A 127,461-nucleotide genomic window follows, 5' to 3' on the forward strand; every position below is an offset into this window, starting at 1 on the left:
AGCGAATTTCCGAAATACAAGAAACATTCAAATATCTTTAGGAATAATTTTTATAAAAGAAAAACAGCAAAAAGTTTATTTTTAAAAAGTCTTCTAAAAAAAGTTGGATAGAGGCTGTCCCATAGCCCCTCAAAGGAGTAAGATGGTTGTCCAAAATGCTTAAATACATACATAATGTCCGTATCATCATAATGCTTTACAGAAGTTTCTCAAAATTTCTAATGGTTGATTGCTATTTCCATGTAAACCGAGAATAATATTTTCAAAAATGCCGCTAACAATTTTAAAATTCCTAACAGGCAGAATATCCGATTAAATAATGTAAGATATTAAACCATAAATGCCGACAGATGGCGCTGATGTTAAGTAATTCCATAATAATGAAACACAACTTTTGACTTACTATAAGCGCCGTAAGAAATTCGTCAAAAGTAATAATTAATAAAAGGGACACTTATCTTTATGATTCCAGAAACAGTGCTAAATAGCATTATTTTTGGAAATACAATGCGATATTCACATTAAGAAAGCAAATAAAAATTTCTTTTTTGTATCTATTTTTTATTTATAAAAGAGAATCGGTTACCATTTCTTGCATAGAGAAATCCATTCGCCTTATAACATGAAGAGTACTAAATTAGAAGTGTTTCTGAGTTTTGTAAAACTAATTAATACATTTCTAATCAGCACGAAACTTAAGCTCCAACAGAACCAACATTACACAATCGCAAAATCTGCTCTATTATTTTTGATTTGTAAAATCAAATTTGATTTTTATTTCAAGGTAAACGAATTAAGAAGGAGGATATCCTTACCATTATTGGAAAATGCGATTGATGATCCTTTTATATGTAATTAAAGTAGCATAATTAATAGTTTTTGCTGAACTGTAAGTTTAACTTTCAATTGAATGCAACGCAAATTTAGAATTCTTACTCGCAAGACGTTTCTGAGAATACTTTAAAGGCACTCCGGTCGGTCTTCTACAGCCATAGCCCATTAAAACCAAAATTCATTACATTATCCTGACTCGTCTGTCATACGCAATTAAAGCATTTTAAAAATGACCGTAAAAAGAGAAAATCAATATTACCACTTTTAATATTCGCGCTATATTTATGTAAAATTTCCAATACCATGATATGTTGTTTAAAGTTAAAAAGATCTATAGTATCATGATATGAGAGGAAACTTTCGTGAACATTTGAAAGGAAAGAACATGTAGTTGTAGAATGTATATTTTAAACGCGGTGTCCTCAACGAAAGAAGATTTGATTGTTCTCCTATTTGGAGGATGATCAACGATCGCAGCGCTCTTTATACAACAGAAATCATCGCCGCCATGTTGTTCCTGTTAAGCTTACTTCTATGTGATTCAAGTGATACTGGTTAGCTCAATGTTTTTTTTATTTACTACTTTTCAATTTAATGTTATAACGCTCTATTTGCAGTAATATAATATAATCTAACTCTCTATTATATTTCTCTATTTGGATTTGTAATTTTTATTACTTTTCTTTTCTCTGTGTAGTGTACGGATAGATGGCGCTGTGGTTATTTAGCACTACGTCTGAAAATATAATGCGATATTCACTTTAAGAGAGCAAATATAGGTAATGAATTTCTATACTATATTTTTCTATTTATAAGAGAGAATTACCTGCTATCTCTTGCATAGATAAATCGAATTATAACATGAATAGTACTGAATTAGAAGCTCTATGAGTTTTGTATGACTAATTAATCCACATCTAAGTCGCGCGAAATTTCAGTTTTTCAGCAGTTTAACAATACACAGTCACAAATTATATTCTATTTTCGAGAATTTGAAAAATCAAATTTTTTTGCTTCTCATTAGTTTGGACATAATTTTTTTTTACCTTTGTTATTCGTCAATTTTATGGGAACAATGTATATATATGGAATATGTATTTCATGCTCTTTTTTATATATAATTAAAATTAGCTAGCAGGATTAATAGTTTTTCCTGAACTGTGAATTAAATTTAAATAGGATGCAACACAAATTTCAATTTCTTAATCGCAATAAGTTTCTAACGCAAAGCATTTTAAAATTTCTGTACATTCGAGAATCAACTTTATCACTTTAAATTTTTAAGGAATTATATTTTTAAAGTTTAAAAACAACTGACAATCAATGACGGAGTAATAACAAAATTAATCATTTTGTATGTTTTTATTTTCCATATATTAAATCTTGCATTTCAATATGCATTTCATTAAAATAGTGCATTTAGTTATTATTAAATTTTAAGTTCAGATTTTATTTTTTATAACTGCATATTTTTTTTAATGTGTAATTCTCTATTACATATATTATATTCTAAAATGAAATTGTTTAGAATATATCAACAGTTAGTTTGACATGTAAGATTCTAAGTTATTCAATTAATTTTACTTAAGCTCTGTTAATATCAAAATATTTAAAAAAGGGTATTATTTAAAAGCTCTTTAAGTAAAATTTATTTCAAATTTCAGTTTTTCAAGCATAAAACTAATTTAAGGTATCCGAACACGTTGAAAAGATCGATTTTCGCAAAAAATAACATTTAAAAAATTCTTTTATTGGATAGATCAATCTTTGAGCTATCCAAAACAGGTTTACTTTTATATCTACGTTAATTAGAAGCCAAGATATTAATATTTTCGTAATGATCGGTAAACCGGAAGTGGACTTTTAAATAACAGGAAGTGCTGATTTAAAGGGCCAAAATATGTTAAAAATTTGTATAAACACAAATTTAATTTTAAATACGGAAATTTTTTTGCAAGACAAAGTGCAAAAATAAGAGTTTCAACGGTGTTTTGTGGAAATTTGTACCTAAAGATGTCTTTGTTGAGCTTCGAACCGTTAGATAGGAGGATTTATGTTTATAATACATTTTAATGAAGGTTTTATAGGATTACTGAATATCCTTAATGTTACTGGAGTGTATTCTAGTCCAAATACAGTTAGAGCATTTGCTGAGCTGGACAGAGACAGAATAAATGAATCTAGACAGCACTCATTGCCAATTGCAAAAAATGCCAGAATTTTTTTTTTTTTTAATGATTAAAGAAGGAAAATTATTAAAAGATGAGGAGAAAGAAGTTGTATCTTATAAATATGGAGAATTTTAAGTTTGTACACACACAATTTATTATTAAAACATGTTACTGTATACTTTAAATGCATTTTTCTCAAAATTGATTTTTACTTATTTTTTGCTCACTTCAAATCAAATAACTCAAAATATAATTATCATATTACTATGAAATTTGGTAGACTTTCTCTCTATACTATTTTCTAGGGAATGAATGAAAGGAATTTAGATTGAGTGAATATTTTTTTTAATTTACAGCCTATTGTTTAATTAATAACGTCATAAATTTACTAAAAATTTCATGATAAATCTTCGACTGGTTCTAAAAATGTTATTTATTATTATAACCATACGATTGTAGTTTATTCCCTAGAGAAACTATTTAGTTTATTGTGGTATAAGTTTTGTTCGGATGAGAGTAATAGTTTTTGGTGTGACCAATTTGAAGTTTTTAAAGAATTTGCTTAAATTTATGTTATTAGATGCCAATTTTCAAAAATTTTTAATATTTATTTCAAATATTGACATCTTATTACTAATTTTGAATGGTCTTAAACCCAGAAACATGATTAAAGTATGTCTACATCATGTTTTTCTAAAAAAGTGCTCCGAACGTGTTCGGATACCTTAAATAAAATTGTTTAAAAATGAAAGAGGTCAATCATCATGCTTTTTAAAATTGTTTATTGTTTACAAACATTTTTACATATATTTGACTTCTATATTAATTGAAATTTTTTCTCTTTTTAAGAAATTGTTTGGGTGTGGAAAATTAACTAAAGGACACATTGATGTGACTGGAATAAAAACTTTAATGTGAAATTTTCAGTCTAGGTGAGGAAACAAAATATTTGTTTTAATTCTTTGGTTTTTTCCCTTTATTTATGTTTTTCTAAATTTATTTAAAATACTTTCACGTTTACTATTCAAGTATATATTGGTAACTAATTTTTTTAATTGATTTTTTTTGGATTTTTCACTTTTATAGATTTAAATAGAGCTATTTGAAATACATATAATATAAATTTTAATCACTTCATATTCAAATAATTCTTTTTAATAATATGCTGATTAATTTTCATAACAGAAAGCCCATTAAAAGAAATGAGATGGAATAATTTGAGTTACTTTTACTAACCCAAACTTGAAACCAATAAGATAAATTGCATATCATTTATAAATTTCTTGTAAAATATTAACTATGGAGTAACAATAATTTAAATGATTTATATATTCATAATAATTAAACATGGAAATTTTGAGTGGGGTTAGTATAAATAAGAAATTGACATTGCATAATTTTATCTTAATCATAATTCATTTATTTTTTAGGTACTAAATCGCTCATTTGCAGCTGCTTTCTATTTACATCCGCTACAAGAACACTGAACTCTTTATTACAATTTTTGTATGTAAAGTTTTTATCTATATTTTTAAAAAAATTCTTTAATTAAATGCATGAACTTCACATATGATTTTTCTGTACAGAATTTTCATTATGTGTTAGAATTTTTTTTTTGTGTGTGTTAAATTATTTGACAATATTTTGATTATTTCAATTGAATGATAGTACTATGTTTTGGTATAGCATACTGGATGATTAATTATAGGAATATAATTTGCTTTGAAGTTTGAAAAAATCTTTAGCTTCACAAAGGACTTTTAACGTCTTTTTTGCTTTTGTAAGAGTAAATATAAATTTATTAAAAATTAATTATTGTTTAAGGTTTAAAACGTTCTGTGAATTAACTTAATCAATACAAGTGATTATGTGGAGATAAGAAAATACAATTGGGTAGAATATTTTGAAAATGAGTAAATATAATTTAATTAAAAAAGACATTAAACTTGTTAAATGCTTTGCAAATTATTTAAATAAAATCTTTAAAATTATGGGTATATTACAAAAATGTGTTTACATTATTCTTTATGTTGTACTTTCGAAATTTACTATTAATTTTTGTATTAAAGAAAAATCTTTAGGGTAAGAATAAAACATAATTTGATAAAAAAAATATCATTCAAGAACTAAATAATTTGGAATTTAAGGAATCTAGGAAATTATGTTTTCTTCATTGTTATAATATTAATTCAAAAACACACAAAAAAGGAATAGATTATTGTTTACATGGTTGTTATGTCAATATAATGTCAGAACTATTTGTAGTACTTTAAAGTGACTAGGGTTTGACGGTTTTTCAAACCCAGTTTTAAAAACCCGGTTATTTTAAAGAATTTTCTAACATTTGAAAACCGGTTTAAAGAATTCATATTATGTAAAAATTAATTTTGAATTTATTTGATTTGCTGTTCATTTTATGCAATGGGCAGCAAACACATTTTTTTCAACGTTCATTTCGCCAACTTTTTATATGTGGAATGAAGCTTAACTAACTTTTTATTCTCCTAAACTTTTAGAACTTCATAAAGTCTTGGAACAGATTCGTCTAGGAGCTGAAGGCTTAGGGCGACGGGATGCCAATTTATTAATAAGTGAAAGTATATTTGAATTTCTGTTAATTGAACTAAAAAATAAACCCTAAAATAAGTTTGAAATTATTATATGCTTTAGAAGAGCGAATTCAAGAAAGAAGACAAGTAGAATTAGCAACTCTTTTTCTGTAATTGCAAAATCCACAAAACATTTCTAGTTCAGCGAAGAAATATAGTGTACTTTCTTTAGATTCAAAAACCAAAATTATTAAGTCATCTGGGAAGATATTGTCTAGAATATTTACAAATTCTTACGTGGAAACCGATTCTGATGAAAAGCAAATCGAAGAAACTACTCTTCAGAGTAATGCTTTTTTAAAAGAAGCCATGGAAAAATCAATTCATAAGTTTTTGGAAGACACTGAAGAAAAATTTACAAATCCAAAGACAATGGACGCTGAATTTTCATTATTTGAGGCAATGAATAAAAGAATAAAAAGATTTGTTTTTTGATGTCATGAAAACTATAAAACCAAACTCAGTAGCTAGTGAACGAGTATTTTCAATTTCAGGCAATATTGTCTCCAAAATAAAAACAAGACTTAACCACCGTTCAGTGGATTCTTTATGTTTTTTTAAATCTCATTTTTTTAGGAGAAATTAAAACTAAGGGAAATAATATAAATATTATTTGAAATTTTTGTTTGAGTTTTCGTTGTTTTTTGTATAAATAATATGTATATGTAATCCTTAATTATTTTTATATATATTGATTTCGGCTTTTGTTATTTTATAAAAATTAAATAAAATATTTTTTCCTATTCTATTTTTTTTAATTCGAAAACCAGCTAAAACCGGTTTTTCAAAAAGTCGGGTTTTGTATGAACCTTAAAAGTGATGTATTTCCTGCCACTTCTAATCACTGCAAGCTGAAGTTAAGCGATTTTCATTAATGTATATGATAGTAAGACCTTTTTTTTTTTTTTCTTTCTTTCTTTTTCTTTCTCTGTAGGTGAATGCATCACAAAACATACATTTTGGAGATAAGAATGTTTGACAAAGAAGTGCTCGTTGAATCAGCATTGTCATTTATATGTTCAGTTATAGCTCAATCGTTTTCCGATTAGAGCAAAAAAGGACTTTGCCATTACTTTCGTATGCAAATCTTGTCATTTTTAGCAAGTACACTGCTTAAAAAAAGTAGAAGTACAGTGTCTTTTTGCCAATTAACATCTCTTATTTTCTCCTAACTACCAGATATTTATGCAGATTTAGTTTAATGACCCTTGTTTCCATTTTAGGCAAAAATTAAACATCTACCACTAATATTATTAAGAAAATTAGTATATATAATTTCCGATGCGTAAAAAAAGTAGAAGGACACTTGCTAATATATTTAATTTAGTGAGTTGTTCTTTATTTAAATAGTGATTTTGTACTTTGTTTATCCTTTTCTGTCAAAAAAATCTAATTTGTTTAAAAGTTACGTTGTTTCTCCGTTCTCAGAAATGCCTAAAGGAATACCTTTGAACAATTTGCAAAAAGGGCAAATTTCCGCATATCAAAATGATGGTAAAGGTGTCAGAGAGATTGCTCGATTGTTGCAGGTGAGCCCCAATACAGTTTCAAACTTTATCAGAAATCCTTATAAAAATGGAAATAAAAAGACTGGTAGACCGAAGAAGTCAACACCACGTGATGAAAGAAAACTTGCTCGTGTGCTGAAGAAGAACAAAGGAAGTGTTTCAAAGGCAAGAAATCAAGCAGGACTTAATCATGTGACGAAACAAACAGTTTACAACTCTATTAAAAGATCTAAAAAATTCATTTTCAAAAAACGGAAACATCATCCTAAGTGGAAACAAGCTCACATTGGTAACCGTTTAGCGTGGGCTAAGGAGCACATGTCCTGGACTACAGAATGGACTTCTGTGATATTTTCCGATGAAAAGAAATTTAACTTAGACGGTCGAGACGAATATCAGCACTATCGGCATTGTCTGGGGACTGAAGGCGAATACTATTCAACACGACAAATGGGAGGAGGGTGTTTAATGGTTTGGTTGGCTGTTGCATACGGAGGAAGGACAAGTCTGGTTTTCTTAAATGGTAGGCAAAAACATACAGACTACATTCAAGTGCTGAATTCCGAGCTTCTTCCTTATGCCTCTGACATGGGGGGTGAAGAGTGGAAGTTTCAGCAAGACGGAGCTTCCATTCACACTGCGACTGGAGTCAAAAATTGGTTCCTAACAAATAATGTGGATGTTTTACCATGGCCAGCCAAAAGTCCTGACCTTAATATAGTGGAAAACATCTGGGCAATGCTAGTTCGTCGAGTTTATGCTGATGGAAGGCAATTTGATTCGTAAACTCAGCTTCGAGAAGCATTGAATGACTCGTGGGACAATTTTTGTCAAACTGAAATTCAAACACTATACAATTCACTTCCAAACAGAATATTTGAAGTTATAAAGGCCATTCCTTATTAAAGTCACCATTCCTTATTAAAGTCACTATTTTTTCATTCATTATAATGCTGTCCTTCTACTTTTTTTACAAAGTTTCAAAAAAGAGAAACTATTTTTGTTGCCATTAATATTTTATGTTTGAACATCATAATTCTGATGTTAAAATTGTATTTTTGAAATATTTTGCCAAATATTTCTAATAAAAAATTTTAGTAAAAATAAAATATTTTTCGGTTATTGTTACAAAATCAAGTGTCCTTCTACTTTTTTTTACGCAGTGTAACAATGCTATCGTTCTAAGGAATGAGAAATACTATTAATTTTTTTTTATTATTAATGCCTTGTTTTTAATCGCTGCATCTTAACTTTGCAAGCATTATCTTATTATAGTTTAAAAGATTGTTATTGTAACACATATAAATAGTTTGTATAACAATGTTGGAATTTTTTAAGTTACAGAGCAATGTAAAGTCTTATTGCCATTTTTATTCTATAATTTGTTGTGTGAAAATAAAACATTACTTTTTCGATTTCAGTCATTTCATTATTCTTCTGCATTGCAGTTTTAAATAAATATATTTTCTAATATTCTTTAATAAGCAGACTTCTGATATTTAAATAATTTGAGGTGATAAGCTAAAACAATTTTATCTGTAATCTGCATAATTGAATAAGTTAAATTACAAATAAAATATTTCTTTTTAAGTGTAATCTGTAAAGAAATAACTTGATATGAAGATGGTTATTAACTGCTCAGAGAAAGTACTAAGTTTATTCTTTCTGTTAAGCTCCTAATTTTAACGAAACTGACTGATCTAAACACAGTCCGATCACGTGGCAAATCCAGTGTCTAACAGCACTGGATAACAACTAAACATTCAGAGAATCTGTTGTGCTGTATTATGATGTATTCATGAATAGTTAAAAAAAATATTAATATTAAATATGTGAAAACTTGAATATATTTATTAAGCAGTATTCAATTCTTTATGGATTTCTGAAGATACTGAAAAGTTTTTTTTATCTACAAGTTATTTATCTCATCTAGGTGAACATTGACTAATTAGCTGATGCTGTTTCATTACTTAACAAATAACACAAAGTAAATTATTTATAACTGTATAACGAAAATTTTTAATGCATGAAATAAAATCATATTGTAGCATTCAATGTTTATTGATAACTTTTTCAACAAATAAATCTTATATATATGGTTGTGATTAGGGATTGCAATACCGGGATACCGAATACCGGTATTTTGAGCCATTTGTGCAATTTTGTAATACCGGTATTCACAAGTTTAAATACCGGTTTTTCAGTATTTACTAGAAATTTTAAAAATTGTCTCCACAATATGTCCAGGGATCGCGAACGTAGCAAAATAGTATACGCTTTTGTTTTTATGTCACCATAACGGGTGAAATTAATTAACTAATTAATGGCTTAATTAATTGTTAAATCTAAATTAGCGAAACATGGATTATCCCTGAAAGAAAATATTGTATCCATAACGACTGATGGAGCAACAATTATGAAAAAAGTTGGAAAGTTGATTGGTGCAAATCAGCAGCTGTGCTTTGCACATGGAATTCAATTAGGAGTAATTGATATATTATATAAAAAAAACAGAACAGAAAAACAGAAGAATCCAAATACTGTGGATATAAAATTTTCGGATTCCAACGTAGAAGAGAGCAAGTGTGAGAGTGATATTGACAATGAAGATAATGACAATGTAATTGTTGAAGAAGATATTGCTCATGAGGATGAAATATTAACCTATCAAGAATTGCTTCCTATAATATATAAAGTTCGGAAAATTGTTAAGATATTTATACGTTCCCCTATAAAAAGGATATATTACTAAATTATATACTAACTGAAAGTAAAACAGAATATATGTTAATATTAGATTCTAAAACACGTTGGAACAGTTTACTCCTAATGTTGGAAAGATTTTTGAAATTGAGAAATCCAATCCAAAAAACAATAATCGACTTAAACCTGTAAATTAATTTTTCAGATAGTGAATTCGACTTAATATCCAGAACTATATCAGCTCTACTTCCAACAAAACTGAATATTGAGGCATTATGTTGGAGAGATTCTAATTTATTAACAGCTAATACCACAATAAATTTCATGTTGCAGTCACTGAAAGAATAGCACACATCACTATCTGAAGAATTATATATTACATTGAAAAATCGCATAGAAGAAAGGCATACCGAAATAGAAAATGTTCTTATGGTATTTACATAATTATAATGATTTTAAAAATGAAAATGAAAAAGAAATTTTTTACCCACAAACCTATCCATATTCAGAAGAATTCGGTTCAATTATTGAAGATTATTATGTCACTATTGTCGATAGTGAAAAGGAATTGTCTCTTGAACAAAAATTAGAATTAGCGATAAATAAGAAAATTTCAACGAACCAAAATACAATACAGAAATCAGCTATATCCAAAACCATCCGAAGAGAAATCAATTTATTTGAAGATGAGGGATTTAGAGGTAAATACTTGGAAAAAGTATATCACGTATTGCTAACAGTACCACCAACTAGCGTAGATGCCGAAAGCGCGTTTTCGACAGCTGGTCATTTTTGCACAAATTACTTTTCAGGCTTAATGACAGTAGAATTCATGCATTATGTTTTTCAAAATCAGATTTCAAAAATTTGTCATAGTACCACAGACTGAATAGTTATATTTACGCTTTTTTTTTGTAATTTAAATAAATAAGATGTTTCTTTACTTTTTTGTGATTATATACTGTTATAATTTATAAGTTACAAATTATTTTTGTGATATTTACACTCTCTAACAAAACTGGCAAATAAAACAAAGAAACGCCTGTGTTTTCTTTCTTTTTCTAAAATTTCCAATACCGGTATTAAAACCGGTATTAAGATTTAAAAAATACCGAATACCGGTATTGAAATTTTGGTCCGGTATTGCAATCCCTAGTTGTGATGCGTTTTAATAAATCAACGAGAATTCAATGATAAAAAAGAAATTTATATTACCTAAAGTTGATGTGTTTCAAAAGTTTCTTTCCCAAATACTCGTGGTGTATTGGACATTTGCAGAGGAATTCTTCTACACTAGAATTCAAGTTTCGGCCTTTTCAAAGGATCATCTTCTTTCAAAATCTAGTTCAACCCTTCTCGGCTGATGACTCTCTTTGAACTAACTCTGGCTGCTAGTTATCATCAGAAGAATGCAGAGCGCCCTCTCGTGGAATTAATTTACCACATTGCTCGGCCATCGACATGTGAGATCCTCCGAACACTAACACACAAAAATACAGGAAAGAATAATAAATTGAAGAGAAAGGACAGAAATATAAAAAAAGGGAGATGATGAAAAAAATTAAGAAAGTCATTGATGTCAAGTTACAACTGCATCATCCCAGGGCTTCATGTGATCAGCTGAAATGGAAGTTGCTTCTGGCCCTTCATGAGATCCTACTTTTTGCTATTTCGTAACGATCATGTGGTTTTATCTTGACCATTTTTGCAAGATCTTAGAAACTTGGGCCTCAACTTTAGATCTCTTCACGACTGTGTTCTCTTAATTGCTACAAGTCGTTTATTTTGAACCGTGAGCAATTCTATGATGTTTATTATACTGGCGTCAGTTCTCTCCTTGCACTTTAAAGATGTTTGCTTTGTCTTCCTCACGCATAGTTTCTTTCTCTTGAATCATGGCGTGCAGGAATTCTTCATCAAGGATTTCTTTGATTCTTAGGTCCGTTTTGTTTCGCATCTTCACACCATCAACTCAAAAGGAGTGAATTAGGTAGATCTACTGATAGTAATGTTAATGATTCAGTGAATAACTGATGCGAACGTGAATCATTTGACAGGATCTTCTAATAGTAATATTACGATCATTGGAATAAGGACTTCATGTTTTCTATCTGGCCATTGGTTCTTGGCACTCCCATTGTTATTTGTATGTGTTGAATTCCCTCGTCCTTGCAATAGTTTTCAAAGTCTTTGGAAGTAAAGGCAAGAATTTCCAACAAGGGCAACCTTTGTTGGAAATAATTATCGAAGGATTTCCGAAAACAGCTCGTTGCACTTTGAGTTTCTGAAGTCCTCTGCTGCTGATGTTGTTTTGACTGGACAGAACCAAATGAATTTGATGAAGGCGTCTACTACTGTAAATATGTGTTGATAAATGTTAATAAATCTTGCTTGTAGATGGTTAGGGACCAATGAAATCAATATGGAATACTGTTCTAAAGACCTCCTTTGCCCCGTTTTTTATTACAGAGGAGTACTCAACTCAATTCATTATGACTCTTTCTATTTTCTTTTTTGCTTTCGAGATATGAAAGTCTCTTTTCAGCAAATATTCAGTCTTTTGTACAGCAAGGTTTGTTGTGGATCCCGCGAATAATTTCTAGCTCCATCGCTTCCAGCACAACGATGAGTTCACGTCCTTCATTTTGTAAGTATAAGGCTTTTTCTTTTATTACTTTTATTATGTAGTCATCTCTAAGTCCTTTCTCGACCAGAGTTTCCAGCAGATGAAAAAGCTCGTCAGTTTTTTGTACAGTTGCAGTCTTAGCTTCAATTTCACTTTGGGAGCAGGTAACCATGCACGCTACATTCCTGCTCAATGCATGAATGTGCCTTATTTATTGACCTGCTCTCTGAGCTACTTTCACTCAAACTCCCAAAGCAATAATGCCCATCTGGCGATCTTAGGCGTCAGATCTTTTTTCAATGGTCTTTTGGAAGGATCATAGTCGATGGCTATTTTAAATTTGGTCCTCATTTGTTGTCATTCATTTATTTGTTTGTCGATAATTTCATGTTCTGCGAACAACAATCTTCGAGATCGTTGTCTTACTGGGATATCGTACTTTAGTACAAAATTTCAACGTAATTCAGTATCTCAAAGTAATTTAGCTGGTTTATAATTTTTTTATCAATTGCAGAACTTCATCTCCTACCTAATTATCAACTATATGGCTAATATCAAGTGATTCGTTCTCAATTATCGTCTCAAAAAATGGAAGTTTTCTCTCAATCCCTGTAGCACTAGAATCCATCTGTTTATTTTGGACATCTGCCAATTCATTTTGCTGCAAAATATTCATTTTGATGGAAATTTCCCCTCTATTACTAATTGATCAGTTATAACTGCCTTAATCTCTACAAATTCACATTCTTCGTTAAAAGAGAAAGAGAAAGTTAATTAATATTTAAAACTAGTAAAAACTTTTAAAAGTCAAAAATTACTTTTAACCTATTTTACAATATATTTAATTCTTGAAATGAAACGTAATTCCCTTTCATTGTTACTATTAATATTTCACTTTGGTTTTTTTTTCTTTTGTTGATGATGAACATATTAAGAAACGGTTTACTTTTGCTTAATTAGTAGTAGATTTCTATATAAAAATATGCTTTTAATACTGTTACAAAAGTGCAATTTTGCTTCCCAGCACAAATAGTGTCATCGCGCAAATAGTGCCCAGCACAAATAGTAGTAAATGCTATATGTCTATCGAATTTGAAGTTATAATATACCCTTGTGGGCAATCAATCACGATCAAACAAGATTTTAGTAACCCTAAATCCAGATTATAAAAATTAACTAAATTAGTCACTGCTTTCATAAAGTCCTTTTCTTATATGACAAATAATAATAATAATAATTGTAATGTATATTAGGTTTTGTATAACAGTATGTTTTGCAACTATTTTTCTTCCTATTCATTGTTATATAAGAGTAATTATAATCTTTATTTTGAAAGAAGCAACATTCCTACCAAGTTATTTAATTGAATCTCGATAAACGTGTTTTTTAAATTTAGTTACGTACAAATAAACAAAAATAGAATGTAAGCCGTCAGAAATACAGAGCTGTCCTGATTTATCCTGGGTGTCTGAGAAAGTTTGCGGTCAGTTTACTCTTTTCTTTATTAAATATAGATAACCATATTATATGTGGAAAAATATGCGGAAAAATTTTATAGAAATTAGATTTACTTAAAAAAAATAGCTCCTATTTATTTTCATATTTTTTATATATATAAGTAAAAATTATCTCTAATCTGACAAATTTGAGATGAGATTTTCAATCTGAAACATTCCAAAATTCCGATGCGAAATACCGATTCCTGTCTAATCAGATGAAAAGTGGTGCTGGCAAAATCCAAATAATAAATAAAGCAAAACGGAATTAAAAAATAATCATTCAATTAACGGTTAAAAAATTTCAAAAACCTGGAGATATTTAATCGAATATATGCATTTTACAATTTAATTCGTTATTTTTTTCTTTTGCCAAATTTATGCACATTATCATATTAAGTAGGCCTTATTCCATTTTAGAATAGCTGGGGAATAGAATCCGTCCAAACATCATTTTCAAAATAACTATATTTATCTTTTCTTTTTAATATGGTAAATGAGTCCTTTTATTAAAAGTTAGGATGTTCACTCCTTTCAAATCAGGCAGAAATTCGGAACAGCCCAGCTGCACTGAAACACCAAGTTATTTTACACATATATCAAATATGTAGCAAGAATTGAAAAATTCAACTTAATTTTTTTTTCGTTTTCTTTTTAAATAAAACCTATTTAGTGTTTTTAAAATAATTTACTTATACAAGACCAAAAAAAATCAGGGACATTTTCATGAAATTCGGTGTTAATACTTATACCATCTAGTGAAGGGATTGAGCCCATTTTTAGAAGACGAATCCGAGGTTTTACAATGTAGTTAATAAATGCAATGTTAATAAATGCAATATTATTAAAACTAAAGTTGTGTCAAATGAAATGCTATAAATACTGAATCATTCACTTACTCCTTCTAAATTACATGATCCTCTAATATTAATTAACAGAATTATAAAGAGCAATTAATGTCTAAAAATATAAGTACTTCAATTATTAATCAATGATAATTTCTATTTTCTAAGCGTCCTTCTAAAGTTTGGGTGGCGCTCAGTATCTTTTCTAAATAAGTTTGGCTTTACCCCTCCCCCCCCCCTCCTTTCTAGGTGTTTGAACTAAAATCAGTATCGGTTTTCGAAATACCTCTTCAGCCGATAGAATATTAGTTGGGAGGACCCGGGCGCGAAGCGCCTATAACCTCCATTCCTGAAAAAAGTGCTGGGCAGATGCATTACAAAATATTCTAACTTAATACTATTGTGCATTGTTAGTATAGAAGAAAAAAAAAGAAGTTAAATAATTATATGTATAAAAGCAATTTAATTAATTAATTCATAGGGGGGGGTATTTTAATTCCTTAATTAATTCATAGTTATTAATTTGGTATGTTAGTATACGAGGGAAGGCTATATTTGAGGGAAGTTCTAAAGTTAGGTTTCTGGGAATTCTCTATCTATTCGCTGATGACACAGCCATACTAAGCACCTCAAAAAATATCAATACAATAGCCAAAGACCTGGACTCCCACCTCAATAAATTGGAACCATGGCTAATAAAATGGAAAATAAAAGTGAACGCTGAAAAAAGCCAGGCAATTCTCTTTACTCATAAAAAGAACAAATCTCCAGCCCCTACCTTAAATAAAATTTCAATACCATGGAGATCTGATACAAAGTACCTTGGAGTTCAACTGGACCAAACATTAACCTATGCACAGCACATTAGCAATATCCTGAAACAGTACAAGCAAGCAAAAGCCCAACTCTACCCTCTTCTCTGCAATAACTCCAAACTATCAATAGAAAATAAATTACTACTCTATAAAGCAATCCTGAGACCGCAAATCACCTATGCAGCACCGATATGGGGAGCAGCAGCTAAAACGCATCTTAAAAACTTGAAATTGCACAAAATTCCACCCTCCGCCAAATCACAAAAATGCCATGGTTCATAAGAAACGCCAATATCAGAAAAGACCTCCGCATCCAAACAATAGAAGACTTCATTAAAAAACTATCAACCTCCTTCTTTCAGCGAATAGATAGCATGGATAATATAACAATAAAATATCTCCCTCGGTACGACCCTAAAAACCCACGCAATAGAAAACGACCTCGCCGCATCATCAACTAAGTGCCCACAACAGTAAAGAAGAAAGAAGCACTAACCCATTGATGCCAGGGCCTGAAGACAAAAAGGGTTAAGGAAGAAAGAGGCCTTTAAATTCCCGTTATACTCTGTTTCACCCTAACTTGGCAGTAGTGTATATTCTAGGGATGCCGAATCGCAGTCGTTATCAGGGGAACAGGGTTACTTTAAAGTACAAAGTTACTAGAAATGCAAATCACTGGCGAAACTTTATCTCACAAATTTTTCGCCAAATAGTAAATATTTATCTACTTTATTATATTATCACTTTATCGGAGAATTAATTGTTTCCTTATTTTCATTATTTTTTTAATATTATTGATACATTATTTTAATAAATCATTAATGTTATTTCATTTCGTTTCATCGTTTCTGAAAAGAAAACCCTAAATCTTTCAATATTCGGTAAAGCGTAGTTCGGCTAATGTTTTTCGAAAAGATATCTGTATAATCATTCACATCTTTTAAAACTTTATCTAATGTTGGGATTTCATTTCTACGAAAATATGCATGGATTTTTCGTCAAATACAGGATAATGTAAAATCATCATATTTTACAAGACCTGAATGTTTGGCGGAGATGTAAAAGAAAAGTGCGCCAAATATTTGACCTTGAAGACTGGTTCTAGCCAAAGTGGAATTCATTATGTCAATCTTTTAGTTTTATTCGTTCGCTTTATTTACAAAATACTTAACATATAAGCACTTCTAACTTGAGAATAATTTTAAATACATATTGATAAAAAAAGGATTTCTGTAATTTATGATATTATTTGATAAATTTCTGCGCATTTTAACTATTTTAAAGTCGGAATTGATGGGGAACTCTTTCCCAACGCGGAGCGTCACATTTTCTACCTTTTACAATACTGCCAAGTTAGGGTGAAACAGAGTATAGAAGCTATTTTCTTTTGGATGTTATTCGGTTTGTCAATCAAACCTTTTAAGGCACTTCCTTCAATGATTTGGTCAATGCCTTAGGGATGCTTTCTTCAACATCGGACTCAGAACTGTGTCCCATAAGGTAAAGAAACATCAAATATAAGAGATGGCGAATATAAAAAGATGCTCAGCAGCGCCATCTAGAAGAATAGAAATCTGTAACAAATACCATATTAGAAATTAGTTCTGAGTTTTGCACGATTATTGATTCCATATCAAATCAGCTCGAAAAACAATAGTAAATTCTAATCTATTTTTTTTTTGTTGTTGTTGTTGTTGTTGTTGTCGAATAAAATCTATTTTTCTTGTTGAAAGGTCAATTAACTGAAAAGAAACATACTCTTACTGACGTCATCAAGAGATTCCATTCTTATGCAGAAGAAAACGCGCTTAATGCGACTTTTACATACAGTTGAAACAATGAGAAGAAATTTGCTCTAAACCCGCCTGGCTTTAAAAAGTATTCGTTATAAATTTAAAATTTTTATTCGAGGTTTCTAAAGCAAAACATTTTAAAACTTTGTTTATATGAAGTTACTCTAAAATTAGTATGGAAGTAACATTTAACACTTTAAATTTTAAAAATATATATTTATTTAAAATTTGTAAAGTTTCATAATTACGAATAGTATACGATGGGATGGCAGATATATCAAGAATCCGAGTTCAGGAATTGTCCTGAAAGTTTGAAGTCAGTTTCGAACAAGGTACTATCTTCTTCGCTTCTCGCTTCTTCGTCTGCGGAAGAGGTCCCAAATGATTAGTTATTAGACCGATCGCAGCGTCATTTCTCTAGAAGCAGGAATTAATATCTTCAAATGACGCTCTTAAAAGAAAAAAAAAACTTAAATGACGTCATGTTAGATAAGTAGATAGTTAGATAAGTTAGTGGGTATGAATTAATTTTTACAACTTCATGTATTACATTTCAAAATTCTTTTATTACAATTAGAAGATAGTATTACTACATATTGCATACGTACATTCAAATTCATTTTATCTTGGTATAACTTTTTGTAAAAAAAAAAAAAAAAAAAAAAAACGGAAAAGACGAAATTTTTGACGTCTGTTAAACATCCTATTATTCCACATTCCCGAGATAAGAAGGGTAAGATGAGAAAAAAAAAAAAAAAAAAAAAAAAAAAAAAAAAAAAAAACTTTATCAAATTTTAACAGATAATTTACACGAATTGTTATTTTACACTTTAAAAACTTACTTTAGCATTAGCATTAAAAAAAAAATTCATTTTGTTAGTGTTCAATTTGAAAATATACATGGAATAATTTGATGCAATATTCATCGTTCCTTGAAAATTTGTATAGTTCCTTGTTTTCAGGGATTTATTGTTGCGAAATGTAATTTCGTAATTAAAATATATCAAATATATATTCGACTAATACTTAGCTATTAGCCTAATATGTATATATTGGTATTTTTCAATAATAATTCGTATTATCTTTGTTATTCTTACTATTTTAAAAGTAATAATTCTCTTATCAGTAAGATTATCATAACAAAAATATTGTCACGTAGAACTATAGTATAGAACTCAATAACACACAAGAGGTAGAGCTAAACCAATTTATTAACTGAACTCTGAACTGAGAATACAGTAACTGACAAATCTCCTGCTTTAATACTAGCAGAGAAAGTTCCAGAATACTCTTCTGGAGACAGTCCAGAACACTTGTCTAGTAAATTAAAGAAATGTCCAGTATCTTCTGGAACATGAAATAAAGGAAACCATAAAATCAAGGAATTAAATATTTACATATACTATTACTCGCATTGTCTCTAGCGGGATTCCAACCCAGGTCTCTTGATCATGAGACCAGTTCCATGACCATTCGGCCATGGATGGACTGTCTTTCTTCAATGCGACAATATTGCTACATAAAAGACAAATATTCATAAATGTAAATATGAGACTAGTTTAAAAACCTTTTTAGATTATTTTGATTTTTGGAGTTAGTTTGGATGGAATTTTAAAGCATGAAAATTGTTACTGCTATTCGTGCTCTAAGCTAACAGTATTTTCCCAATAGGTATTAAAATATCCCACATCGATAGAGGTGTATAGCAGTACATTGGCCCATTGGCTGAGGTCTTCTGCTACTTGTCTCGAGGAAAACTTAGATCTGTGTCAATTCACTGAATAGAAAAGCAAGTGCTATCTGGGGAATCTTAAAAACGTAGAAACTTGGGGGGAAAAAAAGCAATTGTAAGTGATAAATTACACTATGAAATATTTTTAATTAAAAAATATTTTTTAGTGCTATTAATATTATGATGGTTTTAGACAGTACGGTGAGCACTGAAATCACCACAAAAGATGGCGCTACGATTTATGTTAAGTATTTGATAAAAATCATTAAGAAAATTTTAACAGAGCGGCAGGGGGTGGATACAGAAGTGACAGTGATATAGAGGTGGGGAAGGTATTAATTAGGTTGATATTGAGTATATAGCAGCTGACCTTAAGCAGAGATTAGGGAGAGAGATTTCGTTATGACCGATTGTTTGCTTAATGAAAATGCAAATTTCTCTAGAAAAGCAGGGGTATATTTGGTGTACGTCGTCTCTATAAATAAAATAATTCGGGAAGTAAATATTTTTAGAATTTTGGAAAAGATGTTCAGGCCTTCTCCTCTTGAGATCTGGCTTATGTTAATTAACAAAGACTCGGTGATCGTTCATTTTCCCTGCTAATCCATTAGCTTTCGAATAATGACTGGCTCATGTATCAATATTAAGTACTTGTGTATTTTAAGCATATACCATTAGTAAACAATAGTTGCAAAAGAGCCTATTAACATCCAATCTTTGACGATTATTACAAAAAAGAAAGAAAGAAAAGAAAGAAAGAAAATTGAATACAGTAGACTCCCGATTATCCACGGGCGGGTTATCCGCGCCTGTCGCACAAAGTTTTTTTTTTTTTTTTTTTTTTTTGACTGATTTTTTCAAAAAGGTGCGGTTTTACAGTTATGCTTTTGTAATTACATAATACATTACAGTATTAAAACAGTACATATGTATTCATTTTTCTGTGTATCCTTGACGCCTCTCGTAAATGCAAAGCACTTTTCTGTTTTCATTAACAAAATGCATTCTAGGTTAGTTTTGAGTGATATACTAAAATATTAAGCGTTAGTTAAACATTTCCTGCTGTTTATTTTACGTTTTATTGTACATAAAACGATTTTTCAAAGTTGGAATGACTTTCTTTTTTGCTATACCCTTTTTTAGCTTTTTTCGGATTATCCGCGATTTTTGTTATCCGCGGCGGCCGCTCCACCCAATTCCGCGGATAATCGGGAGTGTACTGTACATATTTTATACGTCTCTTTTCCGATCGATTGAAATCAAAATTTGAAACAACACCACAATTGTGGTTACAGACACGATAACACACCAAATTTCATTGCACTTTTGAGTAATCGAATTAGCATGTGTGTGAAAATACAAATCAGCAGACAGTAAACTAGGCAGATATTCTAGGTTCTGAATTTGATACTGATCTATCTATCTACACTATAGACGATAAAATTTCGTACTAAATTTGATGTATCTAGCTTTCTTTGTTTTTTAGTTATCATGTTAATTTGTATTCAGACTTCCTCTAAATAGATTTAGTACAGAATTTGATTAAAATCTGCAAATTTGATCTAAAGATCAAATATCACATATTATCTAACCGGCTCAAAAAGTCTTATGTCCGTAGATATGAATAACTGCAAAAATATGTTTTCACTCCCGAAAGTTTGAAGCATGGGGATTAGTCAAAATCTAGAATTCCAATTCTTTGGCGATTGCAATACTTTTTATTCGTATGTTTCATACACCAGAAAGTGAAAAGTGTATATATATATATATATATATATATATATATATATATATATATATATATATATATATATATATATATATATATATATATATATATATATATATATATATATATATATATATATATATATAAATTAGAATATATCAAGGCAAATTATATAAAACAGACACTGTATCGCAAACATGATAATGGGGAGAATCTACATTAGGAAAGAGATAAATGAAATACAAATAATTGAAATAAATGAAATACAAATAATTAAAAAGACTAAGTACAAAATACAGAATTAAAAAATAAACACTCACACAAATAAAATGACAAAAACAGCAAAAATAAAGACAGTAATCTGAGTGAGAATAAGTTTATTATTATTATTATTATTATTATTTATTTGTATTATAACAAGAAATATAAAGTGCATCTATATATCAAGGCTATATTTTTCGATTAATAAAATTTAATTTTTCTGTATTATAGATAAAATATTATTTCCATGGATGTAGCTGAATATATATTAAAAGAAATGCGAAGATAATTTTTTCCGTGAGTAGTCTATTGATAATAAAATTAAATGCATCTCCTTTGATATAAATCTTTGTATTAATTTCATTATTCGATATTTTAATCTCAAGAAAATCTATATAACAATAACTTGTTCTAATATAATAATTAGGATAAAAATTAATTTAAGATTTGAAATCTAGTCCTTTATCAAAAAGTATTAACTCTTCAACGCATCCAGACGAAAAAAAATGAATTTAAATTAAAATATTCTTTACTATGATTTTGTAGGTAAATATTAGAAAGCTGTTACTCACATTTCCCTCTTGTGAAAATCCTTTAATCTTACTAAATATGTATGTATATATAAAATTTTGTTTTAAAATTTAATCAATAAGATTTATAATTTATTTTTTGAAATCTATAATTTTTTTAAAATCACAGTCAAGAGAAATTTCTTTTAAATACTAATCATGCCATCCGCATTAATATGATTTAAAAAATTTTGAAAGTCAAACGTATGCACTGAATTAATATCTAAATATTTAATGTAAAATTTTCAAACAAATGCTGAATTACGTGTTATTTAAAAAGTTCAATAGCTTTGTAATTTTTTTCAGTAGCATACTAGTTTTTTAATCTTTCATACTTGTCTGTTTTGCTGATTGTTTATAAACATTATGAATAAAATTAAATCCATTGAATGTTTTCTCATGGTGAGTTTGGAATCTTTCAATAGTGTCCTATGAAGGATTGTAGAATAACTTTTGCCATTTTTCTTCATTAACGTTTTAATTAGCATCAGACAATTTGTCTCTTATTATTTATTCAATTGAATAAATAGGAATTGAGAAGTAATGAGTAGAGTGGAAAAAGAATGAAAAAGAAAATTGATGTAAAACTGAAGCTTTGTATTGTATAAATGATAGTGCAAGGGCTGCTTTCTTTTCAAGTTCTGACAGGTCGTAAGAAAGACAAGTGCAAAGAAATAGTATGAATTTGTTACCAAAGCTATGTTCAACCATGATTGTTTGATATAATCATCATTAAGATTCAAACATTCATCATTTGGAGGATCTCGTTTCTATATCGCATCCTCCTTCTTCAAAAAAAAAAAAAAAATGTTATCAAAAATGTGAAAATGTGTTTTTAAACTTTTTTTAAAGCTCTCATTAGTCTGGAATTACTGTTTTGAATCCTAGCCAGTTCTTTAATTCAGGTAAGAGATGAAAATCATTTATCTGTACGCAACCTCCTCCATAAAGGGGGGGGGGAGGGGCAAGGATTAACACAATATAAGATCAGGATAAAGAAATCAATCAATTCATTTGGAAGAAATGTAAGACGCTGGATTTCCAGGCAATGAGTTAGCTAGTTAGCTAACCAGCATGATAAAATTATGACTTTGGAGGATAATTAGACTTCCATGCTCTAAATTCTTTCCTTAGCAGAGATTTCAGACAAATGAGGAGGAAGCTTCTACATTGCTGCTAGTAACTTTTTTTCAAAGAAGGAATAGGAAACCAGATCCCCAATATAACAAATGTCTGAACCTTTTATCTTTTACATACATTTTTTTATGTTCATATTTATTATTCATCAGAGCTTGGGGGGGGGGGTGAAAAATACTCCTCATATTTTGTCATTCTAGTGGTTATAAATGAATAGGGATTGTGATGAAATGGCATATAAATATAAATGATGTATAAACATTGTTTTACGGAATATAAACTATATGATATTGGGCATTCAAGATACTCTGAATTTCCTCATAAACTTTATTTATGGATAACAAATTATAATACATATATAAATGTTTTTTAAAGTTTATGATATTAATTTATTTATGGATAATTTCTTTTATCCATAGGTAAGATAATATATGATTTGTAAAATATCAATTACTTTATTTTTATAATCTCAACCAACTCTACATATAATAAGTTCTTGGTGCAGTAATAATCATATACAGATATTAGAATAAATCATCATTCATACAATTCCTTACAGCTATTGCAAGATGATATGGACTACAATAACTCAATCACTTTCACAAAAGAAATAATTGCAATATCACAGCCTAAAATTGAAAATAGTTTCTATGAATTATATAAAAACTTACTACAAATTGGGGGTATATAAATAAATATCAGCTCATTACAGATATATTGATCTCGGGAAATAATGTTACAAGTCTTAAAAAGAAGGGGAGGGAAAACCCCCATTATTTTCATAAATTTCAAATTAACCACAATAGCAATCTCATTCAAATTCCAGTAAATAGAGAAGTATGTTATAACTCACTGCACAAAAGCGAAAGATCAGGATAAACTAATGATCTTTCCAATCTAAAACAGAGACTGATTACTCATTCAAAAAGGTGCAGCCCTTGAAGATTAAATTCATAAAAATTTAAATAAATTTCTGTGACATACAATATTATCCAATATGACATCAAATAAAGGCATAATGGAAAACTACCCAAATAAAATATTTTTTACATATTTAATGGCATATATCTGAATAATTAAAATTTTATTATTTAAAATTTTACACAAATTTATTCCAAAATTTAAGGTAAATATAAGGTGTCTCATCCACGCAACATAGACTTTGCATATTGAAATGTTTTTTTATGAATAACATTCATATATCACTGAGGAAAACTTTTCAAATAGAATATATATATATATATATATATATATATATATATATATATATATATATATATATATATATATATATATATATATATATATATATATATATATATATATATATATATACGTAGAAAGATCATACTCAAGAATCTTTCATTTCAAAAATTCCTTAGCACACATATCTCAAAAAAAATGTCTCTTTCTTTACATCTGTAAGAAAACCTTTCAAGAAATTTCAGAGAAAATTCTTCCCCACATACATTACAAGAGAAATTATTTGTTTAAGAATGAAATGCTACATCATCTGCATTATTATCATCATCAAATACATTTTTTTAAAGACAGAAATAAGATTTTTATTTGCATTAGTAAAATCTTTTGCCTCCTGATATAGTAAATTTTTTTCCCCAATTTTGTGAAAATGAAATATTACTTTAAACACTATTCATTATAGCATATCCTTAGAAGTTTTTCACTTGTATGAATATGATAGTGTTTATTTAAATAGTATTTTTCAGTATATTCTTTACCACATAAATTACAAGAAAATGGTTTTTCATTAGAATGGATACAAAAATGTCTCTTCAAATCACCTTTCTGACGAAATCCTTTTTTACATAAATCACAAGAATACGGTTTTTCATTTGTTTGAATTTGATAATGCTCATTTAAATGGCATTTTTGGGAAAATTCTTTACTCAATATATCACAAGAAAATGGTTTCTCACTTATATGAGTAAGATAATGTTTATTTAAATAACCTTTCACAGAAAATTCTTTACCACACATGATACAAGAATAGGATCTTTCATTTGAGTGAATACGAATATGCCTTTTCAAATCATATTCTCTACAAAATTCTTTTTTGCATACATCGCAAGAAAACATTTTTTCAGTTGTGTGAATTCAATAACGCACATTTAAATGAATTTTCTGAGAAAACTCTTTATTGCATATGTCCCAAGAAAATGGTTTTTCACTTGCATGAGTACGGTAATGATTACTTAAATAACGCTTTTCTAAAAATTCTTTACCACACATATCGCAAGAATAGGATTTTTCATTTGTGTGGCTATGAAAATGCCTATTTAAATCACTTTTACGACAAAATTCTTTTTTGCATACATCACAGGAATAAGGTTTTATGTTGATTTAAATGGCATTTCTGAAAAAATTCCTTATTTAATATTACAAGAAATTGTTTTTTCATTAGTATGAGTTTGGAAATGAAGAATTAAATTACCTTTCAGAGAAAATTCTTTATTGCATGCATCACAAGAGTATGGTTTTTCTTTTGTATGAGTACGAAAATGGCTTTTTAAATATCAATTTACATGAAATTTTTTTCCCCATACATTACAAGAATAAGGATTTTCATTAGTATGAATATTAAATTGTCTCTGTAAATGACCCTTCTGAGAAAATTATTTTCCACATATATCACAAGAGTATGGTTTTTCATTTGTATGAGTTAGGTAACGGTTATTCAAAGTATCTTTCTTAGAAAATGTTTTACCACAGATTTCACACATGAAATTTTTTCTGGTCATGCATATTTAAAATTTCTATCTTTTTTATGTTCTTCAACAGGCAAGCTAATATTAATCTGTGTTTCATTTGCTTTAAAAGAAACCTCCATGTTCTATATTTCAAATTAGTTTTCCGTAAAAAAAAATGTACTTAAGTCGTATCAATGGTAAATTTTCTATAAGGAGCTGCATAAAAAGAGCATAAATTTCTGCTTGCTTTGTAAAAATATTTTCATTATAGCCAGACATCTGCAGAAGTTATCTGAAAAAAGAAGTATTTTCTGTGCAATCTCCATTAAGGATACAAGCAGAAAAGAAATTTTTGAATCTGATATATAAGTTTTTATGGGTATATCAATAAAAAGTACAAGTCTATAAAAAATAACGGCCTAGAATGACTTTTATAATTAAAATGATACTGCCTCATGTAATAAGATTAATATTTATTTTTCACACTTGCAATAAGAAATAAATTAGAGGAAAAACTTAGTTATTTTTCTCCTCAGCCATCATGGAGCATGCAGTGCTTAATGAAAATATAATATCTGGAAAAGAATTAGCTAAAAAAAGGTGGTGGCAACTTGAGTACTAAAATTGTTTAACGTCCCAAATTTTAATATTGTTCTACAAAATTATAAGTATTTCACTCTAATTACACTCAATTCTGTATATTTCAATATATAGCAAATAAAATAATTTTTTTGATTACACTATAGAATTAAAATAACGGAGAAATTATTTCAGCTATAAAAAGAGATGGAGGGAGACGTCGAAACAAGTCAGGTTTGGGTACTGGATAATATAAGTTAATTTTCACTGGCTTGTGCTGTTTTAAAAATAAAGACATTTCACAAAAAACAATTTTAAAAAATCCACCGCTATACGGTCAATTCATTTTCCATCGATAAATGACATTCGAGTGCTTGTTTACATTTTGTATTGCCAAACATTGAATAGCATTGCTAACTGTCGCACGGCTCTTCGTGATAAACCTTGAGCATATAAGGATAGCATAATCATCTTAGCGTATTAATTTGTGCTGGATTACCAAATCTTTGCGTTAGTATTGATTGCTAATTGGCGATGGATATTTTTGTATGAACTTCAATACTACTTAGAGATGCATAATCCACGATTTTTTGAATAACAACTAATATTGCTATTGTTATTTTTAAATATGCGTTCCAAATATCTGTTATTTCAATCATATTATTAATTAAAAATTATTACTTAATATTAAATATAAAATTTATTAATTGTAATTAATACTTAATTTACTAATTTCAGAAACGTGTGATTGAATTAATTTATCTGTTTCAGCTTACTTCTTAAATTTTATTTTTTTTCTCAAAATTATGTATTTAATTTATTTATTAGAGTGAACCATTTTCTGGAAAAGGTGAGTTAAAAATATATGTCATTTCTTTAAAATGTTTACTTTAGTCTTATATTCTACCAATAGATGGCGCCAGCAGTAAACAGAATACATGTAATCAAAGTCAATCATGTCACGAGCAATTAAAAATGATCTGTATCTAATAGTGCATCATCAAATACGAATATCGGTCACTCCCGTAAAGTGGAGCGGTGACTTCGCACTTTCCAGTGAAGCCTCGCACTTTCCGGTGAAATCCCCGATCCGATAAATTTCAGTGATTAGGGATGATGAATATTTTCAGAGCGGTTATTACGTAACCAATATCAAAAAGTCACAAATACGAGTGATCAATACTTTTCAAAGAGGGGTGTGATTCAAATCCTTCATACGATCTTACTGATGATATTTCGATTACAAGTTTTGGATCACGATAGAAACTAACAATCGATACGATATCACTGAAATTTGCCGGAGCGGTGACGATACGATCTGTCGAATGGAAGCTCTCGAAAGAAATCTGTGATTGGATTGAAAAGTGAACGGACCGGTTATTGGAATTATCGTATCGTATCATTGAATTGCATATCACTGAAATTTATCGCAGCGGTGATTTCACCGGAAAGTGCGAAGTCACCACTCCACTTTACGGGAGTGACCGATATTCGTATTTGATGATGCACTATTCCATACAGATCATTTTTTATTGCTCGTGACATGATTGAATTTGATTACATGTACTCTGTTTACTGCTGGCGCCATCTATTGGTAGAATATAGGACTAAAGTAAACATTTTAAAGAAATGACATATATTTTTAACTCATCTTTTCCAGAAAATGGTTCACTCTAATAAATAAATTAAATAAATAGTTTTGAGAAAAAAAATAAAATTTAAGAAGTAAGCTGAAACAGATAAATTAATTCAATCACACGTTAATTAAATTAGTAAATTAAGTATTAATTACAATTAATAAATTTTATGTTTAATATTAAGTAATAATTTTTAATTAATAATATGATTGAAATAACAGATATTTGGAACGCATATTTAAAAATAACAATAGCAATATTATTTGTTATTCAAAAAATCGTGGATTATGCATCTCTATCAGTGATATGAAATTCAATGATACGATACGATAATTCCAATAATCGGTCCGTTCACTTTTCAATCCAATCACAGATTTCTTTCGAGAGCTTCTATTGGACAGGTTGTATCGATTGTTACTTTCCAGTGAAGTCACCGCTCCGGCAAATTTCAGTGATATCGTATAGGGATGGCGAATATTTTCAGAGCGGTTATTACGTAACCAATATCAAAAAGTCACAAATACAAGTGATCAATACTTTTCAAAGAGGGGTGTGATTCAAATCCTTGATACGATCTTACAGGTGATATTTCAATTACAGGTTTTGGATCACGATAGAAAGTAACAATCGATACGATATCACTGAAATTTGCCGGAGCGGTGACTTTACTGGAAAGTATTAATCGGTACGATCTGTCAAATTTTTCAGAAAAAGGTTTATTCCAATAAAGAAATTAAATAAATAGTTTTAAAAAAAATAAAATTTAAGAAGTTAGCTGAAACATATAAATTAATTCAATCACACGTTAATTAAATTAGTAAATTTAGTATTAATTACAATTAATAAATTTTATATTTAATATTAAGTAATAATTTTCAATTAATAATATGATTGAAATAACAGATATTTGGAATGCATATTTAAAAATAACAATAGCAATATTATTTGTTATTCAAAAAATCGTGGATTATGCATCTCTAATATCGTATCGATTGTTACTTTCTATCGTGATCCAAAACCTGTAATCGAAATATCATCAGTAAGATTGTATCAAGGATTTGAATCACACCCATCTTTGAAAAGTATTGATCACTTGTATTTGTGACTTTTTGATATTGGTTACGTAATAACCGCTCTTAAAATATTCGTAACCCCTAAACTACTAAACGGAATTTCGCTAGATTCAATCCAACCTTGCAGTGATTGGCTAATAAGGAACCAATAATTGTGAGGAGAATAGGAGCTTGGCGATTTCTACGAAGTAATAGTCAATTATCTTTGTGACTGCCGTTCAACTTATTTTGTTAACATTCTAAAACCAATTTTGAAGGTAGTGATTTTTTTTATTTTAAATTTTGCGATTGATTTATGTAGCTTATAAAATACCTGTTAGTCTGCTATTTTATGATTAAGTAAATTTGAATTCTGCATTTATTTAAGAAATCTGTTGAACTCAGTTTTCAAGAATAAAGTACTCACATTTTGGATTTCTTGCCTTGAATTCATTATTAAGATGAAAATTGAGGCCCTTATCTTAAAAAAAATGTTTAGAAATCAGTGTTTGAAATAGATTGCCTTTCATAGCAGTGTCCCTGTTTATTCATTTTATGGATTGCTAGCGTCTTTAATGAAAAAGATATCGGTGTCACGATTCTTAGACAATAATCTTAGTTTTTTTTTACTTTGAATTTCATGACTATTTCATGCCCCTACAGTTATTGAAATGATGTTAAAGTTCTACTAATGATACTTGAGCCATTTTTGTGATTTTGCATTCGCATGATAATATAAATGTTATCTAAAGTGTAACTTTACATTGTATTGTATGAATTACCTTTCATTTAGCATCTTACCTCATGCTATCTGCTATATTTACATTTTACATAGCCTTTTTTCATGCATGGTTTAAAATGAGAAAAATGTACTATTAATTAGTCTTTGATCTGTTGTACTGTAATAGAGAAAAAACATTCTCCAAATATTTTTTAAGTTTCTTCTAGATGATGTCCATTTATTAAAAATATGGAAAATTCAAAAACTAAACTTTAAGTCAAGATCAGTCAGTATTTTGTGATCTTTTGTGCATATATTGTCAATCACTTTTATGAACTTGCATTTTAAAATGTAAAATTTAATTTCATTACAATTTAATTAAGAACAAATATAATAAATTCTGAAATATCCATAAATTTTTGATTAGATTTTATATTTTCTCCCACCCTTAATGACTATTATCTATTTATGATTGATCATTTTCATAATAATTAAAACATCTGTATATACAGTGGCTTCCAAAATTGAATATACACTATACTCTTTCTACTTTAATTTTATTCTTTTTGATCTTAACATTCCTATTTATGGTTAATATTTATAAGAACGACAAAATATACATTAACAAAAGAATTAGGCTAAGAAACAAAATGAAGGAATCAATAATATCCTTATTACACCTTATAAAATATGCGACTTGACTACCATTATTTATTTCCAAATGAATAAGTAAAATAATTATGTTACTCAAATATAGCAATCGTTGATTTCCAAGCGAAAACAAACGTTTTGGTTATCATAATGAGCTCCAGAAATGAAACAAATGTTGAAATTCGGAAAGTTGTTGTTCGATTGTCTGAAGATGGTAAATCTATACGAGAAATTGCAAGGGAAATTCAACCCACTCATGGATGCATTCACAAAATTATCCAGAAGTATAAAATGTATGGACAAATTGCTAATAAACCTGGAAGAGGCAAAAAAGAAATCCTCATTGCCACGATCAAGAGAAGAGTTATTCGAGAGGTAGCAAACAATCCTAAGGTGAGTGTTACAAAAATTGCTACATCTACTTCAAGAACAATTGGAAAGTGTGTTTCTGCTGGAACAATTCGAAGAGTAATTTGAAAAGCAAATTATAATGGTCGTGTAGCCAGAATAAAACCATTCATTTCCAAAGTAAATCGAGAGAAAAGAATTTCATTTGCTAAAAGTCATATTTCAAAGCCTCCTGACTTCTGGAATCAAGTAATTTTCAGGGACAAAAGTAAGTTCAATGTTTTTGGTAGTGATGGTCGATGTTACGTTTGGAGAAAGCCCAATTCGGAACTTCTTCCTAAAAACACCAATCCTTCTGTCAAGCATGGAGGTGGTTCACTTCTTGTATGGGGCTGTATGTCGGCAAAAGGAGTGGGAAATTAAGTTTTCATTGATGGAATCATGGACAAAATTAAATATTGTTGAATAGTGTTGAAGTATTGTTAAATAGTGTTGAAGAACAATTTAAAACAAAGTGCCCAGAATTTCGGTTTAGGGTCAAGTTTTCTGTTTTAACAAAATGACTCGAAACATACATCTAAAATAGTTAAGTTATGGTTGTTGTATAATTGTAAAATGCAATTACTCAATCTCCAGATCTCAATGTGATTGAAAATTTGTGGGCACAGTTAGGAAAATCAGTTCAAAAACACGATATTAGGGGCAAGGAACACTTAAAAAGAGTACTACAAGAAGAAAGGGCGAAAATATCCGGCAAAACAACTCAAACTCTTGTCAACTCAATGCCACACCGTTTACAAGCTGTTCTAAATGCAAAAGGATATGCAACAAAATATTAATTTATCTTTTTCTCTTTTTGTTGACAGATTTTGCTAGATGTATACTCAATTTTGTGACTGAAATTTGCAACTTTGACATAAAAATTACTGTAATAAAAATATTATTGATTCCTCCGTTTTGATTTTCAGCCTAATACTTTCGTTAATGTATATTTTATCGTTCTTATAAATATTAGCCATAAATAGGAATGTTAAGATCAAAAAGAATAAAATTAAAGAAGAAAGAGTATAGTGTATACTCAATTTTGGGAGCCACTGTATATTGATTGAATGAAAATTTGGTACTTGTGTATTAAACAAATGTCAGTGATTAATTGCCAATTGTTGTTTATTCCTAACAACAATCACCAAAGATAAGAGATGCACATAAGCCTAAAATTTGCCAATGCCATGTAGTTAAATCAAAAGTTCTTCAATACCATGTGGTTAATGCACAAGTATAAAAAAAAAAAAATTAATGAATGTTTCATTAACATGTACTATTATATAGTATTTTTGAATCATATTTAATATTTTTAAGTCAGAAAGAATATGATATTTGACATGATTCAGAGCTTGTTATGAAGCATGTGTAATATGATTAAGGTAAAATGTTTATTAGCAGTTTTTCCAGTATACCATATTTTTGCATTTGAATTAAAATGATTGCTACTTCTAAATTTTAAAGAAACAAGCTCATAAATTAAAACTATCAACATTTGGAAATCTTCTTTAATTGTATACAACTTCTGATCAAAGTTGAAGATAGGAAACATACATTACATTAATGAAATGCTGGAATTGGACAAATTATATTGAAAACACGTTAATGAAAATGTACAAAATCAGTTGACAAATTGTCTGTAAATCTGTGCTTGCTGAGGATTTATTATACGTGATTTCATACGAGGTATTTAAAGGAGATTCGAATTAACCGTTAGCTAAAGAGAGTTTTATTTAGAGCGTTATTTTCAAATAATGTTTTAAAATATTATTATAAGCAATGTTTTGAATTAAATTTTTTAGAAAAAAATCACTGGATATTTTTTAAGGTATAAAAAATTGTATTAAGAAAGTAAGATTAAAAATTCAAATTTTGAAATTTATTGGTCTAATTAAATATTTTTTTTCTGTTTTTCTTTTTTAAGAATACATTTTGTTTTGTTTTGTATTCTGCTTCTAAAATATAAAATTTATAAGAAAGATTTTTTTTAATGTTCTTAGGAATTTTTAAATTTAGGTATAGATTGGTTAGAAATTGGGACTGTTTACAATAGAGATCTACACCTCTAAAAATATTTCTGTTTTCAATAACAGGTTGAACTACTAAACAATTCATATGGTAATAAATAGATTATTATAACCATGAAAACAACTTCTTTTAGATGAAAATTCATTATATATATATTGCTCATTTTTATTTTTAATGAATAATTATGTATGTACTATTTAAATGATACATATGAAAGGCATCAATACTGTAGATGTAACTTATAGGATTTTAAAATTCACTAAGAAGTTAATTTTTTTAACAGTCTAACATGCTTATCTTATATTAATTTTAGGTTTGCACCATCTTCTACTGAGCATCCATGGATCACATTTCATTAAAATCAAATAACTTCAGCTCCAGTCTGATAAATTCATTAGATCACTTTAAGGATGTTGATAGTTTTGTTGACGTCACTCTTGTTTGTGAGGGACACAATGTAAAAGCTCACAAAATCATATTGTCAGCGGGGAGCAATTTACTACGTCGTTTATTGCTTGCAAATCCAGCAAAACATCCAATTATTATTTTGACTGAAACTAAGTATGACACTTTAAGAATAATTATTGACTTTTTGTACAAAGGAAGAATTGATGTTCCGAGAAATGATTTAAAAAAACTATTGCAGATTGCTATCACCTTTGAAATGAATGAATTAAAAAAATTGTGTGAAGAAAATCTGAACAGTAAAAAAGTTGACAATGAATTAAACTTGCATCCTTGCTTAAAATCTCCTGATTTAAGTGGATCTTCACCTAAGAAAAAACGTCAGCGAAGACTGTCGACTGACTCTGATATTTTAATTAATGAAATCGTTCCAAAGAAAGAAAACACTTATTCATCTTGCAGATTTGAACAATCTGAAATATCTGTATTGACTGAAACTTTATCTGAAGCTACACAAACAGAATTTGATCCTCAAATAACAGATGCACGAAGTGTGAGTAAATCTTCCATAGAATCATCAATTGAAAGCGACTTAAATGGTACATATGTTCAAACACCTCAGCAGAAAGATGCATCTACAGAATGTGGTATTCAACCTCTTAAGGAATTAAAGTGCAATTTTGTACCAATAAAGGTATTATTCCTTTTTTCTTTTTATTTCAAGTGATTAATTTTAATATATGCAAATATTTTGATTATATTTTATTATCCTAAGATTTAATTTTGTACTTTAGGTTCTCTATCATATATCATAAAGCTCCTTTTAAAATATAAAATATTCTTCCCTTGTTTGAAACTTGCAACAAATTTTATTCAGTTATATAAATTTTTAAGATTATACTACACTTGTTGTTAAGATTATGTTACACTATATACTCAATGTTGCTTAGGGTATAGATATTTTCTTTTTTCATTAATAAAAAGTATCATTTGTCATGAAAGCTTCATTATGTTTCATAATATCTGTGATGAAAATCTATTCTTTGTTTTGATTTCTATAGTACATAAATATTTAAGCTTCTTAGTTTTATTTATATAAATATATACTTGATTATGCTTAATTAAAATGCATTGTGACTTGGATCAATGACATTATTTTAATAAATCATTTTATAAAAATGTAAATTTCTAGAAATTGATGCTTATAACAATTCCTTTCCTTCTGGTTATAGAACATTTAATGCTTTTTCTAATTTAAACTACTTTATCACATTATCAAATAGACGTTTCTTTCATCTTTTCTGAAATGTCTATTCCTCACTATAAGATTTTTTTCTTTTTTTTTCATAAGAAATACATTATGATTCCAGAGGTGTACTTACATAAACTAGTACCCAAAGTAAATATCAAAACAGTGCCTACTCCCTTCCTTTTTTAAATTGCAATCCTCCTATCCCTGTGCCTTCCTTAAAATATTTGATGTCATAGTAGGGATAATTGAATTTAAATAATTATACTTTAAAAAATGTTCTGAACTCTTATGGCTTATTATCCAATCAATATATAATTCAAAAAGAAAATAATAATACAAAAGAATAATTAAACTTTTATAAAAATTAATTACTATAAAAATTTCTAAAACATATATTAACAAAAATGTGAGTAAAATGTATAAAGATTTCAAAATTATATTTTAAAGTGTAATGATTAACAAATTGAAATATACATTATGTATGATTATTTCAGACGATCTGTCATGAATATCCGTGTCAGAGCACCTTAGCAAATTTATTGTGCTTCTAATGAGATAATTGAATGTGTATTTGTCTGATATTTTTCTAATATCTCAAAATTTTCACACAGATAACTATTTGAATTTTCCATTTAAGCTTTTTTTTTTTTTTTCAGTGGTTTAAAGTACAAGTATCTTGCACATTTGCTTAAGCAAGTTTAGCAGAAATTCATTAAAAACTTTGATGATTTGAAAATTTTTAAAAAAATATATTATTATAATGTTATTTAGGAAAGGAAAGTCATTCATATTTGGTGTTTATTATGCAGTATTCTTTTTATTTTAACATTGAATTTAAGGGATTACTTTAATCTTTCATTGGAACTTTTGAGGTTATTGTTATTAAAAATATATTTCAAAAATTCAGAAACATTTCCACATTAGATTAAATTAAAGAAAATAATTACTCATTAGATATAATTATTAAAAAAATGATATTTTTATACTTCCAATGCCACAGTCATTGGAAGTATAAAAAAAAATGTGAGTATTGTTCTTATTGTAATATTTGCTTTTTATGCTAAATAATAAAAAAAATTTTTAAATTTTTTAAAAAATCCAAAAAATATTACTTTGAAATTAAATGAAGATTATGAGATTAAAATTCTGCATTTTTTAAGAAAGTAAAACAAAGAATTTGGTGTGAAACTTCTGTACTTGAAAAAAATGCAAAGTTTTTATGAAATTGATATCTGTTCTGGAGTTGAGTGAGATGATGTAACTGTTGAAAAGTTTTCGATCATTCAATGTGAATTACTCTATATTAATTAAATAATTATTCGCTTAAGATCTCAGAAATACTAATATAATACATAAAAAAAAGTTTAGGTTTCTTTCTTGATCGTTTTGGTTAGAGCTTAAAATGAAAAAAAATTAATTTCATCCGCAGAAAGTATTAAAAACATCTCTTTAAATTAGAAATGACGGTAATGCTATTTTGGCAATATCTGTTTTGGTATTTTTTTTTTTGTGTGTGTGTGTGTGTTTGTTCATGGACATTCATATAGTTATTTATTTTTTCTCTAATTTTTTTTTATTTGACAATGAATGTTACATGTAAGTAAATCATCAATTGGTTGGGCTTTAATTCCAGTTAAGTAATATGGGATTATAAACGTCATAATTTATTTGCATTTTTTTATGTTAGATTTTAGCAAAAAATAATTAACTGGAATCTGCTAAAATTTTCTTCCAGTATTATTGTTATTTTGTATTTTATTTTCACTGAAATGCAAATTTCACAATTGAATTCACCGTTTGAAATTCATTAATCTTCTTTTGTATAAATTCGTTCATATTATTATTCAATTTATCATACTTATTTTTACTTCTGGTTATTTTCTATTAGACAGAATAATTTATTATTTCTTTATTGTATGAGATTCAGGTTTTTATGCTCCAAGCCTTGTCATGTGTACTTTCTTTCTCTCAGTGGATCACTAACTAAATTTTCTTAAACTTTCATCGAAACTAATTTTTATAATTATTTTTTATTTGTTTCTTCATAAATATTATGAATGGAAAAAATTTCCCATTAAAGAAGCAATACTTTTAATATTAATATATATATTTTCTTCTAAAGTGTACTATATATAATAATTTTTTTATTACTAATGCACTCTACAAATGCACATGAGATTTTCTACAACTTTCTTTTTAATTTGTGACAAACCAATGTATATGAGATTTTCTACTATAACTTTCATTAATTAATTTGTGACAAGCTAGTTTTTATTAAATTTTCAACTACCCATTTTTTTTTCTTAATCTATAATTGTCCTATCTGAGTTATTGTTAACAATAACAGTCTGTCTAAAAGAGTACATCTTCTAGTCCATTTAATAGTTCTTTAGTTCTCTCGCACGATCTTTCATTTCACTAAAAGTCGCTTTTTCCACCCTTGCTTTTAATTTCTGTACTTAGCATTTTTATTATTAATGGAATTTATCTTGGTTCTCAATTTAGTACACAGTGATTTTAAACAATCTTTTAGCCATTTCAAAATACTAATAAGTTTTGTTTCTTGCTACCTGATAAAAATGTGTAGTGAATAGATATGACTATTAGTTTTTATACATATTAAATCTGCTTTTAAGTTGAATATATATGTATCAAATTATACTGGTATTTATATTATGATAATATCTATCTATCTTTGCTTTTTAGCAAAAAATATTTTAAAACATTCATGACTCGATTGTCAAGGTCAGATTCATAAAATACTAATGCTTGCATGTAGAATTTAAACACTTAATTAAATTTGGGAATTTTTTAGCTATTAAAATGGGAGAATTTTATTTTAGTTATAATTAATAAGAATTGAAAAAAAAGTAATTTTTTTTATTGCTTAATGCAATTAATTTATTCCACAATTTTATTACCCTTAGTTATGACGCCTGGGGAAATTTGCCCTCCTGCTCTACCCTAATTACACTGCTGTAGAATTTGCTCTTAAAATATTTGCTATCTTTTATGTCTAATAAAGTTATCTGTTTTGCTTACCTATATTTATGTTTCTATTCAATTTTTTTATGGAATATCAAAGAATACAATCTGCAATTTACTAAATTACTGCAATTCACTAAAATTTTCATAAAATGGGAATTTTATTTAATATGCTTGTCATTAATATGAATTAATTAAAAAAACTCTGATTGATAAGAAAAATAATCTTATAAAAGAATGAGGGAGGGGGGGGGATAGTTCATGTAGTTCATTTTTAATGAGATCAGAATTCTAAAATTTTGAAAAAACTTTTTCTGTTGTATTATGTATTGAATAAAAGTTTCTATTTGACTCGATCTCTGTTTGTATGAAAATAAAATTTTCTTTTACAGTCATCAAGAGTAACAGTAAAACCTGTATATAATGAAAAATCAGGTAAGGTCCTATTACAATTATTCCTAAAAATTTTTACCTTTAATTTTTTCTAATATTTGCAACAGATACAAAACATGAAAAATATGTTGTTATAACCAAAATAATATTGTTATGAATTCGGAATTGCTTCGATTTGTTAGTTCGATGAAGAAACACAATCAACAGGTCTCAGTAACAAAATGATGACTGTTATTAACACAAAGACAAGAATATGCAGACAACAAATGCACAGTCAAGTTATACACAAGCAACACACAGAGGCACACTACAACAAACAGTAGCCCACAAATAGTAGTCGGTAGTAATAACAACCACAGCACGCAAATAGGCTAGACAGAATTCAGTAGGAGGAGGGGATCTTCTTAGCTACTCTCTATGGTCTCTCCAAATATCTCTTAGCTACTCTCTATGGTCTTTCCAAATGCCTGCAATTCACCACTGTCTCCACACTTTAGCTGTATCTAACTGCCGACTGATTACTACTTGACTCAACGTTGCTTCTACAATAAATTCCAGGACTTGGCACACAGCTCAATTCAGCAATCGCTTGAGCTCCACTTAACGCCTGCGCTTTGCTGGACTGATACAACTATTCGACGTTAACTCGCTATGCAACTATAAACCTTTCGATGATTCTCTTCAGCTTAGACTGTTGACCTTTTATAGTTTCCGGAGCCAGGCAGAGAAGGTTCGGGAACAATCAAGCATATCTTAGTTCCTATTGGCTCTATCACCAAAATTCTAAAAGATTCCAGTATTATCTATTTTGTCGCCAAGCTCTGGGATCACAAATTTGTTATCCGATCAGCATCCAGCAGAGCTCACCGTAAAATGGTCTTTGTAGCGATATAGTTTGATGTTCATCCCAGATAGTCTAATGTTATTTTAAACATTACTTTCCAACTTTTCAACTTGATATGGTTTTAACTCCAATTTTTAATTTTTTAAAAATATGCTCAAATAAAGAAAAGACTGTAATGGCTCTTTCCCATGGAATATAACATCAAAAGATTTAAATTTTTGTCTTTGTGACGTATTAGTGAAATTGTCATTTAGAGTTGATTGTACATTGAACTGAGTGTATAGCACAAATTTATTATGTTTTTTAATGCAGCAATGATTTTTGTATTAAGGACTTAGTCTGGTTCTCTTTTTCATAGCATGGTATGTAATCATGAATATGCTCACATATTCATGATTAAAATAACTACATTATATGACAAACAGTCTTTGTTTATTTATATGTGGCAATTCTAGTAATAGCTTTTATTAATAAAAACTGGATAACAATACATTTTGCGTATTTAGAAAAGTAAATTTGTGACTTAATATTTTATGGTTTATCTGTTTTGTTCCCTCAGCAGCGAAATGCCACTTATACTTTATGTAAAAATTTCTCCCCACAAATCAGTGAAATCTCGAAAATTCAGCATAAATTTTAATTACCAGAATCACAATAACCTTTTCATTTGGGTATTCCTTAAATTTTGAATAAACTTAAATCTGATTGTTGTTGTTGTTGTTTGTTTATGTTTGCAGAATCAACCAAAGATGTAGTGCCCTCGAGTTTTTTTAAATTACATTTTGAGGTGTTATGTAATTTGTTTCCAGTTTTATGCATACCCTATTTAGTATTCTTGGCCATGGCATAGGAATTAAACTTACTGCCCATTTTACTATGCATTTCCCTTATTTCCTGTCAGCTCATTTAAAACAAATTTTTTAAAAAATAGATAAACTCTGCTATTTCTATTAGGTTGCAGTGTTTTCTGCTATTTAGTAACCTAATTTCTAATCTAAAAAAAACAGAGAACATTTGGCTTTTTTCTTCATATTATAAGTATATTTTAAATATAAATTTGTCTTTTACAGATTCACTCAGAATTAAATATTTTCCTAACTTTTCTGAAATCTCAGCAGTTTAATTTCTTTACTTTATAGGTTATATTATTTTTGTAATATTATTGATGATGATTTGGATTATTAAAAATAGTGAATAGTATTGATGATGATTTGGATTGTTGTACTTTAATAGTGATTTTTATTAATAATTTTCCAGAATTATGGTGTGTTTTTTTTTTATTATTGTTCATGATATATTTTATATTCAGTCAGAACTCTTTTGTACCTTGTATTCTTGTTGGAAAACATGCTTAAAATAGTTTTTAAAAATGAGTGAATTTAGAAAGGAATAATTTATATGGCAAAAAATTAATATAATTGAAAAAGTATTTTAATATTAAGATTATGTAAAAATCATTTTTGTATTACAATATTTTCAATCATAATCATTGAAAAATACCAAAATTCCCCTTTGTTTTTAATTAAAATTTTTAAAAATTTAAAAACCACTTTTTAAAGTATATATGTACCAAGTAACTTAAGGTCAAACAGTCTAGTCTGTAGAGTGCTAACACACACATTCATTAAAAGAAATTATGATTATGAATGATTCAATTCTGATGTTGAATAATTTCTCTTATTATCTTATATATTTTATGGACATGTTTCAATTTGGAAAAATGTTATATTATTAGAAATTTAGTCATTTCTCATTTCAAATTTTTGGTGAGATGATGGATTGAAAGAAATAGGCAATTACATGGCACAGTGAACAAGGATAGTGCAAGGCTTTTAAAATAATTCAAATTATCAATTTGAAATTTAAAAATACCTTGCTAGAGGGGAGGATACCATTAAAATCAATTATTACATAGATGATTTTATGGTAACTTTTTACTCATAATAATTTCAGACTGCTAGTTACCAAAGATGGTTAGATATTGAATAGTGTATAGTATAATTATTTTATTAAACCTAACATTACTTCTTAAGCATTTGATTATTTTCTATTCAATAGATTTTTGGAAAAATACAGCAATTTTTTATGTACATGTTTTGCACTTCCTCAGAAATATACAGCATGACATCATAATTTATTTAGATGAAATTTTGTATTAGTAAAGTAGTAGTTAGTTATATAATTATATTTATTTAATACAGCCTATTCATTATTTAAAATATTTTTAATTGGATAAGAAATGTCCTATTCCCTTTTTGTGATAATTCTATTTTAGTGATTGTTTTAGAACAATTCAGAGCCAAATATACAAAATAAATTTGAGATATCGTGAAGAGAAATGTATTCTGAAATCTGGAAGTACTGCATCCAATCTACATCCATCTACTTCCAATGCATCTTGTTCATGTAATTTATAGAATCTGTCAGAGAAAGTTTTCCCTGTAAAACAACTGTCATTAATTTAACAAAGCATTTACTTGAAAAAAATTCATAAAACTCTTAAAATTTAGATAAATCAGTTAAATAACATTTTAATACTACGAGTTATAGGTTGAAGAATATCTCATAAATAAATGCAAACAGAAGTGACATAGTTTGTAAAAATTTTTGCAGTAGAAAATGCTTTTACTAAATTTATGGATAGATTTGTTTTACTTAATCTACTTCATTGCTTGCAATATATTTTTAATTGCATAAAGAAATATTTTATGTTCATTTTGTAATTATTATTGTTTTTTTTTTTTTTTTTATTATTTTAGATGATTCTGAGTCAGATACCCAAAATAAATCGGTTCAAAAGAACAGGAAACGTTCACCGATTTGGCAACATTTTACTGCAATAACTTCCACTTATGCTGCCTGTAACATCTGTCAAGGAAAATTATCCTATAGAACAACTGTCACAAATTTAACAAAACACTTACTTAAAAAGCATAGACAATTTGATCCAAAAAATCCTCCAAAACTTCTAGAAGTACCGGTAATACTTTTTTATGAATATAATTGTCATTTTAAATCTTATAATTCAGTGGTTAAGATTGATAAAAAAAATTATTTGTTTAATGAATATATGTTTGGATTATTGAAATTCTCATAGAAGAAACACAAAATGCTGTGTTGTACAACATTTGGAGAATGGTATCTTATTTTTATATTTTGATAATTGACAAATTGACAAATATTGATATTGATAAATTGAAAAAAAAAAAAAAAAAGGAAAGTTTACTGTAATCATGAACTGCAGCGAAATTGCTAAGTAAGTAAATAAAAAACAAACAAAAAATACTTCTGTATTAACCGCATGTCAGTGTCAATTGAAATTCTAAAGTTTGCATGACATGCAGATTTTAGAATGTCAATAGATTAGCAAGATATCCTTGGTAATTAATTATTGGTTACAATAAACATGGTTTTTGACATAAAGTGTCAAACTTTGTTAGTAATAATCACTGGCAAATCGTTAATAATGTATAGAAAAATTATATCAAAAGTAAAAACTTTTATATATCTATTCTGAATTATTATTATTATTATTTTGGAAATAAAAAAAATGTATATATATTTAGACTTTTAGGGCAAATAATATCAATATAAGCAAATAATAATGTAAATTAAAAATCATATTGCAAATAGGTGGTGTCATAAGAAATATTTTTTAAAAATTATTTTCATTAACCAGTCATCCACTGTATTAGAATTCTTTTATTTTTTATTATTTAATGAAATAACTGAGTAATATATTCATAATATGTATAAATATATTGTTTAATTACTAGCTCTGTTATAATTATATTATTCATAATACAATATAATTGCCTTTAATTGTTAATATATATATATATATATATATATATATATATATATATATATATATATATATATATATATATATATATATATATATATATATATATATATATATATATATATACACATATATACATACATACATACAATGCACTCTCAAATATCTGGTCTGCGATTACTTTACAGTCTTTTGTATAAATTTATTCATTTTATTGTTCAATTAATGTTACTGGTTTGCTTCTTTTTGTTGATGTTTGGCACAAATCATTATTTTATGCAATTACTTTTTTCCATCGCTGTGTCATATCCAGTAATTTCTTTTTTCTTTCCCTTTGTTTAATTTATTTATATTAATGATTAATTTTGAAGGTATCTTGGAATTAAATTATTATTAAGATAGTATTTGAATAATAAAATTATACCTAAGTCACCACTCCCACCTCTAGACTTTCTATATCACATGGAGTGGGAGAAGGAGAAAGATATTTAACTTGTCCCAAACTTTCTTTCCTAATAAGAATTTCAGACAAATCAATTTTCAAAAGAATAAAAGTGATTTTATATTGATAAAAAGAAATTTGTGTCATGTACTGTCATCAAGCTCAAGTAAAAAATAGCAAGGAAACTTTCCTTGAATAACACCAATTATGCCATAATCCAATCAAATTCATAGATTTTTTTAAAATTTTATTTTACACCCTGTTGAAGAAAATTTTAATATCAATTTATATTTATCTCTGCACTAACATTTTTGCAAAACATTCATTAAATGTATTGCATATTTATTTAATTAAATTTGATAAAATTATAGATGTATTTTATTATACCTTTTGTATTCCTTTAGTTCTAATTCATTCCAATAATGTTTCATTATGTTTCTTTAGAGATATGGGTGGGTGTGCGTGTGCATGTGTGTATATACTTGGATTGTTTCTGGAATTAGTTTTTAATAGCTTAATTTGATTCGATTTGAACAACATTTTTTACTTTCAGCTGTAAATGTAAAATATTAATAGTTATTTTGTATTCTTATATGAATTTCATTTTGATAAGATTTTGTATTTGATTGTTTATTTTTTCTCACTTATTTAGTTGCTAAAAGCTCAACGTGAACAACTGGAGGTAAGAAAATCAATTTTTATACATCAAATATCGCATGCCTATTGTTATCAGAAATGATGAATTAACATTATTTTTATACTGAAAAGAATAAGGTGATCTTGTGATTTATTGCCTCATGATTCAGTTCTGCAAAAAATCTGTTGTACTTGCTAAATTTGTTAACAGTCATTTTGCTTTGAAAAAAAAATAATTAAATGTATAAATGACAAAAAAAATTGTTATAGAGAAAAATTAAATCCTTGGGTATTAAGATGTATTGAGAGTAAAGAATATTAATCACTTTTTACAAGCAACAGAAATAGTTACTTGTGATCAAGACAATATTTTTCTGTCTTGTTATGAGATAATTAATTACCCACATTAATTAACTAATTAATTATTTTTGACATTGGATTATCAATTTCTGATTTTAAGTAGGAATAAATAGTCTCATTAAACAGCCCATAGCCCTGTTCAAAAAAGTTAAATGACTAAGCATGGACTTAAGTTTTTTTCAGTCTGCATATGACTATATAATTGTATGAATGTTATAATTTATCCAGAAATATTTTGTTTTATCTGAGAAGATGAAAAATATTTAAATTCATACATAAAGTCATTTTCCAAATTTAAAAAAAGATAAAAAAGGAATTCTCATTATCAGTGCTTTTTGCGTATTTATTAGTTGTGAGATCGTTCTTTTGTCTTTATAGAAATTTTCCACTTCTTAAGGCATTTAGAAACCTTGACAAAAAATGCAAATCAGTTTTTCCTCTTTCTTTTTTTTTTTTTTTTTTTGTCATTTGAAAATATAATTTAATTTTTAGTGTTCATTTAAGTACAAAATATTAAATCAGTCATTTGATTTAAAATTTTAAAAATTAGCAATCTTATTTCTTAGTGAAAATATCTTTTGCAAGTTTGTGATCCATTTTCTTACTTTTTCTATTTGAACTTTTAATAGACTTATCTCTGTTAATAATAAAGATGAATGTGTGTGTGTGTTCGTTCTCTACAGACTAGACTGTTTACTCTATAGCTAATAAATTTAGTATTACCCTTAGCTAAACCCTATAGCTAGTAAATTTTCTTTGGAAGTATAAAGCAACTTAAAGTGATTTTTCTGAAATTTTAATAAATTAAAAATTACCCTTTATTAAAATTGATTTTTATTTGATAACTTCCAAAAAGATTATTGCACAAAAATAAATTTTACATCACTTAAAAATGCCAAAAATTATCTTTTTAATGATACCAATTTAATAGTTATGTAAATTTGTCATGAATTTTGGCAATTTTTAAATTTTTTCCCCCTTATTTCCAGCAGATTACATTGTTCTGAAGTTCAAACAGTTTTTGTTGTTTCATCAAATATCATTGTGTTTTATTTTCTATCATTGTTTAAATCTATAAAAAGAGAATTACATTTAATATTTGTGTAGCTTACAAGATGAAGGTTTATGAGTTCCAATTTTCCTAGTATACCACAAAATTTTAAAGATAGATTATACATACATTTATGCTTTTAATTGTACTATGATGTCATGGGACTAATCTCTATTAGAGAGGTTTACATATGCAATGAATAGAATAATAAACATGCTATGAATTACAATAACTTATTATGGATATGAAGTTACATCTGAAAAATTTGGCTGAAACAAATATAACCTATGCCTGTGACAAACTAACTGGTCTCTAAAAATGACTAGTACTAAATAAACATATGTATGCCATGATTTAAAAAAATGTCATTGAATTTTTGAGAAAATAGAAAGTTTAATTAATTGAAAGTTTGTTTCAATATATTGTTTTTGTTTTGTTTATAGGTATGTGCATATTTTATTTTTATATTTGAACTGTTAATTGAAATGTTACTTTGTATATGTAGGCATTTGAAGAAATAGACTTTAATTTTACTGAAGACGAAACTGGTATTGAAGATGCTGAGCATCTGCAATATGAAGTAACAGATGAAAGTATTCCATCAACTTCAACACCATGCATTTTGAAAATTACTTGATAATTTTTTATTTCACCAAGGAACATTGATTTTGATTGTTTACATGTGCAGTCTCTTAAATTTTGTTGAACATTCTTTATCATCTGATTTATTTTGCTGTTCTTTTTTTTCTTATGAGATACCATATGAGATATCTTTTATACCAAACATTTTTTTCAAAAATTGGAATTTTATCTTTTCCATTTCTATGGAAGTATTCCAAGATGGTGATCATTTTCAGCATAATTAAACTGATGAAGGTATTTTATCAACTTCAACTCCATTCGTTTTGAAAATTACTTGATGATTTTAATTTTATATCCTCCAAAAAAAAAAGCTTCAATTTTGATTACCTTTATTTAAAATCTTTTTAATATTATAGCAAAATTCCTTATGATTCTTTTATCTATTTGTGTAACTGTGCATGCATGTCATGTGTACTATCAATTTTTACTCTTACTTTAGTTTTTTTCCCCTTTCCTAATGTATATAATTTTTAAACATTGATAATTTTTGTTTGTAATCAATTTGCATTAAATGATAAGAATGCAGAACTGCTGTTCATGCCAAAAGAATTATATACCTCATTAAGCATATATGTTAAAATTTGGGTATATTTTCTCAATTGCTACTTTCAGCTAATCAGATAATATTGGTGTTGAACTGTAAGCATTATTTTCTATATGTTCTTAATGCATATAGCTGAGATTTTTGCTTTTTTAATAATTAGTTTTGAATAGTTTGTTAGTAAATAAAAATAATAATTACATTTTTAACTTGATGTTGGTAGCTTTTAAAAAATTGTAACTGAAACAATTACCAACTTTTATTAAAATTTAAAATTGAAAGTTCCTAAACTTTATTTCTTGCTATCTACTCTTATTTTTAAAAATTTGTGTGAATACAATTGAATTGTAAAGTCAAAATATATACATTTGTAAGAACACTGTTCCCATACTTATCTATAAAAATATTTTGCTGTAATATTTTTTCAATTAATTTTTATTTATTATTAACTATTCTATATTTTTAAAAAATTGTTTTGAAATTTTAAACTTCCAGAGAAAAATTTTGTTTGATAGAAAACATTTTAAATGGGATTTTTTTACATCCCAGAAATGATATTTTGGACAGCACCCCATTTTTTTACAAATTGAAAAGAACAAATTTTGTTATTGTGCACGTTACTCAATAGTAATTGGTCCAGAGTTAAAAAGAAGTAATACTTTATCACTATATGCAGGGAGTCAGGTAAGTACTTTGTACCTAATTTCTACTGCATTCTGATTCCTTGCAATTTTTTGAACATTCAAAATTTTTTAAAGAATTGCAGTTTAAAAGTGTAAACTTAAGATGAATTTAAATAATACTTCAAAAATTAAATAAATTAGTAAATTGTATTAATACACTGAAATAGTTAATGATGCTTCATAGTCCTTCTGTATGAGCTGGTCATGTTTCCAGTTAAGTGTATAGAGATTAATACAACAACATAGTGCTCCCTTTTTGCTTGAAACAGTGTTCACTAGCATACCATCAAAATAGATATTTATTTGAATTTTGAAACTTTGATGCAAGATATTAATGGTTTGGATTTTAGTTATTTGAGGTTAGTTTACTTTTTTTTGATACCACTTTTTTTTTTTCATTAACTATATGTAATTTTTTATGTGAAAAATATCATTTAATAAAAAATATTAATTAATTTTCTTTATTGCTTAGCTTGTTTTTCAGACCAAATTGAACAAAAAAAAAAAAAAAAAAAAATCCTGGGCTTTTTGTCATTAATTTTGATTTCTTTTGTTGATGGGGGGAGAGATTCCAAATAACTGTTTTCTGAAATGTGGACAAGTCTCATTAATTGAAACAATATCCAAGTATATTTTTAAATTGTTATTGCTTTATAAATGTTATAAAAAAAACCATGCATGTTTATTTAATTTTTTTCTACAATTTTACAATACTATAATTTTTAATACCATATATTCTTTTTCAAACAAGAATTGTTTTTTAGCTTTAATCTAGATACTTCTATTTTTAACATCAAATAAAAAAAATTCTTCAAAAATTCAGAGTTCTTATAATTTATTTGTTCATTACTAATTCTATACCATAAAATAATAAACTACTTAAATAAATGTAGAAGCATGTAAAAAAAGTAATAATTAGGAAATAAAATTCCAATTTATTTTATGAATTTGTTTTCTTTTTGAAGAGCAATTCAGACTCCTCTTCCCAGACAAGATTTTGGCCTGTGGAATTCTATGGCTTTTTGTTATGCATTACAGAATATTTCTATGAATTATTTTACTTTGCATTAATTTTTACTGTCAGATATTCCTCTTTCATTGTTGGAAAATGCAAAATAATTATTGAAATTCAACAAAGAAATCTTTATTTCCAAAATTTTAAAGAAGCTCTCAATTTGTATTCCATGGTGTGCAAAAGCTTCTAATATTGCAATATATGTTTAGAAAAATGAAAGCTACATTGTTCACTATTTCTGGTACATTTATGCTTTAAATATGAGAAATTTTAAGAAGAATAAAAAATGAAATAAAAAGCAAAGCATGATATTTGATAAAGTAAAGATCATATGATTTTGATAGCATTAAATTACTGGCTTTAATAATTTTGATTCCTTCCTTTAAGTAATAGCTATTGTATTTACTTTTAGTTTTGTCATCAGTTAATCTGTTTCACTTTTTTATCTTCTAATAATAAAAAGTTTTTCAGACTTCTAATTTGTACTGATATGCAGTAATGTTCAACTTTTAAATCAAATTGTAAAATATTACATCACACATTAAATATCAATGATTTTTATTCTTTTGTCTCTTTATTTCAAAATTTTTTTAATTTTTATTTATATTCAGAATTGCATTAAACTGATTTTGCCAACATACAATTGTAGAATGCATGGTTTATTGCTGTGCAGATATTGCATTATAATGTGATTATGAAAGCCATCTAAATTACAAAAATTGTGGGTTTTTATTATATTACAGTGAATTTATGTTTTATACTACACTTAAAATCAATATCGATTGAGAATTAAACTAAATTCAAAAGTCTGATTATAGAAGCCCCCAGGCAATTCCTTTTTCCTTTGCAAACCATTTTTTGTATTATTGATTTTAATTTTATATCAATGCAGGGAATCTTTTAAGAATTAATATTTCAACAAACTGAAGTCAAACAACATTTCATTGTAGATCACCTCCAAAGGAGACAATTCTAGCATCTTGTGTTAAAAAATTAAAGCATTTTAAACATATAATTTTAAAAATTATAAAATTTGTGATGTTTTCTTAATGTTAAGTTTGCCCACACTACTGATTTAAGCCAATAGCAAAAGAAATAACCTGCACTGATCTGCAACCTAAAGAATCCTAAGAATAATGTTCCGAAATAAAATGATTTATTGGTCCTAATTTAAATATGTCCAAGAATGTGACCCCTGTAAATCGAATGAAATAATAAAAAGATAATTACTCTAAAAATTTCATTAAAATTCATAGTGTTGGAGCTCCTGAAAATTGATAGAAGATATTTGAAGACCCTAACTGAAAACAAAAAAGTAATCCCATAGGACTACTGCCATATAAAATCTCATGTGGATTCAGTAACCAAATGGTCCTCATTCTGATTAAAATAGATACAAAGTCAGCACATCAATTCTTAAATAGAAAGAGATTTTTGAAAATTTTCTCCAAAGTGGTCCAATGCCTTTTATTAGAACTTGATTCAAATGGGTCATGTCCGGGAAGTTCTTCCTGAAAATCCCTTCATACCCTCTGTGGAGAAAGATTTTTTTATTACTGTAGAATTTTTTATGGATCCTGGTTGAGTACATTTATTTGCAATGTATAAGGTCGAAACCAACCTTTAACTGAATGTGCTTTGGATCAGACTTTCTGCTCAAAATAGTGGCATAATTAATGTGTGTGAAGTTTCAGAATTTAAAACGGCTACTTTTCTTGTCTTCTTCTGACATGGTAAAATAATAATAATAATAATAATTTTAAAAAAAACTTTTGAATGATACAAATTTGATTGCTTTAAATATATTTTCTTATTTTTATATTCTTAAAAGTGTTTTGAAAACGATGCTTTTTATTATTGTATTGAAATCAATGTTACTTTCATTGTCTATGCAAATATTTAATCCCATTTTTCTTGCCATGTAAAAAAAAAAAAAAAAAAAATGTTTACACACATACACAAAACCTGGCATTTAATTTTTGTAAATGGAATAAATCTCAATTTAAAAATGTTCTTTCTTAATATTCAGTAGGATTTTTTCTCTCTTGAAATTATTACAAATGTAGCTTCAAAATTTAGAATTGATTAAAAAGTTTTATGACTTATTTATGTACAAAATAAATATAATGATTCTGAAAACATAGATTTTAATGTTCATCCCAGTTTAAAGCAGTGGCATATTTAGGCATTTTTCGGACCTAGGCAGTCCACATTATGAAGCCCTTTTTATTAAACTACAGTCAGTTTAGTTTTCTATTTTTAACTTAATCATTTTAATTAATTATTTTTATATAGTAACTTTTTGAAAATATATGTGTTTTAAATATTATGTAATGAAAGAATGATTAACATAATAAAAATCTTGAAATATCAAACATAATAGTGTTAGATTGTTAATGATTTTAAAACTTACAAATGTAAAGAAATCATCAGATTTATAATAAATATAACTAATTAATGAATAATTATTATTCTAATATATCATAAAATTGCAATTACTTAAAATTTAATTAAGGATTAAGACGATTCAATGTGTACACACATTGTATTCTTAATATTTTATATTTCTTTAAAATGTATTTAATACCTAGATTAATAGCATTTTTTAAATCCACTTGCCTTCAGTCTTCCTTTAGTCCAATCCCCCAAGATAGCTGCCTATTCCTACCAAGGGTTGAAGTTTAAAAATATTCTGCTGAAGGAATCATGCTACCCATAAAAGATGCATTAAGATCAATAATATCCAATATCAAAAGTAAATGAATATATATAATGTATTACCAAGGCTGTTAATATAGGTTCAAAAGGAAAGAAATTAGAAATGCATATTTAATTGTATGTTGAGAACTTTAAATTTATTTAACTTAGCTCCCTAGACATAAAAATAGAGAAATTAGATATATATTTCCAATTGTGTATTGAAGTCTCTCAATTTAACTAGCTTATCTGTCCAGAAGAAATCAAACGCAGAATATATCCTTAACACCAAAAGCATCGAAAAGAATGCATGGTGGGATACTCGTTGTAACTCGTAAAGTAAAAACTATTTTGTTGAAATAAATATTTTTTTTTCATGGCCCGATCGAAACATCAATAAGATTTTAAAGAATGTAAGTAATAAAATTAATTAAACCTTTTAAAGAACAAAATAACAATTTTATTAATGAACATACATTTTTTCCCCTATAATAATGTAAAATGTAAGAATTCTTCAATAGTGTGTGATCTTTTTTCTTATATACAGAAATTATAACACTTACTCAAACTGAAAATCCAGCTTGTTAAATTTCATTTTTCATAGATGCACTAACGTAAATTTGAAAACTTGAGTTGCCTTTATAATGATATAATAGACATCCAACATCACATCCATCTATACACATAATTCGTGCAGGAGTTTTAGTATTTTATACATATAAAAATTAGCCATCATTCACACAATTTATTATTATTCAATGAAGAAAAGAAAGCGCAACATCTTTTGCATATAAAGTTTTAAGTAAGATTGCAGTTTTTGATGAATTTCTACAAAATGGAAAGATATACCACTGCTCATCCGTAACAGAATTCACAATAAAAAAAACCTGGTAATGTAAGCAGTCTTAGATGCTATTCTACAAAGATAAATATTTCCATACAATATCAGTTTGAGATCTGGCACCATTTCTCGGCAAAATTAAATACTGCTGCAGTCAGTAGAGTGTTATCACTTATTACACAAAACGAAATATTAAGAGGCAATCTGATGATCTTCACATTCTTGAACAATGATAGAGATTTTCATCTAAAGTTTGAATCCATGAACATTCTCATGAGTCTCCGAAGCACACTGCATAGTTGGATGAAGCTTGACTGAAAAAATTGCTTGCAGAAATCAAATTCCACCATATATTCAATTAAAATTCTCTTTATAAAATAACTATTTAGTACAAATGAAATTCCATTCAAATGCAATATTGCATAGTTAAGTGACTTTTGAAAAAACTTTTATAGTACTTGCATTATACAGATAACATTATTTAGTTATTAAGAAAAGGTTGATTTATGAAAGGTTCAGTTATTATGACTACAAAAAAAAGTTCATTTCTTTTTTATGAATCAGAACTCATTCCTTTCAGAGAAAATTCTTAGTATACATTGCAAGAATAAGGTTTTCCATTTGCATATGTAGGATGAGTTTTAATCATGCAGTGCTATCACTTAATATTTTCTTGTACATATCATATGAGGAAAATTTATGTTGGTATATTTACAAAAACTCTTTTTCAGCATATAGAACAATTTTTTTTTTCACATATATGAATTTTAAAATGTGATTCTAAACATCATTTCTCAAAATATTCTGTACTGAATATATATTCAAGGATAAATTATTTTCAATCGTTTGAAAAAAGTCCATTTAAATGACTTTCACGAGAACCTTCTTTTCTCCACACATCACATGTATAGAGTTTTTCTTTCCCATGAATTCGATAATGAACATTTAAATTGCATTTATAAGTAAATTTTCTGTTGCATATTTCACAAGAAAACTCTTTTCCTTTCATGTGAATACGAATGTGGCTTTTTAAATAAGATTTCTGACAAAAACTTTTTTTGCAAACATCACAAGAATACGGTTTTTCTGTTGCATGAATTCGAAAATGATGAAGTAAATTACATTTCTGAGCAAACGACTTTCCACATACATTGCATGAAAATTCTTTTTCATTCGAATGAGTTCGATAATGCTCTTTTAAATTACATTTCAGAGAAAATTCCTTTTTACATACATCACAAGAATAGAATTTTTCCTTTGTGTGACTTAGATAATGCCTAAATAAATGGCATTTCTGAGTAAATTCTTTATTGCATACATCACAAGAATACAATTTTTCATTTGTATGAGTTCGTATATGCTCAATCAAATTACTTTTCCTAGAAAATTCTTTATTGCATAAATCACACGGAAAGGGTTTTTCATTTGTATGAGATCTTAAATGGTGAATTAAATTGCATTTGTGAGAAAAATTTTTATCGCATATTTCACAAGAATATGGTTTTTCTTTCGTGTGAGTGCGCAAATGGCTCTTTAAAGTGCCTTTCCGACAAAATTCTTTTTGGCATACATCACAAGAAAATGGTTTTTCATTTGTGTGAGTACGATAATGCTCGCCTAAACGACATTTCAGAGAAAATGTTTTATTGCACACATCACAAGAATAAGGTTTTTCATTTGTATGTGTTAGATAATGCTGAATTAAATTACATTTCTGCGAAAATTCTCTTTGGCATACATCACAAGAGTGTGGTTTTTCTTTTGTATGAATTCGATAATGCTCATTTAGATGGTATTTCTGGGGAAATGACTTACCACATTCTTCACATGTGAAATTTTTTCTACCCGTAGAAATTGGAATTTTTAAATTCGAATCACTTTCACCTGCTTCCATAGGCTGACCAAAAGAGAAATCCGATTCATTCGCTTTCAAAGAAGTCTCCATCTTCTATATACCGAATAAGAATTTTATCAAAAAGTGATCTAAAAACATACCACTGATGGATTTCCAAAGGAAATGCTTATCATTTATATAATAAAAAACGTCAATTGCAGCTTGATTTCTTAAGACCATATATTATCATTGTATCTGAACACTTGCAAAAGCCACCTGAAAAAGAAATGTAATTTCAATATCATCTAAACATCATCTGGTACTTATATTTAAACCGCATGTCAATTTTTAATTTGTGAGTTAACCGCCGTACCACTAGCGAACATAATCAATAGACTAAAATAATATCTTTCGCGATTTTTTTTTCTTTCTGCAATTGACATCCTTGGCAATTTTTTGGTAAGCATGCAGTTAATGCACAAATACTCTTTATCTTCAACAATAGACGTGGAAGACGTTATTTCAATCCTATAAGCCGTCTGTTACTATTTCTGATAGCCTTTCAAAAAGGCGAACTTTTGGCGAGTTTTTTGGACGGTTGGCACAATTATGAAAGATTTGACGAGAAACCAAATATGATAACTCAATGGTACCAGAAGAGCGTTTTGCGAGTTTGATAACAATCTTATACCGTACACAAAGTCTTAATAATATTCCTTCCAATTCCATTGTACCGTATCTAATTTTTAGAATTCTTCACAAGTATAAAATAACATGTTTAACATTACAAGATTGCAAATTTATGAATATCACTAAAGTCGAAACATGTAGAGAAACTTTTAAAAATCTAGAGCGGAAATTTAGAGTGAGGTCTTTGCTGCCGAAGGTTGGGATCCGGATCTCGTTAGCTGCGTAAAGAGTGAAGTTTGGATCAAAAGCTTTTTACTAGGGCTTAACACTTACACTCGCACCAGTATCCACCAAAGACTTGAATCCAGATCTCCTATCATGGACAAATAGGCGAGCGAACTTCTACTCATCAATGGTCATCGCCATAGCAGGGGATGCATTTAGTTTCCCTGAAAGGAGCAGGTTTGGACGCACTTGTCAGCTTTAACACCGAATCGTGCGTGATACCAACACATTCCACGAGACTGGGAATTGGATCGTTTTCTACTTGGACCCTTTGAGTTGGAGCGTCTAGTTCTGCTGTATTTACTACCTTCTTGCCTGCGAGTCAGCTGTTGTATTGCTTCCTGAAGTGCTGCGATTTTACGCTCCAAGGAGTCGTTAGTAATCACTGACTATGAACATTCCTGTACTTTTCCGGCAGATTCTGAAACTTCGGCTATTTTATCGGCAATTTCCGACAGTAACTTCAGAAAATCGCCGCTAACTGTCAAGACTTGTTGCATGCGAACTGGCAAACGTTGAATCCATAGGGATTTAAGAACTTGATCAGTTAGCCTAGCGGGAGCCAAAGTTCTCATCTCCTCAAGTAGTCACGGCGTCTACTAAGCGGATATCTTTAAGAAGGGTTTTCAATATGGCATTTTCGGATGGTAAAACTTTTGTTAAAATTCTAGATTTTTAGATAGAGGTAGGAATCGTTAGTGACAGGAGCGCGAACTATGTCGGCAACGTGAGCCAACACTTTGGCATCTAGGGACGACACTACGCAATAGAATTTCGTCCTGTTACCCGCGATGCCGGATACCTCGAAACCCGATTCGATTCGCAAAAACCAAAGGTCTACTTCCGTCTTCCAGAAGGGAGGTGCGCTGAAATCTATCCTGGAAATTTCTCTAGGGTGACCATCTCCAACTTCCAATGCAGGTAAGAATAATTTAGGTTCAGTTTCAGTCATGGTAACAAGAAACAAAGGGTTCAAATCCTCGATCCAAAAAAGAGAAAAATCCTACCAGCTCCAGTTACAAGTGACTTTCACAACAACAGGGTTAACTCCAAAAAAATGCATTCGAAACAAACAAAATTTTAAGTACTAAAATCCTGATTATTAAATTTAAACAACAGGTCACCAATTATTGTGGTGCAGAAATTAAAGTAAAGTGGCTTATGCGTGTCCAAATTTAAAAAAACCAAAAGTTTTAACAACAACGTTTTTTTTTTTTTTTTTTTTTTTTTTATAACCTTAGAGCACTCTTGTTTTTGTTTTGGAGAAGTTTTAAGAGACTTGTGTTGCAGAGAGACGTGAAAATGCTGGCGTGAACTTTTCTTAATGGAACAAAGGTGGTGTTGCCACAAGCTTGACAAATGCTTGAAACACACACACAAAACTATAACCACCGTGCGGCATCACAATGGTAAAAAAAAAGTCAACATACCTAAATTTCATATGAAAACTATAGGAAAAAAATGGCAAATATAATTAAAAAAAAAAAAAACTCCCATCAAAAAGAGCAAAAAATGTCGAAATTAATCTATGATAAGTTATCAATTTTTTCAAGCCAAAAAACTCGCCAACTTTTACAAACGCATGCACAGAAAGAAAAAATATATATATAAAATACAGCAGTATATTGTTGTCCCATTGGGGCAATTAATTGTCATGGACCGAACGTATTTTTCAGCCTTTCTGCGCAAACCCTGCCTACTGACCGAGTGTAAATCCGGCGTATTTCCCAACTATTAATTAATGTTATAAATGTGTATATTAGAAATAAATATTTTATTAATGAAATAATGGGTGATTTTTTTTAAAAAAATTCTCGTTGCACATTTTATATTCTTTATGAATTGTCCATTTTCTTACAGAAATAACGAAACAAGGAACTTTTTTGTGTTTTAAATGTGAGAAACCGACAACAAAATCAGCCAATTTTGGCGAATCTCTACGTTTAAACCTCCCTGAGATCAATAAACACATTTATGATGTTCTGCTATCTATCTCAGTCTGTGACAAAGTTACTCAAAAACGCTTTGACCTAGAAGGAGGAAATTTAATATAAAATTCTTATACTAAATTTGTAGATTTCTAACACATTTTGAATAACAAATTTGTTTGGCTTTTTGAATATAAATTAACATGATAATTACAAAAGAAGAGAGCTAGAAGGATAACATTTGGTACTTAGATTTAAAATTTAAAGTGTAGACTATCAAATTTGGAACCAAACCCATCAATCAAATCGATCTTCATCTTTTTATATCCAGACTCAATCCATCTGCTAATTCAAATCAGATTTTTATTTTCTTTTGCCAGCTACAATTACCATTCTTTTTACTGTCATATTTCATTATATATATGTAGTATGAGCCCCTATGCTACTCCCTGTACCTCGCCGGCAGATGGCAGTAGTGTTCCAACTAGTAGTATAAGTGAGGCAAACGGCAGAAGAAAGACACGGGGTGCGAGAGTGTGTGAGCTTCTAAGTTGAAGGATAATAGCCATGCTATGTTCGCCTGAACTGCAATCAACCCTATACTTTTGTTCTTTTGCTTAATGTTCGTGTAGTCCTGTGTTCGTTTATTAAAATATGGAAAAGACAAACGTGTAGTCTTCTTTCGATTGAGGACACGATCCTACATGGGAGCTCAGGCCGGTTGGATTTTGGCCACTCAATACCCTAGACAAGGATGATGATCAAACCGAAAGTAGTATCTTCCACAACGGCAAACTGTGAGTAAAACTTTAATTGATCATTTTATTCGAAAAAAATATTTGATGCTTAATCTAGAATTTTGATGTAATACAAACTCTTAAATTTGATGAAAATTACAAGTGTAGGAAAATTGAGGAATAATTCGTGAAGTTATTTGATATTGAAGAAACAAATGTTCTTTGAAGAAATTTGTTGATATTAATCGCCTATTTGATGTTCCTTTGATGCTGAATTTAATTCTTCTGTTTTCTTCCACGGTTATTTCATTTTTGAAGATAATTTTGAATTACTAATTTGAAGATTTCCTAACAAATTTTGAATTACTATTTGATGTTGTATTAAAAAATTTGTTTAGAAGAAAATTGTGAATTTATAATTGGAAGATTTCGTAACAAATTTAGAATTACTATGTGATGATTAATTAAAAAGTTTTCTAGAATATTTAAAATAATATTGCTGCTTATAATGAAGTTGATGCTTATTTGAATTCATTTCTTAAGATTACTGGAATGAATATTCTTTGAACGAAATTTCGAATTAATACATTGCATCAAAATATTATTTTTTCATTTTTGAATTTATCTTGCATATTTTCTTAACATTTGTTGATAGCATATTCTGATTGAATATTTGGTGTCTTCATTTTGAGTGTATAGGAATCGCATAAATTTTTGAATAATTCTGTGAAAATTGTCTAAAAACATAGAATAATGGCTACTCTTAACGATTATCCACAAATTGCAAAGTCTTTAAAAACTAGTAGTACGAATAACATAAAACTTCTGCATCGTCTCGTTTTTGGTGAAGACGGCGATAGACAAAATCGATCAAGATTAAGAAAATTTTCGGGATTTCCAACTCCTTTCAATCTAGAGGAAACAAAACAAAAAATACTCCAAGATTTCTCCCTTAAAGATTTAATCGCGATTTGTAATATACTCCATTTAGAATTCTTTACTGATTTGGAAAAATGTTGTGATGTTATCCTTACTAATTTATGTGATATCTCATTGCTGAAAACGGAAGTTTCCGATTTGAGCACTGACAATGACCTTGAAACGGAGCCACAACAAAATCCTAGCCATAACGAAATTCCTGATGCATCGAAAGAACTTCACTCTGAACACCGGAAATCGCCGATTGATTTAGATGCGCTGACTCAGAACTTTCCCCTTTCCTTGAATACTTCTGAGAGTTATTCCGAAAAAACTAACAACACTTTTTCTGCTTTTAGCTTGAAAGATATTGTCGAATTAATAAAACCTTTTTCGTCTCGTGATAACTATAGTGTGGAAACTTTCATTTCTGATGTGGAGGATATTTTTGATTTATACCAAATAAAAAATCCAATTCATCAAGTTATTTTTGTAAAGAAATGCTTAACTGGCCCAGCTTTAACTCTAATAAGGTCTATTCGCGGAATTAATAATTGGGAACAAATGAAAAAACACTTGATAGAAGAATTTTCTCAAAAAATTAATGGTCTTCAATTACATAATTTGATGCAAGCTAGACGTTTGAAACCTACCGAAACTTTGCAGGAATACTTTTTGGCCATGAGAGATTTAGCACATAAAGGCTCTCTTGATGAATCGTCCTTAATAGATTATGTTATAAATGGCATTCCTGATTCTTCAAACAACAAAATTATTTTATATGGCTGTAAATCCATTTCTGAATTTAAAGAAAAATTGAAAATTTATGAAAAACTCTTTTATGCTTCAAAAACTTTTAAACAACATGTAGATAGGAAAAATGATGATCACACACATGATGCAAGGCTTGACCACAAACGTATCACGCAACCACAACCCACTTGTTACTCATGTGGACTTAAAGGTCACAAAAGTACCTCGTGCACAAATAAAGAACGTGGTAAGAAATGTTATGGATGCAAAAACTTCGGCCATATACATGCTAATTGCCCCAAAAATTCTACCAATTCTATATCAACAGCTAATCGCAACACCTCCACCCCTTCGGATAGAACTGTTCACCCAATTTCTGAATCGTCTGGACAAATTTCCGCAAATCCGATGCATATTCCCATAACTCTTGCCAAAATTCAATTTACTGCTCTTTGTGACACCGGTTCACAAGCCACTATAATTAACGACAAAACATATCGAAGCATTGGATCCCCACCATTGCATCCTTCATACATAACATTCTCAGGAATTGGTCGAGACAAAATACACAGCATTGGATTTTTTCAAGATTTTATTACAATTGAAGACACAACACTCCCTGCCAAAATTTATGTTGTTAGCGACACTTCAATTCCCCTTGATGTCATCATTGGCATGGACTTTTTGCAACAAACCGAGTTTACATTTGGTAAACAGGGCATACGTCTATGTAACAATAGTACGGATGACATGTTAATTGCTATCGCTAATGTCTATGAAGATTCAGCATCTGTTGTTGATCTTTCCCACATTATTAATAACAAAATTCGTGATGATGTTCAAAACTTGATAAATAGTTACAAACCTAACAAAATTAAGGACACTAAATTGAAAATGAAAATTGTTTTGCAAGATGACATTCCCGTTTGTCAAAGGGCTAGGCGACTCTCTTTCCCTGAAAAACAAAAGGTAAACGAACAAATCACCGAATGGTTAGATAAAGGAATTATTAGGAACAGTTGTTCCGATTACTGTTCTCCACTAGTGTTATGTAAAAAAAAGGATGGCAACTTAAGATTGTGCATAGATTATCGTAAACTGAATGCTAAAACAATTAAAGATAGGTATCCATTACCGTTGATTGAGGAAGTTCTTGATCAATTACATGCCGGAAAATTTTTCTCCACCATTGATCTAAAAAATGGATTCTTCCACGTGGAAATGGAGGAAGACAGTAAGAAATATACCTCATTTGTCACACATGATGGTCAGTACGAATTTAACAAAGTACCATTTGGCCTTTGCAACAGCCCAAGTATTTTTCAAAGATACATTAACAATGTGTTCCGTGATCTCCTTAAGGAAGGCATTGTTATTATCTTTATGGATGACATCATTATACCCAGTTCCAATGAGTTGGAAGGTATACAGCGCTTAGCCATGGTATTAAAAACTGCATCTGAATATGGATTGGAACTAAATTTGAAGAAATGTAAATTCTTAAAATCAAAAATTGACTTCCTTGGCTATATAATAGAAAACGGCAAAATCACTCCCTCTTTGGATAAAACCGCCGCTGTTCAAAATTTTCCACAGCCCAAAAACGTCAAACAAATTCAAAGTTTTCTCGGACTCACTGGCTACTTCCGAAAATTTATCAAAGATTACGCACTAATAGCCAAGCCATTAAGTGACTTACTTCGCGCCAACACAGTATTCTATTTTGGTCCCGAACAACAATCAGCATTCATAACTTTAAAGCAAAAGCTTTCTGAAAATCCTGTATTGCATATTTACAGACAGGGTGCAGAATTAGAATTGCATACTGACGCAAGTAAATTTGGCTACGGCGCAATTCTCTTGCAGCGATCTGACGATAATAAGTTTCACCCAATTCACTATATGAGCAAAAAAACATCCCCCCAAGAAGAAACTAACTCAAGTTACGAACTTGAAGTTTTGGCGATTATTGAAGCTTTAAAAAAATTCCGCAACTATTTGATAGGCACTAAATTTAAAATTGTAACAGACTGTTCAGCTTTTCAAAAAACTATGAGCAAAGCACAGCTCACACCCAAAATTGCTAGATGGGCATTGTTTTTGGAAGATTTTCATTATGAAATTGTACATCGCCCAGGGAAGCAAATGAAGCATGTAGATTGTTTAAGCCGATATCCTATTATGATGATAATACATGATGACTTGACTTCTAAAATCGTCCACTGTCAAAAAGCTGACGAATATATCAATTCCATTAAGCTACTTCTGGCAAACAAACAAATTAACGACTTTATTCTGAAGAATAACATACTGTATAAAATTGTAAACGATTCTGATCTCCTAGTGGTCCCTCAACAAATGCAAGCTGAAGTCGTTAAAAATTTCCACTCTAAAGGACATTTCGGTATAAATAAAACAGAAAATAGTCTAAAACAAAGTTTTTATTTCCCAAACATGCGTAAATGCGTAGATGATGTCATATCGAATTGCATTGAATGTATTCTCGTGAACAAAAAGCGAGGTAAAAGTGAAGGATTATTAAACCCCATTCCAAAAGACGATGTACCTTTCAGTACATACCACGTTGACTTTTTAGGACCCCTGCCTTCGACTAATAAAAAATACAACCACATTCTTACAGTAGTCGATGCATTCACAAAATTTACTTGGATCTATCCTGTTAAATCTACATCTTCACAAAACGCCATAGAGAAACTCAAACAACAAGAAATAACATTCGGAAACCCAAATCGGATCATAACAGATAAAGGCAGTGCATTCACATCTAAAGAGTTTCAAGAATATTGTGACACTGAAAAAATCCAACATTTAAGTATTACAACCGGAATTCCCCGCGGTAATGGACAAGTGGAAAAAATTCATGGTACAATTATTCCAGTTTTAGCCAAACTTTCTATTGATGACCCCACCAAATGGTTCAAATTCGTCCCCGCAGTCCAAAAGACACTTAACTCCACAGTTTCAAGGAGTACACAAAGAACACCTTTTGAGCTTTTAACAGGAGTAAAGCTCAGAACCAAACAAGATTTACAAATCCTTGAGCTTCTCGAACAGGAGAACATCAACGCTTTTATAACTGATCGTGAGAATATCCGAGATGAAGCCAAAAAGAACATCCTAAAAATTCAAGAGGAGAATCGACGTACTTACAATAAGAACCGAAAAACTGCTCATCAGTATAAAAAAGGTGATTTGGTGGCAATACGAAGGACCCAGTTTGGTACTGGCTTAAAACTGCGACCAAAGTTTTTTGGCCCGTATGAAGTGCTACAAGTCAAGCCTAATGACCGCTATGATGTTAAAAAAGTTGGTCAGCACGACGGACCAAACTCTACCTCCACTGCAGCCGACAACATGAAAATTTGATGCAGAGACACTTGAAACACCGACTTACTGCACTAAACAAGAAGCATTTGTGTTTTTTTTTCTCCATGTTATTGTCTACGTACTTTGTCTGTTTTGTTTTTTTTGTTCCTTTCAGGTTTTTCTTCAAATTCCCTCTCCGCTGTGGGCAGCTGGAAGTGTCAGGACGGCCTGTAGTATGAGCCCCTATGCTACTCCCTGTACCTCGCCGGCAGATGGCAGTAGTGTTCCAACTAGAAGTATAAGTGAGGCAAACGGCAGAAGAAAGACACGGGGTGCGAGAGTGTGTGAGCTTCTAAGTTGAAGGATAATAGCCATGCTATGTTCGCCTGAACTGCAATCAACCCTATACTTTTGTTCTTTTGCTTAATGTTCGTGTAGTCCTGTGTTCGTTTATTAAAATATGGAAAAGACAAACGTGCAGTCTTCTTTCGATTGAGGACACGATCCTACATATATATATATATATATATATATATATATATATATATATATATATATATATGTAGAGTTTTAATTAGTGGCCATTACCATTCCACTATTATACTGAATGCATCCAATTCAATTTAGTTTTATTGTATTGTAATAGATGGCACCACGGGTTCTACTAATCGAAAGTGCTAGGTCATGTGACCATAAATTTGAAAAAGCGAGCTGTTGGCAGACATCTTGTTAGGCTTCGCCCTTGGTGCCATCTAAATATTTTACTTCTAACTTTAATGTAAATAATGTTTCCCGTCCTAATTGTTAATGTCCTTTTAATTTTGTTTACTGTAAATAAACTATTTGTTTTTCTTTAAAAGTTTCTTAATCAGTACCCTAGACACTGATCCAAATGGGATTGAATGGGCATTTTGTCCCACCCAGTCCTACATATATATATATATAACAACTTTCAATGTCGTAATGCTTAAAAATACTAAAATAGTTTACAGTTATTTATTGCATGTCTTTTTTATGCACTTAGGCAATAAAGCGTTAGTAGCGAAAGAATTTTAAACTGATTTTGCATATTTTTAAGTGCATCCTTTGAATTATTTATTTGTAAATTTTCGAATCAATCTGCCTTTTATTTATAGTTGTAAAATGCTCTGAATGGGCCAAATTTAATTACAATTAATTTGTATATATAATCTTTTAATGCCAACTTGATCGAATAAAAATATTTATCCTAATTTTATTAATTTTTTTAAAAAATAACTTGAAAGAATGCTTTTTTTTCCCCAATAAGTACTGCTTTGAAATTAGAGCGCTGCAGCACTGCAATGTTCATTCTGCGCATGCGTTTTGAATGCATTTATCTGTTGATTAGTCACAACTCGTTACTACGGAAGAATACCACTGTGATTATACGCTAGTGGGAATCTTAAATATCTCGATGAATTGGAAAATTTCTCCAACTATCATTCGCTTTCTCAATGCAAACGATGTGAAAACGGCTGAAATTCAACTTAGATCCATGAAATGTTATGAAACATTATAAGGCATAAATGAATGATGAAACCTTATGAGCGAATGAATAGTACAAAAATGGATTGCAGCCTTTAAAGATGACCGCACATGAATGTGCATAATGAGAAACAAAGCGAGCAACGTTCTGTCATTACAGAAAATTTGGTACAGAAAGCTGATGCAAAAAAAAAAAAAAAAAAAAAAAAAAAAAAAAATTATCTTACTCTAACGAGTGTTCTCAAATTTTAAGAAATTCTCTTTAAGGAGTTGTGGCAGAATATTAAATTATCGTTAAGTTGTGTTCATGTTGGGTACCAAAAATTTTAATATATCTGCACAAACCAAATTTTTAACTAGCAACTTTCCTTGAGCAATAATGATTTGGTGATGATATTTTACGCCAAATGGTCAGAGATGACTAAACATAAGTAGTTCATTCAATGCTGGAATGGAATCGAAACAACAATCCAAGGAATGGTGACACTGAACATTACCCAAGAATATTAAGTTCAAGCAAACAATTTCAATAAGTTCAAGCAAACAATTTCAATCTTAAAAATCATGAGCAGTGTGTTTTGGAATGGGGTGCTGCTAATTAATTTTCTGCTCCTTGGCGATACACTAAACTCTGTGACCTTAACTAAATTGCATGGTGCAATCCGAAATAAAAGGCGTAGCATGTGATTGTTGAAAGGTCGGTCCTTTGGATCACACCTCTCCCAAAAGTCCATGTCATTTCATAAAAGCTATGCCTTCATCAGTTACCCCCAATTACAGGAGATAGCTTCTGTTTGAAGCGGGTACTCCTTAACATCTCACCGTCAATAAGGTGATTGTTTTGAAACATTACAACGCCCTCCCTTCCATATGCGGCTAATCATATCCAAGATCACTTGGTTGTGAACAACTTCTTACAATTCTATACAGTCCCGATTTAGCTCTTGATGACTACCACTTGTACCAGCATTTAAAAAAAAGGCTTGATGGTCAGCATCAAGGCGATGATGTTGATTTCAAAACGGCCGGTTGCAGAGATTAGATTTTTATGAAGATAGAATTCAAAAACTGGTTATACGATATGATAAAAGCCTTCAGATTAGTGTAAATTATGCAAGCTTTCTGTAAAAACAAAATCCATAAAAAAAAAAAAGGACAGCTGAGTCATTTTAATTTCAAAATGGCATTTACTTTAAAAAATACGCCTCATATTTTAAATTTATAACGAAATTCAAATCCCTCTCATTATCCAAATATATTTTTTTTCCTATTGCTAAAAACTAATGCCGAAAGAATCCACTTAAATTTTGCGTAGTGAATAGGTTTCATCATATAAGGAATTTTTTTTTTTTAACACAGTATAATTCTTCTATAGTAATGAGGCAATTAAAATGCAATTTCAGAATTCAGCAATGTTTCTGAATTTCTTTAAAGTTTCTCCATACTTCTAAAATCAGATAAATAAATAGGTAATTGCAGCTCTAGGGTTGGCCCCAAAGTTTCCGTTTATCTACGGTAATTTCAAAGAAATTTAGTTTACAATTGTAATGCACTCAAACTTGCACAAATAAAAAATATCATCTAAATTGTGGTACATTATTATGTATGATTATGATGGTGTTTTATAATTTCAATAAAATAAGTTGTTTTTTTAACTTGAAAACTGTCTGGTATTATATTTAAATAATATTTAGACTGTGTTAAAAAATTTCTTATTTTTTAAAATTATTTTTCAATTTAAATTTGCTTTATGAGTGAGGATTTGGAACCAATTTCCTTGAAAGTAACCAAAACTAAAATTATTATTTATACAATGTAATGCTAATTCTGCATATCTGTAATGTAATGTTAAATATCTCTCTCTTTACAAAAACTTACCTTTTTACAAAAAATATTACTTAAAACTGTTTATAAAGAAATAAAAATTAATTGTTAAAAATCTGGCTTTGAAAGTTGGGAATGGAAAATGAACCTCTAAAACTTGATTGCCTTATGGCATCTTGATAGTTTAACCAAGCCCTGCATACTTTTAAGAACCTCCCCCCCCCCCAATATATATATATATATATCAGAAATTTTTATATGTAGGAATTAATAATAATAAAAGAAATAAATGCAAAAAATTTCACTTCAAAAGTTATGTAAGGCAAAATAATGTTTGGTAAATAAAAAAGATTTTACTTAGGTAATTACAGAATTTATTTTCATACCTTAATAAATAATAAGCTCATACAAAGTAGATAATAAAATAAACTTTTAATGGCCAAAACAACACATTTTATTAAAATGTTTACATTTATTTGCATGATAAAGATGAAATGTAGGAAACCTTCAATAGTGTATGAATTTTTTTTAATGCTCACAAATTATAGTTCAAAGTAGATTTGACTTAATATTCATTCATTCATATCTTCCAAATTTACAGGCATTCAAATACACAATGCACTAATAATTCTTCACATGTGAATGAATATGTCATTAGCATAAGATAGGATTTGTTACATTCTATGAAGAAAGATTTCGTCAGTGCCATCACATACACATGTGATGATATAGTCAAAACATCTCAGTCTATAAATGAAGAGATATGATTATCATAGATTCTGATGAAACAAATAAGCAATCTGTAAATAATGAGGTGATATATCTGTAAATAATGAGGAGATATATGATATACCCCTTATTATAAATGATCTGTTAGAAGAAATAACTGATAGCACAAAGCCACATCATTGCTATTCTATAAAGATATGGATTTCTATAAATCCATCATAATAATTGATAGAAAAGTGGCAACATCTCTCCACACAATTAAATGCAGCTGCCATATAATGATGAGGTACCATTCACAAAACAATAATGAAATATCAAGAAAGACGTTTTATGATTTCCAGGTCTTTAAAGAGTAATGGAAGAGTTCATTACAGAATGTGCAACAATTCAATCATAACCAATAAATTTTTTTAAAAAAAATGTCTGTAGCATACTGCTTTATTTGACAAGACATTAAATTTACACCAAAGGATGCATATAGAAATCAAATTTAACGATTATTTTTGGTCAGTCAACACCACATATTGGAATAACTGTAAATTTACAATAACTCTTTGGAAAATTTTTTATACAAATGGTTTCAAATTTTAGTATGATCATATGAACTTTCATCAGAATGAGTATGATACTAACTAGTTCAAGGATGTCAAACTTGTGACCTGCAAACTACAAACAGACCATAGCAAATATTATAACATCCGAAAATTCTTTATTTTGTTAAATTCCCATTTTATGTGACTAAAATTTAAAAAAAAACAGGCATGTAAAAATTATTTCCATATTTAGAAATACTTAAAAGTGCAAGCAATCACTTTTATTTATAAAAGAATATAAATCTTCAGTCAAACTTCAAATTAAACATTCACTTTGGGTTTGCTTCAAAATTAATCATTAAACAGAAGATCTTCGAGAAATAGGAAAGATGGCAGTAGAAAAGAAATACCCAGAGTTAGGAATATAACATTAACTTTACTATAATCCTTATTCTTTTTTAAATTAAGTTTTCAAAATTAATTTCTATTTCTTTTCAAATTTTCCTATCAATCTTTTTTCATATTCAGCAAACTTAAAATCTTGAGTATTCCACCAATGTAAACATTTGAGTTTGACACCCTAGATCTAGTGCCTTTCACAAAAAACAATTTTTAATACATTCATGCTACTTTGTATGAAAATAAAAATTAAAGACATCTTTTTCTGAAAAATTCCTAACTATTCATATCACAAACAAAAGACCTTTTCCTTTGTATTAAAAAGAAAAATTTGATTTTAAAGGCATCAGAAGAATAAAACTTTTTATTTCTATACATAAGTTAGCTTCGGATCACAGTTTTAACTTTAAATGTGTTTTCTGAACACATTTCAAAAGAAAAGTTATCATTTATCTATATAAAAAGTATAATGTACAGTCAGTAAGAATAAGACTTTTAAGATCATATTAAACACCAATTTAATGAATAATCTTAATTGTATATATTAAGATATGAAGTTTGTTTATAGTATGAGTATATAATTTTGATATTACTTATAAATTTTCTAATTTTTTGCATGAGCTCGTAAATGTACATTTAAATTGCATCGTTGAGAAAATCCTTTATTACATATGTCACAAGAATAAGGTTTTTCTTTTGTATGAGTACGAAAATGGCTCTTTAAATAACTCCTCAGTGAAAAACTTCTTCTACAAACATCACAAGAATGCAGTTTTTCATTTGTATGAGTTAGATAATGCTTAGTTAAATTGCATTTCTGAGAAAATTCTTTATTGCATATATCACAAGAATAAGGTTTTTCTTTTGTATGAGTGCTAAAATGCCTCTGTAAATGCCCTTTTCGAGAAAATTCTTTTTTACATACATCACAGGAATAGGGCTTTTCATTTGTATGAGTTTGATAATGCTCATTTAAATGATTTTTAAGTAAAAACTTTTTATTGCATACATCACAAAAATATGATTTCATTTTTGTGTGACTAAGAAAATGTGTCTTTAAATAACCTTTACGAGAAAATTCTTTCTGGCATATATTACAAGAATATGGTTTTTCATTTGTATGAGTTCGATAATGCTCATTTAAATGGTATTTTTGAGAGAATCCTCTTTTGCATACATCACAAGAATATGGTTTTTCATTTGTGTGTATTTGACAATGTTTTTTTAAATTACCTTTCTGAGAAAAAACCTTCTTACAAACATCGCATATGAAACTTTTCTTGATCATGGAAGTTAAAATTTTCATATTTGTATCACAATCAACAGCTTTAATGGGTAAATCAATAATCAAATGCTTTTCATTTGCCTCCAAACAATCTTCCATCCTTTATGTGCCAAATTAATTTTCTGCCAAAAAATGGTTTAAAGACATACCAGTGATAATTTTCCTCTAGGAACTGCTTTTCATCAACACATAAAAAGTATTTCAATGCTTGATTTCTAAGATGAAAAAAACCCATGTATTTTCATTTCATCTGAATATCTTGAGAAGTCTGAAAGAGAAATGTATTCAAAATCACAGGACATACCTTCAGATAATAATTTTCATAATACATCACAAAAATAGCTTGTTTTTTGTCACTTTATGAAAGAAAAACATTCACGTGAAAAGCTAAAAATATTCAACACTCAGAATGCCTTCCACAAATAATAATAATAAAAAAAATAATTGGCAAATAGCATATAATATAAGCAATAAAAAGAGAGAAATTACAAATCTTGTGAAGGATTGTTACAATTCAGAACTGAAATACTGGAAACTGAAAATATATAATTTTGAAGCATGTTTGAAGAGTCCCCCCCCTACACTCTTTTTATAACCAATTTTGAATAATTCAATACTTTACAAATGAAATTATTTATTTATGAAATTTTAAATGAGAGAATAACTTAACTGACCAATTTTAATTAAAAATTTAAGTTCAAAATCTTCAAATTATTTTTCTATATTTTTTAGCACTATTGAAAACAACAACAACAAAAAACAAGAGGTACTTGATTCTTGGATAGATATCAATTATAAATAAGAAAAACTTTTGTAACTTTTTGAAGTAAAAATTTGAATACTTACATTTTTAAATTTTAGAAAAGAAATATACATTTTCACATCTGAATGAATAATATAAATGTAATACTAAATGTCTTTTATCAAGCTATTCTTTACTACAAACACATTATATATATAACATTTACCAAAAAAAAAACCATGCATTAAAATAATAATTTCAAGAGCAGTTATTCTATGAGAGCAGTTAACATATAAATCATAACCAAAATACTTTTTATCTCAAATGAAGAGAAAAAAAAAATTATTTTAGAAAAAATGCTTTACTGTATTAGTATTATCATTAGATACTGTATTATCATTAGATAATGGATTCTCTTCTTTGTGGGTTCTCAAAGGTTTCTATCAATTACTTTTTCAAAAAAGTGTTTTCCAGCATACATCTTTACACTAAGACTTTTTATCTGTATGACTTTAAAAATGCCCATTCAAATGACATTTCTGAGAAAACCATTAACTGCATACATCAAAGGAATATGATTTTTCTTTTGTCTGAGTACGCATGTGGCTTTTTTAAAACCATTTATATGCGAGTTTTTTTTTTTTTTTTACATACATTACAGGGATAAGGTTTTTCATTAGTTCAACATTAGATTTAATTAAGCAATATATATATATATTACAAACGATTTGCATACAAAACTTAATAATGTAATTACTCAAGTCTAAAATAAATCTGTAAAAAGAAATAATAAAATTATGCATAAAGACAAGATGAATTTAAGTCTACCCCGATTGAAGCTGGATAATAAAACTTGATGACCAATGAAGATAAGGGGCTTCCAAAGTATTTTATCATATAAATAAAAAACAAAAATGAGTGTATCAACATAAAAGTGTTTTTGCATTTAAAAATCTATGAACTCTACCATGTATTTCTAGCGTGTTTATAATTTATATTGATAATAAAGATGAATATGTAAGTGTATTGATGTTCTACAGACCAGATTGTTTGACTTACAGCTACTCAAATTTTGACATATGTATACACTTTCGAGGGTGAGAATGTACATCTAAAATAATGTCCATCTAATGTGCACCTAAGAGCGATTCCTTTTTGAAATATTCATTGAAAATTAAGTTGCTTTACGTTTTTATGCGATAACTTTCTCAAATATTACTGCATAAAAATTAATTTTGCACCACTTCAAAATATTAAAAAATTGTCTTTTTAACAATGCAAACTTAATAATCTTTGAAATTTTGCTGAATTTTAGCAATTTTTAAAAAAATATTCTTTTTACTCAACTTCCAATAATACATTACATTGTCCCCTGAAGTCAAATCCGATTTCATTGTTTCATCAACAATCTGATAGAGTGATTTTTTCCATTGATGAAAATTAAAGAACAAGGTTTCTGTTGAATATTTATGCAGTTTACAAGTTGTATCAAAAATGAAATTAGAATATCGCGAATTTTTAAAGTTAGATGAACTAGATATTTAAGTTTTCAATAGTCCCATGACATCATGTTACATAAAATTGAGACTTTTTGAAGAATATTTATTGATTGAAACAAAATAAAATATTATTTATATCATTTAAATCCTTTTGAAAGCAAAATTGAAAACTAAATTTTATGACGAATGAGAGTTTTTTATTGGATAATTCTATAAAATAATGCATATAAAAATTATTCTATAGTGCATATAAGACTTCAATGCTAAAAGATTTTATTTTTTGTATTCAGATTTTTTTAAAAAAAACATGCTTGGTTTCAGCAAAAAATGCTTTTGTGTTAATGAATTTTAATCATTTCCACTTTGATTCTAAATTCAAATTTTACAGGAGCTGACGAAAAAATAGAGAGATGCATAATACAATGAACAGAATGGCATAGGGCTTCTAAAATAGTACAAATTAAATGACTATAAAAATTTAAAGGTTAAAAATATTTTACCAAAGAAGTTATTAAGAAACCAAGTTACATAAAATACTTAATTGTACATTTTAGCAAGCATTAATCACAGCAAATCAGTTGATCATCAAAGGCAGCTAATCATAGAATAAAATGTTTTTTTTATTATTATTTTATTATATTCATAAATGAAATTTTTACATTACAATGTTATAAGTACATTAATATTCTGAAGTAAATACTGGTTAATAAGACAAAATAATAGATGTTTTTATTATTGATTATGCTTAGCACAATGAATTAGCCTGTCTCATTGTAGCCTCAATATATATATGATTTCATATTCATTAATTTACAGCAGAATAATTGCAGTCATATTTATATTCAAATTCTATTCACAATAAGACTGAAAATCCAATTTTACAAAGATATGAAGAATTGAAAACACTGAAAATCTTGATTCTTTGTTGGTAATACACTGATAATTATTTTGTCTTTTTAACAAATATTGCATAAGTTATCTTTCTTTAATTTTCATGAGATTTTTATAACATGGATAGCTTAAAAGCTGCTCTTATCTAGGGTTGAAATTATCTTATACAGTATATGAAACAAAAAAATTAGAATTTATTCAAAATCATTTCGTGAAATTTTGAAAATTTATTTAAGCCTCTTAAATTATATCATCAAACTACAGTACATGTACTGTAGTTTGAAAAATCTTGATATCAGTAAAAATTAATGCCTAAAGAAATCATCATAAGTAGACAAATACTGTTTTATATACTCATCTTCAATATAAAAAGTAGGACTATTTAAACAGGAACATACTGAGACAAACCTGCATCATTGTTTAACTGTCAAACCTTTACTTTTCTCACACATTTACATGTTATATATATATATATTATTTTTCACTCCTTCTATAAGCCTTTCCGGAAAAAATATCTTCTACAATTTTTTTTCTACATATATTTTTTCAAAATTCTACATCTTTGATGGATATCTCTCTCACCAACTGAGCAGTTATTTCTAGACATAACAATTAGCAACTCCTAGAATTTTTAATCAGCCCCTGAAGGCATATTCTTGAATCCTTTTTATCTTTCTTTATATTGGAGATTGTAATATTCTAATTTTTAAATCTCATTTTTTAATTACCTTTTTGTACCATTGCCCATTTCAGCAACCCCTTGCTATTGGTCCTATATTTAAATTCATTAACTAATTCTTTTGTCTCACAAATAGAAAGCATATTTTTATGTTTCTCTGTTTCATTTAACTTGAACAAAAACAGCTAAGAATTTTTTTTAGTTATAATACTTTTTGAAAAATTTAATAAGCATACTTAGCAGTTTAGATTAATTTAGTAATATTAATGTCCTATTTGATAGCAACACTAAATCTATTTTGGAATAGACCTCATAATTTTGAATCTCAAACTGAGAGCAAGAAAAACACCTCAAACGGCATGCTTTACTGCAAGTGACATTTGATCTGATGTCAAATATAACCAAGTCCCAGGTCAACATATACAATAAATCTTTAGAGGAATTAGGGTTTCAAATCAGCAGCCCCCTTATCCCAAGGGCAATATTTTACCACTAGGCCACCATAGCCCAATATATTTATGCACTATTCATGTACTGACATTTTTAATATGTCAACACTCTATAACTACATAATTAGAATTCTATAACTCATATAATTAAAAAAAAAAGAAATAATTGTAAAACGAAAATTTTTTTCCATCAAATTAATTAGGAATAGTTTTAGTTATTTCATATTTAAATATAATTTTTTACATGACATACATATAGAATATTTTTAATAGTAGTCGATTTGTGTTATATGTGTTAATTCAATGTCTTATTTAAATTAGTATTAATAACTTTATTTTTACCAAAGACATTTTTGTGCAAGATAGAACAAATATGCAACAACCATCTGGCTCACATACTACACTTAGTGATTCCAAGTTAGATAAATGCTGAACATTTTGTCATTGTAATTAGCAATAAAATCCTAGCTGAATCATTATTAATACTTTTTCCCTTTTATTATAAAGTTTTTAATATGAAGATTAAATTCCTATTTTATAATGTAGTATTTCAAATATAAAAAATTATTATGTAAATAACAATAAAAACAAAACATTTCCTTATCTCATAATATAATATTTCATTTACAGAAATATTCAAAAGGAAGTATTAATTAATAGAATTTCAATATTATAAATTTGTGAAAATTATTATGTAATTACCATTTAATGGCAGAGTTAAATAATTCTATATAAAATTCACTTTATCTCAATAAGTCATTTAATTTAGAAGATTCTCGATAAGAAAAATTCACTGAAGTTTAGTATTACAAATTTAACTAGCAGCTTAAATTGTAAAATCAACTTTATATTGCAATAAATATATACCCAAGACATTAAAAACATTTCAGAAGTCTTTCCTTTCGTAATGGAAATGCATTCAAAAATATAACTTTTGATTTAAAAAACAACAACTCATGAATTAGAATTATACTCGTGTAGTTATAGAATGTATAATCGGAGCAGAGCTGCGCTTTATAGATTTAAAGTTACATTCAAGAACAGTAGCATTTATTATGATTCCTTAACTGCATGCATTATTTCTGTCATATTTTCAAACTAATTTATGTATCTTAAAAGAAAAATTAATTGCATTCTAACTTTTATCTTCATCATTTAGACAGTGTAGAGAATAGCGAAGAAGTGACACCTGTAAACAAGATGCACCATTAATGTCTGAATGCTGTCACTTCGTTTTGATCCATTTGTACAAGTTTTCTTTGGTCTAGCTGCTAATCAAAGCACGACTCCTCTCTATCTTGAGTTTCGTGCTGAACGAGAAATGAGAAAATGACTCTCCCGCATAATCTGTTGAACCGTTCTCTTCACGACTTTAGATCGATGGGTCTGGATTTTCCTCAAAGATATCAAATAAAATCCAATAGAAACACTTTTTTTTTTATAAAATCATTGTAATTGTATTGAATTATTTAATCCAGATAAAATAATGTCTTCGACACCTTGGTATTTCGTCCATAAATAAATAGTTTAAATTTAGATGACGTACTCTATTTAATTCTTGCCAAGTTAAAACCACGTGTTACTAAAAAAAAGATTTCCCTGTTTAATTAGCTATGCTTACAATTGCAAAAGCAATCGGAGGAGATGGGAATAAAAGAATGAGGGGCTCTCATTAAAGTGTTTTGTGACCAATCAGCTAAAGTTTTGTTTCGCAATAATATAAAAATTACCATATAAATAGAATGATTTGGGCTGGCAAATCATTTAAGTACCCCCCCCCTCCCCATAGAGAATGCGAAGTGAAATCTTGTTCGGGAGGACTTTCTTGAATCTGGAAAGTGAGGATTGAAGATGAGAAAGGAATGTGATGAAGTGCTCGGGTTATAGATGTAAAGAGAATATACGATGTATAGTTTTTTTAGATCATTCTTCAAATGGGAGGAAGGCATAAAAACTTTAGGTATAAAAGTCTCTGTCATCAGTTTTAAGGACATCCACGGAGGAGGGCTGGGATTAATGCATTGATATCACTTTTCAAAATGAAATTTCTTGAGGAAGTTTGAAATAATATCATGTCCAGAGCACTAATTACAGTTACTACAGATGGTGATCTGGAAAAAAAGAAGAAAAAAAAAACATTTATTCTTTAGATACTATTTATCTCGCTAATTACATTGGAAATAGAGGAGAGGGTATTAGACCACAGTTGATGACATATCTAAAACATCATGAACGCTTTTATGAAATACAAATTGGCTAAAGCAGTATAATCTTTGGGGTAGGGAACTCTATCGCAATTTTTTACCCAATAAAGAATATAAAATAAATGAATATTTTTGAGAATTCTATCGAAATAGTTGGAGGATAAGAAACTGATACCATTTGTTTATGTATCATGAATATGACGAGCTTTCATTAATAAGAAATAAAGTTGGCCTAGTGGGAAACTGCATCTTTTCTTTTTGTGTTTATTTTAAGCATACAGTGTCTTCTCCAACTAAAGATTTACAAATTTTTAACACACCTAGACGAAGTGGAATCTCATAACACTGCTGGGTCAGAAATGGTGCAATAGATGGCATTGAACCATAACTGAAGTTCCAAACCATTATTTTTTCTTGATAGAGATTTCTTTTTGCAGTTCATTTATTGTTTGAATTAGAAGCGACATCTATTATACAGGAGATGAAATAGAAGTTGCTTGGCTTTTGGAAGGTTGTTGCTGGATGGATGGAAGTAACTTGGGCGAAGAATCTGTCGTTATTTGGGTAATAGCTTTGGAATGGTTGAGCTTGTCTGGGTAGTGGTATTTTTGATCTTGGAGATTTGGTGACGTGTCCTAATTGGCCGCCAGTTGATGCATCTGGGTTATTCTATTTTGTTAGTTATGGAGCAATCTTTAGTAAGATGAGAATCTCCACACTTATTAATAGAACTGATTGTGGTTAATTGAATATAGCAAGTTTAAAGAGCACAAATTTATTAAATCAAAACTTATTTGAATTGTTATTAATAGCTCATGAATGCTGAGAATTAAATTACTGTTATACAAATAAAATCAATAGCAAACTAGATTTTTTTTCAGGGAGTATGAATGTTACAAGAAAAATTAGTTGAATGAAGACTGAACTATCTTCTTGGAATGGGAGCTTTATTTTCTACAACTAAATTTATCTACAAGATGTTATTCATTTTAACATAAGTTTCTAAATCAGACCTTTCTGTATATCAGAGAGTTCAGTCATTTCTGTTTTCTAAAAGGTTCATTTCCTGATAAAACATGGGAGAGACGGCTTATATATCTTTTCAAATCGAAATATTAAATAGTTGTGACAATTTATGTGAGACATTCCATGAAAAATAATATATTTTTATTGAAAAACAGTATTTTGTGATACTTGGGAATGAGTGGCTAAATAAATTCTGGGGCAATAAGTTGCAGTTTCATTTCACTGCACATACACTCTGCTTATATATTCTCTCCAAATCGTTTTGTTACTGTGATCAAAAGTCAAAATACTTTTTCCCGATATTTTCTGGGGCAAAGTGGAATATACCAGGATAATTATGAATGCTGCATTACCTAACACTAATTAATTAATAAACAAATTCGATAAAAAAAGATATTGTTTAATAAGCCCCTGAGAACATGATTAAGCTCTCGTATGAATTATATATTCATTTTCCTTCTCACAGAAACGTTTTGAATGAAAGAAGATGGCAACTTCTGCAAAATCTATTTCCAATTACTCTACCTATTTAAAGATCTAAATACTTCAGAATTTCAAGAATGAAAATGTTTCAATGTCTACATATAATTTACTGAACTTTTACTATTAGTCAAATTTCTTTCTGACTTAAATATTGCTTACAAAGAGGGGGGGAAAAAACAGATTCATGATAGAGTTAGAAGAATGAAGGAATTAATTCATTCATACAATTATAGAAGAAAAGATTTAGTTTTTAAACATGAATCTTGTGGATTAAATAAATGTCACCTAATTAGATTCACTGTTAACTAATATTATTTCTTTCTCAACTGAATAAAAAATATCATCTATATGTTTTTATATAAAAATGAAATTATAAAATTTGATACTGTATATTTCAATGGAAGCTCATTTATAAAGTTATTCTTTTTATTTAAAGATTTGTAAGACTCAAGGTTTTACATTTGTATTATCGGAAATTTCAAACTGATAAATGAAACTTTATCACAGAAAATTTTCTAAAAAGAATTTATAAATGGTTTTTTACATAAAAATATATATTCACCATTATTTAAAATTACAATGAAAACTTTTAAATGCACAGTGAAATGTTTGACGATTTTTCTTAAATTATTAAAAAGGTTGCAACATAGAGTAGAAAAAAAATTCAGTTTTTAATTAAAGAAATAGTTTATTTGTGTTCTCTACACTTCAAAAGATACTCTACAATTGGTTATCATAAAAACCTCAGGGAAAAAAAAATCACTATTTTTTTTTTTTTTTTTTTTTGTAAGTTGTAATGTTTAAGTATGTTAGTAGGAGAGAAAATTAAGATCTATTTAAAAAATAATGTCAAGCAAACTGAAAATATGAAATAAATCTTAAGAATAATATTGAAGTTTAAATAGTACTAGATTTTAATTAGAAAATATTTAAAAACATTGTTTTTGTATCAGAAAAAAAAAAAAAAATTGGTGGGGACAATTTTAAATATCTTATAATGTGGTCCAGAAGAGATGGAATAACAAATGTCCTAGCCCAACAAATGCCCCAAATTTGATTCTCAATATAATTTACTGTGAATATTCCACACAAAGAATTAAAACCGTGAGATTATTGAATGTCAGTTGAGATTTCCATAGTACCTAGCTGGTTGTGAAAGACATTTAATTTCATATTTTAGAACTTCATAAAGTTTAAAATATAAAGTTTTAAAAGTTCAAATTTGAGGTGAGGTTACACTCATAATTAGATAGGTGAATTGATCTAGATAGGTGCTCAACAAACAAAACAGATTTGAGAGCTTCTAAAATAATACAGATTCAATGTCTATTCTTGTTTGAACTTTAAAATTATTCTGCTGAAAAAAACCATGCCATTTGTTACTAAAAACATCCAGTATTCTTCTTAAACAAGCTACTCATCAATATTTAAAGCTCTAAAATTTGTCCAGCTATAATGCTTCAATTAAATTAAAATATATCGTAATGTAGCAAACTGAAATCCATATAAGAAATGAAGGAAAAAATTTATGTTTAAAAGAAGGTAAGGTAAAATATACTTTGTTAAATACAAAGGCTGTTTTAACTTGGTAGATAAGATACATAATAAAACACAGCACACCTTTAAAAAACAAAATAACACATTTTATTGAAATCCTTATATATTTTTTTCTATGACAGTGTTGAAATAAATATTTATTACCCTATGACCTTTTTCGATTGCTTACAAATCATAATACTGATTTAGAATGGAAATCAAAACAGCTATTTTTTTTATATGTGGATAACATAATTTTGAATTTATTTAAAGCTATTTGATATATTTATGCAGTAAAAAATTATGACAATTTGTATATATCTGTTCTTGATGTACTAAAAATACTACACACATATATAGGAATGCTACACCAACACCTTCGCATGAGATAATGTATTAGTCAGAAAATTAGAACATCCAATGAAGAGCACAAACTATATCTATAAAATGGAAACATTAAACATTCATTACAGTTATATTGCAAGAGGAAAAGTCAGGAAAATATCATTGCTATATTCCATAAAGACAAGGAATTTTAAGAAGGCTTTCATTTGTAAATAGTGCACAGTGACAATATTTCAAATATTATGAAATTAAACTGCCTTGGAATAGAGAAATACAACATCATATATTAAATGAAAATGAAAGAAAATACAGGCATGATAATCTCTGCATTCTTCAACAAGAATTAAACATTATTACTGCAATCTTGAACAGAATTAAACATTATTACTGCAATCTTGAACAAGAATTAAACATTATTACTGCAATCTTGAACAAGAATTAAACATTATAGCAGCATTTTTTAATAGCAATAGTGATGTTCATCTAAAGAATCATTCCCTTACATTCTTAATTCTAGGGAAATTTGAACAAAATCTCTGTAGCACTTAGTTTCATCAAAGAATGTAAATCCGATTTGATTGTAATCGTTGAATATTTATAGCTGCACATCTGAATAGCTAACTGCTTGATGTTGAGAGAATTCTTTGTCTCATGAATGGGAAGAAATAGGTACATCTTTTAGATGAATACGAAAATGATTCTGTAAATGGCATAACTGAGTAAAGGCTTTATAGCACACATTACATGAATAAGGTTTTTCTTTCGTGTGAATGCGGACATGTTGATTTAAATAAAATTTTTGTGAAAATTCTTTTTTACATATATCACAAGAAAAAGGTTTTTCATTTGTATGAGTTCGATAATGTTGGTTTAAATGACTTTTGCGAGCAAATAACTTACTGCATACATTACAAGAAAAAGGCTTTTCATTTGTATGAATTCGCACATGATCAATTAAGTGACATTTCTGAGAAAATCCTTTACTGCATATATCACACAAAAATGGTTTTTCATTTGTATGAGTTCTAAAATGCTGAATTAAATTACATTTGTGAGAAAATTTTTTATTACATACTTCACACGAAAAGGGTTTTTCTTTTGTATGAGTTCTATAATGATCATTTAAATATGATTTTCGACTGAATGCTTTATTACATACATCACAAGAAAATGGCTTTTCATCTGAATGTGTTCGATAATGCTTATATAAATTATATTTCACAGAAAAAACTTTACCGCATATATCACAAGAAAATGGCTTTTCAATTGGGCGAGTACAAAGATGGCTCTTTAAATAAGATTTCTGAGAAAATTCTCTTTTGCATAAATCACAAGAATAGGGTTTTGCATCTGTGTGAGTTTGATAATGCATACTCAAACTGCATTGCTGAGAAAACTCTTCTTTACACATATTACAAGAATACAGTTTGTCTTTTGTGTTAGTGACAATGTGTGTGTGCAAAGTATCTTTCCGAGAAAATTGCTTTCCACATCCACTACAAGAATATGGTTTTTCTTTATTGTGAGTACTAAAATGTCTTTGTAAATGATCTTTTCTTGAAAACTCTTTTTTGCACACATCACAAGAATACATTTTTTCTGTTGGTTGAGTTTGACAAAACATATTTAAAAGAATTTTATGAAAAAAATCTTTTATAGCACAAAAATCTGACTTTAGTTTCCTGTCAGAATGAAAATAATTCCTTAAATAATATTTTCTGTTACATACGCCACATGAATATGGCTCCTCATTTGTGCAAGAATGAGAATCCTTTTTAAAATATTTCTAGGAATATTTTCTTTTGCATACATCAAAGACTATGCCATTCCATTTGAATGAATCTGATGATGCTTATTTAAATTATCTCACATATTATTCACACACTTTTCTTTGGGCATACAAAATGGAATTCTGAAATTTGTATGACTAACAATGGCTTTAACATGCACACTAGGAATGATTAGTTCTTAGGAATGAATATTTCTACAACTTTTAGACTTTGAAATAAGCATTCAAATGCTCATTTCCAAATTAATTTTCAAAAAAAATATGTGCTGAAGTTATAAAAGTGATAATTGTCCTCTAGAAATTGCTTTATATTTGATAAAAATAAATGCCTGTCTCTACTTATTCTGTAAGAAGAAAAACCAACACACATTTTCATTCCATCTAGATGCCAAGAAAAGCCACCTGAAAAAGAAATGCATTTTAAGCACCAGATAATTTCACTAGACAGACGATTTTTTTAGCACAATAATAACAAAAATAATTTTTTTTTCTGTAAATAAAATACTACTTTAGACAGCACGATGAAATAAACTTCTACATTTGAAAGCTCTTTTACAGATAGAAGATTACAGGAAAAACCATTTACCCTTTCCTTCATGGAGTAAAATGTAAGTGAAAAAACAATCAAACAAGAAAACAATATGTTTCTACAAGAATCAATATTTCAGAATAGTGGCATATTGAGCACTGAAATTGGATTGATGCTGCGTATACAAAAAGGTGTAAGTTTTTACTTTTTAAAAATTATCCTGAATAATTCAACAATTGGTAAATAAAATAGCTTACCCGAGTGAAACTGTGTTAAATACTCAACAAAGTGACAAAAAAAAAAAAAAAAAAAAAAAAAAAGCAAACACAATTTATTAATGTGAATGTATTTGCTATTTAAAGTTGTAAAACAAAATTTGTGTAACAATCTTGTAACAAAATTATTTTATTTATAATGACGAAGTTATTACTAACAAAATAATTAATTTTTGAAATTTGAAATATGCAAAAGTTTCCATGGAAAATCCATATGAAACTTTTAAGTGGGTTTATGCACTTTATGTTTCCATTTAGCTTAAATTTTGGAGGACGGAATGAGTTTGAATATAAACTATGCATTCTATGCCAAAAGTCATCCACATACAGATATGTTATTCATGCCTATAGGCTTCAGAATAACCCAGAAAAAGACAAGCTGAGAATAAAAATAATATATTGGATTATATTTAATAAAAAAAAAAATCAACTTCAAATAAGAAATTTTTTTAAAAAAAATATTATCTTTCTTATACTTCATAAAAAAAAAAAAATGCACATAATTGCAGCAGAACAATAAAAGGACCATGAACATGAAATTAATATCAATATGTAAGCAGGAAATTATCAGATTATATATATAATCATAAAATACTAGAATAAAAATAAACCTGATTCAATAGTTATTTACTTGATTAAAAAGAAAAAAAAATTTTTTTAAACTAAAATCCTTTCTTGTTTTTATATTTAATTAAGATAGAATAAACTTTTAGTTGATGTGTGATTGAAGAAAGATTTTACTCATTGAAATCATTGTGTATACATGGAATCTCTAGTCACTTATACACCTAAAAAAAAAAAAAAAAACATTTCATTTTTTTAAAATATACAAAATAAAAATCAATATTCTATTTAGTTATAAGAATTCCCTAAATAAAAAAAAGGGAGAAAATTCTTGAGAAAATCATACAAATGAAAAATTAATTGATAGTAATTTAAAATTCTTTCTTTCTTTTTAATTAATATTTCCTTTCATTTTTTATTTCAAAATTTTCAAGCTGCTAAAAATTTTTTGCCCAGAAAGGGGTTACATATGATTATAAAAATACTGGAATTCATACAGGAACTACGATTTCACACAAATTCTACAAGAAATTATGTAATTGTTGCTGCACTTTGCAATATGTGGAAAAAAAACTGAATATTTTATTTTAAGTATCTCCAGGATTTTTTTTTCCCCCTTCCTTCAGAAAAATTTTAACCAATTAAATCAGATTCAAAGTTTCATACCAAAAAATTGTTTTTGATTACTGAGGCAGGATTCAAATATTAAATTTATGAAATAAATAATTCATTTTGTTCCTAAAAATTAAAGAAATTTTGTTTTTAATTATGAATACCTAATAATTTAATTCTTATTATCTTTAAAAGCATATAATAATAATTCAAATATAATAATGTTTAATTCGATTTGTACAATTTTTTTAAAATCCTGATCATTGATTTAAGTCATTTAAAGTTATGTGCAGCTTTTATTAAAGACAAGAACAGAAGATAATGTGAGGGATGGGAGGGGCAAATTACACAAAACAGTTTTAAATTTTGAATTTGACATGAATTTCACTAAAATGTATACTTTCAAAAATGGTACTTGAGTATTTGTTTTGTAAATTTCATTAATATAGCTTAGTAATATGCAATCAATCAAATTTAAACTAATATACTTGAGGATGAAAAATTTTCTTTTAATCATAGTGGACATAGGGTAAATTTCTGTTTGATTCATCCAGTTTGACAATTTCACAAATTTCATAAAGCAATGAAGCATATATTTATATTTGGAGTATCTTCCAGCTATTTCTAATCATTCAATAGAAGAGAGTCAAAAAGCAAAAAAATCGTATTAACAATGACTTCAATAGGAGATTGAAATGATAATAAGTAAATCTTGCATAAAGATTTAAAAATAAAATTTCTAGTAGAAAGAAAAAACAAAGACAGCCAAATATAACTGTTTCTAATTGATGTATTTTTTATTAAAAGTGATCATATTTAATAAATTATATAAAACTGAATATATTTATAAAAGTGATAATTATATATAAAAGTAAAATATTTCAAATTATTTATCTACGCTTATAACAAGCTTAAACTTCCCTAAAATTGAAAAGAATATTATGTTCCTATTTGCCCATCACACTGAATAAAACAAACAAACAAACAACAACAACAACAAAAAAATCACTAGAATGGCTTTTAAAACGTTAACACAGAGTCAATTCCATACCATATCAACCAATATATATATACATGTGATTCAACACCAAAGATCTGATATTTTGTTGATAATTTATATGTTTGTTCTTTTCATGGACATATGCATAACACTATATAATATATATTTTGCTATATTTCAAATAGTTTGAATTACATCCATGAAAAATAATTTTAAAATTCATGTGTTTAATTATAGAACATTAAATATTTTGTTCCTCAAAAACAGTCAATTTATTTTCATAACAATAAAAAGTAATTATTCTTATTATTGTACCAGATAATAAGAATACTAGACAACGAAGTTGACTTGAAGAAACAAGATTTTACAATAAATAACTAATAAAGTAAAATTTTTAATTACTGAGTCTAGGAACTATTTACTGAAACATTTCTCATTTCAATAAAATATATTTAACAAGGGATGTTGAAACAGAAAATGTACTTTAACAAAGCTCGCAATTCAAAATATTTCGAAACCTAGATCCTTTACTTTTCTTGAGTATTTTCAAAACATGATTGAACATGTATTCTTGAGAAAGTTACTAAATTAATATTATTGGGGGGGGGGATGGGGAGATGTCTACAATTACAATAATATGAAGGATAGATACTGCAAATGCATTTTCCCTCTTAGGCCAGAAGGAAAGGGGAAAAAATAGCAATCATTTAGAAACATACTGAAATACTGTGATAAAAATAACAGGATATTGATTTAAAACTTATGACTATTACCTACTAGAAAGAATAATATCGGGAGAAAAAATCTTTCAAAAATATCCTGAAGATCAGTGTTTGGTTTGAATATTAATGTCAAATATTATTGGAACAAAGCATTAATGTGTTTAAATCCTTTTTGAAATGAAATAACATGAAGGGGTGCAAAAATTATACTATATGCTATTCCACTGTTAAAGATTCTTAAGTTAGCAAGTAGGGCCCATGTAATTCTTCCACATATGCATACTAAAATATTGTTGTGCCCCATATTGCCTTGTGGCTTTCCAGAAACCTACAAGTGGCAATTATATACAGTAATCACACTCCCTCCTCCCCAAAAAATGTAACTCCCTTTAAAAAGGAGGAAAAGATCTAAAAATCAGCTCACACTATAGCTTCTTATTTTACTTCCACAGGAACTTCTAATAACAGTTATGCTTCTACTGTAAATATTTTTTCTGTACAAAAAAAAAAAAAAAAAAAAAAAAGATGTTTGAGTATACATTATTTATTTTACCGCATAGAGAAACAGCAATTTAATAATAAGTAGTGTAATTTCCAACTAGAACTGTAATAGGACAATTTGAATTATTTTTAAATATTGTTTTTACAAACCAATTTAACATAGTAATGCTAATTTTAAAATCAATCTCAACATGCTTTAGTTATAATACATAAAGAAATCTCTGAATAAAAATGTTTGTTTTGCAAATATCAGCAGCATTTAATATTTTTATTTTAATATTTCTAAAACATCATACAAAAGAGAAGATTTATACAAAAACCAGTATTTAAAATTATTATAAGTAAAGATTTGTTTTAGGTATATATTTTCTTCTGATTTCAACATACTTCATTTAAAGAATTTTTCTTAGACATCAACTTCTGTCAACTGCTAAAAGTTTACATATTTATTTAAAATTATAAAAAGAAAAAAAAACCCATATAAACAGTTAAAATGCAACCCCCCCCCCTGTATTAATATTAAATAAACTTACTAAAATGTTTCATAAAAATATACTAACAGTACAATTAATTAGCAGTTCAAATCGTAAAATTTTCCTTGTCTTGCACAAATTTAATAGATATTAAATGCATTTTAGAAATCATTCCAAATAAGAAGGAATCAAAGCCGAAATTTTTGATTTTGTTTAGAAAAAACAAACAAACCTAATCATGTACGATTCTTCTATATTTTTAAATGAATTACATTACATCGTAGAGAAGCTAAGCACATTCAAATTGTCTCTTTTACTACATACGCATTTTGGTACTATAAGATTGAGAAAACACATTTTCTATGCTCTAAATATCAATTACAATGTGCCAATTTGAAAATTAGCACTTGTAAACAAAAGTCATCATGATGCCCTGGCCTCGTTAAGTATTCGGAAACAGGAAGCTTAAATTTTACTGACGGTTGACGATTAAGATTTGTTATCTGCGAAATCATTTAGATCAGAAAAAGGTGATTGAAACTGAAGCATACTAGTACAAAGATGTCTCAGAATACTTTATTCAGCATATCAATAAGAAATCTTTTTAAAAAGGTAAAAAAAAGAAGAAGAAGAAAAAATAAAGAACAGCAGTTGTAACTGATTTTCATAGCTCACAATTCTGACAGATTGAGAATTAACTCAAAGGACAACTCCTGATTTTGACTGAAGTTAGTCCAATACTTTTGCACATTTTCATAATGTTTTGTTGAAATTTTATTTTCCTTCAAAAACTGTATATTGGAGACAACGTCACATCATATTTGAATAATTAGTAGTAAAAGTTTGGTTTCGTAAATGAGAGAACATATTAACCTTCTTCAAATTGCAAGAAACAACAGAAAACTGCTTGGAAGAAAAGTAGGGTATGATAGTTTTCATCCTAAGTAATATAGTTAGATAGATAGATGGTTTTTCCATCCTATTAAATTCTTAGCTGTACCTTGTATTATAAATCAATAAGAGCTTCGGATGACATCCAGGGAAGGATTTGATTTTCTAGATTCTTTTTGTACGATCATCTGCCATAAAAGTTTTATTTGATATGCAGATCATTTAAGTTGATGCCTTTTTAACTTGGAGCCCATTTGAATCCTATAGAAAGGTTATAATCGTTCACTAAAAAACTATGCAGGAAATCAATAATTGGACAACAATTTTGATTAAAATTTCTTAAAACATTATTAGCATAAGATATTGTGTGATGCTTCTATAAAGTTATTTAATATTCTGAATGCTGAACAATATCATGAAGACATCATGGCATGACTTTTTGTAAATAGCACAAAATGATTGACCGAAAAAATTATTTAATGCTATTATATGACAATATATCATTCGTAGGTGGGGATGTTGCATATTCGAATTTGCAAGGAGTAAAAATATATCATCTGCATTAACAAAGATTGAGACATTTGAAGATATTTTCAAAAATGTCACTCATGTATATTGTAAATGAAAAAAAAAAGGGGGGGGGCTTAAAAATACTATTTTACTATAATTTTTTTTTATGGCAATTGGTTCCTAGATCAATTTACATTAAAGTTACTTTTGATTATTAATTCATAAATTCTAATTTCTTGGTCAATTTTAGATGAAGATAAAACCATATACCCAAACTGTATCATAATCTTTTATACCTAATTTTATAAAATGACTAATCCTCTTTCAATAAATGATAAATCGTGATAATTTTATGGTAAGAAATTTATTGACTACGTAACAATCTTTATCTAGAATGAAGTTAGTATGTCTCAAATTCAATTTAAGAGGTAAGAACAGGTTAATTTTTTTGAGAAATATCTTTCGTAATTTTGCACACAGCCAAAGTTATACAAATAAGATTACAGTTTTTTTAAATTGCATTTTCCAGATTATTTGAGTTTGGCCATATTTTCAGATACTATTGTAAACTTTCAGAAGTGAACTCTTTCACAGAGGAGAGATGGATTTCAGAAGTTCGGCTATCATATAAGCAAAAAATGTCCAGTAAAACTGTTATGATATCTTTACGATATTCAGAGTTTCGAATAACATTATGAAGGTAAATATACTATAGCTTATCCTAAAAGGGTGGGATCTTATCGGTGTCGAGTATAGAGTAGTTTTTCTGTAAAGAGTAATCACATTTTTCAAAAGAAAATGGATGGTCATAGATAGGAAAGATGCCTATGGAAAGATTATAAGTTATAATTTGAAGAAAGATTTTCTTTAACAAGATTTAAAGAAACTGTTAACTTGTAGTAGAATCGGTGAGGCTCTTGGTATTAGTAAGAATGATTTTATTTGTTGAGTTTTGATTGATATGTGTTTATAAAAATTCTTGAAAATTTGAAATATATTTTTATATAATTTCGACTTCTCACAAATATTATTCGGCTGTCCCACTGTTTCTCCGCAGTTAATCAATGTTTTAATAGAGAAAATTCTTGCGAGATGTATTAGGAACGGATGATGATTGCTATTAAACTTATTTGGTACACATAAAAATTCCAGAGAAAATATCTAGGATAAATACTAATAGATTTGAAAAGTGGTAGAGTTCAGGGGATGTTTAATATTGGTTTAATTTTAATTAGAAACTATTTTATTCTTTATGATCCAATTTACAACTAAATTTGCTGATGGGTACAATGATTTGTACCCAGAACTGCCTGATGCAAACTGAAAATATTTAAAATAAAGAATAGTGGATTCAGAACAGAAAATTGGTCAAACCAGAACTTTAAAAAAAATTTATTTCTGCGTATATAAATTAATGATTGTTAAAAACTGAGAAGAGTGGAAAACTTTAATTATTTGATTTCAGCAGGATCGAGATTGATTTTATTGATGGAGATGCTGGGTTAATTTTGAAGACCAGCTCATCTCCTTCTAATCAACCATAAATCCTATAATTCTTGTAAATCCCCTCACCCTGGTATATGGAAAGGATTAGAAGATTTATTGGATAATCAAAATGCTGAAAAAAATACATGATTTTTTTAAAGAAGTAAATTTTTGGAAGAATCTCCTTGGATTACTTCGAAATAAACTAAACGTGCGTTGAACCTGAGAAAAATATTTGAATCTGAAGAGAATAACCAGCGAGAGGCGTCTTCCTAAATATTTCTCACATATGCTAAAGGTGTTAGAGAATTTGATGAATTCCAATGTTTGAAAAGAAATGTTTAAATTTACGAAAAGCGTTAGACCCTTAGAACGATTTGCACGGCATTGGCAAAAAATAGTTACGAAATTTTAATCTACGGCTTGAATTTAGCATTTTCTATCCTGTAATATTTGCCGAGTTATTTGGAGATTAACCAATGACATACGCTAATAGTATTAAAAACCAAATTTGTGTTTTGAATACCTTTTTTTCAACCAGTTAAAATAAAATTTTGGCACAAAATTGCACTTGGAGTCACAAAATCCTATACCAAATTCGATATATATAAGTTCATTGTGTCATTGAGTAATCGTGTTTATATGATTTTAAAAGAAGGACCAACAGACGATCAATCCCTTGTTACATTTGGAATAAAGTTTGATACATGTCTAGACTATAGATGTCAGTTCTGTTTATAGAATTTTATCAATATAGCTCTCTTCATTTTATATTTAACGTGTTAAATTATATTAGAGTAGTCGGACTTCCTTTGAACGGACTTTGCTCAACATTTGATAGAAATCTACAAATTTGATGTAAGAACTGTATATCAAATTTCCTATGTCTAGCTCAAAGCGTTTTTGAATGACCTTTGTCACAGAAGAAAATTTTTCAATTTTTTTTTTTTTTTTTTTTTTTTTGAACTCAGGTAAGTCTAAAATATGGAGATTTGTCAAAATATCATGTTCAAATTTTTTGACGGTTACTGTACTTTCTCTATACTATATACACGAGAAAGTGAAAATAGCAAATGGAATAAATTCTCTAATTACTTTTAAAACGAAATGAATTGTTATTTACATGCTCTCTATAATAGAATAACATAAAATTCGTAAAAGTAATAAAAGATAAATAGCCGGTGAAAATCATGAGGTAAACACTTGAGGGATTAAATTCTCAGACCATTTAACTATTTTGAAATTTATATAATATCAACAGGTTGAGTTGAAACGTCACAGGATGTCGTGGTGCACACTTTAGGGACTATTGGTTAATGTCTTTAGGTTTTATCTATATTACAAAGGTAAACATTTAAGCACACGGATTTCAATTCACAATTAGTTGATTGAATGAATTGGTGTATTGAGATATTTCAAAGATCTTGTACACAAAATTTTGAAAAGCACAAGTAATACTGAATTAATTCGTGGATAAAAAAAAACTATTCATCAAAGGGGATTATTGAAAAAGAAAGCAAAATTGAATACATTGCAGGCTCACTGCACTAAAAAATATTGAAATGAAATTCATCAAATTTCGCATATATATGAGCTGAAAGATGATAATGTGCATCTCGAAACCACATTCTAAATAAATAAAACTATTAATTAGAAAATTATGTTCCTTTTGAGGATATATCATCCTACAAAATCGATTTTAACCCTATCGTCAAATTTTTAAAAATATCTTTTCAAAAACGCTCTAATTGATAATTTTAAAATGTTTTTCTTGAACTTATTAGTCTTTAAAAAATATTTTGCAACAATACTTTTCATTGTTATAATGAAATTCAAGCCGTTTCCATTATTTATACCAACACTTAAATAGCAATTTTCTTGCTTTGAAACGGTATGCCATTGTAAGTAAACAAATATACTTAATCAAGTTTTTCTTTCTCTGTCAAAAAACAAATGCAAGAAAATGTTGTTTAATTTTTCCCATATTGAGTAACTACCATAGCAAAATTAATTTTTATTTTCTCATATACGAAGTAGACAGAAAGTATTCTAATCGTCAAAACATTCAAACTCGAGATTTCCAGGAATCTCCATGCATAGGTGGCGGTAGCAGGAGACCAATTGCCCCCCTGTCGGCAACTGCTTGCCCCCCCCCCCGGAGAGAGATTGAGAGTTTCATCGACAAAATTCTTCACCACTTCAGGATAGTTGTAGAGAGTTGAGCATTGTCGAACATGATTACTTAAACCTTAAAGTTAATATATTGTAAACTGTCTAAATATCCAAGCAACATTAAAGCGTTTTGACCATATTCTGCAAAATAATCAATAGGTGCCAGGTTAATAGGATGCAGTATTTTGCAAACAATTTTTGATAGACCAACTAAGAACTAAATGCAACTGATGTCGAAGACGTTAAGTTCGCAGATTTTCAGACATCCGATTCAAATGTCGTTCATTAAGCTTATAATTTGCACTACTTTTATAAATATAACCGACAAGGTAATAAGTGAATAAGATATCGATAATGTGATAGGCTAATTTTGTGAACAATTTTTGGTCGGCTGACTATAAACTCAATGCCATGAGTGCCGAAAATGTTAAGTCTGCAGATTTTCAGACATTTGATTGAAATGCCGTTCAACAAGCTTTTAATTTGGCAATATAACCGACAAGGTGAATAAGATGTCGCAATCTGCCGACAATTTTTGGTCGGCCGACTATGAACTGAATGCGATGAATGTCGAATACTATATCCACAGATTCTTAGAACTGAGTTCATCAAGCTTTAAATTTGTTCTACTTTTAACAATATAACGACAAGGTGACATGTGAATAAGAAATCGTATTTTACCTAAGATTTTTGATCGGTCGACTAAGAACTCAATGCGATGGATGTCGACGACATTAAGTCCGAAAATTTTCAGTCACCAGATTTAAATATCAATAATTCAATTTATAATTTATACTATATTTAGCAGAATAATCAATAAACTGGCAAGTGATTAAGACGTCGCCTTTTTACCGTCTAATTTTTGTCTTTCAGCTAAGATGTTATCATAGGTTATGGAGGAAAAAAAATTGTTTTCATCGAGTACTTCATTTACTTGCCAATGGAATTATCAGGGAAATTAAAGATTATACATATTATGCATAAATAAGGCGATAGCGTTGCTTTTCTTAACTTATCATTTAAGTTCAAGTTCTAAAATTAATCGCCATCTTATTCATCTAATAGTTACCTCCTCGATAACGAAATGATAAATTTACTTTATTTATTAGCCGCCTCTGGCGACCAGCCGATTCGCTAATCTTAATGCTCGTTAAAATTTTAATAATTAAATATTTTATGTAACTCCTATTTTAATAGCTTCTTCATCAAAATATTTTAAAGCTGCAAATTTTGATAGTCATATAATTCACTCATAATATTATAAAGGCCTTCAGCCGTAACGTAATATGTATCTCTCTAATTTTCTGTTAGTTCTCGTAGAATTTATGCTTTAAGTTGAAATGGAAATGATTAAAGTGCAATTGATATCAGAACATTTTTTTTTTTTAAATATGAGTACTGAAAACAGAGTCGCTGAGTATTTAAACCTTACTCATGTTTTAGCATCTCTTGTTTCAGTAGCGCCATCTAGGGACAAAAGTAAATCTTAGATACTCATGCGTCACGGCCTTTTTCACGGGGTGACTTCATTTATACATTTCATTCACTCATCTTCCGATCATAATTTAGTCCTGAATTAGAGAACGATCACCTCTGACCCAGTATACCCCAATGGTATTGTATCGAATTGGAGGACTTTGTGGCTACAACAGATTTATACGAGTACCAGCCACCATGTACACAGAGAGTCTTTGGCCAATGAGGTTCGAACTTACAATCCAAGGGAAGTGAATCCAACGCCCTACCAACCTGGCTATCCCGGCTCCGAGAGTTGACTAGTATTGTTATTCAATACAACTGTACAATAAGAAGAAAATTTTGGCAACTTTTGTTGCAATTTTAAGTAGAAAAGAATATCTACAACGCTGCCACTTTTAATTGAAATACAATAATTATGTTTTTAACACAGTTAAATGTAACTTCCCTAAATTAAAGGGGGTATGATACGAATAAAAATGAAGCACCAAGAAAAAAAAGTCTGGTGATCTCAGTATACTTGAAATGTGATGGTGATGTTCATCAAAGAAAAAAATATATACTTTTTATTCTAAAATATATGAAAATTTAAACAAAGTTTCTATGAAATGCTGGATCTTTTAAAGAGGCGAACCAAAGAATACATGTAGAAATCCAGTTTCAGCTGCAAATTTTTGGACAATTATAATCGTATATCCGAATAATTAAAATGTCCTAATCTTAATAATTTTTTGAAGTCAAGTTCTACACTAATGCCTTTCTTCTTCATATACTGTGAGATATAGAACATATATCTCACAGTATATGTACGTTATTGCCCAGATAGCACAGTCTGTTGCACAATATTGTGCGATACTATATGATACTAATCAATATTCCTCAATATTGCGAATATTGATCAATGTCATACAATATTGTGCATTATTTGTGTGCTACTTGGGTGGATGATTAACTGCTGTTCAAGAAATAATTTCTTAGTGCATTCATCTTACGAGTAACATTTTGGAATTCTTATGAATGTGGTAAGATTATGGCTGCTTTTTTTTTGGGGGGGGGGGGGAAATTTCATATCACACAGATCCCAAACCATTTTCTCCCTTCTTTTGCATATATATGAAAAAAGTGAAAAATGTTTGCTGTATACATCATAAGAATGGGAATTTTCATATGTATCAAAAAGACAATGTTCAATTACGTATACAATGTCATCTTTAAATATTTTTCTAGCTGCATCATATTAAAAAAAGTTTTTCGTTTGTATAAAGAAGATAAGTTCATAGAAACAAAATTTTATTTTTCATTTGTATGTCACTTTAAAAGCCATTCTTGAAAACACTGAACACAAGGATTTTCATTTGCATGAGAACGAATATGAATTTTTAAATAATAATTCCGTGAAAATTCCTTGCCACATACGTAACCAATGGATTAATCATTTGTATGAATAAGAACATGTCTCCTTAAATCAGTTCCCCGAGAAAGTGCTTTTTCGCATTCATCGTAGTTCGATAATGCTCATTCAAATGACTTTTCTGAGAAAATTCTTTATTGCATACATCACAAGCAAATGGCTTTTCATTTGTATGAGTTCGATAATGATAATTTAAATTATCTTTCCGGGAAAATTCTCTATTGTATACAACACAAGCAAATGAATTTTCATTTGTATGAGTTCGATAATGATCGTTTAAATTATCTTTCCGGGAAAATTCTCTATTGCATACATCACAAGCAAATGGAGTTTCATTTGTATGAGTTCGATAATGATTATTTAAATTATCTTTCCGGGAAAATTCTCTATTGCATACATCACAAGCAAATGGATTTTCATTTGTATGAGTTCGATAATGATTATTTAAATTATCTTTCCGGGAAAATTCTCTATTGCATACATCACAAGCAAATGAATTTTCATTTGTATGAGTTCGATAATGATCGTTTAAATTATCTTTCCGGGAAAATTCTCTATTGCATACATCACAAGCAAATGGATTTTCATTTGCATGAGAACGAATATGAATTTTTAAATAATAATTCCGAGGAAATTCCTTGCCAGATACGTAACAAATGGATTTATCATTTGTAAGAATAAGAAAATGTTTCCTGAAATCAGTTCCCCGAGAAAATGCTTTTTCGCATTCATCGCAGTTCGATAATGCTCATTTAAATGACTTTTCCGAGAAAATTCTTTATTACATATATCACAAGCAAATGGATTTTCATTTGTATGAGTTCGATAATGCTCATTTAAATGACTTTTCCGAGAAAATTCTTTATTACATATATCAAAAGCAAATGGATTTTCATTTGTATGAGTTCGATAATGATTATTTAAATTATCTTTCCGGGAAAATTCTCTTTTGCATACATCACAAGCAAATGGATTTTCATTTGTATGAGTTCGATAATGATTATTTAAATTATCTTTCCGGGAAAATTCTCTATTGCATACATCACAAGCAAATGGATTTTCATTTGTATGAGTTCGCTAATGATCGTTTAAATGATCTTTCCGGGAAAATTTTCTATTGCATACATCACAAGAATAATGTTTTCCCTTCGTGTGAGTGCGAATATGTCCCTTTAAATAACTTTTCCGAGAAAATTGTTTCCTGCATATTTCACAAGAATATGATTTTCCATTCGTATGAGTTTGCAAATGCTTATTTAAATAATCTTTCATAGAAAATTATTTTTTGCATATATCGTATGAGAAGGGTTTTTCATTTGTATGAGTCTGATAATGCCTATTTAAATGGCATTTTTGAGAAAATGCTCTATTACATATATCGCAAGAATATGGTTTTCTTTCGTGTGAATGCGAAAATGTTGACTTAACCCTTTCTAGGGCCGTGGGAAGTATGCTTCCCACTAAATTTATCAATCTTTGTATGAAATTATGTAGGTTGGCATAAGTTCTGAGAAATTTTTTTAGAAAGACAGAAACTTAGATACTCCATTTCTTTATCTCACACCAAATGATGTGCCTTGGTTTGCCACTTAATTATTAATTAACTAAATTAATTAATTAATTAAATTAAATTGATCTAATAAGCTAAATGAATCCCTTTTCTTATTCTAATTTCAAGCCTCAAAATATTTTAACATAATAGGACTAGAAAAAAATGGCCCTTTAAAGGGTTAAATAATATTTATAAGAAAATTCTTTTTTTCACAAATCACAAGAATAAGGTTTTGTATGAGTATGTATGCATTTGTATGAGTTTGCAAATTCTTATTAAAATTACCCATTTGAAAAAATAGCTTAGCACAAACGTTACATTTAAACTTTTTTTTTTGGATAAACGAGTTTGAATATTTAAATAAGTATCAATGTCAGTAGCCTTAGCAGGCAAACTAATAACGGAAAAATTTCATCCACCTCGAGAGAAGTCCTCATCTTTCACTTTCTCAATTATACTTTATCAGAACACAATCCAAAGTCGTACAACAGATAATTTTCTCACTAAAAAGTGCTTTTCATCTGAACAGCTTTCATCAACTTGATTTTTAAAAAATGAACTATATACTACTAATGCATTAAGACATCACGAGAAGTTGCCTGTAAAAGAAATGCTTTTTTTTAGTGTTATTTAACATCTTCATTAGGAATAATGTTAGAAATTTTTTTTCTGTAAACATCTTACAAATAAGTTCCCCTCCCCCTTCTTTCGTATACGTAGTATAGAGAAAATACGGTAATCATTAAAAAAATTCGAACTCGAGTTTTTAACAAATCTCCACGATTTAGATCTCCCTGAGTTCGAAAAAATATATTTTTGGAAAATGTCTGTCTATCTGCTTGTGGCAAAGATAACACAAAAAATGCTTTGATCTAGACGGATAAAATTTGGCATAAGTCTTAACACCAAATTTGAGGATTTCTGTTCAAAGTTTGAGTAAAATTTGCTCAGAGGAAGTCCATTTGTCCGGCTGCTCAGGTTTGGTTTAGTTATATTAACGCCCCATTTTTAAAGCAAGGGCTATTTCCGGATTGACCTCGAAATTTTGAACCGCAGTCAGATGACGAGGACGACACCTGTGCTGTCACACCGTCCCCAAATTTCCACACCACACACGCGGGAGGACGTTTGGCTCAACGTACACCAGATTAAACAACGTGCACCAGACCCGCTTACATGACGGTTCTTCGGTCCGAAGCCGAGACCTTACTACCAGGCCACCGCGGCGTCCAGCTGTTCGAATAAAAGTTAACACGATAATTACAAAACGAAGAGAGCTAGGCAGATAAAATTCGATATACAGAATAAACATCTATAGTCTAGTCACCTTTCAAATTTTGAGGCAAATCCAACTACAGATTGACCGTCTGCCGATTTCTATTTTCAGAAACATGTAAACGTGATAACTCAAAAATGCAAAGACTTAAACATATGAAATTTGGTATGGGTTTTTGTGACTACAATTGTAATTCTGAGCCAAATTTTTGTTTCAGTTGATTGAGAAAAACGTGTCTAAAGCACAAATTCGATTTTCGGATATTATTAACCGATTGTCAAAGATTAATCGCCAAATGAATCGCCAAGGATCACACGATAGATTCAGTAAAAATGCTAAATTCACGCCAAGAGTTAGTATTTCCTAATTATTGTACGCCAGTGTCATGCAAAGCATACTCTGGGGTAATACCTTTATTAGAGAGCATGCGAGAAAACTTTTACGGCACCACTCCCGCTGGTTTTTTTTTTTTTTTAGTTCAGCAGGCATTATTTTAAGAATAAAATTGTTACTTTCCAGATAGGTTTGTAGATTCAATCAGTGCCGGCTTATTTAAAGTTCATTTAAATATAAATTTATTTACAGTAATTATTTACGAATATTTACAATTTATAAAACAAAAACAATCTAGTTTTCAATGAACCACAACAGTAACGCACTAACTTACTCACAAAGTGCAGGAAAAATCTTAAAATGACATTCAGACTCTAGGTTCTTCAGTATTTTCGTTGGCGGTTAAAAGTACTGCTGATCGTGATTCAATAAAAGTGCAACAACAGCTCTTTTATTGCCAAGTGTAATAAGAATTTCAGATACTCATACAAGATTCCCGAATTTTTTTTGGGGAAAAGATCATAAATTTTACAACGCCAAATGCTACACATCGCGCAAATACTTTCAATTTAGAGAATTCATAATAACAATATATGTTTTTCAAGGCTTGAATTTCTTTCATAGGCCATAAGTCATAAGCGAAGACCCATTAATTTTGTCACCAACCATTGCAGAGAAATACATAGAAGATAATAAAGTATATGAACAAATATATAAATAGTTTCTAACAATGATAGATAAGCACTGTAATTGTGTGGCTGTTACATAACACACATACATGCAAATACACTATATAATACAAAAATTATATATTATTTGAAAACAACTTGAATTCATGATCTTTTAAATTGACACTCAACAATTCACCAAGTGGTTAGTAAAATAATTTATTAATTATACTTTCGATTTGAATGAAAGAAAACTTTAAACTCAAATATATTTTTTAATGGTTATTTTTTTCATATTACCATTCTTGAAAAATTACATATAATTGTGGCTAAATAATAATAAAAAGGATCATGTAATGTAAGATTAAAATAAATATATATATGTAAAACCATTATTTTCATGTTTATGAGAAAATTTTATAACATTGCTAAAAAAAAAAAAAAGCTTTATTGAAAATTATTTATTAAGTATACATAAAATGAAATTTAAAAATAATGTATATTGCTTATTTCTGATGAAAACAACAAAAGCTTTCATTTTGGAAGTAATGTTATTTTGAAAGTCTTGAAATCATTACAAATATAGGTTTTCTTGCTTTAAGGCATACATATGCCAGCTAAATGATTCCAGAGCATCCATTTGTAAGTATGAAAGAGAATTTTGATTTCCCCAAATCCCGAAGGCTAAATCCTATAATTTTTTGGTGAATATAAAGGACTTAGCATTCAAATGTGAACTTGAAAAAGTTTATTATTTTCCACAAACCACCAATGAATCTGCACACCAAGGCCTATTGATTTTCTTCTAGTGCTCTTTATTTAATTACTTAAAGATTACTTCATTAATACAAATATTATAATCTTGATATGAATTTTGTCTCATATTATCAAAAATAATTTGTAAAGTATTAGTTTTATAGAATTAATTTACAGCTGCTATTCTGCTTTATTTTATACATTCAACAAAGTGATCACTGTGTTCGACTAGAATATTGGCTTACTCAGATATTAAATTATCAATTTGGAAAGCCTAATTATTTAAAATTTTCCTTTAGTCCCTTAATAAGATTTAAATATATGAATTTAATGAAAATAGAAATTTATGTGAAAAAATTACTATTTACTATACCTTCTCTGAAACTAAATGTGAAATTCATTCACCAGCACAAAATTAAGAGAAGGAATAAGCTGCAAAATATCATCATTAAACATATTGAATGAAAAAAAAAAAAAATGCTTTGAGAAACTAAACAAAATAACGTGACAAAGAAAAATTAAATTTCCAAAGACAATATTAAGAAAAAAATATTTAAAATATTATTGAAATATGGGTAGTTGAAAAGTTTTTTAAAATAATATATTTTGCAGAGTAAAAGCTCCATTTCATTTTTTTTTCTAAGACAAAATTTTAAAAATGAAAACCAGGAAAGAAACTCTGATTATAAAGAATGTAAAATTAAAATTAAATTAAAAATCTACAATTAGAAAGCAAAGCAAAATAGCAAATGTCTATTATCACATTATAAAAAAAAATCAATTTGAAGCTGGTGCAAAAAAAAAAAAAATTATATAAAACTTTAAATAAATTTAAAAAAATCATAATTAAATAAACACATTATAAACAGTATATATATCAAACTGAATTTTATTTAATTTATATGGATGATAATATCAATATTATAGTAATCGTCAAAAAATTATCATAATGAAACAAAACTTTCATAAAAGTATGCAAATGATTCTTTTTATTAATAGTTTTAGCTGTGAGCTCTATTTCCTACAACTTTAAAATTATTTAACAAAACATTAAATTTCAGAAATGTCTTCAAATGAGGAGAAATAAAAAAAATGCAAACTTTATTTCTTTAAAAACTTATTATTAAAATCACTGTGGATGTAGGCACTCACGATATTGATATGAAATCCAAGCAAAATTCAATTGTAGCAGCATTTATAACCATTTTGTAAATGCTCGATGCAACTTTTCAATATTCTCTTCTACCATTAAACTATTTTGTTACAGTGCAAAATTAATGTCTGTTACAGTGTAGACTTCTTCAATGTCTGAAATATCAGTTTTAATGGGGAAATTAGGAAAAATGTATATTTAAAAATGAAAAGCTAATATAAATACAAAAATAAGAAGAAATAATTTACCTGCAAATTGTTGATTAATTTTTTCATCGGAATTAAATATTAATACGATTGTTATTTCCAACCATTATAACGTCTCAGTTGAATTTTAATTATTTTACGGCAACTGTGTTATTCGACATTATGATTAGGAATCAGTATGACTTTCTTATTACATGTGTGTTAGCATTTCCTACATATCTCATCGTTAGTAAACAAATTGATGAAGGAACAGGTTGGTTTTACCTCTAATGATCAAAAGAAATATTTATAAAGCAGACGAACGGGAATATTTCTTTTTTATTATAATTGTTTTAATAATATTTTCACCTTTATTTTGTAATCATGGAGCATTTGAAGCTATATTTATAGCTATTATATTTTTTTTATATACAGTCTCCAAAAAGTATCGGCAATTTTGTCAAAATTTTTTTTTTTTTTAATGATATCGAAACTCTTGAATTTCGTCGTTTTCTTTCCGTGCAATTCAGTATTTGCTTAGCAAAATTTATTGGAAGATTTTCTGTCAATTAAATTTTACTATGGTTGAAAAGGTAAGGAAAAAGAAGTATGACGTAGCGATGAACTTGACCTTCCTTCATCAACGCATGCGTTTTTTCCAGCTTTTACTCTTATTAAATTTTGAAATTGTTTTCTTAGCTGTCAGAGAAAAAACGGTTTAGAATTATAATAAGCTGATTGCACATTTGTTTATTTCTGTTTTTTTGTCAACTTTTTTTATATCTGGTGTATAGAAAAACATCAAAATATTGTCATGTGTATTGAGTAGAGTGATTTTGTATTATTTCGTTTTCACCTATACGTGTTTTATCCAATTTCGTTTTAAATTTTGTAGCCGTTTTAATATTCTGAATTGATTTTTAATGTTTATGTATGTATACTTTTACAGAAAAATCCAAATTTTTTTATGTTAATACATCAATAATTAATATGTAATCACATAAAATTACTTTTAATATGATTCTATTAATCCCTGATAGCTTTTTAATGCTATTATAGAAAGAAATAAAGCATTTTCACCAATTTGCTTAATTTATATACATAATTCTGCTCTTGCAACTCATGTAAAAAGGAAAAATTGTAGTTAATGGTAATTTAATGCAGATATTAAGTAATCATATAAACTAAAAATTGTCTGATCTAGATCAGATTGTTATTCAGTCATGAATTTTATATACTTTTATCAGTATATAATTTTAAAAAAAATTACTTCCCTAAGTATATGTTGCATGTTTATTAAGTCTGAGTTTTGAAGTTCATTATCTTTTTTTAAAAAAAAATGAAATCTATGTTTTTGAAATTACAATTAATAAAAGGAGGAAATACTGGTGAGATTTTTATCAAACAAGTGAATTTCTAGTTAAAAGTTGTATCTTCAATAAATACTCGTAATGAATACTCACTCTTTAAAAGGAATTCATAATTAAATTATCTGAAGAATTTATTTTTTAAATATATTTTCCTAATTAATTATTAATGTTAGTCATTTTTATAAAAAGTATCTTGCTTCTATTTTCTGACACATGGTTAGCTTGATTCCATAAAATTGTAATGGGCATTAGATCCATTATTTATGTATCTAAGTAAGGGTTTTATCTTGGTTTTAGTGAAATTTTTTCTTCCTTGATAATTCACTTATAATTTTATTTTTTAAAAAAAGAAACTAACCAAAAGATTTAGTGACAATCAATTTATACATGTTCTTTTATAATATTAGTTACCTTATTCCAATTTTATCTTAAATACAAGATAATTTTTTTAGATTTATATTTTATTCCATTTTCATAACTTTATTAAAAATATTTCTATACAAATAAGTTCATAGGATTTGTAATGTAGAATATTATATAATCTTTTTTTTATTTTTGTGGAATAAATTTCTGATCTAGTAAAAATTATATAACTTATTATATTGTAGTAGATCTAGTAACTTATTATATTGGAAATTATTTCTGGCTATTCTATGATGCTCTTGAAAAAGTGATATTTCTTAGTTTTGTTATGTTCAGGCTGTATCCTTAATTAAACATATTGTCAAGACTGCACTTGATAAAATTATTATCAAGATTCTATATATCAGAAATTATATTTATTGCATACATTAATAGGTAAAATACTGCATTGTAGGAATTGTTTAAAGATAAATGCTTCTTTAACACTATGTTCTGCTTACCATAAATTAGTATGAATATTTAATATCTTTTAATGGTTCTAATATTAAAATCAAGTGATCTTTTTAAAGAAATGAAAATTTAATACATGTATTTGAAGATTGTTTTAACATAGTTTTTATATATCTTTATTTTAAAAATATATTACATTGATTTTATTACAGATACTGATCTTTTGCCTCTGAAATTTATACTGTTGCGACTTACATTATACATTTGCATCTTCTGAAGAACTTCCTGGATTCTGGTACAAATTCCACTGCTTTCATTGAAACTTAATCAGTTTATCTTAATAACTTTTACACAATTATTACTTATCATTATGCTTATCACTGCTGTTATCTCATCTCTTTTTTTAGTTCCTTTAGTTAAACATTTTACAATTTCCTAGTTACCCTCCTTTAAATTACCTTTATTTTTCTAACAGTTGTTGCAGTAAGTTTTCAATTATTTAGAAAATCCTGAATATATTAAATGAGTACTTTTATCTTTTGAAACTTTTAGTAGAGCTCCTTTTAGTGCACATTGTGATTTTTGTCTTAAGAAACTTAATGCTGAACTGCTGTTAATGGACACTTTTTCTTATTTGCTATTAAGTCATTTTCCAAATAACATGTATCAATTTTGAAGATTGATTAATTGATTAAGCTTTTGATATTGATATGATTTTTTTTTTAAAGTTTTGAAATCAGATTGAATGAAATTGCATTTTGTTGGTAAAGGAAAAATAGTATAATAATAAAAATGCTTAGATATTTAAAATTGATTTAATTTTTTAAATTCATATGCTTAAAATAGTCATGCAATTTTAATCTTACATTTTAAAATGCCAACAAATTGGAAAACAGTATGCATTATATTAGTATCTAAACTATTGGAATTTTATTTCATCATAAACTATAAATCTATATTGAAATTTATTGGCTGAAATATGTTTAAATTTTCACTAACTACAGTTGGTCTATATATATATAGTTATATGTATCTATATACTTCATACTTATATTTTTTGCAAATTTTTGTCTCATTTTGAGATGAGAAAGATCTTTATATCAATTGTTGTTACAAGAACATTACCATTTCATTATTAATTATCATCTGCCTTTTGTTTTTATAATGTTAATCATTATATATATATATATATATATATATATATATATATATATATATATATATATATATATATATATATATATATATATATATATATATATATACAGTTTTTATAATGCACATATTTGATGTTAGTAAGTGAAGGGTTCAGAACACAATTAGTTTTATTTAATTTTTTCTTAAAATGATCGTGTATTGCTAATGCCTCTTTGTTGTTAAAATTTTCATTTGGCTAAGCTTTCAAACACTTTCGAATCTGCTATTATCTTTATATTGTAACATCAGATAACTCATCTTATACTAATCAGGGAATAAAATGGGGAAAATTACAAAATAATAGCTGGGGAAGTTAGCTATGAGCTCAAGACTAACAAAGTATGTTTCTAACTTAGAAATAATTAACTTTAAAAATGAAAAGGGATAAATGTTCTAGGTAGAAATGAAAGGGGTATCTAGAATCCCCAAACATCAATATATATCATTTGAAACATCTTAGAGCATGCTATTAATCATAGTCATACCATTATGCGTTTTGTTTGTTGAATTAGCCTATGTGGAACTATTAAATTTATCTTTATGAAAATTTAAGATCAGGCTGTTGAATCAAAGATGATGATCTTCATGATGATTTTAGGCAATTAACATCATTAACTACATAATCATGTTGCCTGGTTAAAATGTGTAATTATTATCACAGATCTATCTTGTTGAGAGAAAAAAATGACATTAACAGCCATTATAGGTGCATTAATTTTGTCCATCAAAATTGTCATCTAATGTATATTATAGCCACAGTCTAAATTTCTTGAACTAAGTCTGCTTATATTATGTAATTTGCCTTCTGTAGCCGTGTGGAAAATTTATCTATTGGGTTCCCCTCGTAAAATAAGGTATATTTTCTTTTATGTAATAACAGTTTTCCATCTGTAATATTTTTTTTTTTTTTTTTGTAGAAAGAAAAATTTTTATGCAGTATTTTCAGCAATTTTATTTGTTATTTAAATTATTTTAGATTCATCAATTATGTGGCAAGATTGTTCTAAAGATAAGGTTTATGTTCTCGATGGTGGATTAGCATCTGAATTAGAAAGGGATGGCTTTACTTTGTTAGTAAGTTATAAAACTATTTAACAATTTGTAATTTTAGTATAATTGTATAGTGTTTTCTTATGGTTGTGTGTATTTTATTTTGAGTGCACTTTTTTGAATGAAATAAGATTTAGCTGGTTGTCTTCAAATTATTATCTGAAATATTTAAGCAATTTCTGAAAATCATTGTCTTAGTGAATGACTTTGTTTTTAAATTTTTGTGCCTTTTTGATATTAATATTGCATACTAAAATTAGCACATGCATGATTAAATCAGTGAAAAATGCAGTTGATTTACAAAATAATAACTATTTATTTTTTTAAAATTGTTATAAGTTATAAAAAGTTAAAAGAGAAGTTACTTGGATGCATGATTATCACATAGATAATATTTTCCAAATGAGCCTTGTTGTTTTTACCACTGTGTGGGTAAATTCTAATTAAAAATTTCTTTCTGTAAGTTCTCTAATTATTTAAAATAAAGCTTACAAAGACTACTTAAATTATGAGGAATTATACATTTAATTCCTTGTCAAGCCTGTCACTTAAATCTAAAATTGTCATTTCTTTAAGTATCAGTTTGTGTTACTTTAATATTAACATAGTACCAGTCATCATCAAGTTAATGTATTGCCTTATGTTGTCACTGGACATTGGTCACAATGTAGAATAAATAACAACTAAGTATTGGTGCCAATTCTTGATATATAATTTCTAATTTTCATTCAAAAATATTGGCATCAGCTGTTGCCAAATATGGGATCAAACCTCTTAGCATGTTATCGCTGGTGCTATATTAACAAAAATGAAAAAAAAAAAAAAAAAAAAAAAAAAATTAGCTCACAATTATTTAAAATTATAACTGCTAGGAAAAAAAAGTACAAAACTGTGGTAATTCTTTTATGGTTTTTTTTCTTTACTATTTCTAATGCACTCATTTTATTTTTTAGCATGATCCCTTATGGAGTGCAAGGATGCTTCATAAAAATCCAGATGCTATAGTTCGAGTTCATGACAAGTGAGAATATTTAAGTTTTACCAAAATTTCATTCATACGATGTTTAAAATTTGTTGTTAATAAATAATACAAATGGTGTTGCAATGAAATACCTTTAAATTCTTTTTAATGGAATAATTCCATGTATCCTTGTAAAATTTCTGTGTCATGCAAACCACAAATCTGAATGTAAGCATTTTTTTTTCTTTTGCAAATTATATAAATGATTGTAATGTTTGTTTAAAATTGGAGAAAGGTGATGCTTGGATTTAAAGATATTCATTTTTTCTTCTTCAAGGTGTTATATAACTTTTAGGAACAAACTGAATTGCACAAGATGAAATTTAGGATTGTAACTAAAAAGGTGTACCAGATTTTAAATAAAACAAAGAATAACATTTCTTTCAATTCTGATTATTTATATACTAGTCGTTACAAACTTTTCATACTGTTAGTTTGTAAATAGAAAATGATAAAGTAACTCAATGTTATTTTCATTCTTCATATTTTTGTTTTAAAGTGTTTTCTGATTTTTTTCTCTTCTCTGCAAATTTAAAATAGTTTGAGCCCTAAATTGTTTGAAACTTAGGATTTATTATTTAATTTTGATTGACTTAGTTGCCATTTCTTTATTTTGCAATACAATTTAACAACCACTTTTCATTAAAATACAACTTTGTAAAATATATCAGTTCCTAGAATTTTAATGAATTTTGCTTATCACTGCAAATTTTAAATTGTATAGCATATTTGTATAAGCTAAATATCTGTTGAAAATGAAATACCCAATCATAAATTTTTTGTACCACAAATAATTGTAATAAGTTCTAGAATCCAGATTTTTTTGTTTATAAACTAATGCATATTTACCTTTTGAAAAATGTTCAATTTTACTTATCTTTTGAATTTTATCCTTAAATTTAATTACATATTTTGTCAAAACTATTATAGACATATTGTAAAACCTCTTTTCAGATATTTGGTTGTGTATTATAACTTGATTGACTAGTTAAATTTAACAAATTATAATTTTCTGCTAAAAGGAAAATATATCTTAATTAACATTGTATTTTAATTAGATTTTCATATAGAAAGAAAAAAGTACAAAGTTCTTTCTCTATAAAAAGTAAGGTCTCTTACAGAATTGAATCTGTGAATAGAATTGTGCACTTTTCCCAAGTTCTCTTCAGTACTACTGAAAAAAGTAATTAAGGTATCAATTTTCTATTTTAGTAAATAAATTTTAACTAAAGGAATTATTTTGAAATAATGCTCTAATAAGCCTGTGTAAATTTTTTGTATTTTTATATAATTGAGGGTCAAAGAAAATTCTTTAGACAAGTAACAGCTGAAAACAACTTAAAAAGATTTTTTAAAGCAAACTTTTTAATTTTTTTCATTATGTTTTTTTAGATAATAATTGTATGATTTAAATTTTTTTTTGTTTATTCTTTTATTTATATTTTTTTATTATTGCACTATAAATAACAGAAATTATATAATATAAAAAGCAAAAAAAAAAAAAAAAAAAGTGATTATAGAAAGATCTGAGTTTGAAGCTGTTTTTGTTTTTAGGTATTTTTGGAATTATTTTTCATATTTGAAAGTATTTTGTAATGCAATTATAGTACATTTAATGAATAATATGTAAATTGTATTGTTTTGAAATATGCAGAATTGTTTCTTATTTCTTTTTTTCTAATTTATAATAATAACTGTATATCATGCCTATTTACTTTACAGATATCTGGCAAATGGAGCTGAAATTATTATAACTGCTAGTTACCAAGCTAGTATTCCTGGCTTTCAAAAACATCTTGGTGTAACTTCTGAAAAAAGTAAAGAATTGTTGAAATCAAGTGTTGAATTAGCCCGTAAAGCAATACGGGAACACCGAAATAAAACTAAAGGTCAGGGTAAAAATTATGTTATGCATTATGGAAATTTCAGATTAGTTTGAAACTTTTTGGTATGTGTATATTTATCTAGCATTAGTCATTTTGATTTTAGTTTAAATTATATTCTTTTAAATATGAAAGTAAGTAGATGAAAAAAATAGAGCTTAACTCTTTTTATATATGTAATCTCCCACATTTTAAATCAAGTAAATTTAATGATTAAAAAAAGGTCATTAGAATATTTCTTCTTCATCAGACTGAATATTCATTTAAAAACATTAAAATATTGGCTAATATAAAAAAGTTCATGTGCCTCAAGATCACATAATTTCAACCTATATTTCTGTAATAAGATAGCAAGTAACTTATGCCCTCCTAAGTCAATATTTATAATATTTTGTTTTCTGCACCTCGAAAGTGTAGATAGCATCTTTTCTCTAATGATTGCTGCGATTAATAAATAATAGTACTAAATGTGAAATGTTAATAAACAATTAAGAATACATGAACAATTTTATACTCTTAATTTATATTATTTGTTAGTTATCAGATAATTGATATTAGTTTTCCTTTTTGGCATTAAAATATATTTATTTATAAGTACTCAAAACTCATAAAATGGAATGCAAAGTTGATAAAAGAAGAAAATTTAGTGAGAATATAATGAAATATTGATTATCAGATAGGCAAATTATTCTGGTGATATTTAAAAAGTTATTTTTTTCTGCTTAATTGCCAATAATTAAATGTTAAAATATTTCCATTATCCTAAATAATATTATGTGCATTAATGTATTCTATTTCTTTTCTTGCTTTTTTTTTCAGTTTCTTCTTAATTTTTTGATCATTTGATTTTCATAAACTATGGATCTATGATCTATTTTAGATTGGGACGAAATCAATATCTCTTGCCTTAATGGTTGACATTGTTTTCAGAAAAATATTTAAATCTTTTATGCAGTTTGTAGTAATTTTGTTTCTTATTTGATCAATTAATATGCTTTAATCACATTTTTTTTTTTACTTTTTGTATCTGCATTTGTTATTGATTTATTCTATCTGTCCACAGTGTTTTTAAGATTGCTATATGCTTCACATTCATAACATTTGCACCATATATATTTTTATTCTTTTTTTTCCACACATGATTTTTACTAATTCACTTCTTATTTAGTACTATTTGCATTTTTTTTTCAATCTGATATATTTTTGTTTATGTATTTCTGTCATATTTTTTAAATCTTTTATTTTGAATATTTCTTTTTGATTTGTATACATACATATATAGATTTTTTGTTGATTAATCTCTGTTCTAAAATTAATTTCCTAATCAGTTGAATTCCTGATTTGATGTCATTTTAACTTTCAAAGTCTATTATTTTTTCCCCATGAAGCTAAAATGCTGTATCAGCAAATACTTAAAAAAAAAAAAAAAAAAAAAAAAACTAAACTGAATACTTTTTGTGATGTCTCTCTTTGTGTTTTCTGCCTTCCTAGTCAGTTTGTTGCACCGTTTTTACCATAGCTTTAATAAAGAAATATTGACAAAAAAAAAAAAAAAAAAATGTGTGTTCCCTTGAAATTATGAAGAATACAAATCATTAAAGAAATCTGTGCCTGCTTTTTGAAACAATGTTTTACATGTATATGCTTGCTGCCTTTACTATAAGTATTAATATTATTGTTTGACTTCATTTCAAATCTACTTGCTGCATAAATAATATTTTTGCTTCATTAAAGAATATTACTGAGATAAATTTTTATAGAAAGTGAAATTAGATTAATTTGTGATGTGCTAATGATTTTTCTCATCTGACTGTACTTTATATTAAATAGCTATGGATTGTAAAATAACATTCAGTTAACTCAAATTAAATAATAAATATTGAAAATCAGTTTATTTTGAATGGAAAATGTAGTTTGGATTTCTAATTTTCTTCATAAAATCTGTCAACATATTTATTTTTGTTTTTTGAACAGAAACTAAAGAAATATTTGTAGCTGGTTCAGTAGGTTCTTATGGAGCAGCCTTGGCTGATGGTTCTGAATATACAGGAGATTACTGTGATATTATAACTCATGAAGTAAGGCTTCTTAATTTTTTTTTCAGTAGTTAAAGTGTTTTACTTGATTAAATTTCAATTTTTTTATCATTTGTTTTTATTATATGTATTATATAATGTGCTCTTTAAATTAAATAATTTTAACTATTTTATATTGTATTCTTATCCTAAATACATTTTTTTAGTACATTATTTAAATAGTGCTCTTTATCGTATAATTTTTCAAACTAAAATCTTGCTTTAGTTACATTGACATTCTGTTTTCAAGCAACACTATGGCTATATTTTGGGATGCACTTTGTAATTTTGAAACACATTAAAATATGGACACTTCCTTGATTTAGTCTGTTCCTTAAAGTTCTCACATTTTATTATTTTAAACAAAAAATACATTATGGTTTTTTTTAATTCTTTGTTTTGACATTTAAAAGTTGTTATTTAATAGTCACTATTTGACTTGTTATCAAATTGTGTTTTTATTTGTGAAATTTCCATGACATTGAATTTGGAGAATATTTAATTTACTTAAATGTATGAATTTTTTTAAAGCCTTTATTAGGATTTAAGGGGGATATATCTGATTCTCGGATTTTAATAAATATATATAGAATTAAAAAAGGCACTGTTTTATGTTAGAAAAGCATTTGATCATAAAATATCTACTTTGTAAAAAAAATATCTACTGTTGTAGTCAACAAAAATAGAGAAAATTATACAATGTTATTACACTAAGCTAAATTATATATTTAAGCAGAAATTATTTTTTAATTCCAATTTTTGTAATAAAATTATTTTTAAAATGAAGTTGATTAATTTTACGGTGCTCTTTATTGTTTTAAGGTATTTAGATACTCATTTTATTAACTGATGATATTATGACTCATTATTAACTCTGTACATTCAGTTTGAGTTATCACTGACTGACATATTATACATTTATAATTAACTAATTAGATCCTGTTTTTATCAAATCATGCTGTATAGTGAAATCAAAATAGTTTATATCTCCAAAAAAGTTCTCTTTCTCTAGAAGTAAGATTGTTCATGCTACTATTTTGCAAATAATCATTTTTTTAAATTTTTTTCACATTAGTATTTACTTTCTGTAAATACTTTTATTTGAAAAATAATTTATGAACATTAAAACTGTTATACAGTTTGAACATATGATATGTATATTATTTTCATTTTTGAATTGTAAGAGGATCATCACTAGCTTGGAGGAAGTAATTTTATATTTCTCTATTCATACAAGAATATCTTAAAATTAGAACTGAAGAAAGGTTATGTGGTCAATGAAGCAAAATTAGCTTTATGCAAACAAGAAAAAGATTGATTAATTCGAAGCAACTATTCTGTAATAGTACACTCTTTTATTAAGAATCTAAAATGCCTAATGTTTTCAATTTACATGCAAATTAACCATAAAAAATAATTTCTCTTCAAACAATAGTCACATAAATTAAATCATCCCATTTGATCTTCTAAATTGTTTGCAAGAACTGATATTTTCCCTTCTTTTATTGGATAGTATGGAAATGGAAATAGTATGTAGTATATGGCCAAAGTAAAATACTGCCACTAGCTACTGGCATTGCCTTGTGTAGATCACATTCTAATTTTCTATCTTTTTTAAAGTTATTAAAACTTTCTTATTTTTTTTTTAATGAACCTATTATTTTCAACTACATATATAAGTTGCAGTGATGTTTCGATATACAGAATATGGTTATACTGATTGAAGTTTGATACATTTCTTGGATACTTTATTTGTAAATTTATTATAGGTTTCGGTTTACTCCAGTAGTTTAATATAGGATTCCTAAATAATTTTAGGTGGATCATTTTAGCATAACATATCAATAAAATTATTCTTTTTAATATTTTTTAAAAATTGTAAATGTTTTTATTAGAGGGAGAAAAAAAAACAATTTCATTATACATATTGTTCTACTGGTTGAAAAAATTTAAATGGATTACAATTATAAAAATATATTATAACAGGGCTTCTTACAGGGAATAGATTACAATTATAAAATATCTAATAACAGGGCTTCTTAAAAATATTTTTGATTTGTTTCTTCCTGAAAAATTTGGGCCAACACCCATTTGTTGGATAATAAATAATATATATGTAAAAAAGACAAAATTTTATATAGTAAATTTAATAATATTAATAAAGACATTTAGCTCTATCAATCTTAAGTGAATATGTTATCTAATGAATAGCAATGAATTATTTAACTTTGAAAAGAAATATTTGAAAGAGCTGCAAATTTTTAGTAATCCATAGTTTAAATTTCTTGTATTACATTGTTGAAATCATATTAACAGTGATATTTTTATTTATTGATTTCATGCATCAGAATAAAACTTTTATTTAAATGTATACTTAGAATAATTGAATTTTGCATTTATTTTCCTCTAGGAGCTAATCAGTTGGCATCGTCCTCGGATAGAATGTTTAATTGATGCTGGAGTTGACCTCTTAGCATTTGAGACAATACCTTCTGTGAAAGAAGGTGAAGCTTTGATGAAATTATTGAAAGAATTTCCAAATGTAAAAGCATGGTTAAGTTTTTCCTGTCAGGTAATGTAAATTTTTTTGTGGTTATCTTTTAATGCATTGTAAAGTTTTGAGTTAAAAGAAATAGTGTGTTTGTTTTTAATTATGAAGGAAATGATCAGTATAATTTGATTTATCTTTAGATTATTGTTCTTTATTGCTAATGATAAAAAAATATTATTTTAATTAATATTTTTAAAAAAAGGATATATGAATATATTAATTTGTTTTCATTTTCTATGTTTATTTAACATTTCATGTTAATTAAATTTCTCGTATTACTTTCCCCTTGCTTTATTTTGTAAAATAGCTGTTAACATTTTTTTTTTTTTTTTGCAGTTTGATTTTTCAGTATTTTATCAAATAAAACTGTACAAATTTCTTTTATTTGAGCACAGATTATGATTATTTTCATAAATTTCTTTTTATTTGAAACATCTTTATTTGATTCCAATCAGAAATATGTAGTATTAAATAAAGGTATAATACATTTTCGCTATGTTAAGATTTATTATTTAGCAAAAATTGTTTTTACTCTTTTAATACTCATTTCTAAACAGATATTATCTTTTTACTTAAGTATTTTAATATAAATTTGAAGAAACTAATATTTTGCTACATGTTATTTGCCTGTGGCCATATTGAAATTTTCTTTTAAAATCAGTTAATCATACAACTTAAAATTTTATAGAATATATATATATATATACAGAACTTCAAGATTTGAATGCTTCATCATTGTTCAATATCAGTGAACAATATTAGTTTCAAATTAATTTTGCTTCATTCTTAAGTTTGAGATGCTAATTAGATTTTTTTTTCATATTTTTTTAAAAAAATATAATGCTAATTCATGTAAAAATATTTTAAAAAAATGTTGTAAAGAATTATGTTAAAAAAATGGTAGAATTTTAATTTCCAGTATTTGAAAAGTCTTTTGCTTATTGATTTTCTAGGTATGATGCATGCATTTCTAAAAGAATTTTCCATATATGTATCAAATTTTTTTATATTTATTAAATATTATTTTCAACAAAGTAATTCGTATAATAATGTATAAAATTTAAGTTATACAAATTAAAAATTAATTATTCCTTTTGTTACTCTAAAAAAAAGAAAGAATAATTCCTCCCCTCTTTTTTTACATTTAAATTTTCAGATTTATTCTTGGAAAAAGTAAGTATTTAATGATAATATTAACATTAAGTACTTACATTTTCATACACATTAAAACATTGAATGTGTCAATTCATTTTTGTTTGTTAAAATTTTTTTGTAAATGTGAAATTTTTTGTAGCAGCTATTAATATCTATTGTATTTATTGTTTGAAAAGTAATTGTTCTGAGTTAGTATAAAATCATATTTTCTTATAATCTTGAATCAATATATATATATATATATATATATATATATATATATATGGATGAAAGTGTTCTACATTACATAACTAATTCTTAGTATTTTCTGTCTGATTTATCTGTGTGTATGCTATCATTTGATTTATTCATCAAAATTGAAAACTTTATATCTGGTTACTGTAATTGTTTTGTCTTTGAAAAGTTTCTAATTACAAGATTTAGTTTACCATTTTTTTACATACTGCAATTACATTTTTGTCTCATTATTTACCCTTTTTTCCTTAAATGAATAATAATCGTCCCTTAATTTAATAAAACAGTTTTTTTTTCATAATCATTTTTTATTTATTTTATTCTTGAGTGAGAACTTTAAAAATAATAATTTCTTTTGTGACTTAATTCCTGAAGATGTGATTGCATTATTCAACAGTAGAATTTCTGCTTTAATATTTTGAAATTTAATATCTTTATTATTCTTATATCTCTTGTTATCTTTATTATTCTTAATTTAAAAAAAACATACTTTTAAAACAACTACAATTTTGACACAATTTTTCTTCTAGTCTATGCATCAAACTTCACACAAGGAAGATATTGCTACTTCAGCATTAACTTGTATGAAAATGGCTCCTCCTGGACAACTTGTTGCTATTGGTGTGAACTGTTGCCCACCAGAATTTGCTAAAAGTCTTTTAAAAGATATAGGTGCAGTTTCCAATGGATTTCCTTTGATTGTTTACCCAAATAGTGGTGAAAAATGGGATACAAACGAAGGGTAACTATGAATTGAATTGCTTATAATATTTAGCTAAAATAATTGAATTTAAAAATATCTGTATCAATTCACTATATATTTATTTTTGGATTTTTTTTCTGAATTACCTTAAAAAAATCTTTTTATATTCTAAACATATGTAAATATGCAATGCATACTTTATACTTTCTGTAATATTAGTTGAACTACTGTAACTAATATTAGTTAATACATATTATTTTTTCATGGATTAAACATCTATTTTTACACATGTGCAAATTGATGTCGAACATTATAGTTTTTATGCAAACAATTTTTTTTAATGTGAAATAAGAAAATAATATAAATTTACACTAGTGCTTTCACAATTTCTTTTATTTTTGAATTGATGATTATTATTTGATAGCAATTTTACTAATAACAAATCAGAAAACAGTTGACATCTGTATCAAGAAACAATATTTTTTGGAATTTTAATTATTTGAATATTAATTTTTTGGGTCAAAGTTTCTGGTGTGAGATTAGAAGGTAATGTATGTGAAACTTGATTTCTGAGAACATCTATTGTGTTAATTGAGTTAATGCACATTAAATCCAGCATCAAACCTCCTATTGGTGTGGTAGTTTTTTAGGGATGTGCTGGCTGAACTATTTTCCTTGGACTATGATTCAAAATAATGAACTTTCTCTGAAAATAGCCTTAGAATAGGTAAAAATGGTGCACAATGTCAAAATTATCATTTGCATTAATGAATTGTAAACTTATTGTAATATGGAATATGTTAAATTTGTTATCACTCAGGCATCTTTATTTTGGTGAAATTGGAAAGTTTAGAAATTAAGATCCTAGTTCAGTACTTGCCTTTATTTCATAAGCAATAAACATATTTGATTAGGATATGTATTTCTATAACCTCAAAATGTTTTTATTTTTTATTTTGTATGGAATATTTTTTTTTTTGCAAGAATAACTTCAGTAGAGCTGTTAACTGTTGCATTATCATCATTACAAAAATAAATAAGGGATTTTCTGTTAACTTTAAAAACTATCTAAAATATGTTGATGGACCTAATTTTCCTTTGATATGATATGATTTTGATATATTAGCTTGTAGTCTCAAGTTTCAGAAATTATATATTTAAATTAATATTAAGGTGTAGTTTAGGGTATTGTTTATTAAGAAGGGTATTTTGATGAAATTATTAATTTTTTTATCAGAATATCATTAGTAATTAATAATTTTATCAGGATATAATAATATTTACCATTTTTTTCTATTCACGGTATATTAAAATATTTTTAGGATTAAGATTTGCATAAGAAAAGTTATTCATTTAACTCATTAGATAAATTTAATTTAACTAATTAATTAATAATTAAGTAATAAATCAAGACACACCATTTTGTGGGAGATAAGGGGCTAAAGCATCAAAGTTTCTATCTTATTAAAAAATTTGTCAGAATTTATTCCAACCTGCATAACTTCAGACAAAGATTGATGAATTTGGTGGGAATCATATTCCTCATCACCCTAGAAAGGATTAATTATGTTTTGTAATTTTAGTGAATTTCCTATTTCCAAAGTGTGATTAAAATCACTTAAATCGTTTATCAAGTGGTGCTCTAAAAGAGTGAACTGACAAGAATGATGCTTTGATTCGAAATGGGATAAATTATTTATTTTAACTGTGTAATATAAAAAATAAAATGTGCACTCTATTAAGATTTCTGTATAATTTTAGTATATTATTTTGTGTATAGTGTAAAACAATATTAAAAATTAATTTTTTTTAAATAAGACAATGTTAATAGGAAAATACAGCACTGTTATTCTACAATCCCTTCTAGAGTAATCATGCATACACATATCTCCTTGAATTTCTTTCGTATAATGTACAATGATAGAATAAGTTTCATTGTTAGATATATTGCAGTATTTTAAATCGGATTGTTATCATGATTAGGTTTTATAATGTCTACTTTTATAGCAATACTCTTGTTCAATCATTTTCATTGTTTTGAAGATAATTATTTAGGAAAGGTTTGATTGTTAGTTTTTCTTAAAAAGAAAGCTTTGATTGCTGTGTTGTCTGATTTTATAATCTAATCAAATCATTGTAAAAAATTTAATTGAATTAATATTTTTTAAATTTCTTTCTTCATTGTCGTGATGACACAAAAAGTCTTTGATATGTTGGTACTTTTTAATGCATTTGAAAAATTGGATGCATCTGTATCATGATGTATATGCATTTTTAATGCATCTGTATCAGGAAAACTATCCTTCATCAAATGTTCAGTTTTGATCTCTTAAGTTGTAATAAATTTCATATAATTGTTCATAAAATTATAAAAGGTATTGTTTGATCTCAAATATTTTGCCATGACTTTTGTTACCTCAATACAACTATGATTTGTTTAGCTCATATCATGACCGTTCTCCATCCCATCCATTCATTGTTTATTAATTATTATATAAATATTTCAAATCATCTTATTTGAGAAACTAATCTTAGCTAGTCCTGTTGCACATGAAATAAAAATCACTGTTAGATTAATTTAGGTTAAAAGAGGATAAATATTCATTTAAAACTTCAAAAGAATATAAAAGTTGTCTATGATGTTAAGATTTTTTTTAACACATTGAAACGAAATAGAATTGATCACGATCACATTTGATCAGTATACTAATCAGTGGTATATATAAAGATTTTTCACAATATTCAAATAGCTAAATTAAGCTTTGTAAGAGCCTTCAGGCTTTTCAAGTGTCACGAGTATCTAATTTTCAAAATTATGTGTTTTTTAATGATTTTAATTTAATGTTTATATTGCTGATTTTTATGTGAAATATTATGATGAATTGATATAGCAAAACTTATAACTGTAATTCACTTCAATTGTTTAGTTTCAGAATTTTGTGTATATCAAGAATTTCAATATGAAAGCAATTTTATACAAACTGACAAAACAAAACAATATAAATTGTATGATATAAAATCTGCCAAAACTATTGTCTTGTAAATAATCATCCAATTAATAGAAAAATTAGATTGCAATGATTTGCAACTAAATTTGAAAATATAGAAAATTATTTTTATGAAATTTAAATAATAATTTTTTTTTCATGCAAGTTTTATTACCTATCATTGTAAATGAAATCTTTTGTAGTAATGGCTCTCTTAAAATATTGCATAAAAAATTCTTAAGGCTGAGTGTCCCCAAATTTTGGCAACTACAAAAGTAGGTAATTGCCTAGGGTCCCCAAAATTTGGGGCTCTTTGGTATTGCCTACTTCATAATTCAGTCCTAATCATTCAATTTGATATAGATTTCTCTGATTATTTTAAAATTTTATTTTTTGTTAAATGAAAAGAAATTTCCTCGAAACTAAATTAATTTTATCTGTTATTTTTATAATAGATAAAAATTTCATAATTTTCTTAATTTTTTTTGTTACTGTAATTATACATTTGTTTTTGAAACTTCTTGACAATTATTCCTCATTAAATAACACTTGATTATTAAAGTTTATAGCATTATTTTTTAAAATTAATTAACAGTATATAATACTTGATATTGTTTTTTTGAAATTTTCTAGTTGGAGTGGAGAAAAAGTGAAGCCAAATTCTTCTTATATAGAATCATGGATTGAATCTGGTGCAAAAATTATTGGCGGATGTTGCAGAACAACACCTGATGATATTTTTGATATTTATAAATATTTCCACACTGAAAAATGAGTTCTGTGATATTTTGTAATTCTAATAAATTTTTATGTTTCTTATTGACTGTTACATTATTGTTATAAACAACAAAATTGCTTTACATAAAAAACTTAATGATGTTTATAAAGAGTATATGACAACTATGAAGTAATTTTTAAAATTAAATATTTATGGTAGCATCTATTATTGTGGCTCATAATTGCTAACTTTTAACATCTCATATGGTATTCAGTTTGTAATTTTTGACATGGGTGATGAAAAAAATAATTCAAAATGCTCAGTTGTAGATAATTGAACTGAAATCTACTAAATTTGGCATTGATTACAATTTGGTTAATAAGTAAAGAAAAGAAAATCCAAAATTTTTGTTGGGTTTTTAATTTGAAATTAATTAAAATTTTAATTATTTTTGGAGCATATTATTACTCAAAAAACTGTTTTTACATGATTTAAAAAGTTTTGATGCATACCATTTTTATTTCTGTAACATTTTTTCTCAAATTTTAATAAAGTTTGAAAAAGTATTTTTTTAAAACAATATTCATTTTTATTGCTTTAGGTACTGCATTTGTACATATACACCTTATAACAAATGCAATTTTTTTTCGTAAGTGCACTAACTCAAAATGTTTTTGAATTATTGTGGTCATAACAGATGAACAGACAGATATAATACTAAAATATGTTTTTTAGATTCAGGGAGACCCAAAGAGGAAGGATTCATCAAATTCTTGAATTTGCTTTTTTTGTAAAATTACAATACTCTCTCTTTATATACTACATATACAAGAATGTAGAAATGCCATAAACACACTAATATTTTGTTTCCATAATGCCCTGGAAGACTGGTACCTAGGCTTGATAGGAGGTATCTTGCCCTACGGTCTAGTGAATCTGTCTGGCCACTATATTTGATTATCAATTTCTTTACTGATCAAATCCAGCTCTTTAATGTCCTTATATGCTCTTAAATAGTAATGGGGCATCCAGCGATATCAACTGAAGAAAAAAATGCAAAGAAAGACCAAGCGAAAATCAGCCTATTGTAAAGAAGTTTGGATCAACTTGGGTGTCTATTTCCAATTGCCAGAGAGACTAACTTTTACTATGACTTTCATCATTAGAGCTTTGAAAAGGTTAGTTTCATTATTAATGATCAAAATGCAATGTTTTCACGTGGTAAATTGTATGTAGAATTGTCCAGAGCGAAATTTAGAACGGAAATTAGAATCCAAGCTGAAGCAAACAACATTAAAAATATTGTTTTTCAAGATGTTTTTAGTTAGTAAATATTAAGCACCATAAAATATTATATTAATATGTATCTCTTAATGTTTTTAAGAAAATTTTCACAACTAGTTCACACTGAGACACATCTTCGTGTGGCCAGCTGTTATTCCAGATAACTTAAAGCTTTGCTTTTTACCACTGAGGGATCCACTGCGGGACATCTTTTACAGTTCTGAAGCACCAAAGCTGGCGATAGTGGTTCTCCGGATCTTTGACAGTATCTGAGATTTTTTTCCCTCACTTTATGCATTTCCATGGACACGACAACAACAAGAAAATTTTTATTTAATTTGTTTAAAATTTTTTAATTTCATGTTTTAATTCTTCATTCCTGCCCAAAATGTTAAAATTAGGATGATATTTCTTCTGCGTTTTAAATAATATGAAAATATTTCTTTTTTGAAAAATGTGGAAATGAGCTTTTTTTGTTCATGACATTTTTAAAACTGTTTGTTCCCATTTACTTTTATTATCCGGAAGTAGTGAATCAATCCGTCACTAACCTAAAGACATGCATGATTCGAGGACAACAGCGGGGTTGGCGAGGGAAAGCGAGCAGGCTGCGAAGGCCCCTAGTTTGATATAATAAAATGTATTGATATAATAAAACATTGAGTATGTTGAATTTTGGATTCTTTCAAAGGGGAAAAAAAAAAAAAAAAAAAATCCGAAATTTCTTTTGGTAGGGCTAATCTAAGGACATGAGAAGTGCAATAGGAAACAATTTTAGATAATTCTAACTTCCAGTCAACTTGTACAAATCTGTAAAATCGTAAAACTTTAAAATCTAATAAAAACCGTTTTAAAAATACACATTTACTAAAATGCGGCAAAGTAGATTTTTAAAAATCATTTTATTAATTTTATAGAGACAAATGAAATCGCATTTTCTCCAAATACCAAAACTTCTACAAATCAAAAATCTCAATATCCTGAAAAACTTTTTCGAAATTTAACTCCTATTCAGTGATGGAATTTAGGTGTCTCGTGGCTTTAGGTGGCACGCATTTTGAGGCCCCTCTTTTAATAAAATGATTAATTTAGTTTCTCATTTCAGCACATTTTTATTATTTTAATGATTTATTTTAGGCTAATACTTTTTATTTTATTTTATTAACTTTTGAAAAAATGCTTTTTTATTTACATTTTGATTACAAACTGCAGGGTATCCATATTTGTATTCAATATTATTGAGGCAGATGTAAAATATTCTGATAATTGATTTCATTTTTTTGAGCTATTAAAACAAATTGGGCTTTTATAAGTAAATAATGCAACAAAAACTATGTAGAATAATTAAATGCAATAAAATTCAATTTATCAAAAAAATTTGTTGCTAAAATTTTTATGTAAGAGTGAATATAGAAAGAGAAAACGATAATTTTTAAAAGAAAGGTACCGAGGGAAAAAATGGCAAGCAACCAATTTTTATGGTTTTACTTATTCAATACTAGAACTAAAATGAAAACCCGGGTAGCTTTTTAAAACAGTTAAATTATAGTTAATAGATCTAAAAGTCATGGGGATACCATGTAATCCAAAAATTTAAGGTAATCAATCTTTTTTTTAACACTTATAAAATAAATTTATCTCACATACTGTTTTGAACTTTACTAATGCGAAATATTTAAAAATAATAAAAAGGGAAAAATTAAATAATTTATTATTTAAATCTATTTATTACTTATTTGAAATATTAAACATGAAAACATTTTTTTTTTTTTTAAATTCCCAATTTTTGTTTTACCTTTAAAAAGAAAAATAATCATTATTAACTTGGAAAATTCTAATTTTTGATTCTTTATCTTATTTGATTATTGATTCTTGTATTCAAAGCTTGTTCTGAAATCAAATTAAATATTACTATTTTTACTGCTTTTTACTTATTTATTTAGCCATAATTTATAACGAAAGATTAACTGCATTTAAAATTTTACATGCTATGCTAACTTCTACGGAATTCTTTCACCTTTTTTTTGTACGTAAAAATATGATCAACTGAATATATTCAATACTAGCCGCCTTTGGCGACCAGCCTCTTCGCCAATCTTAATGTTCGTTTAAATTTTAATAATTAAATAGGTTGAACCGGAGTTTTATATTTAATATTTTACGCAATTCCAACTTTAATAGATTCTTCATCAAAATATTTTAAAACTTCAAATTTTGAGAGTCATATAATTCATAATATTATAAACGCCTTCAGTCATAACGTGATATGTATCTCTCTAATTTTCTGTTACCCCTCGTAGAATTTATGCTTTAAATTAAAGTGTAAATGATTAATCTGCAATTAATATAATAATATTTTTTACTGCAGAAACAAAGCATTTTTTTTAATAATATGATTACTGATAACAGAGTCACTGAGCGTTTAAACTTTATGGGCACTAAAAAATATCTTTCTTAATTTATGTAATATCTCAAGAATTTGTCAATACAATTTTCTCAGATTCATCATGAACAGATCGATTCATTAACAATGTTTCATTTTAAATGCATCAAACACTAAGAAAATAAAATGAATCGTTTAAAATAATTGGTCGAAAACAGGTTTAAAAAAACTACTTAAAAAACGATGTACTTAAAACTATAAGCATATACAAAAAATATATAACTAACTTAAATACAATTTACTTACAAAAGCATGCAACTAACCTAAAAATAATTTAAATCATCCGTTGATAATGGTTGTCATGACAACAATTAGAACACAATGCGCATGCGTGAATTTTCTTCGCCAGTTACGGTAACGCAAATGCGTGAATTTTTCTACGCCAGTTGGGGTAACGCTATGCAGATTAGACATTTTTAATTTCCTTTATTCTGTGTTATTTTAATTCAATTGTACTTCAGAATGAATCTGAAACATGGATTAATTAACAATGTTTAATTTTAAATGCATAAAACATTAAGAAAATAAACAGAATCGTTTGAAATAATCTGCCGAAATATGTTAACCCTAGCCTCATTACTGTTGGGAGAAAAAAAAACAAAAACTGAATCCTTACTCATTTGGCGGTGGGGAAAATGAGATTTTTTTGGCGGGAAAGTTAGTTTTTAATTAATAATTAAAATTCTAAATAAAAATTAAAAAAAGGAACACCAGGTGCACATTCCCGACCTCTAAGGTTTACATGTACCAAATTTGGTAGCTGTATGTCAAATGACCTGGCCTGTAGAGCGCCAACACACACACACACACACACACACATTGAGCTTTATTTATACATAAGTATAGAATAGATTTAGATCTAAGGTATCTGAACACTTTGAAAAGGTCGATTTTCTCAAAAAATGTCATTAAAATTTTTTTTATTGGATAGACCAGTCTTTGAGCTATGCAAAACATTACTTTTATCTCTACGTTAATTAGAAGTCAAGATATTAATATTTACGTAATGATCAGTAAACCGGAAAGAGACATTTAAATATCTGGAAGCATCGATTTAAAGGGCTAAAAGCTTATTAAAAATTTATATAAACATAAATTTAGTTTTAAATTCGGTAAATTCTTTGCACGGAAAAATACAAAATGCCAATGAAAGTTTCAATGGTGTTTTGTGGAAATTTGTACCTAAAGATGTCATTGCTGAGCTCCGAACCTTCAGACTAGGACCTTTTAACGAAGGTTTTATAGGATTATTGAATATCCTTAATGTTACTGGAGTGTATTCTAGTGCAAATACAGTTAGAGCATTTGCTGAGCTGGACAGAGATAGAATAAATGAATCTAGACGGCACTCATTGCCAACTGCAAAAAATACCAGAAATTATTTTTTAAATGATTAAAAAAGCAAAATTATTAAAAGCTGAGAAGAAAAAAGGTATAACCTACAAATATGGAGAATTTTAAGTTTGCACACACATAATTTATTATTAAAACATGTTACTGTATACTTTAAATACGTTTTTCTCAAAATGGATTTTTACTCATTTTTTGCTCACTTCAAATAAAATAACTCAAAATATAATTATCATATTACTATGAAATTCGGTGAACTTAGTCTTTATACTATTTTCTAGGGAATGAATGAAATGAATTTAGATTGAATGAATATTTTTTTTTAAATTTACAGCCTATTGTTTGAATAATAACGTTATAAATTTACTAAAAATTTCATGATAAACTTCGACTAGTTCTAAAATTTTTATTTATTATTATAACCATACGCTTGTAGTTCATTTCCTAGAGAAAACTATGTAGTTTATTTTGGTATAAGTTTTGTTCGGATGAGAGTAATAGTTTTTGGTGTAGCCAATTTGAAGTGTTTTAAGAATTTGCTGAAATTTATGCTATTAAATGCCAATTTTCAAAAATTATTAATGTTTATTTCATATTTTTGCATTCTATTGCTAATATTTAATAGTCTTAAACCCAGAAACATTCATAAAGTATGTCTATACCAAGTTTTTCTAAAAAAGTGCTCGAAACGTGTTCGGATACCTTAAGGCAGTTATCGCGGGAAAATACCAAAATTTAGCTTATTTTTTTTAAAAAATTAAAATTTTAAAAGAAAATAACCCCTTTTAGATACTTATTTCAATTTCACCCTTCCTAAAGGTAATATATAGCTGTGAGTCAAATGGTTTGTTCTATAGAACGACAACACACACGCACGCTCTCGTTCGCTATACTACCACTTACTTATTTCATCCTGTTAAACTTCAAAATCTAATTCAATTTGAAAAAAAAAAAAAAAAAAAAAAAAAAAAAGAAGAAGAAGAAGGAAAAAAAAAAAAAAAGAAAAGAAAAGATCTGAGTATGTTAGCAAAAGGCAGTATTCATGATTTCTTTTTAAATGAGCTTTATTAATGACAAAGACGAATGTATGTGTTGGCACTCTATAGATGAGACCGTTTGAGTAACTACTACTAACTTTAATACATATATCCCATGAAGTGCTGGTGCAATTTTTTTGAAATCTTAATTAATTTAAACTTAAGTTGCATTTTGCCATTTCTGTGCAATAAATTTTGAAAATATTTTCTTCCCAAAAATTAATTTTATGTCGTTTAAAATTGTAAAAACATGCTTTTTTTCGGAATCCAATTTAATAATCATAGAAATTTTTCCTGAATATTGGTAGTTTTTAAAAATTTATTTTTATTTCATTTGCAACAAGAGATTACATTGTTACCCTGAAACTCAAATCATTTTCATTGTTTCATCTAATATTTAATCGAATGATTTTCTCCCATTGTTGAAAGGCAAAGAAGGAGGACTCTGTTTTATACCTGGGTAGTTTATAAAACGAATGAAAAAAGCGAAATTGCAATACCGCGAAAGTTCGACGATAAGATGAATCGAGCCTTCACATTTTTAATGCCGCTATGATATGGGCCATGGTGGTCAGGCGGTAACGTCTCGGCTTCGGAAACGAAGGATTTCAGGTGCGTGACCCAATTCCCCCGAGGAACCGTCAAGTAAGTGGGTTTGGTGCATGTTAAATCCGTCGGGCCAAACGTCCTCCCGTTGTTGTGGTGTGAATGTTTGGAGAGGGTTGCAAGCTCAGGTGTCGTCCTCGTCATCTGACCGCGGTTCAAAGTTATGAGGTCCGTCCCAAAATAGCCCTAGTGTTGCTTTAAAACGGGAAGATAATATAACTAAACTAAATCGTGATTGTTATCATTAGAAAGGTTCATTGAAGAGAACAAATACAAGACAGTTAAAATAATACGACTTTGTTGTTTCACTATTTAGCGGAATTATGGGTATGAAATATATATCTAAACGATTTAACTAGAATTAAATATAATTAATACCCCTTGCGATTCAGCTGGTCGTCAAAGGTGACTAATCTGAATATATATAATAAAGACGTTTGTTAGATTAGAATACGTTTGTTTTTAATTTAAATACAAAATTCCATTTGTGTATTTCAGCATTTCAAACGAATCCGAAATGGTGGCAGAATCATGGATTTCAAATATATATGCGATTTAACTGAAATGAAATATAACCAGTATATATATATATATATATATATATATATATATATATATATATATATATATATATATATATATATATATATATATATATATATATATATATATATATATATATATATATATATATGGTTGAAGCAGGCAGAGTGCAGGTTTGAAGACACAGACGAGACGTTGTATTTTTAAATTAATTTAAATTTAATATCCATCTCGGGAAAGCAATTTATTTAAAAGCAGACGAGAGCGGCACAAAGGCAGAAGTAAGAAGGAAAAAGGGGAAGAAGGGCCGAAAAAACTGATCACTAATCTTTTATAATATGGGATTTCCGGCCACGCGCCAATTCAATACACGTGGTGACCTTTGACACCTTTTCAAGGGCACAGAAGGATCACTTTCATTTGATACGTAGTATTGATGGCGCATTATTTTTACAAAGGAATTAATTAAACCGAAAATGGAATTAGATCAAGAAATAAGAGAATATTTTTAGAATGAAGTTACTATGGGCTAAATTAAGATTAGAATTAAGATATATATATATATATATATATATATATATATATATATATATATATATATATATATATATGCGAATACTTTTGTATGTAATTAAATACAAAATTCTACTTGTTTGTCTCAACACTTCATACGAGTCCCAGATGTTGGCTGTATTCAAAAACTATGTCAAGTATTGCTGATATTTTGTGGGAGGCAAAAGCTGCTGCGATATCATATATCTTCTTTTTATATGTTCCTGCTTACCGAAAGAGGAACGAAAGTATTTGGAACTTCCGACAGAACAGTATGTCATCCTCTTCATATAAGGGTGGTGAATAAATGCCAGTATCATGGCTTTTTCTCCACGCATGAATGTGGCAATCCTTAATAATTCAATCCTGGCTTGTTGCAGTTTTTTTTCTTTTTGCTATCATTATTTAATTGCAGTATGGAAAGTTTGCAGGGCTGCTTATTTCCGAGAAGTTTATAATGAAAGAAAGAAAGGAAAAAAAAAAAAAACCTTGGGCAGCATAGTTCTGTAAGCAAAATGTCAAGCACGAAAAAAGTCCTAAGAATAATAATCTGAATTTAAAATGATACCTGATTTTATTGTGAACTAGCTAGTACCTGCATGTTTCTGCCACAGAAGAAATAATTTTGCTATTTTGTTTAATTAGAAATGATAGAAAGAATGACATTATTTTTTTGTCGACAATGAATGCATTCATTGAAACTGAATGATATGTAAAGGAAAAGTATAAATAATATTTATTCTACTTTTTTGACTTTATTATTCAAGTATACTTTAGGCTAGATAATATTTTTTTTATTTTTCCATCTTCAACAAAAACAAATAAATTTCTTGGCTACCCATCTTATATATAACTGGCGATATGAAAAACACGGATTCTCTTTCAAAGCAATAAGTTGGCAAATTTTTATCGCGATCGGATGAACGGTACGGCAGCGCATAAAATACGAACAAACAAAAATTCATTTTTATAATTTAGATAAATTCAACTACATTCTTCTTAGTACTCCAGAATAGAACCTCATTGGGAGCAATTGGTTTAATCAGCTAAAGTCCCTACTTGGGTTTCTGTAGCTGAAGTATAAAAAAATTTGAAAGTAATTTAAAAAAGGGCAAGGAAAATATCAATTTTAAAAACGCATTCTAAGTACTCAAATATAAAGTTTGAGAGAGCTGTAGTCTAATGAGACAAATTAGTCAATTAAAAAAATGAATGGATCACATTGATTGATTTGTAAGTGAATATTGAAAATGCCCCCGCACCAAAAAACTTTAATAATAATGTTTTGAAACTTAATCTATATTTTAAATTGAATATATTGTTATGAAATTTCCGGGTTCGTGGAAGTTATATGCTGTGGAGAACGCTCAATCAGCAGGCGAAGCATTTACACGAAGACACACACAGGACAGCACAAGGACAACAACTATATACAGCATAGAGAAGACAATTATCTTCAGCCGAGATGTGCACACAACAAGACTCTATTGCAGACAGTAGCGCACAGCTTAGTTCAGCACTAGCTTGACTCCGTCGCTGTTCTGCTAATCTCTGGAAGACTCGTTCTTCACCGTCGATTCCGACTACTACTACGGCAGCTGCAGACTGCCTTCTTTTATAGGTCTCAGGAGGCGGGGCTAGAAGCCTCTCTACTAATCAGGAACTTTCGAGGCGTATCTCGGTTCCCAATGGACGGATCGGGAAAATTCTCGATGTTTTGGGTATAATCTATTTTGGCACCAAAGTCGCCAAATTCATCGCCAAGTTTGTCTCCAAGCTCTGGGACCTCCGACGCGACACCCGTACACCCAATACAGATGACTGTAAAACAGTCTTTCTGATGATGGAATCAACTATGCTGGGAAGTAGCATCACAGATTCGTAACAATAACTAAGTACTTGGCTCTTATAACTCAAATGAAAGTCCAAAATTAAATTACCCTGAAAATATCTCAAACCTTCCACCCTCGCTTCATGGCTCTTCCCCTACACCCCCACTCTTACTTGCAGCTTTCCATGCTGTTGCCTATTTTGCTACAAGCACATAATATTGGTGCATATAATTGGTGTACGTAATTTGTGTATGTAACTGGTGCATGTAATTGGTGCACATATTTAGTGCACGTAGTTGGTGCACATAATATTGTTGTACATAATTGGGGTCCTTAATTGTTGCACATAATTGCTGTCCATAATTGGTGCACGTAGACAATAGCGAGACCTTGATGAGATCAGTTAAGATATTGTATTCATATCCTTAAATAATTAATAGTCATTGATGATGTCGTGCCCGCGTTACCACGAAAATTGGGTGCAGTAGCTTCTGAGGGTAAAGACCCCTGAGCACCCGAGGGCAGAAGTCTGACTTCTAGCTCATATGAAGATGAAACTCACACATTCGCTTGTACAACCCCTTTTTACAGGAGGGCACATTCACACACTTCACAGATAGAACAGAGACGAAGAACAACCATGTCCGAACCGGGATTCGAATCCGGGACGCCCAGATCACAGAGAAGACGCTCTTCCCCTATGCCAGGACGCCGGCATTAATAGCCATTCTAGTGGAATTTTAAGTATGAAACATTTTGTAAACTTTTTACGAAAAATATTTGTTCCCTTCCATTTTTCTGTAGATGTATTACATAGAGTTTTGTGCTAGGATGTACCAGTATACAATTTCCCTAACCCCTAGTACCTAATTGCCCCAAACCAATTTTAGTCAACCTTCACTTCATGGTTCTTCCTTCTGACCCTCCACTCTTACTTGCAGCTTCCCACGCTGTTGGCTATTTTGCTCATATAGTAATTTGACCTTGATGAGACCAGTTAAGATATTGCCTTCATATCCTTAAAAAATTAATAGCCATTCTAGTGGAATTATAAATATGAAACTTTTTGCAAACCTTTTAGCAAAAATATTTGCGACCTTCCAATCTTTTGTTGATGTATTACATTGAGTTTTGTCTTAGGATGTACTAGTACACAATTTTCCCAACCTTTAGCACCTAATTGCCCCAAACCAATTTTTGACATGTGGTGACTGTGTCCTCCGAAGTAATTACTTTTACTTTAAACAAAAGAAAATCAACATCGACAGAAATTAAATCTACTCAATGAAATCTTTGTAGCAATCTAGTTTTGTTTATGGAAATATAAATTTACATATGCGAATAGCTTAAATCAAATAGTGTCTCAAGTGAAAGTTACGACGTTCCTTTCTTTTCAGAGCAGTTTCCCTTTCAAACCAATCTTGCGTGAATGATTGATGAATACTCTGAATATTAAAAAACGACTCTTTATTTACTCTTCTCAAATGTTCATGAAACCCTGAAAGCACAGAGTATAGGTAACGAAAACACAATCAAAGAACACCACACTAACAATGCCAACGGTTAGTAAATCCCTAAATAGAAAAAAGAAATAGTGTTCAGTGTAAGAAATAGTGTTCTGTCTGCAATCATCACTCCAAAGCCAAAACTAGTTCCGCCTCTCCTCGTATATTCTTTTAAGTCGTGATGATACAATATATCAAAGAACAAAGCAATTTTCTAGAAGAATCTTCAGATCTCGGTTCCTGATAGAGATAGCAATTTTCTAGAAGAATCTTCAGATCTTGGTTCCTGATAGAGATAGGGCTATAATTCTTTTATTTTCCAAAGCTTTCTTTTCTGTCGCCAAGTCGTCTAATTTGCTGCTAAGGTCCTAGAATTTATTTAAAAATATCTGTAAATATCACTTATTTAATATGAGACTAATATACTTAGAAAGATAATTGAAGATTCCTAACAAGTAGAAATGAAAGATAAAATATTTTTGCTAAATTAG

At 28.0% G+C, this 127,461-nt stretch overlaps 4 protein-coding genes across 14 annotated transcripts; 2 read left to right on the forward strand and 2 right to left on the reverse strand.

Moving 5' to 3' along the window:
* Nucleotides 1–28,797: 28,797 nt before the first annotated feature.
* Nucleotides 28,798–48,148, forward strand: LOC129988362 (protein abrupt-like). The gene is made up of 6 exons (XM_056096567.1): nucleotides 28,798–29,082; nucleotides 32,908–33,693; nucleotides 37,629–37,671; nucleotides 41,233–41,453; nucleotides 43,373–43,402; nucleotides 45,273–48,148. Exons 2-6 carry the CDS (start codon nucleotides 32,935–32,937, stop codon nucleotides 45,402–45,404), a joined length of 1,185 nt encoding a protein of 394 aa, XP_055952542.1. The 5' UTR covers nucleotides 28,798–29,082; nucleotides 32,908–32,934; the 3' UTR covers nucleotides 45,405–48,148.
* Nucleotides 48,149–50,835: 2,687 nt separating this feature from the next.
* On the reverse strand, nucleotides 50,836–73,380 carry LOC129988131 (gastrula zinc finger protein XlCGF8.2DB-like). 2 transcript variants are annotated; one of them, XM_056096273.1, is made up of 3 exons: nucleotides 73,275–73,380; nucleotides 68,024–68,142; nucleotides 50,836–53,296 (listed from the first exon to the last, which is right to left on the reverse strand). In XM_056096273.1, exon 3 carries the CDS (start codon nucleotides 53,129–53,131, stop codon nucleotides 52,025–52,027), a length of 1,107 nt encoding a protein of 368 aa, XP_055952248.1. In that variant the 5' UTR covers nucleotides 53,132–53,296; nucleotides 68,024–68,142; nucleotides 73,275–73,380; the 3' UTR covers nucleotides 50,836–52,024. The 2 variants fall into 2 exon arrangements, with proteins under 2 accessions (XP_055952248.1, XP_055952247.1); XM_056096272.1 differs by lacking the exon at nucleotides 73,275–73,380 and adding an exon at nucleotides 72,837–72,984.
* Nucleotides 73,381–77,468: 4,088 nt separating this feature from the next.
* On the reverse strand, nucleotides 77,469–98,324 carry LOC129989261 (gastrula zinc finger protein XlCGF62.1-like). Of its 7 annotated transcripts, none has more exons than XM_056097661.1 (3): nucleotides 98,125–98,324; nucleotides 83,644–83,713; nucleotides 77,469–79,919 (listed from the first exon to the last, which is right to left on the reverse strand). In XM_056097661.1, exon 3 carries the CDS (start codon nucleotides 79,350–79,352, stop codon nucleotides 78,378–78,380), a length of 975 nt encoding a protein of 324 aa, XP_055953636.1. In that variant the 5' UTR covers nucleotides 79,353–79,919; nucleotides 83,644–83,713; nucleotides 98,125–98,324; the 3' UTR covers nucleotides 77,469–78,377. The 7 variants fall into 7 exon arrangements, with proteins under 7 accessions (XP_055953636.1, XP_055953630.1, XP_055953635.1 ...); XM_056097655.1 differs by lacking the exon at nucleotides 98,125–98,324 and adding an exon at nucleotides 84,426–84,639; XM_056097660.1 differs by lacking the exon at nucleotides 98,125–98,324 and adding an exon at nucleotides 84,281–84,639.
* Nucleotides 98,325–98,549: 225 nt separating this feature from the next.
* LOC129989478 (homocysteine S-methyltransferase-like) lies at nucleotides 98,550–115,919 on the forward strand. Of its 4 annotated transcripts, none has more exons than XM_056098041.1 (9): nucleotides 98,550–98,654; nucleotides 100,457–100,539; nucleotides 102,418–102,515; nucleotides 103,445–103,512; nucleotides 105,235–105,401; nucleotides 107,370–107,473; nucleotides 109,881–110,042; nucleotides 111,941–112,152; nucleotides 115,734–115,919. In XM_056098041.1, exons 3-9 carry the CDS (start codon nucleotides 102,429–102,431, stop codon nucleotides 115,873–115,875), a joined length of 942 nt encoding a protein of 313 aa, XP_055954016.1. In that variant the 5' UTR covers nucleotides 98,550–98,654; nucleotides 100,457–100,539; nucleotides 102,418–102,428; the 3' UTR covers nucleotides 115,876–115,919. The 4 variants fall into 4 exon arrangements, with proteins under 4 accessions (XP_055954016.1, XP_055954015.1, XP_055954018.1 ...); XM_056098040.1 differs by lacking the exon at nucleotides 98,550–98,654 and adding an exon at nucleotides 98,662–98,777; XM_056098043.1 differs by lacking the exon at nucleotides 98,550–98,654 and adding an exon at nucleotides 98,972–98,992.
* The last annotated feature ends 11,542 nt before the right edge of the window (nucleotides 115,920–127,461 follow it).

This window comes from Argiope bruennichi, chromosome 10, assembly GCF_947563725.1.
Source record: "Argiope bruennichi chromosome 10, qqArgBrue1.1, whole genome shotgun sequence".
Classification (NCBI taxonomy): Eukaryota; Metazoa; Arthropoda; class Arachnida; order Araneae; family Araneidae; genus Argiope; species Argiope bruennichi.

Coding starts and splice junctions, on each gene's coding strand:
- LOC129989261 (XM_056097658.1), bottom strand. CDS start 79,352: ATGTTTTGTCAAACTCAACCAACAGAAAAAATGTATTCTTGTGATGTG.
- LOC129989478 (XM_056098041.1), top strand. CDS start 102,429: ATGTGGCAAGATTGTTCTAAAGATAAGGTTTATGTTCTCGATGGTGGA. Junction 103,513..105,234: donor ATAGTTCGAGTTCATGACAA/GTGAGAATATTT, acceptor TTTACTTTACAG/ATATCTGGCAAATGGAGCTG. Junction 107,474..109,880: donor GTGATATTATAACTCATGAA/GTAAGGCTTCTT, acceptor ATTTTCCTCTAG/GAGCTAATCAGTTGGCATCG.
- LOC129988362 (XM_056096567.1), top strand. CDS start 32,935: ATGGATCACATTTCATTAAAATCAAATAACTTCAGCTCCAGTCTGATA. Junction 37,672..41,232: donor TGTATATAATGAAAAATCAG/GTAAGGTCCTAT, acceptor TTATTATTTTAG/ATGATTCTGAGTCAGATACC. Junction 43,403..45,272: donor CTCAACGTGAACAACTGGAG/GTAAGAAAATCA, acceptor TTGTATATGTAG/GCATTTGAAGAAATAGACTT.
- LOC129988131 (XM_056096273.1), bottom strand. CDS start 53,131: ATGGAGACTTCTTTGAAAGCGAATGAATCGGATTTCTCTTTTGGTCAG.